At 43.1% G+C, this 142,764-nt stretch overlaps 8 protein-coding genes across 12 annotated transcripts in view; 5 read left to right on the top strand and 3 right to left on the bottom strand.

Moving 5' to 3' along the window:
- LOC117769514 (cysteine-rich and transmembrane domain-containing protein 1-like) overlaps positions 1–5,165 on the bottom strand; it is a 9,818-nt gene extending 4,653 nt beyond the window's left edge. The window contains exon 1 of the mRNA XM_034598446.1: positions 5,019–5,165. The gene's annotated coding sequence lies outside the window, so the exon portion shown is untranslated. The remainder of the gene's footprint in view (positions 1–5,018) is intronic.
- A 6,826-nt stretch (positions 5,166–11,991) lies between these two features.
- On the bottom strand, positions 11,992–16,616 carry eif4ebp3l (eukaryotic translation initiation factor 4E binding protein 3, like). The gene is made up of 3 exons (XM_034598321.1): positions 16,199–16,616; positions 14,246–14,422; positions 11,992–12,505 (listed from the first exon to the last, which is right to left on the bottom strand). Exons 1-3 carry the CDS (start codon positions 16,329–16,331, stop codon positions 12,477–12,479), a joined length of 339 nt encoding a protein of 112 aa, XP_034454212.1. The 5' UTR covers positions 16,332–16,616; the 3' UTR covers positions 11,992–12,476.
- A 3,452-nt stretch (positions 16,617–20,068) lies between these two features.
- On the top strand, positions 20,069–31,968 carry acsl4a (acyl-CoA synthetase long chain family member 4a). The gene is made up of 15 exons (XM_034597692.1): positions 20,069–20,216; positions 21,683–22,228; positions 22,322–22,499; positions 22,599–22,708; positions 23,698–23,836; positions 23,945–24,095; positions 24,433–24,556; positions 24,733–24,804; positions 24,949–25,088; positions 25,199–25,371; positions 25,466–25,540; positions 25,638–25,826; positions 27,669–27,783; positions 29,831–29,988; positions 30,646–31,968. Exons 2-15 carry the CDS (start codon positions 21,872–21,874, stop codon positions 30,801–30,803), a joined length of 2,139 nt encoding a protein of 712 aa, XP_034453583.1. The 5' UTR covers positions 20,069–20,216; positions 21,683–21,871; the 3' UTR covers positions 30,804–31,968.
- On the bottom strand, positions 30,887–36,039 carry nxt2 (nuclear transport factor 2-like export factor 2). 3 transcript variants are annotated; one of them, XM_034597695.1, is made up of 4 exons: positions 36,022–36,039; positions 34,320–34,406; positions 32,390–32,534; positions 30,887–32,270 (listed from the first exon to the last, which is right to left on the bottom strand). In XM_034597695.1, exons 1-4 carry the CDS (start codon positions 36,022–36,024, stop codon positions 32,086–32,088), a joined length of 420 nt encoding a protein of 139 aa, XP_034453586.1. In that variant the 5' UTR covers positions 36,025–36,039; the 3' UTR covers positions 30,887–32,085. The 3 variants fall into 3 exon arrangements, with proteins under 3 accessions (XP_034453586.1, XP_034453587.1, XP_034453585.1); XM_034597696.1 differs by lacking the exon at positions 36,022–36,039 and adding an exon at positions 35,987–36,010; XM_034597694.1 differs by lacking the exon at positions 36,022–36,039 and adding an exon at positions 34,559–34,721.
- On the top strand, positions 35,764–41,008 carry psmd10 (proteasome 26S subunit, non-ATPase 10). The gene is made up of 5 exons (XM_034597693.1): positions 35,764–35,969; positions 36,050–36,148; positions 37,694–37,840; positions 40,280–40,446; positions 40,540–41,008. Exons 1-5 carry the CDS (start codon positions 35,856–35,858, stop codon positions 40,691–40,693), a joined length of 681 nt encoding a protein of 226 aa, XP_034453584.1. The 5' UTR covers positions 35,764–35,855; the 3' UTR covers positions 40,694–41,008.
- A 1,607-nt stretch (positions 41,009–42,615) lies between these two features.
- Positions 42,616–47,447, top strand: xiap (X-linked inhibitor of apoptosis). 2 transcript variants are annotated; one of them, XM_034597690.1, is made up of 8 exons: positions 42,616–42,765; positions 44,193–44,473; positions 44,560–45,100; positions 45,243–45,342; positions 45,477–45,555; positions 46,108–46,147; positions 46,277–46,459; positions 46,610–47,447. In XM_034597690.1, the coding sequence occupies exons 2-8, from the start codon at positions 44,234–44,236 to the stop codon at positions 46,801–46,803; spliced, it is 1,377 nt and encodes a 458-aa protein (XP_034453581.1). In that variant the 5' UTR covers positions 42,616–42,765; positions 44,193–44,233; the 3' UTR covers positions 46,804–47,447. The 2 variants fall into 2 exon arrangements, with proteins under 2 accessions (XP_034453581.1, XP_034453580.1); XM_034597689.1 differs by having other exon boundaries at positions 42,633–42,770.
- A 482-nt stretch (positions 47,448–47,929) lies between these two features.
- Positions 47,930–72,701, top strand: stag2b (stromal antigen 2b). 2 transcript variants are annotated; one of them, XM_034597201.1, is made up of 34 exons: positions 47,930–48,001; positions 50,178–50,305; positions 50,390–50,471; positions 50,665–50,808; positions 50,922–51,018; positions 51,203–51,279; positions 51,478–51,682; positions 52,689–52,840; positions 54,811–54,884; positions 54,974–55,097; positions 56,270–56,368; positions 56,558–56,637; positions 56,779–56,886; positions 57,311–57,422; positions 57,533–57,650; positions 58,378–58,481; positions 59,268–59,360; positions 59,446–59,535; positions 59,668–59,871; positions 60,484–60,554; positions 60,702–60,789; positions 60,884–60,964; positions 61,088–61,180; positions 61,617–61,791; positions 61,924–62,063; positions 62,742–62,843; positions 62,959–63,107; positions 64,269–64,397; positions 64,623–64,849; positions 66,799–67,021; positions 68,196–68,303; positions 68,391–68,517; positions 69,618–69,695; positions 71,093–72,701. In XM_034597201.1, exons 2-34 carry the CDS (start codon positions 50,262–50,264, stop codon positions 71,114–71,116), a joined length of 3,822 nt encoding a protein of 1,273 aa, XP_034453092.1. In that variant the 5' UTR covers positions 47,930–48,001; positions 50,178–50,261; the 3' UTR covers positions 71,117–72,701. The 2 variants fall into 2 exon arrangements, with proteins under 2 accessions (XP_034453092.1, XP_034453091.1); XM_034597200.1 differs by having other exon boundaries at positions 47,938–48,135.
- Positions 72,702–86,273: 13,572 nt separating this feature from the next.
- Positions 86,274–141,589, top strand: efnb1 (ephrin-B1). The gene is made up of 5 exons (XM_034597202.1): positions 86,274–87,276; positions 110,545–110,822; positions 132,273–132,365; positions 138,170–138,283; positions 140,653–141,589. The coding sequence occupies exons 1-5, from the start codon at positions 87,161–87,163 to the stop codon at positions 141,042–141,044; spliced, it is 993 nt and encodes a 330-aa protein (XP_034453093.1). The 5' UTR covers positions 86,274–87,160; the 3' UTR covers positions 141,045–141,589.
- Positions 141,590–142,764: the final 1,175 nt, after the last annotated feature.

Below are 142,764 nucleotides of genomic sequence, written 5' to 3'. Positions count from 1 at the left end.
AAGAGAAGGGTGAGAAAGAGACAGCAGGCCTGCGCTGGTTACATCTTCACACTTGGTTTTCCTCCCTTCTCAGAAACACACTAATGTGACATGTTATGTCAAAGATCACATGTCCATATTGTATTTCTGCGGGATGCGTGAAACAAGAGAAGACCGGTTTACGAAAGCCTTCCTGTTACTTGTTGCCCATCCAGGGAACTGTTTTAATCTTTAAAGCCTGAAAGTACAATAAATGTTTGCGGCCAACTCAGTATCAATAAAAAGGTTATTTGTTCTCCTCATGGAGACGTGACAAGGAAGTGCATTTCAAAGCCAACTGCTTAATGGCTTCTGGTAAAGTAGGTTTGGATCCATCACAACCCTGGTGCTGTAGCCTTCATCGCTGGACTTGCTCATGCAGAACAGCAACAACAGAAGGGGAGCAGGACCACATGGAGGAAAGCAACTCTGTCAGGCCTCCCAGGATTCCTCTGTCGTGTTGTATATGTACACTATAAACAGCCTGCAGTCCAGCTCCTTCCTGCTCAGCCACTGCAGCTGTCCACTACCTAAGCTGTAAACTGAACTGTGTCAGAACCACTTCTCACACTGACACAATAAAGATTGCCGGTGCCATGATCAGTACATGTTATCTGTTTTGGAAAAACTTGCGTTGTATTTATTAGGTTCAAAGTATGGTGGCTCTATTGCTCTCATCTCCTCAATTACCTAGTTTGGCAATCAAATTAGAAAACAAGGAGCCTTGTGCAGGAGCTTGTGTGTAGTGTGTGCGGTCAGAGGACATTTAGGGTAGTAGTTAATGAGTGAATTAAAAATTTTCAGTGAACTATGCCTTTAATGGTGGTTCTTAAGTAATGTCATATCTGTAGACAAAATACTGAGTACATAACATATAAATTCCTAAATACTGAGAGTGCGAGTCTAAACAGACCAAAGAGGAATTGGAAAGAGTGATATTATCACTGACTCCTGCTTTTTAGAGCTATAAGCTTCACTGGATGGACATATCACCACCTGAATGTGATCTTAAGGCTACTGACAGATGGCACGGCCTCTGTAACTATGGCAACAGTGCTCCAGGAGGAACAGAGCGATCCCCCAGTATATTGTTTGTGTTGTACCTTCAGGCGGCGAGGGGTTATAAAAAACACAATTATCAGATTTGTCTTTTTCACATGGGAAGCTTCTTCTGTGACTGTCCATTGTTCCAGAGGTGATCGCAGGGTGTAATTTTCAGTGTTACAAACAATCCAGTAATCTGACACCTGTGACAATTTCTACAGCGTCAAAGTTCAACTTGTAATACACCTTGCCTTTAGTGTACCATATAAACCTCCAGTATTCATTGGTATTAGATCAAGATCTAATGAGAAACTAGGGCTGCGAGCAGCACTGTGCGGCCCCGAGCACTTGCGATCTCGGGACCTGATGCGGCCACGGGGGAGCGCGAACAGGGGCCGGGCGAAAAGGCTCTGTGTTGGGTGCGTTTTGTGCATCGCGGGAAGGATAATCACGTCACTTCCTGCATCCGTCACGTGGCGCTGGACCACACCCAATAATCGGACTGTAATGTGTGGTCCAGCGCCAACTTCCTTTTGGCAATAGGTGGTGCCATCCCTATCACTACATACAAATATCTGTTCAGGTCAAAAAAACTTGTTTCTCTTCAGATCGCATAAATCTTTCACCTTTGGAACAGTCTGGAATCTATGTGACATTAAAGCAAACTGACAAGGAATTCTTTGCTTAATGAATACTTTGAAGTGTTCTTATAAAACCTGGGTGGAGTTAACCCTTTGATACACAACATGCGTCGAAAGTGACCCGGCTCCGTTTTTATTTTCTTTATCTGTGCAGTGAATGAATTTCATCATTCAGTATTTGAGGTATTCCCCAATTAACTAATTTTTGATCATCACAAATCCCTATTTTTATTTTTCCTTTTTTACTTATTGAATAAAAATAATTTTTGTATCACTACCCTTCTAATGCACAACATGGGTCAAAAATTACCCGTATTCATTATATGTGTGAAATAAATGTATTTTATCATTTAATATTCTAAGTATTCATTAAATATATCTTGTTTTTGATTACTACAAATCGTTATTTTCCTTTTTCCTTTCTTACTTTATAAACAAATCACTTTCTTACTTTATAAACAAATCACTTTTACAAACAGTATGTATTTACTACGGAACACCTACAATTCAGCTGCTTTTGCACATCTTATGCATGTAAGTCTTATTTTACAATCCATTACTAGTGAGAAAGAGAAATATGTACAATACTATCTAGCTGTTAGCTAGCTAGCTTATTTTCTGGTTAGCTAACCATAACTAGATCAACAAAATAAAACTCGAAATATAACAGTATATACCTAATAGACTGATTGATATGCATTTGAAAATATGCTTTTGATTTTCTTCATCCAGAGTGTTAGCATGTCAGTATTTTTCCGTCCGGTCATGATAAACGTGTGTACCGAATTTTGTGAAAATCGGTTAAACAAGACGGCATTGCTGCATTTTCCCCTGTGGGACTGCAAGGATATAGACACACACATGGACAGATATCAAACCATCCCATCCATCTGATCCAAGGATTAACACCCGTTAGTCAGTGCATTACCAAACGGGTCACTCTATCGCAGTACAAAAAAAATGGGTGGAATTGATTAACCCAAATCGAAAAAATTGAAAAAAAAACTGTAGACTGATGATGGTACAAAATACAAAATGTAGAACTGAAATATTAATGATTGCTACTAAAGAAAATTTGCCGATCTTGCTTTTATTGTTGTAAAAACATGTAGTGTGTTCAACTGGAAGTACCCTTCCTCCCCAGCACTTTCTCAGTTGAAGGCTGAGTTGGCAATTTATATCTTGCTTGATCACTTGTTCTACAAAATGAAAGGAAAACTATATGACGAAATGTGGACATTTTATTTAAACTTTATAGATTAGTTGTAAATATATATTTTGTTATTCATTTAGATTACATGCAGTGAATCCTGTGTTTGAGAGTAGACTTGCTTGGGAAGTAACCCTCTTTTTTAAATCACTTCAGCAGTATCCCCCTAGTATTGTTTTTTGTGTGTGTGTCTAGTGTTATTTGTCTGAGGGTATCCCACACACATAAAAAGCATACACATTGTACTGACTCGAGCCGAGTATTTTTTCGTCTGGTCATGATACATGTGTGTACCGAATTTCGTGAAGATTGGTTAAACAAGACGGAATTGCTGCATTTTAGGGGGCGCTGTTGAGACATTTTGTCACGCCTATTTCGAATTACTCCAGAATAAGAACATTTTCATCAGGCCTGACACGCCCGCCAACATTGGTGAGTTTTAGCGCATGTTCAAGCCGTCAAAAATGTGATTAATTTGTCTGAATAATCAAATGAAAAGCAATAGGGCCTTCGCACTGTCGGTGCTCGGGCCCTAATGATTAACCAGGTCTTAAATTATATGAATGCTTACACAGTATGTATGTTTCCTGTATGAGTGCCTGTTTCATTTGAATTTGTGTCATTTGTATTTTTTCCCTGTGGGACTGCAAGGATACTTGTGAGAGCTAGTGCACTGTTTCCACAACAATATCACAGTGTTATTATCACATACAGACATAGACAGATATCAATCCATCCCATCCATCTGATCCTAGTGGCGTTGAACAAGGATTAACAGACCTGTTAGTCAGTGCATTACCAAACGGGTCACTATCGCAGTACCAAAAAAACACAACTGGGTGGAAAATACAGAATGTAGAACTGAAATATTACTGATTGCTACTAAAGAAAATGTAGAACTGAAATATTAGTGATTGCTACTAAAGAAAATTCGCTGATCTTGCTTTTATTGTAAAAAAATTGTATTGTGTTCAACTGGAAGTACCCTTCCTCCCCAGCACTTTCTCAGTTGAAGGCTGAGTTGGAAATTGATATCTTGCTGGATCACTTGTTCTACAAGATGAAAGGAAAACTGGGCATATATGACCAAATGTGGACATTTTATTTAAACTTTACAGATGAGTTGCAAATATATATTTTGTCATTCATTTAGATTATGTGCACAGTAAATCCTGATGACTTGCTTGGGAAGTAACCCTGAAACACATTGATTTCTAATTTTTTGGCTTTTTTTGATCGCATTATCCCCCTAGTATTGTTTTTTGTGTGTGTGTCTAGTGCTGTTTGTCTGAGGGTATCCCACACACATAAAAAGCACACACATTGTACTGACTCGAGCCGAGGTGGGTCTGGGAGAGGGCAATATATTGTCTCTTGTTTTAAAAATCTATTTTATATATATATATAAATATTTATTTATTTGTATCCGGTACCTGATCAAGTAACCTCGACCAGGGCTGCTATCATCAGCTATTGTTAAGCACTTAAAATCCCTGTGGTTATCATAGACTGTATAGATCTTCATGTGCACTCTAAGATGGTTATAAAATACAAGCCCTTATTAAAGCTGTCCCGAGTAGTTTCTCCTCACTCTAGTCGATGGTAAAGAGCAGAGAATGTCGCACTTTCTCAAACCCTATGAGGGAAATTGGGATTTGTGAATATTGGCTTTACAAATTAAATTGTATCGATAGATTGATTGATCAGATCGGATATAGGGAGGTAAACACACAATGAACACAAAGAAAACATGGAGTCAGCTCAGTTAAACTGTCGTGACGAAAAATACACACTTTACTGTAGAGCCACCAAAACCGTTGCTGCTTCAGACATACGGTCACCTGACATCGACAATTAAACGGCTAATATCAGATGTTCAACATGAACATGAGCAGCACTGTTGCATTACTTCATAAACGAGGCTAGATGTTGTGAATAGAAATGAGAGACATTAAAGTTGCTGACATGAGCCGAGGGGAAGAAGTGGCACCTGCAGGCCACAGCCCACCGACCACCCCCGCTCCGCTTTCATTGGCTTCATGATGACTCGACACACACACATCGATATAAAATCACAGAGAAGGAGAAATGAGCGCAGCACCTACCGAACAACAAAGAGAAATCCCGTGTGTCAGCCGCGCGGTTAGATTCACAGAGAGACTCCACTGGTTGTTTTGCGGCTGCGACCCTCCGTCTCTGTAGCCTTCTGCTGGAAGCGACGTCACTGCCTGGCAAGCACACGCGATTGGCTGCGGGTGCCGCTTCGCGGCACACCGCGTCCAACCACGAGCCGGCGCGATGGTCGGGAGGCGGGTCAGATGAGGGGAGAACCGATGTCTCCCTGATCATGTGACTTGATAAAAGATTGAAGCGGAGGAGGCTGCATCGGCCACATCAGGACGAGAAGGAGCCAAGATGGATGACTAATGCACGTCAATCATTACTCACTGACCCGCTGACCCTCGGGAATTTCTGATGTCATCAAGTTGACGGAAACTTGGCAGCTCCTACACATTATTACAACATCAGGACAGTATGTAGAATCATGCAACCAGGTAAAGTGTTCATTCAAACCAATTAATTATAGAACAAAGGGTTGATTCATATAATTTTAATGTAGTTATTGTAAATGATGGCATTCGTTTTTGTATTAATGTAAGTACTTTTTTCCACCTTTAAATGTCAACTTGGATGTTTTAAATACTGCATACCTGGCGTATAGAACGCAAAAACCTTAGTACACTTACATCTGCTGTACCATGACTTTACAGGATATGTTAGTCTAATGCACAACTTTGTCTAGCTTCAGTTATTTATCTTTAAATCTGTATCTGTTATATTTGGCTTCAATACTCTGCCTCGGTTACTTGTGCCTTTCAATCACCTTATATACTTTAAACCTTTGTATTGTCAATGTCCCCATTAGCACATATTTCTTTACAGTGACAGCTTTGTAGAAGTTCTGGTGGCGAGACTTTCATCTCACTGCAGTGAACTTATTCTGGACTTATTTTGACCTTTTATTATTCTTATGCGCTTGTGTTTGACTGTTTTGTGTGCTACTGGATGCCTAAATTTCCCTCGGGATCAATAAAGTATCTATCTATGTATTTATTTACCTATCTCTATCTAATGCAAATACAAAACACAATATAATAATGTGTTAGGCAGTGTAGACACTCTAAGGCATACCTGCCAACTACTTCACTTCAAATAAAATTTTAGGAATATATATATATGTTTATAAATATTTGATTGCACACCTGACATTTTTTGGGTGGTAAAGTTGTAAATACTGTTAAGAAATTAATTTAAGAAGTGTGAAAACTTGTGATACAAATGTGACTTGGTTAAATACACTTGTCTGGACTCAAAAATATGTATTACATCTACATTGAGAATACTTTTTTTTTTAATACCCTTTTAGAAGCTTTGCTGTATCCGTGTTTGGTTAAATTGCAATGCTACTTTTCTACCAGCAGATGTCAGACTCTTCCCAGCATGTTTTTCTCTGACACTTGTTACAGAAGTTTTCTTGCACCTCATGTGTCAAACTGTTATGTAGGTCAATAGATCTACAGCCATCAATGTTTTATTTAGGTAGTTATTAATTTTGTCATGTTAAGATACCAGCAATATATCAGTGAAGAGATTTTCAATTTAAAAGAAGCTTAATAATAATTTGAATGTACATTTTGACCAGTTTATTTTAACTTTTTGTGAAGTTAGCACACGTATTACATTGAACAACACCAATAAAATTCTCATCACATACTTCATGTCGTAATAATGAAAACATGACACTGACATTTTGTAATTATGACAGACTCATATCAGACAAATCACCAAGAAAGTAGGATGATAGCGTTACACTTTCATTCAAACAATTCTGAATGTATTCAAACTAATGTGTCAACAAAGTGGTTTGAAAGGAATGTGGGTTCTGCTACTTCATGTTCATGGAAGTGATTTGAGAGGGAAACTGCTCGGTTTCTGCTATGACAAGAGAGAGAGGTCTGTGCCTCATGGGCCGACCTGCACATGTCGACCGTTAACTCACAGCGTCAGTGTCTGTGCTCTTTTCTTTTTTTTTTCTTTTTTGGGGGGCGGCTCACAGACAGAGCAGAGCATGAAACATGCATTAAACACGTAAAAAACTGGTGAAATAAGTGTCTAGAGAATTTACTTTAGTAACAGCAGCAAACATCCTGCATTCACAATGTCAGTTTTATTAGCAAATGTCAAATCTTAAATGCATAATATCTATATAATAGATATAATATGATATAATACTAAAAAATAAATACTTACTGCTGCAAGCATTTTAATGAGCACAAACGTTAAAGGGATAGTTCACCCAAAAATAATCATTATCTATTCATCACTATGCCGATGGAGAGCTGGGTGAAGTGTTTGAGTCCACAAAACACTTCTGGAGTTTCAGGGGTAAACAGCGTTGCAGCCAAATCCAATACAAGTGAAGTAAATGGAGACCGATTCCTTAAACAAAAAAGAAACAACAGAAAAATAAACATAACAAAACAAAAACATGATCCTGTGGTGTCATCCAAGTGTCCGTAAGCAAAAACATGTAACATGTAAATCACCTTGTGTCGAATTTGAATGCCGAGACTTACAGACACTTGGATGACACCACAGGAGCAGTATGAGGGCTTTTTTTTTTTTATTTTACGTTTGAAGAGGTGGTCACCCTTGACTTCAATTGTATTGGATTTGGCTGCAACGCTGTTTACCCCTGAAACTCCAAAAGTGTTTTATGGACTCACCCACTCCTCCATCGGCATAGTGGTGAGTGGATAATGAGAGAATTTTCATTTTTGGGTGAACTATCCCTTTAAGGTGGAGCAAATATAATTATTTTGAAAACGGCTAAATTGGTCTTGAACAGATTGTCATGTTTTATAAGCTGATGATGACATTAATGTAATCATTATTAATCTGTAGAGTAACTAGTAAGTATAGCTGTCACAAAATGCACCCATGCACCTCTCGCCCTCCCCCCACCCCTCTCTTTCTCTAGCACACACACACCCTAACCTAAAACCCCAACTAACTAAAGCAAATCTTAACCAGCCAAAATGATCTTCATAAAGATAAATGTACAAGAAGTATGCACACACACACACACACACACACACACACACACACACACACACACACACACACACACACACACACACACACACACACACACACATGGTGGTGGTAGGGCTGCGAGACCGGGTTGTGAAACATCATCTCATGTCCTCCATTCGACATGACATTACTTGAGTACAGTATGAATATAGTAGCATACCAGCAGCCAGCCAACATGACAGCTGCTGCTGACAGTGGGACCTGGAAGTGCCGAGCAGCAGACTGTGATGAAGCTCACACAATGAGCAAACATACACTATAGGTATTATACTGTATAAGTGAGTTGTAGGCCAGTGGTGCCCTTGAGAACCATGAGCCTGACCCCTGACATACACACACACTGAGCTGTGTTTACAGCTGGTGCGTCTAAAATAGTGTGGCAGGGGCTTTAAAAATACTGATATGATTCCGTCCTACAAGGAATATCAGAGATTACGTAACAGACCAGCAAAGGAATAACAAGCTTCATTCAGACAAATATTGTTTTCACTCTCTTTACTGAGAAATTGAAGAATAATTCAAAACTTAAGTTCATGGTCATATTTTGCAAATGTCACCTCTAAATCAAGTAAGCAAATAATAAAATCTACTTGTTTTTTAACTTGAACCTCCTGTTACCCAAGAAACTATAAACAGCTTTTAACAGCTTGATTTAATTTACTGTCGCAGTGATTTAGGGATTGAATATTATTTTACTTGTGTATCCAGACACCCTGTGAAGCAGGTGCCTGAATCCCTGCAGTGTAAAAGTTTCAGTATATGTTGTAAATGTAAAGTGTGTTCATATATGAGACCCGCTCGAGCCCCTGTCCCCTCCCTGTCATGGTGGACGTGACCAAGCACTGTGTGGGCGTGCGTGTGTGTGTGCGTGCGTGAGTGTGTGTGTGCATGTGTGTGTGTTTGAGTGTCTGTTTACATCGTCACCCTGGCAATTCCAGCCCAAGCTTGTACCATTGGCTTTGACAGGAGCAGGTGACAAAAATAGAGCCTCATTGACCAGCCCAACTCGACTCAACCCTCCTTCTGGGAAACTGGAAGGGGAGCAGGGGGTGAGGGAGGGGATAGAAAGGGGGGATATTTTGTCTATAGAGAAAGGCTATGGAGGGGGCTTACTTGGGTTCACTTAAACTCAGATGAAAAGGCCGGGTGGCGAAGTCAAGGTGTTTCCAAGGCGGACATTTTCCAAAACAACATTTCGTGGACCGGGCTGTGCAGTATTTCCATAAGCCAGAGAGAAGAATTTCAGGATCACAGGCAGAGAGAACATTATGTCATCTGTATGGTCACTATTTGTATACATAATAGCATATAATGAGTGTGAGATGCAGTTAAATAACACAAACTGTACATATTGTCTTCTTTCACTTTATTTGTTTATGAGTGTAATTATATTTCGTCATGCACACATTATAATATTATGAGCATCGCCTTTTTTAACAATAAAATAAGTCTATAATAAAATTTGTCTTTAGACACCTTTAGCCTCAGTGATGGATGACTTGTGTTTAAAATTGTTATGTTTTTATGTTCTGGCACGGACCTCCCACTATGACCACTGCTTGACATGTCTCTTCGTTCATAGTTATGAAAACTGACCAGTGGCAAGTTATGTCGAACATTCTGTGCAGCAGTCAGTTCTGTGTACTGTCATCGTGAGTTGATATCTATACAGAACAGCAGATGTGCTTTAGTGCAGGTGGATAGTGGAGGTTCTCTATCATAAGAGAGCTAATTTGAGCTCTCAGTACTTGATGATATCATCGTGTTTGGCTACCATCAAGCAAACTTTAAAAGAAAATATTTCTCCTCGCTCCAGCCTTTAACTAGATCTTGCACTTGCCCACACTGCTGCATGCTTATATTTAATCATAAAATTAATTATAACAAAGTGCGGTTGAGCAAATAAATATAGGACGAAGAAAAAAGAAAATATGCTCTATAAATGCAGGGGAAATCTAAATAAACGAATCCCAGAGTAAAATATGGGATCATTGTATGAGGCTCAGAAAATGTGCACAACAATAGTGAAGTCTTCATTATGTGTCAGCAAATATAAATGCCTATGTGCATTGTGTGCACTATATGCACCATTGTGAGATTTCGAGCATCATCATCAGTTTCAGTTACAGTATCTTTTCCTCCGCCAGAAATCAGAGGTGTGAAAATCCCTGAAAACTTCCAGGTATTTCAGTCCCCTGGCCTTGTCCTCACCTGCATTTGTTTAAACAGCACATGCAGGTCAACCAGCACGTTTTACAAAGGCAGCCAAGTGCATACAAACCTGTAGCCTGATTAAGTACAACCCCGGCTTTTGGCAAAAAAGCGTTATCTTATCCAGATGTATTGGTCCAGTTTTTGCTGTAGGGCACAATAACATTGTGGCACACAGAACAAATTTACTTTGCTTGTTACTAAGAAAGAATTGCAATGGACAAAGCAGTGATCACGTGTATAAACATGCTTTTATTTTAATCAATAAATAAATGAGAGCCTCCTGGCCAGATGTCAGTCCAAAGCCTTAGTGAAATTCAAAGTTGTTGCCAGTCACGTCTACCATCCCATGGGACGAGAACAGCTGAGCTGACTGCCCCACATCACACAGACAGAGCTGCTTATCACGTCTCACTTCAATATGCACTGAAAACATCAGCATTAGCTTGAAAATCAACATTGTGGTGACATGAGCGCTGAAACAAAGATGTATGCCTCCTTATCATATACTGACTGTGTACACAACTTCATATCTGAGACCAGTACCTGCTCAGGTCCCATCAGGTGTCACACCCCACCCCCACATCGCTGAGGGGTTTCAATTGGTCTTGTTTGGGCTGCAGCTGCCCTCATTCTTTAAGACCAGCAGGCCTGCTCCTGCAGTCAGCCTCCCCCTAATCTGGAGATCAGTGTGTGGAACAAGTGGGCATACCTAACCCTGACCCTGCTGATGCAGTGTGCAAGGCTGGATTCACAGTGTGCATGGACAGAGTTAGTCTCCAGATTTTCAATAAGGTGCTAATGGAGGAGTTTGCTGCTCCAATTGAGAAAATGTACATGATGTCTTCCATGTTATCAATGTATTAAGATACTTATGTCAGGTCAATATTCTTTCTTAAGCAACATTAACTTTTCTTTGATTTGTTGTTGATCTATTTGAGTTGGATGCTAATAACTTAGCCCCACGCAGCAGTGTCACTGCTTGATCAATTCAGCACAGATGGGCCAACTTTGTCTGCAGAGTTCACTCCAGTGCACAAAAACATACCATTCCTTACATGAGGCAGTTACACAACTCAGTAACCGCTTTATGTGTAGGTCTTTGTAGCCAAATACTTTCCTATTGCACAAGGTTTTATGAGGCTGTGCCAGATAAGATCGCATTAATTTAAACAGACCTTGGCAATGTACCGCACGTTAATACTTATGTAACAGATATTGATGACCAATATGTCCTGTATGCTTTAAAAAGAAAAAAACATTTATATGTATGTTTAAATATAAATAGGCTTTCAGGTTATAAAGGTCATGAACCTTTAAAACCTCAAAAACTGAGAAGAGAAACTCCTTGGTGTTATGAAAACACTGAGTTAATAGACAAGCTTCTTTTTCTTCTATGAATGTGTCACCAGTGTGACAAATAGCCCGTATGTAAAAATGATCCATGTTTGAGTACTTTGATAAAATAATGGCAAAGTTATATTTGGAGTAAATTTCTCATAACTTTATTTGATTACTTTTTTACATCGTGGATGAAATGAATAACATATCCCAAGACAAAATATGACAGGCCTATACATTTATGGGGAAACAAATAAAAACCACACCATTTATGACTCAACAGCCTTTATTTGAAATTATTCACATTTCATCTCCCCCTCCAAACATAATAGGAGCTGATTTTCCATAGGCCCCGACCCCCTGAGGAGACCCTTGTTTGCCGTCATAAAGAAAGTTTGCCTTCCTTTCTGGGAGGGAAATAAAAACTAAACTAAACTGATGCCTGCAGTGAAAAAACCCCACTTTTTACATGTCTTAATGTAATCATCTTATATCCCCCCCAACTTAAAAAATAGGCAACATAGTAAATTTGCTTATTTACAAAAGATTTTTTAAAAAAAAGTGAAATCAAAACGGATTTTGTCAATCCTGCAGCAGCTCCGAAGTGAGTGAGCGACCCATCAACCCATTCAATAGCATCTCTTTGCTTTACACTTTTATTAGGGTCAAAAACACCCGACAGTTTTCCTAACGTTTATATCCTTTTTGGTTCCTCGCAAAAGCTATTGTTTCCAAAAAAAAAAAGGGAAAAAAAAAGGTGAAAAAAGCTTTGTATGCGTGTGATGCATTAGGGTCATCAATGACCCCCGGAGGTGTTTTAACCAATGACTCTCCACAGGAGGTAATACTGCAGCTCAGATGTCCATCTCAAACTGGTTGTCATCTGTTGGAAAAGAGGACAACGGTAAGAGTTGAGATAAAAATTTAAAAAAGAGCTGTCTGATAAACAGTGGACAGTTAACAGTTGTGTTTTGCACAAACCACACCTTAACTACAGTGAAGGGGGCAAACTACAGTTGTTATCAAAACATTCATAACTTGCAAGAAAAAGAAATCGCTGGACGAAAAGGGTGTTGTTTGAAACCCTGTGACACGACCTGTGTGTTTACTGAGAGAGATAAGAAACGAGAAAAAAAAAAAAGAAGGGAGGTCAACCCGGATCCTTGTGGTCTTTAGTTTGACAGGAGGTCGCTGGAGAGGTACAGATTGATGGTGGGATTTATTTCACTAGATAGTTTACTTGCCCTTGAGCCCAAACTTTTGGTCACACTGCAACAACAAGTTTTTTTTAATTGAAAAAGTAAATAAAGGCCGTTAGCAATACAGGAGGTGGAGTAAAACTGTACTTTTACTTCATAACCATTGATATGTCTGTACTCCTCAGTAAGAATAAACAGGAAAAATTTAAATAATCCACTCCGTCCTATATATTAAAATATTAAATTACATTTACAAACTCCACATTCTTATAGTGTAAAACCCTGTCATTAACTAAATACAGTTTTGTTTCGTCTTGTCATTATTTTCTCCTGTAGTGTAAAATAATCTACACGTTGCACTGTGATCTGAAGAGGGTGTTGATATGTCTGTACTCTTTAGTAAGCACAATTTTAACAGCTGACACTATCACCCGGACAGATGAAGAAATAACACACAGTACGTAACATGTAGTGAACGTTGAGTAATAAGCCACTGGCCTAGTTTTAAAGTTGGTCGTATCCCGGTTGCGTTACGACAGGCAAGTTCCTGAAAGACTCGACACAGAACAACTGCTGTGTCGCTAAAATGTTGATGTGGCACAGCAGGAAGACATGCTGCACCTATCTGCTGTATTAGCACATGCTGACTCATGACAAAAAAGAAAATGAAGAGTCGTGGTAATGAAGAAAGGGTCGCAAGTTCATAAGAACAGGACATTGAGGAAATTGGTGTTTGTGGTTCTTATACTGGATTAGACCACAAAACCTTGCATTGTGGGGGATATTGTGATTTGATGAAACTACTCTAACCGTGAGATGAGATGTACAGACGAGGTTGATCAACCCAGTTATGATGAATTAGAGACAACTTGTGCAGATATCCACGTGCACCCAAAGAGGCTGTGCAAGGAGATCCGGCGTAAACCAGAGAGAGGAACTAAACACGGACATGTCTGTTATGCTAAAGATGGCAGCTATATGACTAATAACCTGCTTGGAACAGCTAATCCCAGCGAAACCTTAAGCATTGCGTGGTTTAAGTATACCCTGTGGTATAATCGGATTTTTAAGCTTATTTAGGGGCAAAGTCACCAAACTTCTTAGGGGGTTTATAGCTGATTTAAATGGCGATTTTATATGTTATTTTTTACTAATCTGAATGTGCTTTCTTCTACTTTTTGATCTCATTTAGGTTGGCAAACAACAACTTGGTGCATTACCGCCACCAAAGGGAATGGATCGGGAAATGCACAAACGTGGAACACCAGACGACGCAGACCCTCAGTTATAGTACGAATGGAATCGTGTGCGCGCCTGCTTGACTTGAGAAAGGTGTACAGTTGTCCATGGACGTGAAAAGTATTTTTGGGCCTTTAGTTAAGAGAGGTTTGCTGAAAACAAGAACTGAATTGCAATATGTTTACCTGCAATGTCCTTCTCTTCCTCCTCAGCCTCCTCTTTGAGATCCTGCAATTTCCCCATGGGGTGTGAAGCAGGTACTGTTACCCCCGGGATCTGGGGCAGACAGCATGGGGGGGTTCGGGCCAGAGGGGAGTTTCGACAATCCAACAGAAACTTCCTGTCATAGATGATGCGGGTACCTGTGTTTCAGGGACAAAAGATACGTTGTTGACCTCCAGTAATTCTACATCAAATCCCACTTTCTCAAGGGAAAGTAGAGTAAAACTGACTTGCGACAAACAACAGACCAACTTCTGGGGCTTTGTAGGATTAAATTACAGCCGTGCTTTTACTGGAGGACCTTCATATCACAGCAAGAAGCACATCTGGATAGTTCAGCATCATTATCCTGAACCGGAGGGGATTTAAGTGGAAAAGGAGGGTTCCTTCGGTGTGTAGAGGGGCGGGACGAGGGGCGCCACTGCACAGAGTTCTTGGAAATCGGGGAACAAAACATTCCCTCTTTGAAGCAAGAAGCCTCGAGATTAAAGCCATATTTTCACTCCCTGACTGGTACAATTTTTAACACCGACAGCAAACGAATTATGTGTAGGTATGTCTCAGACGACGTTTTTTTCTTGCAGCTGTGATATTATTTAAACTTCAAAATCTTCTTGGCATGTTTCACGTCTGTCACCATATGGAACAGAGTCATAAATAGCATGTTGTGACAAGTCGGACCAGGACATGGGTGAGCCAAGGAGTGGCCCGCTGCTCATATTATTCTGTACCGGACTTCGAACTGATCTGTACAGCACCTCTTCACCCGCTCGGCAAGAAAAACATGTTATGTAATGGGCGAGCGGCTCATTCTGGACAAAGGGAAGTGCAGCAGAGAGAAAGAAGTGGGGCGACGAAAGGGGGCTGGAATGTAAGCTATAGCAATGCACTGCAAGGCAACATTGCTGTGTGGAGCAGTTATGTGAAAAAATAATAAAAGCGGGGGGCAGTCCAGTAAGACCCCCAGGACAGTGGTGTGTTGCACAGAAAGTGGAGCACATGTCAAATCTGTGTGTAGCAACTTGCAGATGGAATAACACAATATTGCTCAGACTGGCTACATGTATTAGACTCTCCCTCCTCCTCCTAACTTGTACAGAATGTTCTCGGCTGTTCCTGAAATGCAAAGCACAGAGAGAGAGAGAGGGAGAGGAGCATGGATAGGACGGCCTCCAGCTCCTCCACCGCAGCCAAGGCCAATCACTCTGCTGTGTACATACAGTATACCCTCTTCAAATCACTAGTCACGGGTTAGAGAGCTGCAGTGTTTCTGATGCAACAAGGGACTTTCGCTCGGGCCAGTGCGTCTGTAAAACTCGGATGTTATGCACAGCATTTGAGAGAGCTATTTTGTACAATTAAATTCTAAGAGGCTTTTCTCTTAAGTGCAACAATATAGAATTATATAATATGTCAATGAAAAACAGAAAGAAAATAAAAAAGTTAAGAATAAGCCAATATTCATGTTTATACTTTTCATACCACACATGGAGTTTAATTGAATGTAGTACTAAGGTACTTTGGCTGCATTCGTTTTTGTTTGAGTCATGCGAATTGATCACTGCCAAAATCAATAAATGACAGTGGAAGCTTGATGCCGTCACGCAGGCTGCAGACAGTGCAGAACATAACAAACAACTCGTGTTGATGTGGTGGACATATGGAGTTGGAAAGGGCTGCAAAATATGTTTTCAGCTTTTTGTTTGTTTACTCCTTATCGCGACGGTTGGACCTCGAGCTGTGGGTTTCTGCACGTACACAGAAGCCCTCGGATCAACGAAGGAGGTTTCGTGTCCTGGCAAGTTCTGTGGTGTTGACACACTTAAGCACACAACACTCAACTAAACGTTAAACAACATATTCCCTTAGACGGTATCAGTACACCGTTTAAAGTCCCCCCCGGAGACTGCTCTCACCTCCAGGCGTGGTGGAGAAGAGGGTGCCCCCGGGTGTCTGGCTGTAGCAGTCGGGTAGCTGGGACCAGTCCTTCAGGGTGAGCACCTTGGTGGGGATGGGGCAGCTCTTCACTTGGTTGGTGACGCTCGACATGTTGGCCTCAGTGTAGCTGCTGCAGGCGAGAGTGCGACTAAGTATCTTTGTTCCTTCAAAGCCCTCGACCGCAATACTTCGCACGGATATCTTTCAAGTTAAAGGTCTTTTCTTTAAACGGCTAACTTCCCAAAGTAAAAGTTGTGCAACTCTAAGCTGAGTTAAGATTTGTTTTTTTTCCAAACAAGCTCTGGAGTCCGAGTCCGAGGCCCGCTGGTGTTTCCGTCTACAAGCACAGGAGAAGTGGGGCCATGTGGTGTATTTGTAGCTGCAGCTCCCACTCGTGATGTTTTTGTGCAACAGCTTCGAGACACGTGGGGCGGTGGATACGGTGCGTCTCTTTCCGTGTATAGCACAGGCCGCGGGGGCGGTGATAGAGTCAGAGAGAACAAGAAAAAGAAAATGCAGTTAATGATTGTGAATATGGATTCTGATGACCTGTGCAGAAAACCCTGTGCACAGTTATCAGTGTCATGATGAAAACTGAGCCGACTCTCGATCTAATTTTCTCAAAACTTCTACAGTGGGATTTCTTGAAGTTTGACATATAGACAGTGGGAGTCACCATGAACAAGAGTGATGTGATCAATCTTAGTCACCTCCTTAGGATTTTATTTTAATATTTAATCAGAGCAACATATGAATGCCAATATTAAAATTGAGCTAACTTTCCTTTTAATTTTCTCCATACTTCTGCGGTAGAATTTTCTTAAAATGTACTTGCAGACAGTCTCGGTTATCCTGAACAAGAGTGAGGTGAAATTTCTTTGTCACATCTTAAGGATTTTTCAATAATATTTAATAAGAGCAAGTTATATGGAGTCGAATGTATAATATTCCATTTCATTATACTCGTTAATGTCTTGTGTTAATGTCAAAATAGTTTTAACCTATTTAATCAAACGTCCATAATGAGTGACATTTAACTTTTAACGTTTGTTTTTCTTTTTTTTACAAGCACTTTTACCGTAACCACGAATAGACACGCATCAATTTTCAAGCTCAAACGACGGACCACATGACCGCGGTAACAGGCGCCCCTCCACCTCGTGTTTGATATTCACTCTACATTACTGCCTCCTAGTGGATGGTCACGGGCATGACCACGTTTGTTAACCAGCAGCTGCAACTTCAACAGCATTAATATAAACTATACTGTTAGGGTTGGGATCTCAATCTTATGTCTTATGGATAAGATTGAGATAGAGTTCACTAGAGAGAAAGGTGTTGATACACAGCTAAGTATGTATGGAGAAAGAATAGAGCAAGTAAAATCTTCAGGTTTTGGGGTAAAAATAGATAAATAAATAAATGTGATGAGATGTCTAACGGGGTCAGAATAGGTAGCGAGCAGGTCATCAGTGAAAAATATTTATGTAGCACTCGTTAGATTTGTGCTAGACTATGGTTGTATTGCTTATGGTTAAACAGCTAAATCCTGTGGGGAGAGTGAAGGGGCCAGGAGGGAGTGTTTTGCATGGAGCAGTATAAAAGTAGCCAGAGACACGTCATTAAGTCAGGAAAGTTATATCCCTTCTGAACCGTTGTCAGTAACATCAGTCTGGCTGTGCCCCTCAGTGTCGACTGATTTCTACTTTCTGGAAGAAGTGCAACGACGTAAAGATTGGGGCAATATAGCAGTTTTGGTGGAAGATAGATTAAACTGCATTATACGAAACATTGTTAATTAATTCATTGTATAACATATAAGCGTCCTATCACAGCAATAACAAGTTTTGGTTTGAGTATACCAGACTTTCAGTTTCAGTAAAAAGGAGAACCTCAGATCATTTGTCAGTTTACACCATGGAGATGGTAGCGATTGCTGCAGCATTACAGTGGTTAGAAGAGATACAAATTAGGAAGGTTGTTTTGTGTACGGATTCGTGCTCAGCATTGATGTTGTTAAAGTCATTTTTCAACTAACAGGGAGCAAGATTTAGTTGATGAGGTATGTGAGACCCTATAGATTTCAAAATATGAATATTGTTACTACTTTTATGTGGATACCGGCACACAGAGGCATAAAGGGCAATGAAGGTGTGGATTTATTGGCTGAGCAAGCACTAAATCATGAGGCAGTCATGGACATTTCACTTAGTAAATTGGAAGCTAAAACAATAATCAAAGAAACATTATTAAAGAATGTCAGCATAGCTGGAATGTAGCTCACACGAGGAGACAACTTGTCTGCATTGCAGCAGGAGGTGAGCACAGTGAGGACAGCAAGAAGGATCCTAGTCAACATCCTGTCTAGGCTGAGGATAGGACTACTAGACTCAATAATACACTGCACTTAATAAACACACATCCAACAGGATTATGTGATGACTGCCAAATAGAGGAGTAATGCTTCACTGTAATAAGTTTGTTAGAGAGCGAGAAAAGCTTTCCCTCAGAAGAACTGATTGAGGAAATAGTATTCACCATTGGGATAGGGAGTATGCTCCATTATCGGAGGGAGAAAGGATTGGACAAAAGAATTTAATATGGCCTAGAAAACGCAGATTTATGCTCCAACACAGTGGGTTGCCACTCACATTTTGTTCAAATGAAAAGTGCTGTGTAATTTCTGATTTAATGATTTTCTATTAATGCTTTATTTTATTTAAATATAACTTAGTTTTCTTTGTCATTTTAGTTTTCAGCACTTTGAGTTCCTTTCTGGGCTCATATGGTGAAGTTCCTTCTTCACCAACAACTGAAGAGGACACTCTTGGTTTATATTAATATTCAAAGGCGAATTGAATATTTGCTCATAACGTATGTTATTTAAAAATCTGGATTTAAATGGGTTTTTTCAAACTCTTAAAAAAAACATTTAAAAACATGAATGTTCCACACGAAGGCTGTTTGACTTTCACTTTGCAGGATGATGCATGTGCAGAGTTGGACGCTTGAGCGCTCTTTTCTTTTCACATTCTCCTGTGATGCTCACCTTAAATTTGACTGAATAGACATCACACTATTTGAAACTATAAGAGCTTTGCCGTATGCAGGGATGCGGAAACACTGAGCTGAGAATGGACCTGTCCGTGAATTCAAAGACATCTTGCAAATCTTAAAAAAAAACATATGTGCACATTCATAGGTTCTAGATAATTAAATTAATGAGGCACAAGTACAAGCAACTGAGGTTCAATTAAACCACTAATTTTTTTAGATTGTTTTGGCAGAAAACCCATATCAGATTCATCAAAGCTAAGTATTTTAAGATAAATGCTCCAGAGGGGATCTTTAATTAACACTGCATTCATTTACCAAGTGTAAGTAATAATGATATAGGGCTGTTCTGGTTCCACGTTCTCCCACTGTGACGCAGTCACTCGTTCCTCTGATGAAGGCTTCCATTGACTCCTATTAAAACAAATTCCGCTGTTTTTCGCAGTTTGGCGAAAGTCTTAGAAAAGACAGGTCACACCATTCCCGACGGAAGAAATTTGAGGAAGAAGAACGAAGAATAAAGACGATAATAACAAGTATGGGGAATACTAATATATGTGCATATATATTGCATTACTGACATTTTTATGTCGTCATCATTATTATAGAAATATATAAACGTGTATCTAAATGTGTTTATGAGTAGGATTACTGCATTGAGATTAAAGGATGTTAGAATAACGATTTAAAACAATATAGTTATAATATAACACATTTTAGAGACAGTTGTTCTAAACACCAGCGCTGACGAATGAAGCGGATGTGAGGCAGAGAAAAAGAAGAACTGGGCCAAACCGCTGCGGTCGCTGATTGGTCCAGAAATATGGAATCAGATGACGTAGTAGTTCCGGGTTTGTGTTTTGTGACGAGGGGTAACTCTCGGTCATTTGTGGGAGGCAGACTGAGACACGACTGTTTCCTCCGCCGGCTGCCGTTCTCAAGGTAAGAAGAAGCGCCGCAGGGCTGCCAGAGGAGCAGGGCGTCACTCTCCAGCCGCCCGCCGTCAACCCATTGCCACCATTTATCTGGTACTAGCTTGATTTAGGGCTCATCTGTGGTGGCGCGGCTGAAAACGGGGTTAGCATCATCCTCGGTGGCGGACGTTCATCAACTTTACCCGTCGGTTGCTCAATGAATGCGTGTGCGCCATCCCGCTCAGCCCCCCCATTGTCACATCAGCGAATTATAACCTGTTAGTTTATTCACCTCGTCTGAAGTCTGTTTCGTGCTGGATTTGTTTTAAACTCCCGTAATTCCCCCTGTTTTTTTTACGCCACCTTTGTTCATCTCCCGGCGTGTGTAGTCAGATGCCTCACGCACACGCGCACTAGTGACGTGGGCTGGAGCCATGATTCATTGAAATGTTAATCACAGTGTGTCGAAGTGATGCCTCCCGGGAAAGGAGGGCCAGTTACGTCAATACACGTCGCACTTCATATTTTGTATCATGTAGTCTGTAGCAGGGATAGCCACGAGCAAGAAAGCAGATTTTCCGATGTAGCTGGGGGAATTAATTTTCTACACCAGTTTATGTGACATGGAAGAAGGTCCCACGTGACAGCTGTAGGCTATAATTACCCAGTGCATTTCGTGTTTTCAGCTGTTTGTGTGTGTCCGTGTGTCCGCGTGTAGAGTGTGTCCTTTGATGTTCAAAGCGAGTTAAGATACCAACACGCTGTTTGTTCAGTTATAACAGCTTCCTTCCTCCACTACCCCCCCCAGGCTGTGAGGTGACAAGCCAGCTGAGTTTGACCTAGAGTGGCCTTTCATAGGCAGTGGGGTGATGCTCCAGAGTACTGTCATTGGTTGATCCAGTATCTCCATCCTCTCCAGCATAACACACGCACACGCAACACGGTGGGTTGTGGTCAGTGGGAAGTGGCCAGACTGGTGTTGTCCCACCCCACGTCTCAACCACCTTGCTTCATCCTACTCGGTAATCCTCTCATATAACATCGAAACAGACAGACAGGTGTTTGGACCCCACGTGGGAGGGTCCTGAGAGTGTTGGAACACACCCATCTAGGAGGTTCTCATGTACTGTATAAGTAGCTTTATAAGCAGACAGACCAACAGAGGCTGTTTGAAGCAGAGCAAGGAGGAAGGGGATTGTGTGATCGGTGCTGAGGGAACTAGTTCATCGTCAGTGTTGGAAGGTCCTGCTGAGCATAAGAGGAGATTTTCAGGGGATTGGTTTAAATTACTCTCAGATAGGCTGTTTCGTCAGGTTGCTATTTTTCTTTTTTCCACATTAACCAACTCCCTATTCCAGATGGCTGTTGGTGAGTGATATTTGGGGTGAAGATGAATACTTTTTGCTTTGAGTTGTGACTTGTGAAATGCTTTTTAATGCTACCCCATGATCAATACATTTTTTCTGATGGCATTTTCATTTTTCCAAATTCTAGGTGTAACATCTGATAGAAAGTGGACCAAATTGTTTCAGACTACAGTTGTAGGACCCTGTTGGACATTCAATTCTGGGCATTTCTCGTCCTAAGGCTTCCCTTTCTTGACACAATTCTCCTCTCACACGTCAAACACCTTTGGGACCAGTGTCATCTCCCTCCCCTACATAGGCCCGCAGGAAATCCAGCATGGGTCTCCAGGTAGACTCAGTGCTCCAGTCTATCCTCCTTTTTCCAATCCACCTTGTGGTATGGTTGTACTCCGTCCTATCCTTCCTGCCCTGGTACTACATGACCAGCGCCGGGGAAAGAAAATCTCTGTCCAGTCGAGTAAAGGCACGTTCCACGTCAGGCCTCGCCGAGGGACCTTACCGTTGTGTGGACCAATTCGAATGCCTGGCCAAGGAGGACTTACCAGGCAAGGACACGCTGGATAAGCTCTTTGACCACGCCGTGCAGCGGTTTGGAGAAGCAGATTGTCTCGGCACCAGAGAAATTCTGAGTGAGGAGAATGAGATTCAGCCCACTGGTAAAGTGTTTAAAAAGGTAAGGATTCCCTTCACTTAAATTCTTTTTGTGAGGGATATGTGTGAGGATAAAAATGTCTGATGTTGCAACTGAATCTTTTTTTCCTCCTAGCTGATCTTAGGGGGGTACAAATGGTTGTCCTACAGTGAGATGGACAGTGTCGTTAGTCGGTTTGGCAGTGGATTGGCTGCTCTCGGGCAACAGCCCAAAAGCACCATCGCGATCTTCTGTGAAACCAGAGCAGAGTGGATGATCACTGCCCAGACATGCTTCAGGCGCAATTTCCCATGTAAGGATATTTCCAGTTTGCACAGTACAAGTACAAAATAAAGATGATGTATTAGGTGCTGTTTGTTTTTACTCAATGGGTCCTTTGTATTCACAACAGTGGTGACATTCTACGCCACACTGGGAGAGGAGGCGATTGCATTTGGCCTGAACGAGACTGGTGTCACACATCTAGTTACTAGCGCGGAACTGCTGGAGACCAAACTGAAAGTGAGTTAATCCCTTACAGTACATGATCAGAACCACTCCTTTTGAGTTAAATGATCAAACCTGAATAAATCATCAGAAAATTATCATTTGGGGTTAAAATTATTATTTAATTTCAAACTTTCAATGGAGGCAAATGTGGATTGTATGTGTCTTTAACTTACAATTTTCTAAGATGCTATGGACAAATTCACACAGTATCAGTATGTATATAAACTGGACGGGAGACATAATACATTAATTAATGTTCTGTAATGGTATTGTATGCTGGTATTTACAAGCAAGTCCATCTAGGTTTAACAACATGTGGTGTGTCATGGCAGAGAAAGTGTGCTCTAAATTATCTCTATGAATTGATTTGATTAAAACTCTTGCATTTTCACAGAATCAGGAATTTGGTATCAGAAAAGAGGATCAAAAGGAAATAATGTTATGTGTAGTAAAATACTTAATATCAGCGATGGGACAGCTTTTTCCCATTGAGGGTATTTCCAATTTTTACAACATCCTTTTAGGGTAATATTGAATTATTAAACAGATACTGTATGTCTCACTGAACTGTCTAATGCAAAGCGTCTGATGGTAGTAATGATGACGATGATACTCACAGCTGGTTTTCCAGTGGTTAGCATCATCAGTTGTGGGCAGAACAAATCTTTGTAGGAGCTAGTTTTGTAAAGAGCTGCTCACAGCAGAATGTTGAAAAAGACAAATATACAGGATGTACATACAGACTGTAGACCACAAGCAGAGGGAGGTTATTTGACTTAGTTTGGAGCTTGTTGTTTCTTTACTGCTCAATCAAGGATTTTCATGGTGTAGGTTATCTCAAATCAACCTGCAAAATTCCTAACTTCTTCCAGAGGATCATTTTTAAGCAGGCACCTGCTTACTGTAAAGATGATGTCAGTGGATATGGAGCGAGAAATTCATCTTTTTTATATTAGATATCTATTTGGCTGTTTTGATACCAGTCCTCTCTTTCTGTCCAGAATGTGCTTCCAAACACCCCAAAACTGAAGCATGTGATCTTCGTGGACCAGAAGAAAGTGAGCACAGAAGGCTACACAGCAGGAATCTCCATCCACAGCATGGAGTCCGTACTGGAGCTCGGCACACTGCCTGAAAACGGTGGGCATTTCTCTGACTCACCTTGGCTCTGCTTTTATTTTGTCCAATTCCAAGTTGAAATATCTCTCACATACAGTGTAAGACAATACCTGTTTATTTGTCCTGCAGTGGGGAAGGCTATTGTGAAGCCCAAGCCCACTGATCTGGCTGTAGTGATGTACACCAGTGGCTCCACAGGAAGACCCAAAGGAGTCATGATAGTCCACAGAAACCTGATTGCAGGAATGACGGGACAGTGTGAGCGCATCCCTGGACTTGGGTGAGTTTCAGTAGGGGTCAGAATCTATTTGTAGGATACTGTATGGTGAGCACAGCAGGGTTTATTGTAGCATTCTCCATTACAGGCTTCACAGCTCTTACTGAGAAAAAGCTTTCTCCAAAACTCTCTTTTTTTTAAATATTTTCCAAGTAAAATAGCATTGGCTTTGAAAAACCCATGTAGATAACAGTGTAATGTTCTTGTGTAAATCAGTTTCCAGAAACGAAAAAAAAAAGAGAGAACCACAGTCAAAGATATTTATTGTGAAATGGGGAAAACAGAATCAGTGTAGCGGCTCTTGGCTCTAACTTTTACATTTTTTGCTGTGTTCCTACAGGCCCAATGATACCTACATAGCCTATCTGCCCCTGGCTCATGTTCTGGAAATGACAGCTGAAATCTCCTGCGTCACATATGGCTGTCGGATCGGCTACTCATCCCCGCAGACGTTGTCAGACCAGGTAATACCCAGCACCAACACCAGATCATTGTACGTTGTACTCCTGTTGTGTCTGCCAATGTCTGTACTATATTTCTTTATAACCTGGGTACCTGAGTGTGGTCACTACTTCAGTGCAGTTAGCCTCATCATTGTTGCTGTCTCAAGTAACCATGTTTTTTTTCCTGTTCTCTTTAGTCCACTAAGATAAAGAAAGGAAGTAAAGGAGACAGCTCAATTCTCAGACCCACCCTGATGGCAGCTGTGCCAGTAAGAATCCTGTGTTTTATTCTTCCGTGTTTCAACTACTCACAAACATGTCCTTTTTGCTCAGTTTTACATGTACTATCTATTTATTTTCATCTACTCATCGTCAAATGTATAAATACATTCTTTGCTATCTCCCAAAAAAAGGAAATAATGGATCGCATCAACAAGAATGTGATGAGCAAAGTGCAGGAAATGAACTTCATTCAGAAGACGCTGTTTACACTGGGCTACAAATATAAACTGGGGCAGATCAAGAATGGCTATGACGCACCGATCTGCAATGCGTAAGAACCATTACTTGTCCCTCAGTGCTTTTATTATAATTATAATTTTTGGGGGGAAATCTGATTATTTTATGCCTAAAAATCTAACGCGCAGTAATTTGTCTTTGCAGCCTGTTATTCCGGAAAGTCAAGAAGCTACTGGGAGGACGGGTGAGGATGATGTTGTCGGGAGGAGCGCCCCTCTCCCCAGCAACTCAGAGATTTATGAACGTGTGTTTCTGTTGTCCAGTGGGTCAGGGCTATGGCCTCACTGAGACCTGTGGAGCAGGCACCATCACAGAGGGTAAGATGGGATTTAAAATGGAGAGTAAGAGGAAGGAATAAAGGTTGGAATTAATCAAATCTATAACGTGTCATTCAAATATTATGTTATACAGTTGCGGACATCAGCACTGGTCGTGTGGGAGCTCCTCTTATTTGCTGCGAGGTCAAGCTCAGGGACTGGGCTAAAGGTACGTCTGAAAAACGTGTTTACATCCCGTACCTACAGTGCAGAATGAGAAGTAATCAAATAATCGCAGGGTAATTATTCTTTATATTTCCCTTCAGGTGGCTACACCAGCAAAGACAAACCAAACCCAAGAGGGGAGATCCTGATTGGTGGTCCCAACGTTACCATGGGCTACTACAGGAATGAAAGCAAAAATCAGGACTTTTTCCTGGATGACAAAGGGCAGAGATGGTTCTGCACTGGGGACATAGGAGAGATTTACCCAGATGGTTGTCTACAAATAGTGGGTGTGTATATCCAGTATAACCAGTTACTCAAACTAAACATTTGTCTGTGAAACCAGCGGATAAAAAAAAAGACTGCTTAAAATGACAGAGGATGACAACAGGCCTGACAGAAAAAACGTTCAGTTTGCATAGAAGGGGAATTCTCTGTTGTCCATGCTTCACAATAGCCTCATTCTTCACATCAAATTTAAGATGTTCATCAGAAAAAAAACACGCAGATAATTGTATGATGTAATATAGTTTCTCCCTGCCGGCTACAACATACGTCAGTGTACATAATATAGACTGAGGGCGAAATGGATGTACCCTCACGGCGGTAGGGCTGACTCGTAATCTTATTAAAACGATCATTTTGATTGAAAGATATATTTTAATTATTGCTTACAGTAATTCCTTTATAACTATTCATAATACAAATTTGAGATATACAGTTTGATTTCCACATGTTGAAAAAACATGGTGACCTGTAGAAATGAGATTTTCCCATCTCAGAAAGGTCTGACAAACAAACCATTTTGAATATGTTGTATTAATTTGCATATTCCTATCAGATATCTGACCCTAGTTTGCGTATTCTTTTCAGATATGTTTCCTAATTTGGATAGTATTTTCAGATGTGTGCCCTTTTTTGCATATTACTGTTCATATTGCACGTTGTCACTAGTAAGAATTTGCTGATTACAAGACCCATCTTTCTGACGAGTGAAAATCCAGTCAGGAACTTTATTTGGAAATGCAACTGGTCCAAATAAGTTTGCGTATATGTTGACTTGGAATTATAAGATGTTAAAACCTAATTAAAGATAGCTGTAGAACTCCATGGTAAAAGTTGATTAGTTGTAATAAGCTCGCGGGTGTCCACCCTTTCTACTGGTAGGAAATCAATTGTTGTCAAGAATTAACACCGTGACTAGAGCAAAATGAGCTGTAGAGATCTTTATCAGAATTGCTGCAAGTCAAAATGACATTGTGGAATTGTTGGCTTGGAATTTCTAACCAATAGATAATAATTCTATTGATAAAATGGTAAAATAGCTTGACATACACCAACAGATGTGATCAGGACGAAGGACCTCTGTAATATTTACTGATTTCTGAACATCTGCAACATAATCATGCCTGGTAATAAGATAAACTTTATTGATCCCACGCAAGGGAAATCCACTACTAATGATAATAATATCACAGTGAGAGGAGAGAGACTGTTTGTAAGCAGAGAGATAGTTTCAGATATTTTTAGAAAACGAGAATATAAATGGTTTTAAACATTTGGGAGATCAGTTTATAGCAAGTATTTGTAGAGCTTTTCCTGTCACTGTCAATGGCTCTGTGAGTGACATAGATCTGATTCCCCTCCAAGCTGCTCATGGACCACCACTACTGTACAGTATGTTCTACCCTTAATCTGTTTACAGTCCCCCGGCAAGACCAATTCCTTTGGGTTCAGACAAAGAGGTTCTGTGTCCTTACTCCTTTACCACATCTAGATGAAAATGACCAGAAAATGAAAGCTAGATTCTTGTCTCCTATTCATCGTTTTATCTAAAACTCAGAAACAAAGGAATTGTCCTTATCGTTCTTGTAGTCCTGGAGGGGACAGTACATTCCTTCAAATACGTCATCACTTACTTATTCCGGTGATTCCTTTCTTGTTCTGCTTATTCCCTGTATTAAAAAATCACTTAACTTAGACTCATTGGCTGTCATCTGATTGAGTCTGTGAAAGACGCTCCTTTCATACTTAATGTCATCGCTCTAATATCCAGTCAATGTGGTTGTAACTCTGGCTGTTTGCAATTGATACCAGAGCACTGTTGAGGACTTTCTTATATTCTCATTTAGACCGCAAGAAAGACTTGGTCAAACTGCAGGCCGGGGAGTACGTGTCTCTGGGTAAAGTCGAGTCTGCGCTGAAGAACGGCCTCCTCATCGACAACATCTGTGCTTACGCCAACAGGTAAGAAAGTTGTTCCAGCCTTATCCTACTGATAAATGCAGAGATGTCTGTCTGTCTGTCTGTCTGTCTGTCTGTCTGTCTGTCTTTTTATTTTCCTGACATTTCCTTGTCTTGTGTATTGCAGTGTTTTTTGTGTTTCATTTGGATGTGAATAACTTTGATGATCAGATAATTGCACGACATGTTAGGTGTTTTTCTCCGATTTTTCTAAACGCTAAACCAGCAGAACATGATCAGTGTTGGTTATGAGGTCAAACCAATTCTCGCTTTTCTCACTTTGCAAAACACCCTGCAAAATCTCAATACACCTTCTATAGAGGATATAAACTCAGGGAGAGGAATTGAGTGTTCATGTATCAACTGAACTGACCAATGATATAAAGCCTCTATATGACATATCCATATATGCTCTGTTGATGCCAGTGTTTAATCTATTGTACTCAGATTTCATTATTCTAAAGACAAACGTCATATATTTTTTGAGATGTCTCTGTTCATGTTCATAAACTAAAGCTACTTTTGCTCATAGTTGAGCACTTTTGCCCTAACATCAGAGATTCAGGGTAGATATAAATGGTGCAATGTCGGACATGCTTGAAACAGACTTTCAATGAGGATAATCTGGGATAATCCTTTTAGAATATTGAGTTTCTGTGAATATAACACATTTGGAAAAGACTGTGGATAATTTTTAGTGGGTATATTTAAAGTGAGTTTGCATGTGATTATTAAGGGATGAAATGGTTAGTGTTTTCACACAATACCGTTGTAAAATTCCTGACAGTTGTACCGTTTCAATCGCAAATTACTATGATAACCGTGGTGATTTGGTTGGTACAGTAACCGCACAAGCTGCTCATGCTCTACACATAATTTGTTCATAATAGTTGTTGTTTTTGTATGCACATTTGATTTATTATTAAAGGATTTTTTTAAACCTGCATTACTGGAAGATTTTAGTGAAAAACAAAAAGATCCTTTAGCAAGCTACAGCCTCCTTTCTTTAATGTTAATATTGAACATTTGATACGGTGTTGGTGCTAACCAATTATTTGTATTGATAGTAAATACATAATTTTTTTTAATTGAACTTGTTGAAATGACATTAGTGTGTTTATCAGTTCTTTTTGAACATTTTCAGCACATTTCAATAATACTGTGATAATTTTGGTCTCTAAAATCGTGATTTAAGATTTTCACACCGTTTCATCTCTAGTGGTGGTGATGATGATTATGCGAGTGCTCACACTAGAGCCAACACTTAAACTGACACCTCTCAGATCATACATTGATATGTCAAGGATTTCTTTCAGGACGTCCACTTCCACTGAATACATCGCCTATGCGTTGACTTACATTTCAACTCCTCTCAGTGCTTTAACTTCCAATCAACTCAAATCATACAGTTAAATTAACACTTCAGCTTCTTTCAACACTTTCTTTTGAACTCCTACTTCAGCTTTTGTGAAGGTAGTTAAAGGAATAAGTGTCTGATTTCTCAATCTTTTAACAGCATGAGTATGTGCTTCATTCTGTATGTCTAACCTAGTTATTAAGGTTAGGGTTAGTTAGTTATAAGCCCTGTCCTCAATGGCCAGCACAGCAGATATGGTTCTAAATATATAATTGAGTTAAATAATATTAATCTTTCCTGTTTATTCATGTGACTTGTCCTTCATGTGTACGCATATATATCTTGATATTAGGACCGATTGTCATTGGTTTAAGTTCTATTGGAAGATATGTACTGTCCAATTGCTGATAGTTTATTCGTCTTCCAAAATCATATAAAAGTTTATTCTGTATGTGAGTTGAGAGTGGATGGTTTGTGAGGTATGTCTTATCATTGATCAATAATAATGTTAATAACATCATCGTTAATCAGTGCTTTTATTTCTGTGCCTACGTCCATTGTTTTATCAGCACATCCCAAAGTTTTCAATTTCACTCTGACTAATTATCGTAATTATTTTCAATGTTCAAACTGAACACTTTCAGTACTGAGAATGACTTTTATTAACTTTGTTTCTACTACTACTCTTCGCAGTGAGCAGAACTACGTGATCAGCTTTGTGGTTCCCAACCAGAAAAAGCTGACGGAGCTGGCCAAACAGAGAAGCATTGTGGGATCATGGGAGGAGATCTGCACTCACCCCGAAATGGAGAGGGAAGTTCTGAAGGAGATCAAGGCCGTTGCTGCCAACAGTAAGAGCTGACAGTCTTTTTATTAGGTTTAGTTTTGTCCATACGTTTTACCTCTGACATTTTCTCAGCCTAGTTCATGCTACATGATTTTCAGCTGGATTTGCCAGACACAGACAAAAGCCCCTGATTGGCGATTGATTGACAGTCGCCAATCATTATCGATTAGAGAGAGATCAGAGCTGTCCAGCCTGCTGAAAATTTAGTTAGTTGGCGTAACCCCCAATCAACTCCAGCCAATTACAGCACATGACAGGGTGAAGGTGGTGAAGGAACATGAAGTGGTGAGGTGCCCTCTAATTTATTACACTGCACATGTCTAAAAATGGGTTCAGACTGAAAACTATGTCCCCAGCCGCTCTATATTCTTTACTACTGATGTCAACTGAGGCGTTTCACCTCCTCCAGCTTGATGTATCATTCTGTAACAGAATATGAACAATTGTGTAGTGTCTGACCGCTAAACGACAGTCAGTCGTGAAGACTTTCGATCTCAAGACAGCAAGTCCTGTAGTGTGAACCGCAGAGCAGTCCGACTACTTTGAAAGTTGTGTAGTGTGATCTCGGCTTTAGTTTATGTACCAATGTGTTTTGGTTAAAAAAAAAAAAAAAAAAGATGAGTGAGCATCACTGATCTGTTCCTTTTTCCTTTTCCTCCAGTTAAACTCCAACGATTTGAGATTCCAGTGAAGGTGCACCTGAGTCCCGAGCCGTGGACCCCAGAGACTGGTCTTGTCACAGACGCTTTCAAGCTGAAGAGGAAAGAGATTAAGAACCACTATCTCCCCCAAATAGAGAGAATGTACGGACGCAAATAACTCTTTACCCAAGAGTCCCACTCATCACCATAACCACTGTTCTGATCTACAAAAACTGTTTCTGGCACCGGTGTTTAGTTTTTCATGCCATGTGTATACCACAGACATCCAAATGAAAAGTGTCTCGGACAAAAAAAGCTAAATGCTGTAAATAGTCGTAGCTGTCGGATCAATATGTGCTGCTTTTTTTTATTCTCGTGTGTTGGAAGACTATGAATTTTAAGAGAGATGCACTAGAGTGGCTTATTCCGCAGAAAGGTTTGAAACCATGAGAACTCACAGCTGCCATCCACGTAAATTATTCGGCACACAATTTTGTTGTTTTTAAAAAGTACCACTGTCCTCCATATACTTCCGACGCTTTGTTGTTACTTCCATTGAAAACTTAACTGTAATCAGCAGCTCTCATTAAGCTCTTGTAAAGTTGAAGTACTTTTGTTACTGTGCCTTCAGTCTGCAGTACTTGTGTAGTCAAGCAGAAATAAGTGGCATATATATATAAAACTAATAGTTTGTGTGTTTGTTACAAAAATGGCTTAACTGCCAGGTTAATGTTTACTTGGGGCTTAAGGAAAAATATTTCCTCGCCAAGAGATACTGACATGGGTAACAATCGTGTCTGCTTATTTCTTTCCAATTGTTTTATTTATTCACTTGTTATTGTTTGGATCTATCCAGAACGTTCAGACCAAAATGTGTAAACATACATGACTCAGGAAGATAAAGTAAACTATTGTTTCAATATGTAAGATTGGGAAATAATGGGTCGCTTGTATAGAAAGAGCTTCTGTCCTAACAGTTGTAGAGAAGCATATTTATTTAAGTGCAAGCATGCTTAACTACTAAAATGCTTTAGCTCGTAGCTATTCTAGCATTAGCTGTAGTCGGAACTGGCATACTGTAATACTGTCTGTACTTTACCTCAGTTGACAAGTTCTTGCACAATTTGGTATCTAAACATCTGAAGTTAAGTCTGATTTAATTATTTGTGTTTTCTATGTATTTTTCAAAGTACTGTGCTGATGAATTGTCATTAAACACTTATGGACGCAGACATTGACAGTCACTTAAAAGATGGTTGTACAGTGATCCTGTTTGTATTTATTACTTAATTTTGATCACATGCCTTGTTCAACATTTCGAAAAATAAACATCCTTTTCGTAATCTGTGGCATGGCCTATTATTTATTTTATAACAAAAAAGTAAACAAAAACAGCATATCAATTATCAGTGTTCTGCCTGTTGACTGTTCAAACGTTAGGCGTAGACGAGGAGAAGCCCTCAGTTGTTCCAGTCCTGAAATCGGAAACAGTCACTAGCGATTTTCCAAACAGGCTGGTCATTGTTGGTCGACGCCTGAGCTGTCAGTAGAAAGTTCTGGTTGAAGAAACGCTGTTTGTTCCCTTCAAACTTGACGGTCCCACCAGTGACCACGAGCAGTGTCGTCTGGCCTTGAGTCGCTTGTTCTGTGAATAAAGAAAGAATAGATTGATGTTGGATCAGTGGAGGATCATCATGTTTAATTTATGGAGGAAGATATGTGTTCATACTTTACTTTGTTTAAATATTTGTTTGTCCCACTAACCGTGAACTGGCTGACAGTCCAGCGTGTGCACTTGGAACTCGCTTGATGGCAGTGACTCAAAGAACTCGCCCAGAGCATCGTGTCCTGACACCGCGTTGCCGTTCCACACCAACGTTGCCTTGTCAAGGTAGAGTCGGGTCAAGTTCTGAGACACAGGAGAAAATTTATATTTACAGTTAAGGACAAAAAAACCCCACATGACATCAACCAAAAGCCGACCAACACTGGATCAGTTCTCATATAGTCAGTATTAGCCTTTACATTAAAACAAACATACAGTAGCAGATAAGATCATTTTTGACGTGTAAAAAATAAACACTTTGGATAAGGATCCCTTAAAATGGATTACTGCAGAAATGTGACAAATATGCAGACATGGTGCTGCTCCGTTCTACGTTGAAATTAAAAGCTCTTTAGTCCTCCTAGCCTTTGGTTTGAATAAATCAATCCATTACAAAGAGCTCTTGTTTAATTTACAAAGGCTAAAGAGATATTTCAAGCAGACTGAGTTCAATCTTCATAAAAAAGACAAGATACATCAGGGAAAAGTAATAAATAAGCAAACACTGTATATAAACAAGAAAATATAAAATAGCAATAATATATATAGGGCGTAAACAGTGCTCCAGATTCAGCTCAATCTCTGCAATGTGGAGCTGATTCAGGCTGCTGCAAATCTATATACACTGCTTTAAAAAAATGAAGGGAACACTTAATCGACACAGAATAACCTCAGTCAGTTGAACTTGGTGCAAATGAAAGTTACTTCACAGATGAGAGCAGGTTTACACACTTGTGACAGGTGTGAAAGAGTCTGGAGACAGTGTGGTGAACGTTATGCTGCCTGTAACATCATCCAGCAGCATCCATCTCTGACCGACTGGTTTGGCGGTGGGTCGGTGATGGTCTGGGGAGGGATATCTTTGGAGGTTCGCACCGACCTCCATGTCATAGCCAACGGTACCCTGACTGCTGTTAGGTACCGGGATGAAACCCTCAGAGCGATTGTCAGACCTTATGCTGGTACAGTGGGTCCTGGGTTCAGATCAAATCAAATGTACTTTATTGTCCCATAGGGAAATTTGTCTTGGGCCAAAGAGCTACAGGAGGGTCCGCCTGGCGCAGGACAATGTGGCCAGTTCCTTGATGAAGAAGGCATTGATGTCATTGATTGGCCCTCACATTCCCCCTGACCTAAATCCAATTGTGCACCTGAGGGACACAATGTATCAATGTGCCGACGTCGCCAAGTACCCCCACAGACTGTAGGAGATCCCCCAGGACACCATCCTCCGACTCATCAGGAGCATGCCAAGATGTTGTCAGGAGTGCAAACAGGCACGCGGGGGACATACACACTACTGAGTCACATGAGTTCCATCAGCCTGTGATTTCAATTTTTAACTTGGATTTTCGGTGTGGTTTTGAATCCATTTTGGTTTCCATTGACCGTTGTTATGTCATTTTGATCTCAACAACTCAAACAATGTACATCAGTAAAGATTTTCAACTTGAATAATTCTTTCATCAAGATCTGATGTGTGATTTGTTCCCTTAATTTTTTGGAGCAGTGTGTGTATATATATATGAAAACATAACTTCCTCCAACACCTGTCAGACTGACTACAAAATATTAGCTATGTCCATGTCATTGACATTTACTGTATTCATTTAAACAATCCAAAAACATCTGTTCTATTAAATATAGAATATGAAAGAGTGGTTTCTTTTGCCAAATCAAAATTAAAATCTGATCAAAACTATGCAATACCAATACTGATAATGACCTCATCATATCGGTAATCAATGTCTAATACACACACAATACTGTCACATCCGATTACCTACATGATGATATTGACCATGTATCATTTTTAATAACCACAGAATTGATTCCCGATGGACAGAACAGAACGTGATCAGTACCCACCCTCCTTTTCTTGTCCATGCAGTCGTAGTAAATGTTGACAAACTCCTCTGAGTACCTGCAGGACTGGTCCACGTGGGTCCTGAAGTCCTACAGGGACAAATGAACTTACATGTAAATGTGGAACACGAGTCAACTCATTGGTCATTGTAAAGCAGGAGCACATTGGGAAAACTAGCAAGCTAGCAGCACACTAAGTTAGCAGGGTAGATTTCAGTATAAAGCGAGGGCTTCGAGCTTACCAGCGTACTCGCCATGAGTTCAGATGAACAGACGCGAACGATAGTGAGAAACAAAATGAGGAGAATATTTTTCTATTATCACGTTAGGAGGTTTTCTTGTTTACTGACTTACAGCTAACTCCGCCATTTTGGCGCATGTATGACTTCCTCCGGTCACCAGCTGCACTTATCAAAATAAAATACTTGCCTTTAAATACACTTCAGTTAGTTGAATGAATAGGTTAATAGTGGTGGATAGCATATTTAACTTTTAACTTTACATTAACTTTACATTAACTTTACATTAACTTTACATCAAAGCACAATTTTGAGGAACTTGCAATTTACTTCAGTATTTCTTTTTTTTACTTCCTTGTACTACATTACCTTATTTTCCTTTATTTTATATTCCATTACCTTTATTTTCTACAGAATTTGGTTTATGTGATGGTGTGTGTTATAGGGTGATATGCTCTAAATGAGAAAGCAAATCTAATTGAGAAAGTGGACTACCTTACCTTACTCTTTCAGACTTCTTCATTCACTAGGGAGATGAAATAATTAATTATGTTTAGTCTACATTGACACACAAGTTACTTATTTTACACAGAGATAAAATGTGTTTAACAAAACATGAAAGTTAATATAATTTTGTATTTATATATTTTTTGTATTTTGTATATTATCAACCGTGACAAAGTTTGTTATTGACATTACCAACTCAAGAGAGTTTTAGGTTTTTGTTCTAGAACTTGACGCTTTATCTTAACTTCTTCCACTGGTGCAGGTGAAAGCAGTCACAATAACGTATTATATTAGAGATTTTAATAATCCTATTATTCTATAATATTTAATATAACATTTTGTATAAAAATAATATATTATACATATATAATACAATAATCTTCAATTTAGTGATATTAATAAATAATTCTATCTATCTATCTATCTATCTATCTATCTATCTATCTATCTTCAAATAGCTTTTTAGTTTGCTTTTTAACTATTACCTAACGTTCAATTTCTTTATTTTTAACTTGTTAGGTACCTTGTAATTGTGTTTTTAAAGGTGCCATAGATATAAAGTTTAGAAAATACAAATTGACCGTTAAAAGAACTTTTAATAACAAACAGCAGAAGGCAGTCTAGGCTTCTTGATCCAAAGAAGAAGAAAGAAATACAGTATTTTAACTTGAAGAGGAATAACCCGGAAGTAGACTTAATAATTTCCTGAGTCATTCCTGTTCCAGTTCAAATGAGAAACGAGAGAAGAGGCGCTGACACTGTTCCTCCTCCTTGTTTTTAAGTTTATTTAAGAATGGCGGGGTCCGTATCAAACGTGGAGGTGTGTAACTTCGCCTACACGGGACAGTTTGACAAGCTAAAACAGAGCATCCTGTCGGATAAGACGCTCGCCTGTAAAACGGACCAGGTAAGAAAGCAGATCACCTGCTGCTGTTAACAACACAGATGACGACACACCCCATGTGAATGCTGTGTGTTCTTCTCCAGGACCAGAGGACCGCGCTTCACTGGGCCTGTTCGGCCGGACACACCGACATCGTGGAGTTTCTGCTCGACCTGGGAGTGGAAGTCAATCTGCAGGATGATGTAGACACATTTCATTTTGTTAAATGTTCTGCTGTTTGTCTGTGTTAAACGAAGAGGAAGATGCAGCAGTCATTTTGTTGTTTATGGAGGTGGAGAAATCACACTTAAAGGGATAGTTCACACAAAAAGGAAAATTCACTCGTTATCTACTCACCACTATGCCGATGGTGGGGTGGGTGAAGTGTTTGAGTCCCCATTGGCATAGTGGTGAGTAGGTAATGAGTGAATTTTCCTTTTTGGGTTAACTGTCCCTTCAATACAACAGATGCACGCTATAATTTAATCTAGAATTACAATAATGTGGCGTAAAGAGTAAACTTTATTTACAATAGCAATATAAAGCATGCTTTGTGTAGTATACTATAACATATAAGTCTGTATTTAAATGGGGCTTTTCTAGTGTTGATGACCACATGTAGCACTTTGCAGTATAGTTTTGCCATCCACCAATCCACACACATTCATGCAGTGTGTTTTATGTGAAGTACTTTCTCTACCACACATCACAATCACACATTGCCAGTACAGGGTTCAGGATCTTTCCCAAAAACACTGCAGCATGCAGAATGGGGGCAACTGGGATAGAACAGCCAATTTTCTAGTTAGTGAATGCGCAGCTCTAACTCCTGAGCCTTTTAAACATATACAGACCCCTTCCCTTCTTGCAAAACTATCTATTTTCTCATCTATCAACACTAAATTCATACAAATATTATTCAGAAATGTACTCAAATCTTTCAGTCATATGTCTAACTCTCTGTTTTTATTCTACCTGATGTGTCTCTGACTTGATAGGATTCCAACTCTCGTAAATTGAATTGGTCCGATATAGTTAAGAAAGACACCCCTACATACAATGTCCCACAATTCACTCTGCACGTCAAGCCAGGAAATTCCAAGGAGCTCTCTGCAGACATGTGATGAAACTGAGGAGGTATAGGCGACGGCAAATTCATAAAATCAATTCACCGGCTTCAATTATTGTGAACTGGAACAACAAAGAGTCTCAGAGCATGAGGAAGAGTATTTCCCGCTCTAATGAGACACATATTGAAGTTTTGGTGCAGAACTCAAAGCACTATGTCATCCCAACAGTGACACATGTTGCTACAGGGGGGCTTCTCAGCAGGGGCAGAGAGATTAATCAGAATGAAGTGAAGAATGAATTCCCCTGAATATAGAGGAAAAACTGCTCCAGAGTGCATATGACAACCTGAAGCATACAGCCAGGAAAAAAATATGCAAGCCCTTAAATGGTGCAGCCAAATCCCAGAATTAATTTCCATATATCTGTGGAGAAACCTGTTAAAATGAACATGCACGCACATCTGAGGACGGGAGTAATTAACTGCCTAAATGTAGAGGCTTGTAGAGGCTTATCAAATAGATCTGTTTACTTTTGTAAATCAGAAATTTCAGTTTTTAGTTTTTAACACTTGGTTTTTGGGTTACATTATGATTTACACTAGGGTAAGCTATTTAGTTGTGGTAGTTATCTATTTTATTGAAAAGGGAACTGACCACATGGGATGTTTTACTCCCCAGGCTTCATGGACCCCTCTTCACATTGCTGCATCTGCAGGCAGAGAAGACATAGTGAGATCTCTGATTTCTAAAGGAGCTCAGCTGAATTCAGTTAATCAAAATGGATGCACCCCGCTGCACTATGCTGCCTCTAAAGACAGATATGAGGTAAGGTTCACATGTCGCAGTAATATTGGCTGATGGTTTGAGCCTCATGATGCCACATGACTGTACTCCATACTTGTAATGGTGAATGTTTGTAATGTTTCTGTAGTGTCTGTTCAAGTGGCTCTATAAATGTATCTGCTATCATATTTTAGTCTTTCATATTTCCAATATGTTTCTATATGAATGTAGGCATACATTTAGACCTGATGACTTATCAATTTATTCAATGAACTGAACAGTTGTTGGAAACTACAGTATTTTTCTTTAACATTCTATTGTTCAATCCTCTCAAATAGGAAAAACAAAATCTTGCCTTTTCCTAACAAGAAAATCTTTAACTGTTGATCAGATAAAACAAGACACTTAATGACATCACCTTGGCCTCTAGGAAACTTATATAATGGTTGTGTCAACCATTTTTTAAAACTTATATTACGTTATCTAGTTAGAATTATCACTTTGACAATGTAGTTAATAATTTATATTATAGAACAGTAATAAGTCAAATCAATTGCATTATTCTATTGGTGCATAGTTATAGCATAATCAGCGCTGAACAGAAGCTTCTTTATCAGGAAATACCCACTGATACTCTTATTTTTTTGATTAGATGCTATCCCTTATTTGTTTAGAATTAAATGATATCCTACATCATCATGATCATGGTTTAATAATTAAAGTGGGATACACTTAAAATGAGAAAACAGAAATGAGGAACCCCACCTTAAAGGGATAGGTCACAGAAACTGCCTCTATACTGCTCGTGTGATGTCATCCAAGTGTCGGCAAGCCCAACATTCACATTAGACTCCAAACAAGGTAATTTCCACTGTGTTTTAAGCCTTAAAAGTCCATCAGAAGTGACCATCAGCACTTGACTATATGCTTCTGCATCTTTGTGGCATTCTTAACATAGGTCTTTGCACAGTATTTGCAAATGTACACAGCCTTTCCTTCTATATTGGCTGGGGTGAAATGTCTCCACACCTGAGATAGTGCACGTGGCATTGTTCTGTAGAATAAGATGAGAAAAAAGCTTGTAAAAAAACACTAATGCAATGCCAGAGATATAAATAGTTAGCTAAACAATTGGAATCGTCTTTAAAAATATTTTACAATTGATGGATAAATGAATAGAAATAGGCTAGATGAACCGATGAACAATCCTCAATCAGCATGCTTATATATTTTCCCCAGTAATATCATCAAAACCTGACCTGACTAGTCCTTGGGCTAATGCAGTAGTGTGGCCTCAATAGCCCTGCTGTAGTGTGCAGGATGCTGGGAATTATCTGTGCATGTGATGGAAGAATGCACAGTGCAGGGTTGAAATTCAACGTGCAGCGTGTGCTGCATTCCATACATCTTTAAAATAGAGTTTTGAATTATTTTTTTATTGCTCAGCGTTTAATTTGCGGTAAAAACAAAAATTTACTTCCCATGGAAAGTTTCTGGAAATTTACCGGAAATTTTCCGCCCCTTTGCAACCCTAGTAGATAATGAGTGAATTTTCATTATATATATGTATCAATATAAATCTAGAGGTAGCACATTGCTAACAGGTTATAAATACTTTTCTTTAGGCAGTGGTTATTTTAAAGCGGCCATATTATGAAAATTCCACTTTGTTAGTGCTTCTACACGTTAATTTGGGTATCTGGCATGTCTACCAACCCAAAAACCCACTCGCGCATTTTGTTATGGTTCCTCTACGTCAGAAACGTCATGCTTGAGTGACTGCGAATGAGCTTCCTATGTACTCTCTCGTCACGATACAGTGGGAGTCTCCCTACATGGCCTTGGCCCTGTTTCAGACAGGGTAAAAAGGGTGCTGTTTTAAATGATCCTTGTGGTATTTTGACCAAAGTATGTTACAGACATTTCATTAAGACCCCAAGGAACCATGTCAACTTGTGGTAAAATGGGCATACGATGTCCCCTTTTAAAGAGGAAGTTTGATTGGTCTCTGTCTGGCCGCATATTACATCACTTCCTCTTGATAGAAGACATTAAAGCACATACAGTTTAATGATTGCATCCTAACTGCAACAATTATAATAATGCACCGGATACCATTAGTATTATGGAATCAGGCCACAGAAAACGACTCACACGTTACTACAGGAAGTCACAATAAAATTAGACATCTGAATTGTGAATGTGTTTGTTGGATTTAATAACTTTACTACATTTTCTACACGTTTAAGAAACGTATCTCATTTTGGGATTAATTGGACATTGTTTCACCCACAGTTTTACCTGTCGTATAAGAGACTCTGATCCTAGTTTCACTCTTACTTCCTAAGCTGGGTTAAAACTTTGAGGTACGAACCGTGGCTTCCCCTAAAACTGGAATTGGGTGTTTCATGTAAAAGGAAAAACCCTGAAGTTGGGTACTTGCCAATGACTTATGAGTAGCAGGAATTTCCCTCTTTATAGATCGCCTTGCTGTTATTGGAAAGTGGAGCAGACCCCAATGTCACTGACAAGTATCAATCTACTCCCCTCCACCGAGCGTCCTCCAAGGGAAACTACAGCCTCATCCAGCTGCTCCTCAAGCAGAGTGCCTCAACTAACATCCAGGACTCACAGGGCAACACACCACTGTAAGTGGGAATAAGTTTTTCTGGCACAAGGAACTATGTATATTACAAGTATTCTTGCATTTGCGATTCTGTATACATTCTTTTTTCCACCAGCCACCTGGCATGCGATGAGGAGCGCGTGGAAGCAGCCAAGTTACTGGTGGAGCACGGAGCCAGCATCTACATCGAGAACAAAGAGGAGAAGACCCCACTCCAGATGGCAAAGGGTGGTCTGGGTAACATACTTCGTCGGATCGTGGAGGGATGATGTGTTTACTGATCAACAAGTCAAATATTGCAGCTTGAATCCCCACCATTGCCATGTTAAATATAAAGTATTCTCATCTCAGTCAGTCCCCCTTGAGCAGCCTGGCGTGACACATTCAGATGTGCAACAGGTGAGAGATGAGCCGGCATCAGGGAGGAAAGTTGGACTGAACTGAACAGCTCCTCAGACCGGGGGTTAGAAGTTGTGCAGACACTCTCCTGCACTAAGCGCTGTCTAACACTGAAGCCTGTTTTCTATGAAGTTTGAATCGTTGTAAAAATGACATAATAAAAGAAACGGTGTTCAGCCTCTTAACAACTTTTTTGAGATTTATTTATTTGTTAGACATGAAATCAGTGGATCCAGCAAATGGGCACTGTGTTGCCACTGTACAGTGGATCCCTGTTTACTTTAATTGTTTCATTTTATTAATAGCTCCTATTTACACTTTTTTTATGTAGTGTATTGTGAAAATCTCTGCCTAAGAGTAGCCATTAATGGAGAGCTACACTGAAATGGGTGATGAAAATATGTAAAGCTACTGCTAGCACGGCTCATGAGTGCGAGCTAAAGTGGGGACTCTGGAACCAGAACTGTAGCCTGGGGTGTGAACTTGAAAGTGTGATTTAACAACTGCTGAATGTCCTGTTTCACAGCAAGCCAGTCACCCAGTCAATCACTCATTTTCATGCCTGTTGCTAGCCAATGGCCTTTAGGCTCGACTGACCAATACGCCCATGCTAGCGGTTAGCTGTCATTCTGAGGAGAAAGTTTTCCAAAGAGCTCCAGGCCGCTTCACAAAGTACCCATCTATGACACACGGTTCACTTAATGGTCCCGTTTTATTCTGTGGTCACCTTATATGTGAGTGTTGGCCTATGGCGACAGGGAGGAAAGCGTCCATAACAACAATAGAAATCCGATAAAAGTCTTTAGTTTTAACAAACTAAAGATCAGAAGATCTGAAAGAAGATTATGAAAATAAAATGCTAATTTTCTGCTTCAAATTTAATCAAAAACATTGTAGACAATATTGAATTTCCCATAAAGAATAAAAAGAATGTCCGCCATGTTTGTTGTTTTCACGGAGAGAGACAGAAGCGCAGAGGTCACATGTCTCCAGCCTCCTCACTCACAATTACGTGGATTTTAATACGAATTCTAGAGCATTACTTTTTCGTAGCATATCCTATGAAACCTGGATGAGAACAGCCTGCACAACAACATGCAGGTGTGCCCCAGAAGTACCCTGTGAGATCACTCTTAGGAATGTTGACAGGTAGACAAAGCTAAATTCACACCACACCTAACCACACCCATCACTGATTCTGTTGTTCTTATGATCTGAAACAAGAGTGTTTTTGACCTGAACAGATCTATTCGTCTTTATGTAGTGATAGTGATGGCACCACTTACTGCCAAAAGGAGGTAAGCCTCGTTTTACAACTTTAATTCGATTTACTTCAAATTTTTACCGTGTGCTCTACACTTGATGGCGTGGACCGTATTGCGTGATTAGTGTGCGTATATATATTATACTATTGAAAAATGTGTTACTTATCAATTAATCTCTAAGCAACATTTTTATCATTTATGAGTTTGAGTTTATTTATTTTATTAGTTAATTTATATTTGAGGCAATTAAAGAAATTGCAATATACCTTGTAATGTATTGGAGTATAATGGAGTATGAAGTTTAAAAAAAATCTAAATTAAAACTACTCAAGTCAAAAAACTAAGTTGTACACGTACAGTACAAGAACACATATTGTATTCATTAACGTATAGTTGTAATGTAATGCAGGTAAGACATCATTAATGTTAATGATGAATAAAACTAAAAGGGAAGACGTGGTTTTATCCACCGAGCTGGCGGAAGGCTCTACTTTCAGTGACGTCACAATGGCGGTCAGCTGGGGGCGCGCAAGGGAACGTGCTCAGTTCCTCACTGCGCTGCTTCCACTTCCTGGACGCTGGGTCATATAATATAAACACTTCTCTCGATCCTCGCTCTCTCCTGTGGGCGGTGGTCACTCCGGGACTGACTGAAACCAAACACCGAAGAACTGCCTGTAAAGTATGACCACGATTCAACTCAAGTTTTGCTTTTTCTGCCCGCTGGAGTAACTTTTTGATCTAATGTGGAATAGCTAGGCTAACGGAGCTAGCTAAGGTCTGTCGCTAGCGTCAGATGACATCTAGTATTCCTGCTCTCTAACGTATCGTTAGTAGAGCTGTAGAGAGCTGATCAAAGTGCAGATGGGGCGCTCTAACCTCACGAGCTCACACTGCACTCACTTGTTATAGAAAACTGAAAGTACGTCACTGAGCTAATTCAGTGTCCGCTGTCACTGTTTCGCTCGTGTTTACCCACAGATCGCTGCTGGTAGAACGCAAAGCTGCGGGACGTGTTTTCTGTTGATACAACAATTGATATTAGTGTAACGTTAAGTGGAGATGGATGTCATTGCATGCAAGTCTAACTTAATGCAAAGCAGTTTAAATATCAAATGCAAACACCTTTTAAAAAATGCCTGACTTAACATTGTTGTTTTTAGAGTCAATATTTTTTATTTTTTTGGTTATGTTTGATTTGCTGTAATGATATAATTATATTATAACATGTTATATGTTCGTTTGGGGAAAACACATCGATGTGTTTAACATAGTTTAAAGATCACAAGCCGCTCCACTCAATGAAGTGTGGACACCAGTAGATACCAGAAGATACTATGACCTGGATGACTGTGAATCAGATTGGGACCAACGGATCAATGAATAGTTGCACAATGTGGTTACAAGACACGTCCTGTGTTTAAAGATGTGATAACACCTTATTGATGTTGATTAAGTTTGGTTTAGTTTACATCTGTCCCTCCATACATTGTTTCTGGGGGAAATAAACATACGTCCACTAAAGTCTAAAGTATAAACTGTATCCTTCCTGGGTTGAGAATGCAGTTCATGCACTTCAATTAATAGAGAAATCGTTATGCTGTGTGACGGCAGTACAGTTCCGGTTCCACCCTTTTGGAAAATATGTACAAGTGGAAGAGTGTCATGCTTAACCATGAACTACTACTTTATAAGGAGTTGCAACACACATCCCTTATGCTGATGTTTTTGATTGCATTTCGTAAGTATTGTATCAGTTCCATCTGATTATGAATGCATGCCGAACTGTCACTTTCTGGTGTGGTTGGATTGCCACAGTATACACACTTTGTTGTGTACTCTGTGTGTACCTAACCCAGCCTCTATGGTGCCCATCCCTCACATGGGATATCCAGAGCCTCCATGTGATCGCGTCTGGCTCCTTCTCTTAAAGGCACAGTGACCCTCCACAGATCATGTTTTGTAGATCATTAGCTATTTTGATTACTTTTATCCTGCAAATTAGGACAGCACAATGGGACATTTCAGATATGACTTGACCCTTTTCAGACTTTGCTTAACTTCTACATCTACAACCTCTTTTGTCTCTCTGTTTTATCTGCAGATATTCTGTCCATCAACTGGTCCCACTCAGAAACTTCTGTCATGTGTGATCTCAGGCAAGACAGTAATTTGGAGTCAGATTACTGTGCTGATTTCTCCCTGTTGAACAGTCGTCTAGACTCGTTCCGTGGCTCCAGCCTGGCCCAGCAGGTGCCAGCAGAGAGGCTGGCCCAGGCTGGGTTCTACCTCACTGGCCCGGCCGACCGGGTCCGCTGTTTCAGCTGTCAACGGACTGTGGAAAACTGGCACAGTGGAGACAGACCTGTAGAGAGGCATAAAGAGGTAATCATGAGAGCAGTGATAAAACAAATGTGATTGACTTTTTAATGTTCTTTTACAGCTAAAATCATACAATCCTCCTGTTACAGGTCTCCCCGTTTTGCACGTTTCTCAGCTGCTCCCACCGCACCAGTATGAACCCCGGTTCCATCTGCAATGCTGAGACAGAAGACCTGGAATATCGTTTGAGAACGGGATCAGTGGTTGATGAGTCCACCTACCCTATGGCTCCTCACATGAGGAGCGAGGAGGCCCGGCTTCAGACCTTCTCTTCTTGGCCCTCTTTTGCACCAGTGCGACCCCAGGATCTGGCCCAAGCTGGCCTCTACTACCTGGGGGAGGGTGACCGGGTGCAGTGTTTCTGCTGTGGTGGCATGCTGGGTGCCTGGGAACCAGAGGACACTGCCTGGGGAGAGCATACCAAACATTATCCCTGCTGCTACTTCATCCTTGGCCACGATGTGGGCAACATCCCATTCCAGGGGGGTATAGAGGAGGAGTTGGGCAGTAGACAACACCAACACGCTCGCGTCCCTATGGGCAGTTTTGAGGAGAGGCTTGGTAGTTTTGCAGGTGTCCAGCACCCGATCGATCACGACAGACTCGCCAGAGCTGGCTTCTACAGCACAGGTAGAGCCAGTTGTCTGAGTAAAGGGGAATATTGGGACCAGAGAAAGATTAGGCAACATTTGAAAACTATGAGTGATTAGCATTTTCTTTGGTAGTTGATCATAGCTAAGCAAGCATGTCTACATTATGTCTGTGCTTACAGAGACAGGAGACAGGGTGCTGTGTTTCCGCTGTGGTGGAGGCTTGAAGGCCTGGCAGCCGGAGGAAGACCCTTGGGAAGAGCATGCAAAACACTACCCTGGGTAAGTGCAACGCTGATGTTCACTTATTTCAACATATCCAATTGGTTCAAAAAGTCTTGCCCATAATGGGGAAAATTTGGGATCCCAAGGTATATACTCTTGTTTTAATACAATTACATGTTTTATTTGAACAGATGCAGCTTCCTATTGGCAGAAAAGGGACCAGAATTTGTCAACAGCATCCAGCTGCAAGACCCACGACGAAATGGAGCTGTAAGCTTTCAGTAAACTTAAAAAACTGTTTATGTTCCTGACTTTGCTAAATAATCAGATTTTCTCATCCTCCATATAAACAAAAATATATTTACTTAATATAAGTAAGGACTAAGAGGAATCAGGTGAACAGGTAAAAATCATACCACTGTGCTACCTTGTTCCAAAATCCAAACTTTAGCAAAAATAGTGTGTGTGTGTGTGTGTGTGTGTGTGTGTGTGTGTGTGTGTGTGTGTGTGTGTGTGTGTGTGTGTGTGTGTGTGTGTGTGTGTGTGTGTGTGTGTGTGTGTGTGTGTGAGAGAGAGATAGCCATTCACCTGCATTGACGAACACAATCCTGTGACACACATGATCACTTTATCATTTCCCATCCAGCTTAATAAACCTGAAAACAGTGACAGTGTTGAAACTAAATGATTTGGTGTGCATTTGTTATTTTCTAGACAAAATCACTTTATGTTGTCTGTGACATATCATGATCAACAAGTGGCCTCACAGCCTTTTAGTCTACTTAAATCGTACTGAAAATAACTGATCATGTTTGTTTCCAGACTTCAAGTCATCAGAATGGATTTTCTGGAAAAACAAATGGTAAATATTTTATTTTACAAAATCAGTACAAAACATAACGAAAGTATGAATTAATCTGTATCAAACTGAATTAATGTAACTGGATAAAATGTGTAGCTGTGTACACTGATGATTCATGGTTGTGTTCAGAGGCACTGCGGTCGGCCATGGCTCAGAAGGCCGTAGAGATGGGTTTAAATCCATGTGAGGTGGAAAAGACCATCTTGGAGAAGATCAGTCGCACAGGCTCAGGCTACTCCAGCCTGGAGGCACTTCTGGAGGATTGCCTCAACAATTCACACGAGAGTGATACTACAGAGACAGAGAAGCCAGGTACTGTACCTCCTGTATCCTGAGGCTTATTCGTGGCATTAACAAATACTATAGTTGACTACACAAAGCAAAGCCTGAGCAGCAGAGATTGTAATATTTGATCAACCAGGGTTGGATCTTTCTTATATTTCCTGTCTGTCTTTCTTTCAGATGAAAACCCACTGGAGAAGCTGATGAAGCTCCAGAGGGAAAAACAGTGTAAAATATGTATGGACAGAGACATTTCTATCGTCTTCATCCCATGCGGCCACCTGGTCAGTTGCGCTGAGTGTTCAAAGTCACTCAGCAAGTGCCCAATCTGCTGTGGTGCCATTACACAGAAGCTGAAGACCTACATCTCTTAAGGGAATAAAAAAAAAAAAACGCTTGCTGACTTCAATGCTGCTTTCCCCCTAACTTTATAATATTGTATTTTAAAATTAAATGTAGATAGCCTGTAATATATTTGAGGACTAATGTCGTCTGTATGAATATGAGAATGAAAGAACAAGGAAATGTTTTGGACAATCTGAAGTGGTAAATAGCTGTTAATATTGAGGTGATATAATAAATAGTCATTGTTGATTTTCAATCATGAATACTGACATCTGTAAATACACTTAAATATATTTCCCATATTATAACACTCATTCTTGCCAGAAGTGCCTTTTGAGTACTTCAAGCTTTATGTACTCATTTCTAGATTTTAATTTTTCCTTTTGGACATTTAGCACAATTGATCTAAACTTCAGATGTTGTGTCAATTTCATTTATGTTTCATACACTTATGAAGCCAGCTCATTGATTTAGTTTGGTGTACTTTACCTTTTAGACCTTTATATGCTTGCTGCTCTGTTTGGACATTTCAGAGCAGATTGGTAAATCCATTAACTTTACAAGATAAACTGTGGTGAAGGCCTGCGTTTAATGAGTGTGTTGTGAAATTATTTTACTATTACACCATAACATCTGTTGTATCATCAAGAGTGAATAAATTTGATTAACTGGACTTGAGTGGTTTTCTTCAATTACTACTATATTTTGATTTTTTTTTAAATTCTATAAGTGGTGTTTAGAAGACACCAACCATGTCTTGTTACCCACTTGGTTTGTTACATGAGTCCAAGTGAGTAAATCGCATTAGTTATTCCAGTTATATAAAATGTTATTAATTAGAAGCATTACTGTTAATCACTTGAAATTTTATGTTATTTTTCCAAAGACCCACTGGAAATACTCATCTTTCAGACAGAGTCCAATCAGCCTTTACAGTATATTTGGAAAATGTATTTATCTTCTCTTCTTCCCTTGCTAATAATAATGGGGGTGAGATAAGTGGATGTCAGTGTTGATATATATTTTAGTTTCTCCTGCTGTTTCCCACAGTAATTTGCAGGAGAGTAAAGCAGTGATCACGAGGTGAAGTACTCGTCAGTGGCCACTAGATGTCAGCTGGTCAACAGTATATCTAACAGGGTGTTGTGGCCGCTAGGTGGCAGCTCTGCACCAGGATTTCCTCCTCCCAGGTCGTCGAAACAACAAACCGAACTACGGAGCAAGCGGGTGAGAGAACGTCCGAAACCGCCTCTGACCGCGACTTTTAAACTCTTTTTAGCGAATTTTAGCGGGATTCAGACGGAGCCTGTACAAGAATAGTAAAAAGTTCCGATTGTGCCGGGATTACATTTCACAACAAGGTAAGTTAGCCGTAAAATGGCGGAGAGCTATCTGGAAGTTAGTTGATTTGTATTTTGCTAGCCTGGCTAGCTGTGGATGAGCCCCGAGCGCGGATGTCTGCCTCCACCAAGTCGCTTCGTTAGCTCGCGGTACATGGCTACGTCGGTTGTTAGCACGCTAACGAACCCGTTTCTTGGCTCACGGCTGCAAAATATTTAGTTAATAACCAAACGAATCGTTGTATTGCTTAATGCGACTTACTTACACTTTATATATTTGTAAACAAAGTGTTTGTTGCTTATGCAATACGGTGCTGGAACTCCCGAGGCAAGATGGAGGACGCAAGGACGTGATGTTTTTTTTAGGTAACGTTAGCAGTAGCAGTTAGCATAGCTAAGCAGCGGTAGTTGCTCTCTGCTCTGTAGTTGTTGGATAATCATTGTGGCTATTTACTTAATCTTTACAGGAGCACTACATGCGACTGGTGTGGAGACAGGGGGCAGATATTGTCATTGGAAACAGCACTGACTCGGGTTATTGTGCACAGGCTAACATTAGCTTGCGCTAGTACAGTAGGGCTTGCGTTGTTTTGTTATTATTGTCCAACTACGATAGCATTAGTACACATGGTATCTTGCCGATATTTGGCGTGAATTCGTTCAGGAGACGGTCGCGCTCGTCGCTCAGCAGATCGCACTCCGGTTCGGTGGGAGAGGCGCTTGCTTACTGGATCAAATCTCATGTAGCTGACGCTGGGGGGAAGACGCCGAAACCCTCGGTAGCTTAGCTAGTAGCGGCGCTAGCACCAGCAGCGCACCGGTGTCAATTTTGACAGGAGCCGACGGAGAGCGTGGCCGCGTCGGCGTTGTTGGAGGGAACCGAGCCGCTACTTTGTGGCACCGATGAACCGCACAAACACGCGAAGTTGGGTTTCACGCTTCCGTTCGGTCTGAAAATCGTCTCGTTTCGATTCGCAGGCACAAGTTTATGAGATACACCGCTCGATTTGGCGCCACTTTTTCAGTCTACACCCATAGAATCCCGTCTCTTGTCACACGCAACATCAAGGAAATAGACATGGTCGCATATTTTCCAACCAACACACCTCCCTGTTAGGTTTAAGACACGAAGCCCTCTCCGTGTCACACGACGAATCGCTCTACGTTGGCTGAGTGTTTTATGTTGCGGGTCATTTTAAGTTGATTATTGTGTTTTAATAATATCCGGACTTCATAAGACCCCCATGTATGTGGGCCATCATTTTCAGGGCACTGTTGAGGAGAGGATCCCATGATGGTTAACACATAGTATTCATCACATCTGTATTAAATCCTTCACTTATCATGGAGGTCTCCCCACAAACGTTATTATATTTAAATAATGACCATTTAATGTCATCGCTGTACAAACTAGGACTAAAGGAGGCGCATATTGCACCATGTGTGCTTATATGATAGGAGGAGTTTATTTCAGCTGTTTCAAGTCAGATCAGTTGTTCCTGATGTGTTTGTATTGACTTCCCTGACTGCCAAGGAGGCATTTGTATTGTTTAAAAAAAATAACAGTCAAAGTAAGAATCCTGATTTCAAAAGTTAGGTCTACTCTCCCCTCTTTGATGTATGTGCTTTTAATTTACACATCACAGCCATGCAATCGTTTCTCTGGCCTGCGGTATCTTGTTGATGTTGATACTGTCTCTTGATTGGCTGAGATATGAATGGGGCGTATAGGGCAGAGCCATATTTGGCCATTGAGGAAGACACTCCAATCTTTGTTGCGTGACGTTTTCTGTAAACCAGAGGAAGCGGAGAAAGGGAGGGAGCCAATGGCGAGGCGGCTGAGTGTGACAGGAGCTTTGGTTTCCGCCCCCGTTACCATGTGAAACCGTTTTTTCCCTTCTGAATGGCATCAAAGTAGCATTTGCTCACTACAGAGGATGTGCTTTCTGCAAACATGCACACATTTGATGTCTGTTTTTGTAACGTTTATTGTTTCTGCTGCGTTGGAATGTGTACTGGTGCTGCACGTGTAGCCCTCTTAATCACTCTATTCCATATTCCAGGTCACATGCAACCCCCCCTGTCTGGTATTCTCTGAGGATCTCAAGCCAGTCATAAGTTGAAGTTATCCAGAAGATGTTACAGAAATGATAGCAGCACCAGAAATACCATCAGAGTTCTCCTTTACTCAGTAAGTAAATGCTTCCTGTTGTTGTTTATTGTTAGTTTGAGGCTGGTTTGAATTTACATACTAATGTCTTCTTGTGTCTACCAGCGACACAGACACTCGATTCTCTTCGGACACAGACTTCTCCGAGGAGCCTGATGGAAGAGTTGCGATCTCAGCGAAAGGAAAGGTATGAAAAGGCACAAACTGCTTGATGCACTTGCCCTGGGGTCAAGACATTCTGGTCAAATAAAACAGCATGCTGTCCATTTTTTTTGCCTTCATAGATATTTCTGTTGTGTAAAATGAAATTGGTCTTCTCTTAATCACTGTGATGATTCTCACACATTTATTAATCCTCTCTTTCTTCTGTGGTGTTCCAGGGTGGGAAGAAGGGGAAGAAGGCCGCCGGGGAGAAAGGCAAAGGAGGGAAGGGAGCAGGCCGGTTAAATGGCCACCACCAAGAGAATGGCATGGAAAACATGATGCTGTTTGAGGTGGTGAAGATGGGCAGGAGTGCAATGCAGGTATGAATGGCAAGATTTTCAAATGGCCACTTTGTATAAAATGTTTTTCAGTCATGGTAGATTCCATTAATTTCTTTTGGATTTTACATCAATCTATCCCAACCTTCCTGCAGTCTGTCGTTGATGACTGGATTGAGTCGTACAAACATGACAGAGACGTTGCGCTACTAGATCTCATCAATTTCTTCATCCAATGCTCAGGATGTAAAGGCAAGTACTGTATTGTATGCGTTACTTTACCCTGTGATCGGTCCTTTTAAAAATGTATTGAGGTAAATTATTGATTCTGTTTGTCCTACAGAGCCCCTCTGACATATTTGGTTCTCTCAGTTGTTGTTGTGGTTCTTGACCATTTAGTTAATTGTCCTCTGTCTTAACACTCTGTGCTTATCAGGTGTGGTCAGTGGAGAAATGTTCCGCAACATGCAGAACTCTGAGATCATCCGACGAATGACAGAGGAATTTGATGAGGTAACTTGACTTTTTCCAGTATAATTATTTCCATATTTAATGTAAATCTCCAAAGTGGCATTTTAGATTAAATATCAACTTCAAAAATCTGTGCCAAGAACAGTATAACTTTCTAACTTTTTGCAGATAGAAATTGTAACTAATCACAGTGGTATGTCATTGCATTTACTGATGTTCTTCTCTTTGTGGCCTCTGTAGGACAGCGGTGACTACCCATTGACCATAGCAGGGCCCCAATGGAAGAAGTTCAAATCAAGCTTTTGTGAATTCATCGCTGTGCTAGTGCGTCAGTGTCAATACAGTATCATCTATGATGAGTACATGATGGACACAGTCATCTCTCTTCTCACCGGACTATCGGACTCGCAGGTCCGAGCCTTCAGACACACCTCAACACTGGCAGGTAAGATGAGCTGTGCGTGTATTTGTGTGCATGTGTGTCAGTTTGTGTGAGAGGTACATTTGAATGTCAGTGTAATCAATATGTTCTGTAAAAGAGTACAGTGTACGTGCACATCTTGAATAAGCTCATGTGCATTTCAAATACTTTTAAATGTAAAACTTTTTGAAGTTTATTTTGTCTGCAAACTTTTCTATCGTTTGACAAGTAAAAGACAGTATTAATACGTCCACAGATAAAGCTACTCAATTTCCATGGCACACCCACGCATGTGTTTTCATTTATTTTTGATGAATTAGTCAGTTTATTTGAACATGTTGGTCGCACTTGTCATGAATGCAAGGGTGCTCAGGTTTGTAGTGTAAAGTGTAGGTGGATTTACCCACTAAAATAAAGTACCTATTGCACCTAGTGGGGTCAGATCATGTGCTCTGTAATAACCAGAGGAATTCAGAACAACAGCTCATATGTATTTTGCAGCAACACATGGACATTTTACAATGACTGTTGTTAATTGAGCAGGTGGGTGGTTTAGCCTCAAAACACTCTTGTGTTGATGTTTGTCTCAGAAAGCACTTTTATCCTTATCTGTCAGTGTTCAGCTCTAACATGTTTTTGTTGTTTGAAAGTTGTGGTATCTGCGCTAGTTCGGAGCGGGTCAGTTGGTACAGAGCTATTTTAGATGACATCTGGTTAAATAATGATTTCTCATTGAAACTGCAAGTGAACACAAATGCAGCCAAAATTGGACCGATTGGTATTCATAGTGTATGGAGTATGTCTATGTGTATGTCTCATTTGAAACAACTTTTCTCCCAGAATCGGTTTGCAATTTGACATATTTCCTTGTGCTTAAAGGTTAGGTCACTCAAGTGTTTTGTTTTGTTCTGTGGTGGAACTTAGTCTCCTAAAGAATATATTTCATCCAGAGTCAATTTTCCATTGTACACGATTGATCTGTTATTTTTATAGATTTGAATTTTCTTGTTGTTACTTGTGCTTTGAACAGCCATGAAGCTGATGACAGCCCTGGTGAATGTAGCTCTAAACCTCAGCATCAACATGGACAACACCCAGCGCCAGTATGAGGCAGAGAGGAATAAAGCGGTGCCCAAAAGGGCCAACGACAGACTAGAGCTGCTCCTGCAGAAACGCAAAGAGGTAAGAGTCAATTTAATTTAATGCCATTGTTCATAACACGCCTTTTTGCAATTACACATGCATACTCATTGGATGCCTCAAATTCTAACTACATTGTAGATCATCAACAGTGGTTTATATATTTATTAGATTCATTAGCCAATGTCTAATGCTCTGAACTAGAGCGAGGTTTAGCCCGACTTTAGTAGAAAGTGACAGAAACAAACCTTTTTTTCTTATTTTTACTTACTTTTACTTAATTGTGATTCTTACTTTCTAAAAATGTATTCCTTCTCCTATACGTAAAGTTAGTAGTTATGGGTCATTAATTAAGGTATATTGACTCAAAGATGTAGAACTTGCATTCAGCAGCACCCAGTTGATGAACAGTGTGCAAACACTAATGTGTTTTGTATTAAATCTACAAAGAAGGCAGGTTTTTGTGTAAATTTTGGTTTTAATAACTTCCATTTGCTGCATAAGACAGTAATTCGTAGAAAGACTAACATCAGTGGACTGGCACTAAGCTCTTGCAGTAGCACACAATGTAACAGTTCACAAAACTCTAGCTGATGAAGAAAATCTCTCAGCCTGTGTCATTTCAAAAGCTACGCACCTGTACAGATGTGCGGAAAACAACTGGTTTTACTGTTACACCTGAGTAGATGTTTACCAGTACTGGACATAGACTATTGGTAATTATAGAGTGGAGGGCCCTGCTTTTTTTTTTGTCACGACCATATTGATCAACTTCTGTTTTATGAGAAATATTTAGCCTGAGAAAATGGTTAATAAATTGTATTTGGTTGTATTATTATAACGTAAGCAGAAGACTACAATATTCCTCTAAATTGACGTTAACGTTAAACAAGCTTTCAAACTCTTCTATATTAAGCTCATTGTCTGAAGAACATAAAAAGCTGAGATCATTTAGCTTAACTGCCAGTTATGTTTCTTATTGCAATTTAGTTGAATAAGGACACATGGGAATTGCAGCCATTGAACTAGAGTAAGCACCTGCATAAATAATAAATCTTTATCTAAATTATAGCACCAATAATTTAATAGATATTTCCACCGTTGGTTAACAATAAATAAGGCGACCTCAGCCACAGCCCCAGTTTAGGAGATGGTACTGGAAGAAGTGTCTGACTGTTGTTTTACAGTTTTGATGCAGACAGTGTTTGCAAGAGTGGCTGTAAAAGGAAGAGTGGTTGGTTTGAGAAATGATTCTACTGGACATCCCATCTGATTGGACTAGTCTCAGTGGGGAAAGCAGCAGCAGCAGTAAACTAGAATAGTCTGATGTCTTACTTGCCCATCTGGCACTGAGCCTGATGACACTTTAAGTCCCAATGTTCCACGTGGAACCTTCCGAACCCATCCTCTCCATTTCCAGCCAGATAAAGCAACAGTGTTCACTGACCTCAGGTTTGTAATTGCAGAATTAAATGTCATATTTATTATATCACATCTAAACTCGGAATTGATTTAAATATAACCATTGCCCAACTTGCAGGCGTTATTTATATATATATATTTATTTATATATTAGAGGCTATTTTTTTATTGAGAAATCATGAAGACCATGCGCGCGCGCGCACACACACACACACACACACACACAGCCCCTAAAGTAACACCATAACTGCAAATAATTGTGAATTATTTTACCTAATAAACCATAAATCTGTTCCATTTTTAGAATAGTAACACCCTGGTAGGTGGCGGACCTGCAGTGACTGTGTTTGTACCAAGTGTTATTCAGCCAGTCAGTTTTATTAGGTTATATAACAGCGGGTCCTACTGGGCATCCATCTGTTATTTCACTGTGCAGCCACACCACAGCATGATGGCATACTTGGCTGTCACACACGTCTTGTTATGTTAACAATGCCTCCTGGTTACCTCTTTAACATTCTTGTCAGTTAAGCTTTATGTTTGACTTAATAAATGTGCTCATGTTCTTGTGTTTTTTTTCTTTGTTTCAGCTCCAAGAAAATCAGGATGAGATTGAAAACATGATGAATGCAATATTCAAAGGAGTGTTTGTTCACAGATATCGGTATGGCTTCACATAATATATATCATCAAAAAATGTTCATTCTGATACTGTCTTCTTGTGCACTGATTAACAAAGTGATGTTTTAACAGCGACTCAATAGCAGAAATCCGGGCAATCTGTATAGAAGAGATTGGAGTGTGGATGAAACTCTATAGCGATGCCTTCCTCAACGACAGCTATCTGAAGTATGTGGGATGGACAATGCACGATAAGGTGATTTAGATTTTTTTTTTTACTTTAAAGCCCCTAAACACCCATAGTCCACAGGAGTTTACACTTTATTTTCCTGATTAGACCTCAGCTCAGCACCGTGGGCAAACACAGGCTGAGCAAGCCCAGCAGCTACACACAGCAATACTCACAACTCTCTTTCTACTACAGCTAACATCCCAACACTATCTTGGCAAACTTGGCAGTAAACTAAATCTCCATGGGCAAGCAATTTAAATTTGTAGCCCGTTGGGATTAGCGATCACACACTTGCACACCGGATGAAAGAATACTGAATGCTCTCTGAAACAACAAAACAAATGTTACCCGCCTGTCAAACAAAAACAAAGCAACCTAAACATTCATCTTCATACCCCTTGTGTCACCACAGTAGTCAGACTATCAGGACAAATCCCAGTGGGCTGCCTCATTGGTGGACTGGTAGAACATCCAAAATATCCAGAAAGTTCTTAAAACTTTCCTGGCCCTGTCTTTGTGCCTGTCACTTGAGGTGCAGGGCGGTCCTGGGTACGGCCAGGGCTGAATTTCGTTCTCTGTCAGGCTGCAGAATCTGTGTTGTCATTCTCCTCTTTGGCTGTTCTCCATCCATTTGCAAATGCGAATTCATCGGGCGATGCCATACTGATAATTCTTAAATTGTAATTATCTGTTAGAATGTGCCACATTTACCACCTCCCTTACCCACTGCCACCCCACCCCCTCTTTCTCTTGTCCTGTGCACAAGCACAAAAACCTATCGTAAACCACTTGAGTAGTGTTGTGTTGCTTGGTCCGAGCCACGTTTCCCATTGACAGAACCAGGGCTGTGTACGATCATTATTTCTTTTCAGTGCTCGCTCAGAAAGGACAGTGAGTGCACTGTGAGGAGATACTCTATTGGATTAGAATCCACTTTTGCAAAGCCAAAATCAATGACTCAATTTATAAACAAAGTGAAGCCAGAAAAATTTGGCGCTCATGATTGAAACCTGCTGTTACTCCAGCAGGTGAATCTTGGCTACTGATTTTTTACCTTGTGTTTAAGATGTGTTTATTTCAGTTATTTTCGTAAACTTGAGAAACCTTTTTCATCTTTACCCAACCCTTTTTATGTATAATTTGCTACTGTGACTATGACGACAGATAAATAACTTTATCCTAATTCTGTTTTCCAGCAAGGTGAGGTACGTCTGAAGTGTCTGACAGCCCTGCAGGGTCTCTACTACAACAGAGAGCTCAATGCAAGATTGGAACTCTTCACCAGTCGCTTCAAGGTGAGCACCACCTGCTGGTGAACTTAGACACAACATCTCAGACTTCTCAGTCTCGTTCTTTAAGCATTGAGCTTTCTGGACTCAAAATTAAGTTTATACTGACAGACACTTACACACTCATCAAATTACTTCCTTTGGCCCAATAACTCATTAGATATGTAATCTTGCTCTTCTTTTGCTCTCTCTCAGGACCGAATCGTCTCCATGACTCTGGACAAAGAGTATGATGTTGCTGTACAAGCAATTAAACTACTCACTCTAGTCTTGAAGTAAGTGGCTGTGTTCTCAACGTTAACCGATTGGTACTGTTCAGTGAGACATGTACAACGTGTTCATGAATTACATGAAGTACACATGTGCTGCTACTTTATGAACTTTAGCTGACTGTCCTTCTGTGTTTGTCTCTGCAGTAGTACGGATGAGGTATTGACCCCTGAGGACTGTGAGAGTGTCTATCACTTGGTCTACTCAGCACACAGGCCTGTCGCCATTGCAGCTGGAGAATTCCTCTTTAAGAAGTATGTCGGGCACGCATCAAACTTTACATCACTGAATAGAAGTGAACACAGACACCATAATGTAGAAGCAGGTCAGGGAAGAGGGGGAAAAAGAACAAGGGATTTGTTACAGAACTTTAATGACACCTAACAACATACCTAACACTCAACTTTTTACTCAAAGACAAACTACATTTTGTAAATGCAGCATCTACACTTTCTTTCACAGGTTCATCCTGGCAGTAATTCTGTTGGTAACTTCAGAAATCTAGTTTGTAAAGTAACTCAATGACTGGTCTCTGTTGGATTGTCTTGCTCTCAGTTTTCAGCTTAGTTGAGTTTTTTTTTTTTTTAAGCCCCCTTGCTGCTCCTAAGAAATGTAGCTGGAGGATTATATGGTTGTTGCTTCTGTATGATACCAAACTAATGATTGGTGATTTCAAAGATTGTTCAGCCAAAGGGAACCGGAGGAGGAAGGTGCCCCCAAGAGAAGAGGCAGACAAAGCCCCAACGCCAACCTCATTAAGACCACTGTCTTCTTCTTCCTGGAGAGTGAGGTACATTATCATATTTTTCATCCTCAGACTTAGGCTATCTTTTCTATCTCTATTAGCAGTATGTAAATAGAATGAATTATCCACCCCTTGATGTGAACATCTCTCCATAGCTCCACGAGCATGCAGCCTACCTAGTGGACTCCCTCTGGGAATGCGGTCCAGAGCTACTGAAGGACTGGGAGTGTATGATCAGCCTGCTGCTAGATGAACCATTACCAGGAGAGGAAGGTATGTCCGTATTTATTTTTTTAAGCCTACGTTAGTGGTTTGCACTTCAGGACACAAACTGGAAAAAGAGACGTGGCTCAAAAACCTCACTGAAACAAGATCTGTTCTTTTAATTTGTTGAAATAAAAAGATTTTTATAGAATAGTAGAGAGAGCTGGAAAGTTTTATACTTTTCTTCTCACCTGAATGCAAACCAAGAAACTTGTTGTACAACTACAGTATCCAGTTACTCCACATCACTTTATGAATGAAAGTGGACTCAGTTGAAGACCCAAGTTTTGAAGCTTAAAACAAAAATACTTGACTGTAGTTTGCTTAAACTTGACAAGCCACGGTGCTTTTGGGAGAGAGTCCCTTTGGACTTTTGGATGAAACAAAATTAGAGCTTTTGTAGAGCTCGATGTTCACAGAAGGAAAAATGAAGCTTTCAAAGAAAAGATCACATCACCACTGTGAAACAAGGCTCAGTAATGTTTTGGGGTTACTTTGCTGCATCTGACACAGGGTTCCCTAAATATTTGCAGAGCAGGTCATATCTCATGAAATGATGTGTTGCATTGAATAAATAGGTCTATTCTTTTAAATAGTGAATAGTTGACCCCAAATACTTTTGTCAGTTTAGTTTCAGCTTCTTTCTGAGAAAGTCTTGTTTGTCTTGAAGTGGAAGGATGCCAACACCTTCAGCTTTATCTGTGACATGTGCCCTGATTGCTCCATGTTTTTGTAGCTCTTACAGACAGACAAGAGACAGCCTTGATTGAAATTATGCTGTGCACTGTGCGCCAGGCTGCTGAATGCCACCCGCCCGTTGGAAGAGGAACAGGAAAGAGGGTAAGTGTGGCTTTGAATAGTGGACCAAGATGGGTTAAAGTATAATTCAGTTACCTCTAAAACGGCTGTCCTGGGATTGCTTTATTGACAGATCTATTAAGCATTGATCAGTTTTTACTTTTGAGCTGGGTCAGAGCAAGCGGAACCAAAACACAGTTGAAATGTTCCCCTCTAACAGCACTTGCACCTATTTTACACAGATTAATTTCTATGCCTGGTTGATTTTATTATATATATAGATATATATATATAGATATATATATATATATAGAGATATATACATCTATATCTATCTCTATCTCACATATTGAATAAGGGTCAGTGTTTTTTTGTTGTTTTTCTTTAAATGTTTGGTGCCAGTTTGGGGATGACAGCCTGCAGGGTGGATGCACAGTGATTGCCACATTGCAAAGTTGCATTTTTAGACATGACAGTATGAGGGCATTCGTTCCACAACCTAACACCCATTGCTACATAGATTTCATTGTGCTGAACAGACACTTTAATCTCTCATTAGGTTTAACTGTTGGATCTTGCCTCAGCCTTTTAAATGTATGTTTTACATTAGCACTATTGTTTCTGCTGCAAAAGTGTGACCTGTGCTGGGCAATTTAAGTTTTCTCGGAAACAAAAGTGAGATAAACATGGCAATAGAACACATTGCTGGGGTTGAAATAAAACTGTAAAGGTCAGGTCAAATGGGTAAACTACTAAATCCAAGACTAGGCTTTCTGCGTGCATGAATGCAAAATATAAACTCGTATAACTTTCTGCATCTCTGATCAGGTAATGACTGCTAAGGAGAAGAAGACTCAGCTGGATGACAGAACCAGAATGACGGAGCTGTTTGCTGTGGCTTTGCCCCCTCTACTGGCCAAGGTTTGTTAAACCACTGAACTACTCCTTATAAGGCCTGTTGGTTTCAGATGTGTATTCACATTTTATTGAATTGTTTTGTCTATAGTATGCTGTGGATTCAGAGAAGGTGACCAACTTGTTGCAGCTGCCTCAGTTCTTTGATCTGGAAATTTATACCACGGGACGTCTGGAGAAGGTACGAACATTATCACACAACAGCAATCAAACTGTGAAAAAAGATGATCAGTTTGTTTAATTTAAAAACAAAGTTGTTTATTTTCATCGTCGATTGTCACACACAATGTTTCCTTTTTTTCCTCCAATACAGCATCTGGAGTCCCTGATGCGTCAGGTCAGAGAAATAGTGGAGAAGCACACAGACACTGAAGTCTTGGAGGTTTGCTCCAAGACTTACCACGCCCTCTGCAACGAGGAGTTCACAATCTTTAACAGGGTGGACATCGCCCGCTCCCAGCTGCTGGATGAACAGGTCGACAAGTTCAACAGGCTACTGGAGGATTTTCTACAAGAGGTAGGAGTAACGGGATGCACACATTCACAAGCATTTTTATTCTGCTTGCTCTTTTGAAAAGTGAGACCCATCATTTCTACCACTTAATAGTTTAATTATTTGCCTTGTCAGTATTGTTACACCAACCTCTTTTGTAGCCATTTTCTTGTGTTACTACTGGAATTGTCTCTGTAAAACTTTGAATACTCTGAAAATTAGACTTACTGTGATCAAAGTTGTTTATTTTAACATATTTAAAGGGATGTTTACGCCCAAAAAAATGCATCAACCTCCTTCAATTTTCTTTCTTTCACCCTTGACATTAAATCATCAAATTTCAGAAGCCCTTGGATTATAACATTTTTTTGCTTATAGGAAACAACTTAGCATTAACCTAACTTAACCAATATTCCATGTTATCATAAAGACAGTTTGTCATATTAACTGCAAACATGCATAAATATTTGAATAACTAAAATACATTGAGAAATTGAGAAGAAAACGTGTTAAATAGTCTGTGATGAGGCATCTGATAAACCTGGATTTGTATGTGATCTTGGCACCTCAGTTTTTATCAGATGAGAAAACATCTTGATCAATATAATTACAAATTTGCTCCTTTTCTTTTTCCAGGGGGAAGAGGTCGATGAAGATGATGCATATCAGGTTTTGTCAACTCTAAAGAGGATCACAGCATTTCACAAGTATGCCATTTATCTGTAACACCTATTTCCTCCCACAATTTCTTATATCCCTCTTTCACATCTCTTGTGCTTTTCTCCAGTTAGAACAATAATTTGCCGATGTGTGTTTGTCTGAAACTGACTGAGACTTAAACATATCTGTTGCAGTGCACACGACCTGTCGGGGTGGGACCTTTTTACCAGTAACTTCAAGCTCCTCAACACAGGCATAGAGAATGGAGACATGCCTGAGCAGGTTGTTAGATATGGACATGCACTAACTGTAGTAATAGGTTTCATGAATAATGAATGTTCAGAAATATTAATCTGTCTTTTCCTCTTGTGAGCAGATAGTCATCCATTCGCTGCAGTGCACCCACTACGTGATCTTGTGGAATCTGGCTAAGATATCTGAGGGTAGCTCCAGGAAGGTGAGGTCTCCTAAAGCCACGTTCACTCTATTTTGCATCATTTTGAGAAGAAATGGATGGATGTTAGTTTGATGTTTTAAAAAAACAACAACCAAAAAGCATCTTGTGTGTGTCTTGAATCAGGATGACATGGTGACCCTGAGGAAGCAGATGAGGGCATTCTGTATGATGTGTCAGCGCTACCTCACCAATGTCAACACAGCTGTCAAAGAACAGGTGACAAACGTGTGCAACAGCAAATATGTGTAGCAGCAGCAGCTGTTATTGTAGAATCTACTAGATAGCAAAGATATATAAAATGGGGATAGTTGATATTTATATATGGTGGCAAAACCTTCAACTCACAAAAGGTGGTTTAGCAGCTGTTCATTCCAGCAGCAGTGGATTTCTACACCTCTCAAGTGCCGGTAAGAGGGTGTTATCACATGAGAAATCGACTGCAAGGATTCACTGCATACCTTTTTACTTGTTTTGTACATAATTGATGAAAAGAGATTTTGAGCTGCATTTTTGCCCCCAAACTGATGTGAACATTCTTATTTTAGCAAATCCATGTGGTGCTTTGTGTAATTATACCCAGAAACCTGCTCTTTGCATAGTACTTGTACAAACTGAGCTTTAACTTTCTGTCCTTTTTTCTGTCCCCCTGCAGGCATTCACCATCCTGTGTGATCTCTTGCTCATCTTCAGCCACCAGATGGTGTCCGGAGGCAGAGAACACCTGGAGCCCCTCGTCTATTCCTCGGAGGACTCGCTGCAGTCTGAACTTCTCTCCTTCATCCTGAACCATGTCTTCATAGATCAGGACGACGACACAAATAGCACAGGTACAAATGCAAATGTGCAGTTATAGAGGCTCATTTACTTTCAGCTCTGCTCCAATGGGCAAGGAGAGCAAGTAAAAAGGACAAATCAGACAATGCAGTTTATAGAACTACTTTGGTTTCTTCTCTTTTCAGATGGGCAACAGGACGATGAGGCTGTAAAAATTGAAGCTCTGCACAAGAGGAGAAACCTCCTGGCTGCCTACTGTAAACTGATCATCTACTGTGTAGTAGACATGAAGACTGGTGCTGACATCTTCAAACAGTACATGCGAGTAAGTAAAGCTATATCATTTAATCCATCAAGGTCTGATGTGTGTGTTTGTAGTTTTTTAAGACCAGTTGCGTGCTTCTCCCTTTTTAGAGCCGGTGGAGTCATGTGTCTCATCCACAATGTCGTCGTTTTCAAGACATGTGATGGATGAAATGCATTGTAATTCGTTGAAATACCCCCAGGAAAGGCGAAATGCATTATGGGACATATAGTTTGTTTGTTAGCGGTCTTGGCCTGCTTAAAAGTTTTTTTTTAAGCGGCGTTTCAGGTAATCGCTTATGATCTATGCGAGGGGAGTGATATTGAAGCAGTTTACAGCCATGTTTTTCGATGACAAAATCCAAAATGGAGTTATTAACAATGAAGAAGATTCAGACCCTGACGATGTTCCTGCTAACTCGCTGACCCAGGCTCAGTCAATAAGAGACATGTTTGAGGAAGGGGCAGTATAAAGGGGCGTGTCTGTAAGCTTCCCGGGTTAGTTTTTATTTTTTTTGTACAAGTTTTTGTAAGCAATTCTGTCAGGTGGTACTTTTCAAACAATTTTAGCGTGTGTTTTTATTCCACGCCTTAGGTCTTAATGGGTTAAACCAGTTATAGATTTGTTAAATAATCGGATATATAAATTATAGAGTTGATTCTGAATGACCCAGTAATGTTTTCCTTTCTTTCTTTACAGTATTACAATGATTATGGTGACATCATCAAGGAGACTATGAGTAAGACTCGACAAATCGACAAGATTCAATGTGCCAAGACGCTTATCCTCAGTCTGCAGCAGGTCGGTGCACACACACTTGCTTACTGATGAATTAATTCAGTCACTCTGACCTTCTGGTCACATGTCCCACTTTTAAGAGTTTGTTAATCTAACATTTCATGTCTCTTCCTGCTAGCTCTTCAATGAAATGCTGTCAGAACTGGGTCATGGGTTTGATCGTTCCTCTTCTGCGTTCTGTGGAATTAAAGAGTTGGCACGTCGTTTTTCTCTAACCTTTGGTCTCGACCAAGTCAAAACCAGAGATGCCATCGCTATGCTACACAAGTAAGGTTTCATTCTGCTCTCGTTACATTGGCATTGCTCTTCCTAAACCTTTTTGCCTTGCAGTCTGGGAGCTGCTATGTCAGACAAATTACCACTAGAATACCCTTGCCAGGTTTTTTCGTCCTCTGAATTTTGGAGAGACTTAAGTAATGAGATGTTGCAGTTTTTCCCATGAACTGAAAATAATTTAACATCTACAATGACGTCAGGCTGTAAAAACAAAGCTGGTCTGTTACACACACTATTTAAGAAACTCTGACATCCATCAAAAGTGCTCTTATGTAGCAAATGTTGCTCCAAAATTTGTAACACTAATGTCTGCTGCTGCATAATCCAGTTTCCCACCAATTGGTGTAAACATGAACTGGTGTAGCGGTAAAACAAGAAACTATTGTTAATTCAGTCTTGACCTTTTTGGAGCATACATGTTTCATTTGAACTGCGATGGAGAGTTGATTGTATACAATTGCGTAATCCTCCACATTTGTAAATTACCACACTCATAACATTGGCTTTTGTTTATCTATTGTATATTATTTAATTATAATCTCAGTCAGGTTCCAAGGAAGCAGTTTAATGCACATTTGCTTGGGTATCAGTTGCAACTGTGCAACATATGGTCACACTCTGTCATGGGATATGTAGGTTGTGTAGTAGGTATTAAGGTAGTGACACACAGGCAAATAAGAAAATCCTCCTTTGTTTACACCTCAGATTAAATTTTTCATCCTTTATTTAAACAGGTAAATCCCATTGAGGCTAACAACCTCTTTTTAATGGGAGACTGAGCTGGCAGCATTACAAGATTCAGACAGGACTACACAACAGATAAAACAATACCTAAAACCAGCTGAAACTAAATTGATTATCTTGTTAAGTAGAGCGCTGTAAGATTAGGGAAGTTGATATTGGATCTGTTTGAATATATCAAGTTTAAATGAATTGTTAATCAGATTAATGATCACGTATCCAAGAAGGTTTATTAACCACAGTATTCCTAGTTGTAACAGATCACAAAAATAACTCTGTTGCAATACTTTAGACTTTGACTCTTCTCCACACCGTCTGATCAACTTTATTTAGTTTTATCTCCATGAAATAAATTCATTGTCTCTGCTCACTGTCTGTTATTCATCTTCTCTGTCTCTCTGCAACTTTCAGGGATGGTATTGAGTTTTCGTTTAAGGATCCCAGTCCTCAGGGAGAAGGAGGCCCTCCCCTCAACCTGGCTTTCTTAGACATCCTCAGCGAGTTCTCCTCCAAACTTATGAGACAAGACAAGAGGACTGTGTAAGTATTTTATTCGCTGAGCTGACTGGTGGGAGACTTCAGTGTCTCAGAGCAACAGGTGTTTGTGACAACTGGTGTTTCAGATTTGTTCATGGTTGCTGTGAGGCTTCCTTTTAACCCCCTAGTTGGAAAGTGCACCTGGTTATATGTGTAACGTTTGTTCTCTGTATGCACGGATGCACAGGTTTGTTAATCTTCTCTCTCTGGCCTCCCTCTGCTCCTCAGCCACATGTACCTGGAGCGCTTCATGACATTCCAGATGGCGCTGCAGCGAGAGGACTGCTGGCTCCCCCTCATCTCCTACAGGAATTCCCTGCAGGCTGGTGGTGATGACGACACCATGTCGGTGATGAGTGGCTACTCCAGCAGAGGCTCCTCCATTCGCTCCAAGAAGTCCAAGCCTCCTTCTGTTACAGCCGGAACGTCAGCAGCCAAGAGGAAACTGCCAGAAGGTATAGCACACACAGGAAGCAATAAATCATTAATATTTTAAAGCTTTTATCACTTCAAAGAACAATGTAAATTAACTTTATTTTAGATAGTGGTGACAACTATATAGGCCTCTGCTGTGGCGGCAGCTATGGCCAGAGACATAATGTTTTCGTGCTTTCTGTCCATCTGGGCTTTTTTCAGTCCCACTCAAGGATGGACTGACATTTTGGTCAAATGTCAAGTCCATTGAGCTCACACCCATCCCATTCCAGTGAACTTGAAATCTCAGGGACAACCAGAGTTAATTCTATTATCTCTTGCACAAATGCTCACTTTGATGCTGTGATAAACTGATTTAACTTTAGGAGGCAAAGGTCATCAGTGTTCCCCACAGAATTGATTAAGGTTGTTGCCGTAGCACCTGCACGCAGTTTGCTCTCATGTGCAAAACAGGCCGATTGACAGGCACACAGAAAATGGAGTGAAAGAGAAGTTCTTGTTTGGTAGAGAACTGTATTGAATGACACTCAGAGGTACACACTTGAGGGTGGACACCTGACCTGAGCCTGTCAGGTCTCAGCTAGTATGCACACAGCTGCAGCTAAAACTGTGAGGTGTCTGCATTGACGGTACAAACTCAATGAACAATGGTGCGAACATCCAAGAGGGACCGAACCAGTGAGGCAAACAGCGCTGCAGCCAACTCTATCAGCAACCAACAGACGAAAACACTCACTTAAATCATCTCTTACGTCAATATGAGACGTGTCCAAAAACTTTAGTTTCATTACAAAACTATGGCAGGATCAATTAGAATATGGCGGGCCACCACAGTCTAGATAATCGATTTGAAACCCTGATTATTGTGACCTCACAAAATGAAAATTTTGGTCATAACTCAAATTCATATATCAACTATGACACAATTGAACACAGATGTCTAACAGGATGAAAATAATTAAGGACATTTTGCATCCAAAAAGTCAACTTCCCTGTGACATTCTAATCTCCTGCAGAAACACTTTTCTGGCCAGAAGGGGAGATAGTGACTATATTTCCTGGAACTTGGCATAAAACCAGGATGTGCTAATTATAGTGTAAAGCTTTAGAACTGGACATCAGTGGTTTTCTGTCATTAACTGAAAACATCAATCAGCACCTACCATTGCACCAGCGCACTAAGAACAAGTCTTAATGAGAGCAACATATATTGTAGCCTAGTTGTGACATAACAAAAGCAGAGTTGGAGCCCAGATTAACCCAGATGCGTTTCTACCAGGCCGGATCAGCCAGCGGAGCTGATGGGTGAGGAGATTAAACAGCAGATGGTAGGAGAGAGTCTAAAGAGTCACCGTGCTCCTGACCAGTGTTTGCTACAGATGTTTTCATGACCAATGTTTTCACTAGAATATTGAATGATAGAACTTCCATAACCTTTCATTTGCAGTGTAGCAACATGCAGTGTAGTACAGTCAAAATCAAATGGTGGCTATCGCAGACATTTGAGAGTTTGTTCTGACCCCCTTTTGTTATCTCAGTTTTGGATTTCGCTCTCAGGATTATTGCTGGCGTCCCTTCACTCACCGTGAATCGAGAAATTCCTTTTGGTGTGAAAGGTCAAACCTCTACTTGCAATGAGTGGATGGTACTTTACACCTAGTTCTGAATTCCACATCCTTTGAGAATACACTTAATTTAAGTTTGGAAATACAACACCCACATTCCATCTTCTTTTTGGAGTTCTTAAGTAAAACCAATGAGAACCCCTGCCTCAATGTAAACATACGTTTGCTGGTTTTTGTTATAGTTCACAGTCCTACATTTGGTCAGTTATGTTTTGAATCTCAACATTGTTAAAAGTTGAAGGAACTTGGGATGAAATGTGGTTATTTAGGAAAAATGTGTTCCTTAAAACAAGTTTATGCACATTTGTTGGCAGTTTTTTGACACTTTGTTCTTTCTCTTCCAGAGGAGAGCAGCAGCAGCAGTGAGGTTTGGCAGCAGACCCTGCAGACCCCAGTCATGCTCCCGTCGCCGCACCTCACCTCCACTGCCATGCGTGACCCGAAGAGGGGCCGTGATGACAGCTTCATGGGGGTCTACCCCCTCCCTCACGACCAGCAGCAGCCGCACCAACTACCGCAGCATCATCAACAGACGCCTCAGCACCACCAGACACCCATGGATTACAAGTACGTTGCCTTCCAGAGGTGCTATGATGCAGTCACTTCAGTTTGCTAAAGCACATGTTGCAATTTGAATGTAGGTATAACCATTCTCAGACATGACATCCAAAGACCGTTTTCAGAACGATAAATACAACAAAACTTGGTTCAGCGTCAACTACCAACAGAAATGTGTATATACAGAAATGTATATAGTAATAGTCAGATCAGATAAAATGCTGTAAACACTGACAGTTGGACTTGCAACAGTGATATATTTAACTTGAGGTAGGATTAGTTGTTTTGGGGTCATGGTTTTTTATGGGTTCAGCAGTTTGTCCTCATCACAGGGGGAAAAGGCTCTTTAACAGCCTATCGGCCTATGTGCAGATGGTTGTGTGTCTGTCTCAGGTTTGAGCCATATTGACAACTCGCTGTTCGTCTCCCCTGTCGGCTGTAGTGCAGCTGGGGTACCAGTGTACAGCTGCATGTCATTCTGGTAGTGTAGTAGTTTTACTATTTTGGGGTTTGCAGGCTAAATCAAATAAAAGAACACTTAAATGTTCCAGTTTTAACATCTTTGGACCAATTGTCTGTCACTGGGACCTAAAACACTTAAGGGTTGACATCTGTCATCAATATTGTGTTCCCTCTTGTATTTAATTTATGCATATAAAAAGTTTACTTAGGGGGCATCGTTAATATGGATATTTCATTTAATCGCTGAGTTCTACTGTGCACACCATCAAACTTTTATTCCATTAAATATTGTGCCAAGACACACACACACATACACACACAGGTCACTCCTAAATATCCCCCGTCCACAATTAAACGTCTTTCTCCTCATTTGCTGCGTTGCCCCTGCATTTCCAAAACACTTTGATAGCCATTTACTTAATTATCTGTTATTTCCTTGCATCCTAATGCTACCCCAACATTTTATAAATTTTACTAGGCTTCTGTCCAGGTTCAACTTTCAGCTGGGTAGATCACTTATTCTCCAAGAATGGAATCAGAGGTGTGGAATATGAGCCAGAATACATTAGGACGGGGTTCAATGTAATTTCCCATTTGCGTGCTATTAATTTAAATGGTAGTAAAATGCTTGCACTTAGCAGCCTGCCAAGTGTGAAGCCAGCTGGGACTTTGACTGACTAGTTTATTTATCCACCCTGACTTTTCATCTTGTGCATTTTAGTTCCCAGGTGACGTGGATGCTGGCTCAGAGACAGCAAGAAGAGGCGCGCCAGCAGCAGGAAAGAGCCATGAACTATGCCAAGCTCCGAACCAACCTGCAGCACGCTATGTAAGAAACACCTGCACTGAGAGCTGCCTGTCTCAATCTCTTTCTAAAATATGATTATATATTTATACAACGGTTTTGTTTTTGCAGTCGTCGCGGCACTGGGCTCATGGAGGAGGATGAAGAGCCGATTGTGGAGGATGTGATGATGTCATCTGAGGGTCGTTTGGATGACCTCAATGAAGGCATGGACTTCGACACCATGGACATTGATTTGGTGAGATATGCATGTAACTGATTAAACCTGCAGTGTGGAACTCTTGTCTCCCTCCTCCCCCTTTTTGCGCTTTTTCTTTTAGACTGTAATCCCTCCTCTGGAACACAAGTTTATTTTTTATCGAAGCATCAGAACCTTTTCTTGGGTGCTTCTTCGATTTTTCTGCTGGAGGTCCTTTTATGTGTTGCTGGAGCATACTCCGCCTCCGTTGCTACAGTTGCCTCCCTCTTTCGCTCTGGTAAACTAATCATTGCTGGACGCTAATAATGTGCCAGCGCAGGCTAAAAGAACGATGTGCACAATAAAGAGATTTACCTGGAGCTGATCAGCAATGTGTGAACCCATTTGACAAGGGTTCCATTGTACACAACAGTTCTGAAGAGGCAGAAAGACTCCAGCACTCTGTGAGACCTCCCACACGCCTCTGTGTAGTCATTTTTGTGCTCATGAGAGTGTTACTGTGTGCGTGTTCACCGGACAACCACAATCATCAACTCTCATCGGCCTGACTCTAGTGCCCCACCCTCAACTCCCACTACCATAGATAAAATCTAATTCTGTGGAAACCGCTGACGCACTCTGTCGACAGGGCCTCGCAACTGTTGATACAACACGTGGCAACATGAGTCTTTCATCTGACCGTTTACGCCAAAACCACAGAACCATGTATGATGAGTGTTAAAGCCAGAACAAAATGTTATCCAAGACAAATGTCTGTTTTGGATGCTTACACTGCTGCTGCACTCTGAGAAAAGGCTCCAAATGTCACGTTGAATCAACCAGAAAATGGAACAACTGCCCCAGTTCCTCTGAATTCACTCCATTCGTTGCATGTGTGATGAATTCTTTCCAAATTGAGCTGCAGGGGTTCAGTGCTGCACATATCTGCTGAGCTTGTACCTCTCCTGTTTTAATATTGTAATGCATATCGCAAAAATCCATGTCAGCATCTTGTTTGTTTCCCAGAAATGATTTAAGGTCAAATTATTTTTTTAGTATAAGCAAATAGTTCAAACATTTATTGGTTGTCTGCCAAAGCAGCTGTTTAAGCAGGACAGATTCTAAGTGTTTGCTCTAAATGCTTCCTCTTTCTCCTCTAGCCACCCTCCAAGAACCGTCGTGAGAGATCTGAGCTCAAGCCAGACTACTTTGACCCTGCCTCTATTATGGATGAGTCGGTAAGAATCATTGCATCACTTAGCTCTGTTTAACATCGTGTACTCACAGACACCCCCTGCTCAAAACCCAGGCTTGTTCTCAGGCCGTTGTTGTATGGAGATTCCAGATGTGTTTGTGCATTGGCCAGCTGGAGAAGCTTGTGAAGCACAGCGAGAGTAGACGCCACTTGTGACTTCCTTTTAAAGAAAGTAAACACTGAAATTGGTACAAGGCTGTGGGGGTAAATGGAAAATGGATGGCTGGCAACCAGTCGCATTATATGGATCACTTGCAAGCGTGTTGTATTTGGGGCACTGAATGAGACAGAGAAACATTTAGACAAGTTCAGGGAACCAGGCTGAACGCACAGCAGCCAAATACAACATTTCTTATTGGTTGCAAAGCTGCCTGTTTTGTTTTTTTTGCCTGTATAAACACGCCAAATTTTATTTATTTCAGCGTGTACTGCCAGCCTTAAATTCTTGTTTCAATGTGTCCCAACTTTAAGAAAACCCTGCAATTTGCCTCAGGGGTTTGTTCCTACTCTCAGCTTTGAAATGTTCTTCAGACACCGCCCTAATACGGAGTGTTGTGCAGGTCTTTAGTGTCAATGTCAAATCGTTTAATTGTCTCATCAAAGCAGAAAATGTTTTCTCCTGTCATCAAACACTTAACCTATTGTTCCTATTGTCCTTTTTCTGAGCTATAGTGCAGATAGAGTTCAGGACACTTTATTTTAGTTGCTGAACTTTTGTGTAACTTAAAAAGAATGTGGCTGTAGACGTGATTATATTTGGAAACAGCAGAATGGAGCTGAAATGCACTGTTACACAGCAGGATTTCAGAAATGTTAAGAGCAGCCCGGAATTATTAATGTGAGTGGGCTCAAGTTAGCAGCTAGATTACTTTCTCCCCCGTGACACCTCAGCAGCAACCACTGTAATGATGCAGCCGCTCAGGTGACACCCTGCCGTGAGGAGGCCCAGCCACTTTTGTTATGGCCAAATATAACCTCATAACGTGACAGAGGTACGCCTCATTATCTTCACACTTTATACTCTGGTCTGAAGTAGACCCACGTCTTTATTCATGTTCATTTACATACATAGTGAAGAGATGGGGGGGATTTTTATTTTTAGGGTTAGGTATCAGTTGTTTTCACAAAAAAAAGTTGATGACTTTCTTTCTTTATTGTCAAGGCAAATTGAAAGTTAAAATTTGGAATCTGCGTTGTGATCCAGTCGGGAAGATACTGGACTTCCTAGGAACCGATTTTGCTGCCCAACCCCACTAATTTTAGGGTTTTACTTTTTAATGTCAGGATGTGATGTGTCTCATCTATTTCAATAATATGAAATGTGGCTGTTTACCTTGATAATTGTCATTAATGCATGTGTTTTTTTTGTGTCTCCTCTAGGTTCTTGGGGTGTCCATGTTTTAAGCTAATATCCAGATGATTTTGACGCTGGGATAACAGAAGAGGCGCTTTGTATTTAAAGAGAATTTTAGATGCGAAAAAAACGGAAGCGTTTTCTCTAAGAAAAAGCAAAAACAAAAAAAATATTCTGGCTTGTACTCCACGTGGACCAATGACAACCCACACTCAGTGTTGCTTGCTCAGAGAGGACTTTGTTTCAAATATTTACTTTTATAATCTTGGGTAAGCTCTTCCTGTTCAGAAATAGTGTAACAGGCCACTTCCAAACCTATTAGAAATGAGACGTGTCTGAAGAAAAATCCATAATAGCTTTCTTTTTCTTTTTTTTTTTCTTTTTTTTTTAACCCCCTTTCCTTTTTTCAGCGGGGATGAATTGGTGTGTTTAACTTAAGAAACTTTTTTTTTTTTTTGTTTATGTCTAACCCTTTTTACAATTGTAGTAAGTTACCAGGTGTGAAGTAGTAATTTATAAACAGACTGTAGTAGCTTGCTTGTACTGTGTTAGCCAAGTGGATGGAGGTCTTTCTGTTTCTGTGCTCTTTCTTTTTTTTCCTCCCCCTCTCTCTGAGTTTCCTTTCCCTGTTGCTGGGCCTGAGGTCCTGATAACCACTGGTGGTTAAGATGGTGACGTAGAATCAGTCAGGATCTCTTTTTATGATGTGAAGATTCCCAGAGTCCATTGAACGCTCCACCCGGTTTAAAGCAGTAAGTCCCAGAGCTTACCCCAAGATTTCGGACCACTCCTTAACCACCATCTACCAGGGACATGTGTCCCCCAACAATGAGCAGAGTTAAATCCCAGTAGTGCCACTGTGTGGGCTCTGGACTAAAGCAGCCCTGTCTAAGAAAATCATGTTTTTGTTTTTTCTCTTAAAATCCAGCAGCATAATGTTGAAATGGGTATCTCTACATTTTGAATAAAAGTTATATATGAATCGGTGCTGATTTTATATATGTGCTTTTGGTTTTTCTTATTTTCAACTTTTCAACCTTCAGTCAAAAAGTCTGAGAAATGTGTAAGTAAAACAAAAAAAAAAGAGAGCATGTGACACCATGCATCAAGGAAGATTTTTAAATTTGTATTTTTATTTTTTCGTTTTTTGTTTCGTTTTTGTTTCTCCTTTTTTGTCTTGATAATGTCTTCGGGTTTCTACCTTTTTTCCTACATGTAAATTAGTTTGGATAAAACTAATGAAAAGACTTGTGAAATTCAGCTTTAAGGTTTTCTCAAGAATGAAAAGTTCCTGTCACACAACACTTCAAAAGATTTCAAATGTTAAAAAGTGTATGGTAGTCATTCAGACAATACTGAAGATGAGAATGATTCAGCAGCGCTGTGGCAGCTAGACAAAGCTTAGATTTTGACATATATTTGTCACGCGAGTTTTAATGAAATGTTTTGTCTACTGAGGTTTTTATTTTGTAGTCATTCCATGCTTAAGCCTTAAACATGCTTGTGATGGTCACCTTCTCTCACAGTAATCTTCCATGTCAGAGGATCAGTCATGTTTAAAGGTGGAATAATTGGCTTCTTAGAACATGAAACATGAGGTGGTCAGATGTAATGTGATAAAGTAGATGAACAGCCTATATGTGTTTTGCCTAATTATTTTATGTAAGTAAAAGAGAAAATTCTTTTAAGGAAAAAGTACTGTTTATTGTTTGTTACTTACCACTACATTGGTATAAATTCTTATTAGATCATGTGTATATATATACAAAATTTAATTTCTTTCCTTCCTTTTTTGGCCATTTCTGTGTTGTTTTTTTCATGCACTATTGCCTACACTCTAAGTTGTTGTCTATTATCCCATCCTCTTTCAGTCACTCTTTCTGATTTGTACTTGTCTGGAGACAGTAACTTTTGAATAAAAATCAACACATTTCATCAGTGGTACTTTTTACTGAAAATAATGACAGCACCATGGTGAACACTGGGGTTACATACATACATTTGGAAGTTGAGCCGTTCGAAGATTCCCTTTAATGGCACTGGGGGGCAGTGTAGTCCAAGGCGGCTACCTCCTTTCCACACGTGTAATTGCTGTATCCTTTTCACTGTGTTAAAAGACTGTTAATGTGTCACCGGGCCCTCTGTCTCTTCAATGCACACATCTCGCTGTACCTGACAGATTTCACGTTTGTGTTGACAATCAAAAGGGCCCACTGTAGCGAGAGTGATGTCTTGTTCTGCGCAGACAAAGAGCGCCCCAGTTGGTGTAATGATAAAAGTGGAGGACAGGAAGCGCAGGAGAGGATGAAAGCTTCTCCAGACTTCAGTGTTAAGGGCATGATTAATAAAGAGGAGCTCAGATCAATGCGAGCGTGTGCGAATGGGCCCTGGCAGAGAGTTGCCTTCATGTCCGGCCTCTGATACATGAAGAGGCTCATCTATCACTACGTCACATGTCTGCTGTCAGAATAATGTGCAGGGGAAGCACTTACCTCGGCAGCCCCCTGCTTGATAGTCTCCTGAGCTGTCAGGCCTTCTAGTAAAACGCTGCCCGTTGTGTTTCTGCACAAAGAGAGAGACCAAAGGGAAATGTTCGACCAGCAGATAAGCTGTTGTCAAACCAGTTTAATGAAAGTTGAGAGGGTGTTTTATGTCCACATCGCGTTCTCCTGTGCCAGAACACTTATTTTCCCTTTTACTGTCCTCGCTCCGATTTGTTCTCACAGCGGCGCATGTGTTCGGGTAGACCCGGGTTAAGTTGTGTTTCTGGGGTCAGGGATGCCGAGTTTTAAATCAGAGCCGCAGTGTCTGTGGGTGCTCTCATCTTCTGTTTACCTCTGATAACCCAGGGGCCTCCACAGGCCCTATCAGTTTATCTGGTGCCGAGACCTCGAAGAGGGTCAAGGAGGACTAGGGAACCGCGATTCACACATGCATGTGCAGAGTTCACCGTGTCGACTCGTCTAACAGGATCTGCAAAGGTTTTTCACGGCAAATTTTATATATGCACTTTTGCTCTGCATCTTTAATGGACCTGATAACAACTCTCCGAGGAGCTGTTGTACACGGAGGACAAGACTTGGCGAGTGTTCTACAAGAAGATAAACCCGCAGAATTTTAATTCCACGGATAAATCATTAACGAGAGCATTGGTTGTAATCTTCTCGGCTTGTAAGGGCAGAGAAAAGCAGCTGACCCCAGAAAATCATTTACCAGAACCTGCCTCAGATTAGAAACAGGGACTCACGCACACAGACGAGAAGACCAAGCTTCCAGACCACTGGCGCGCAAACGTCCAGGCTCATCTCCCCCTAAAGCACTTAGCCGTAGCACACCCGTCCTTTGACATTTCCGAGTCACAACAATGCACCGTGCATTCAATAACATATCTGGTAACCGAATAAAAGGGGGAGTAAATGTCTCCTGAATCAAGAGGAGACGCTCTGTGGGCCGTAACAGAGATGTCAAGGTGAATGTGAAATGAGGAACTGGATCAATGCCCTTCATTATGAGGAGCAGGTTTCATAAAACAGGCCAGAACAGGTCAGAGATTCCAGTGGTAAGCTATGAATAGAGCCGTGGGAACCTACTGTCTGCCTCCTGTCGGTTCTCCTCGTATTGACTCGCTGGGCCGAGCTGTTAAAGGTATGCTGAATGAGTGAACGAGTGACAGGGCCATTGTTGTTGGAGGACAGAAGCAGGGGGGATTAGTCTCCCTTCGGCACTGATGGTCCAGCGTGCGGAGGGAATCTGTCGTCGGCCGGCCTGCAGGTGGTCCAGAGGTCCGGGCAGGGCAAGTGAGAAAACAAGACCAGGGTTTTCAGCAGGGGGAGGCTGCACGATGTTTACCCTGGAATCTGATTCTCCACACCTCCTCTCCTCACCCTGCGCTCATTGTTGTGGAGCCACTTTCGCTCGTCCCCAGTGGGCCTGAGCTCTGCAGCGAGGATAATAATGTTTCTCCCCAGCAGCAAGAGGGAAACGAGATTATGGCTTTTCAATTAGTGAAAGGGGGTTGAGGCTGAAATACAAAACAAAACATGAGAGCTGGCGAGGTAGCGGTGTGCCACACGGGGCCCTACTTTCCTGCTCCTCCATTTTCCGACCCCTTGAAGCTCATCCAAAGGTGACCTGGCAGATGACTGAACGCGTTTTCTGGGCCAAGCCGGCTCTGTATCAGTGAGGTTTGGATGAGTGTCTTATAAGGGCGTGATGAGACAGGTTCCTATAAAGATGACGGAGAGCTCCACGTGTCACCAGCCCCTGCCAGGAAACCCCGGTGATTAACGAGGGCCGGGACACCTCCACTAATAAGACTCATCTCTTTAATTGGCTCGACGATATGACTGTGCAAATGGCCCTGGGGTGCTGGTGTGTGTGTGTGTGTGTGTGTGTGTGTGCTGTGTCCATGTCTGCGTTATGTCCATTAGTACATGTATGTTAGGTGTTTCTGCACGTGTTTGGGGGGGGGGCACAGTCATGCATGTGCCTGTTATTAGCTCTCTCACATCCCTTCTGCATGGATACGACCCGGCGACAAGGTAGGGGGGGCGCCTCATTAGGAAAGAGAGCACTTCTATTGCCGGCCAAGATTTAACACCTCACCCAATAATTTATTCAATCTATTCTTGAGTATTGCATGCGCCGGGTAGATAGGGGTGAGGTTATGTAAGAGTGTGACAGTGCCTGGTTTGAATGTGATATGATGATAATTATAAATCCGAGGGAGACGACAGATGGCGAGGTACTTTAAAGGTTCAGCAGGTATAAGTATTACTACTACGCTCACTGCCAGATCAGCCCCCGGGAGAGTGAGAGGGGAGGGGAAAAAAGGGGGGAGAGAGAAAAAAATTAGAGGCACTCAAAGACAAGAAGAGAGAGTGCAGACACAGTACAAGGGAGAGCTGGTCCCCGTTAGCACGCTATTCATCAGCCTTGATGAGGTCGGGGGTTCAGGGAGGCCTGAGGGGTGCTGCGTGACCCGGCACCTCTCACCCTTGACCCGCGCAGCCAGCACCTGGAGCTGAGGTATTTCCTCACAACATTAACTTGTTACATTTTGTCTCTATTACCGACGTCGAGCTGAGCGGCTCGGCTTTGGTTGTAAATTTGAGCCTCTATCTGTGGACCATATCGCATACCAGCCTGCCACGGCTCTGTGTTGGAGAGCGAGCGGGGAGCGGCTGACCCAGGGGCGAATGGGAGTGGGGAAGAGGAAGGAGGAAGTGCCGAGAGGACGGGGAGGAACAGGAGACAGAGCGGGTGGGAGGGAGGAAGGTAGAGGAGGGAGGTCAGGGTCACAGCTGCAATAAAAGAGGTCAGAATGAGAGATTGTTGCATCAGTGCTGCCCGTGAGGAAAATAAACATCCTCCTAAAAATACTTGGAGAGGCCTCATCCTCCTGTTGTTGCCGTGGCTTCGGCAAGGTGTGGGCAGATTTGCCTTAAGACACGTGGCGTCTGCAAACCAGATAAATTATAATATTTTTTAAAAAGTTCCGCTGGGCCTTTATCCTAACTTCTTCTTGTCCCTTTGACAAAGAGTCTTGCCTTAACTCCTCCAATAAATATGACATGCCGGTCATGACTTCTTATCTGCTCAGGACCACTTTGAATTTTTACCCAAACCAGAGCTGTTGACCTTCCGTCTCTTCATATGTCTTAATTTCCTGCGGGAAGTTTATCCCCTCGGAGATTTGTTTTATTTTGTTTGTTTGTTTTCTGGAGGGGGGGGGGGGGGGGGGACTGGCTGATTGACAGAGTGCAGTGAGAATGAGCCCAAATGCTCGAGGCAAATAGGACAAGCAGGAACACACAGACACACACACACACACACACACACACACACACACACACACACACACACACACACACACACACACACACACCAGCACCTCCCTCTGTCTTCATCTTTCATTCTCCATTTTTCTTCTATATGCCTTTACATCTCTATTCCCCCCCCCCCCCCCCCTACACTTCTGCCCTCGCCTCTTCCGGTTGCCCCTCCTTCCTTTATTTATGCCTGCAGAGCCACTTTGTTGTGCTTTTAGTGGCTGGGTTTGTATATTGAGCAGATGCTGGAGCTGATATTCCCTGATCCTGCAGCGAGCCGAGATAAGAGCAGATTTATGCCAGAGTGAGGGAGCATGGGAGTAATTGCTGAGGCTTTGATGATGCGGCTGAGAGCACTCCTGTACCCTCGACTGCTTACTAACAAGGACACCCCTCAGATTTAGGAGTTTGTCTCCCTGTCCCTGCCTTATTTTCCCGATGTGTATACGTTTGGTCGCCAAAAGGTTTGTTTGTGCAGCAGTGCGTGCAGGGGTGCAATCCTCATCCCCCTTTTTTGCTTCAGTTCAGAGTTTGCGTGTCGGGACTTGTGCAGAGTAGCTGCTTGTGCATTAGCAGTGATTATTCTTGCATCTTTAAAAGTGTGTCACAATTACTACATTGACTGTGTGTGTGTGTGTGTGTGTCTGCACACACTGTGCAGACCTCCTCCAGGATTTTTATGGCCTCTTTATTTATAGCTGCACCGAATCGCACTCAGCTGAAAACACATGACATAATCGGGATGACGGATAACATTTTATCTGCAGATAAGGTTATCTCAATGTGATTCTCGGTGATTCAAATAAAATTGCATTTTCCCCAAAACACACGAGGGCTACTTCTGGATCCGAAATAAAAGTACATTCACTATGAGGACTGCGTGCAGGATCGCTGTTCTGCCCCTTAAAATATAAATGCTTGATCAAAGCTGCAGCAGCCTCCGCCGTCTCGCTGCACCTGCAAGGAGGGGAAAAGCCAACGCTGATGAGATTGTTGGGGGCTGCTTTATTCTGTTCTCTGATTAGAGTTGAATTCCAACGGCTCTTCAGCTTCACGACTGACGATAGATGAATCATCTGCTCAGTGTCCCCAGGTGATGATGTCACTGAGGACATGTCAGCGACACCAGGCAGCAACAATGACATGTTGATCCCAGAGGGCTTTGGAGCCAGATCTGACTCTTGACTGGTGCAAGTGGGCTCAGACAGGACAGATATCTGATGTGAGGTATGCACACACACAATCACACAAATACCAAAGCCCGCAATACACACACTTACACACACACACACACACACACACACAAATCTTATCTTTCTGCCTGCCCTGGCCATCACCCCGGGTCTTCCTGTTATTCTCGGGGGCCCCAGAAAGATTCTGTGCAGCAGTCGTCGGAGTCGTGTGAGGCCATTAGCTCTGCTGGGAGAGACACTCAGAGTGGTATCTGCTGTAGAGAGAGAGGAGAGGGGTGATAAGTGGAAGATCATTAGAGGCCCTGAGCCACAGCCAAACATGAATTAGATGACGCACAGCACAAGATCATAACACAGGCCAAAATCAGTAAGGACGCCGAGATCAGATTAGATGTGAAATCCCTCCATCATTTAGCAACGATAATTTCTTCAACACGTCATCTCTGTGGGCTTCTTGCTTCTGTTCCAGTCCCACCAAAGAAGAGAGCCAGCGCCTCGGTTCAGAGGGGGGGGAGCAATGAGTCAGATCCTCTGCCCCAATTATATCTGCATCCTGCAGTCTGCTCTTAAAAGCAAACACACACAGACACACACACATCCTCAAACATGCAGGACAGAAAATACACACACACACACACACACACACACACACACCACACACACACACCACACACACACACCACACACACACACACACACACACATGCAGGCAGAGACACACTTTGAATCCACACAGCACGCAAAGCTGCCAAGAAATGCATGTAGCAGTCAGAAAATAACAGACGGGGGAAAACAGAATCACACATGCCGTGCATACACACACACACACACACACAGCACTTGAGAAGGAGCTTGTTGACCATCACACAGCCAAGAGACTGTGAAGAGAGGAAGGAGGGGGATAAGCTCACAGAGGTCGCTTTGAAGTTTCTATTCAGGTCTTGTCCCATTCAGGCTGCTGGCAGTAGACATCTCTACTAGAGGCCCGGCCCCTCCCATCGCCACACCGATCACAACACGATCACACACCACACACACACACACAAAACAGAACACAATCACACACAAAGCCAAACACACCACATACACACAAACACACACACAACTCAGAATGAAAAGGAGGCACGTCCGCAAGGTCCTGTCCATCACACAGGCCTTGATTAGAGTGGATTTCGAATGCGCCCCCTTTGTACTCCTCTCACTCTCGCCCCTTTCTTTTAAAACCCCCACCCCCTTCACTCATTTCACTCTCTTTCAGCAGTTCTCACCCTTTGCTTTTTTTTCACCCATACCTCCCTCTCTCCCTAACCCCCTTTTTCCACTTTTGTTGCCCTCCTTTTCTTGCAGCGGGTGAGGCACCTCTCCAGAGAGGTAAAAACGTTTTCTTCTCTATGCCTTGAGCCCCTCTCGACTCTACCTCCCGCGCCAACCCCCCCCCCTCCCGCATGTGGAAGCCTGAGTGTGACCTAATGTTGGACAGACAAGTAGCCGCGGAGAAAGGACGCATCTATCGAGGGCTTGTAATTCTATTAGAATGGACAGAACAGCAACCCCCAGGCCAGCATTTGCATATTCTCTCCATCAATTTAGCTCTTCTTCTAAACCCCTCTGGCCACGGGGGCCTACAAAATGCAGTTTACCCTAACAAATAATCACAGCCAGGTTAATACCACGTGTGAGTCTGTGTGCGTCCTAACTTTCTGCCCAGTGTTTTCACAGGGAATTGTTAAGCGTCGGTTTCTTTGATAATAAGCATCAAAGGACAATTTCTCTTTTCAAATTCTAATCTGAGCTGAGAGGCTGAAATGGTAAAAAATGCAGGGAGCTGCGGTGAGTGTAAGATGCTAGGATCACATCCCAGCTACTAATCAGATTGTTATCGTGTTTCCACAATGTTTTATATGTAGACACAGACGGTTACCACGAAACATCTATTGTCTCGGCTCCTTATCAGCCCTAATTACTGATATGTGAGAAGCGGAGAGAGGAGAAGAAGACGGGTTTCGCTCACATCTCCAGCTGCCCGCGATGTTAATTTAGGACATGTTTAGCTCAGATTGCTGTTTGTCTGTAATCAGCGCTTTCCTGTCAGTCGTGATGGCTTAGATGAGTGGAGGACAGGAGGTGGAGTGAAGCAGCAGAACGAGAACAGAGAGAGAGGGAGAGGGAGAGGGAGATGAGGAGGAAGACGTCTGGACAGCAATCAGCCACAAACAGGAAATGATGCCCCGGATGCCCGGCTGTTGTGGTTTGGCCCACGCCGATGTTACAGTCCAAATCAAAGCAGCCTGAACAGCTCATACAACACTTTTTAAGTGTCCGCCTCCGAAAATAGTCGGGTTTACATTAACAGAGTTTTCCCACTGTTTCACTTGGACCAGTGTTTGGAGTGAATCTGGGTTGTTTGCGTTTAATGCCCTTGTGTTTCTTTAGTGAACACTTTACAGTGCGTCAGACGGACGGAAACATGTGCTGTTAAGTGCTGGTATGTGTGTGTGTGGTGTGTGTGTGTGTGTGTGTGATGTGTGTGTGTGTGTGTGCGAGCTGTTGTCTCAGTGGTTAATGGCTGTTCGATATTGATTACAGCTGAACGGCAGAGTCACATGTTCCTCGTCCTCTCCAGATAACGAGGGTTAACCACTTGACCCTGTGCATGCCGATGGGGCTCCGCTCATACCTGGATCCATACAGCCCCCTCTTAACATCACATCTCTCACAACCTCGACAGGGCCACCGCCCCCTGGTACTCCGCCCTGGCCTCTGTGTCACAGAGCCGCACCGGAGGGGAAATGTTGCCAGACTTCATTGGGCAGATTAAAAGCAAGAAGAGGCCACTTTAGCTGTGATTTATTTTCACTGTGAGGTTGCTGGACCGACTGCAGGCCCACTGCGGCTTCACTCAGGAATGATGATGTCATGGTTTCAGTGTTTGCTCAGTGTAAAATATCAGACTGGAGAAGGGAGCTATGTCCTCAGCACCACGGTTCATCTTTGGAGGTTTAGAGAGAAGAAAAACAGGAGATGTACAGCAAATGACTATTCTCCATTTTAGAGCTCAAAATGATGATTAGACGATTAATGAAATACAAATTTACAATTTTGATGATCAGTTGAGAACCTCCCCCTCACAGAAACACAGATATGCACACACGTCTGTCAACACAAAAGGAGGCGAACACTATTCGTGGGTTTACGAGTGTTGGGTATGCAACAACAAATGTATCTCCACCACTTTTATTGTGCAAAACCATCAGTGCCTTGAGGGAGAGACTGTCTGAAAATATGTTCAGGTTTCCCCACACTGTAAACCCCACTACACCAATGACACTAGATGTAACTGTGAAGTCCACACAAGTGTTCAGGACTTTCAAAAGAACATGAAAGCCTTAGGTTCAACTGACACACTCATCCTTTGTGAGCGTGACTTTTTTTTGTTATGTCAACATTTGTTTTGGGGTTTTAGTTTATTTGACTTAAAGTCTGTAAAACAGATAATTTCCCCTTAGTTTAAGGCCAAGTAACAACACGTACATTGTGCACTTAGCATTTTTGTTTAGTTTTTTTTTGCCAGAAGCATAATGTCTTTCCGGGTTGTCCGTCAGTACGTCCGTCCCATTATTGTGAACATGATACCTTAATAAATGCCTGAAGGGGTTTTCCACAAATGTCTTACAAACGTTAGGCAGTTAGACTCAAGGATGAACTGATTAGATTTTGGGTGATCAAAGGTCAAAGTTGCTGTGATTTTGCCTTGTGAATGAACGTGTTCAGGACATTTCTTCAAACTTAGTTAAAATATTGAACTCAAAGAAGAACTGTTAAGCTTGTGGTAGTCAAAGGTCAAAGGTCAAGGTCACAGTGACATCTTGTGATATATCAGGAACACCTCATTGGGAATTTCCGTACATGTGGCACGAAACATTCACTTGGACTCAAGGATGACCTGATATGAATTAGGAGGTCAAAGGTCAAGGTCACTTGCCTCACAAAACCGTTTTTTGTCCTTTTAAACATAACATCTCAAGTCTGGCTTGAGGAATTTTCTTCAGATTTGACCAGTTGTCACTTGAACTCAAAGATGATCTGAATAGATTTCAGTGTTCAAAGAGGTCACAGTGACTTATGAATCTGGAAAAAAATCTTATGTAGACTGAAAACTGCACTGGTTGGCGGAGGTATACAACCACAGGGCGGGGCTCCTGTGTCTTTTAGGGACGTATAAAAAAGTAGGAGGTAATAGGTGAATGACGAAGCTACTCTCAGCTGGTTTTCCAGGTCGGTCAGACGTGAGCGGAGCTGAGTCTTTACAAGAGTCGTTTTTTAAAGAGCTGCTCACAGCAGTAGGTTGTCCCAAACAGAGACGCAAACTTCCACTCATGTCTCCTTAGATGTGCAGAAGAGTTTTAAGGAGCTTGTGGCAGAGGAAAGTTGTTCTACTCAGTTCGGAGCTTGTTGTTGCTTTGCAGGTCGATGGAAACGTGTTGTAGGCTGTCAGACAACATCAGCTGGCTCCACATTAAACAGCTCAACAAATATGTTCAGTTCCTTTTGTTTGCTTTTTACGTCCTGAAACTATTTTGCCAAATGCCTGGAGCTGTTTTGCACTCAGCATCATATTCAGATGTCGTAGCAGGCTTTTGTTCTTGCCGAGTGGGAAAATGCACCAGTGTTTGCACACATTGCACAATTTTACTTTGTCTACTCCTCGCAGCTCCGCAGCTTCAACAAGGCCCCTTCACAAAGTTTCCCTCTGTACTGGGTTTCAGCTTCTCAGCTATTAGCTCACTCACCACAGAACTTGCCTGCGTAACATTGTCTCTGACAGAATGTGGTTTTGTGAAAGCGGCTTGTTGGGAACACAAACTCCACCAAAGAGCATTAACTTTATCCGAGCACATATGTCCTTGTAACTGGTCCAGTTCAGCTGCATGTTTCCAGCTGTAATGACGCTCCGGATTGGACTATTTCAACTCTGTGAGCACGTCCCTGGAAACTGGGCCCACTGGCTTTTCTTTTACCTCGACCAAAAATAATCGTTTGTCCATTTCTCTTGGAAAGCACAACATTCCACATCGACTTTTCTTTTGTTCACAGTCGCCATGATGGTTGTCAGAGATAACACGTAACAGCTACATGTGTTTCATTCACCCTGACTGTGACCTGACAGGACCAGAGGGGACCACCCTGTAGGACGTGTCAGTGTATTATTTAATTTAATTTAATTGCAGAATTAAATTAATTACTGTCGTGAGAATATTTTTGTATTTCTGAGTTGAGTTGAATTCTCTCACAGATGAGATTAAATTGACCTAAGAGCTGTTTCTGGCCCAGACGCCAAAGGTGTGGCAGCATGTCAGGACTCAGTGGTGGAGGAAGTACTCAAACATTTTACTGAAGTAAAAGTACAAAAATGTACATGAGTAACAGTAAAGTACTATATTAATGTTTCTACTAGATTAAACTAGTACTACTAAGAACTTGCATTTAAATAGACTTAAAGTATTAAAGGTAAAGGTAACTTGGTAAGTATTCTGTAATGCAAGAGTTTACTTAATCTTTATGTTTGAGTCTCGGCCTAATGTTACCTGCCTGCTGTGATTAGATCGTTATTGAATAGTTTTAATATTATTAAAAATAATGTAAACAGGTAACACAATGCATTGTAAAAAAGTAGAAAGTACAGATATTTGCTGATATATATATATATATATATATATATATATATTGAAGTAAAAGTAAAGAGTACCTGAAAATAAATCTACTTCAGTAAAGTACAGATACACGAAAAAGGTACTTAAGTACAGTAACTAAGTAAATCTACTTAGTTACAATCAAGCGCTGAGCACACTGTGCTCATGTTAGAATGCTGACATTTGCATGTAGCTCAAAGTACCACTGTGTGCCAACAGCATTCACACCCTCACAGAGCAAACATGTGGCTTCAGACCAGCAGCTTGAAGACGTCGCCTTGGGTTCCGAGAAATAATTGAATCAATTGAAATAACTATTAATCATTCATATGATAAGTTGCTACCCTGTTCCTGTCTAAAGCATATCAACCATCTGTTTTATGAGCTTCTGTGGTATCAAAGTACACTCGGGATATTTTTAGAGGCCCTAATCAGCCACCTATACAGATTAACACCATGACCTCATTCCTTGGAAATGTCACTATTTCATATGTGGTTGGGTGAGGAGGAAAAAAAATATCAGATTTCCTTCCTTGGAGTGTGTGACTGAACATGAATGCTATGCTCAATAATACACTCCTTTGTCCTTCTATGCACAGCACTGTTAAGTTGTGCTGATGTAGAGTAATGTGCCCAGTCCATTATCTGCTACGTATCGTCTATAATCCTCTTGTACTATATATAATGAGGTTCTCGTGGCATGTGTACTGCTAAAGTCTATATAGTCATAAAACGTCTTATTGCTTCCCACGGCAAATCTCTATTTAACATTGCACTTAGCTAGTAACATGTTTTTGATTCTCCTGATCCTGGACTGTGATTTAATCACACTCTTACAACAACAGCTTGGCATGTCCGCCATCATTGTCCTGCATCCACCGGTCACTCGGCCTTGGCCGCAGCTGTGGCAACCATCAAAATTGTGCCCATCCAGGAGGCGTCTCATTGGCTCGCAGCAGATCAGGTATCTATCTGTGACCTTTTGATTGGCTGTTACGGTATCAGGTATCCCATACATCCCGGCCATCAGAAGGGGACATGCCAGCCTCTGTGGCAACTGGCCTGTGTTTGCCATTACTATGGCAACACGCTGATGGTCTGCACTGTAGCCAGGCTCCTGAGGACGCAGCTATGGCACTCTCCAACTTTTGTGACACCACACACACACACAGACACACACACACACACGCACACACACACGCACACACACACACACACACACACACACACACACACACACACACACACACACACACACACACACACACAAACACAAACACACATGGAAATTCACTGAGGTAATTAGAGAGTATAATTATTTGTGGTGTTAAACTGACGTTGAGCTCATTGTTTCATAAAGATTTATGGGCTGTCAGCAGATAACAGGATGTAATAAAAATAATTTCTGGAACCAACGGACGTGTATTTGAATGTCTGTTATCTTTCCTCTCCAATTATAATAAATTCCCCTCCTGTGTTCCTCTGGGTCTTTTTCATCACAACCGACAGGGGGCGGCATTGCTTGAATAAATGTAGGGAAATGAAGGGAAACTGTCCCTCTTTCTCTCTCTATCTGTCACACACACACACACACGCACACGCACACGCACATGCACACGCACACGCACGCACAAAGGGGGCACAGACATGGACATGATCAATTATGTGTCAAGCGTTTCTTCCTCAAAGAATGAATGGCCCAATGACTATAGGATACCCAGCGTCTATTGTCCACTGTCACTGGAGACTAAGTTCTCATGCAGTTCATTATTTCAGAAAGGGGACAACTAGGAAGAGCTCCAAAGAGACCATTAATCATCATTCCCTTCAAGGAAGAAAAAAGACAGGACTAAAATAACATACTGTAATCCTATACAGTTACCCTTAAGGGCTTTCAAACACTTCAAATGCATATCAACTTAAAAAAAGGCTCATAATATTATTGTACAGAGGAAAATATCACAAATCCACTTATCCCCATACCTACCACAGACGTAATTGTGATTCCCTGCAGGAAGATTTTCACAGGCTTATGTTGTAAAAATGTTATGGCATATATGTTTGGTCGGGGGGATCTGCTGCTGGGACATTTCAGGTTCTGGACTTAAAGGGGCCGAGAGGTTTTTTTCTTTCCTTTTTGCTCCTGTAAGCACTTTTACGCACGCTCCAGCGGCCTATCACGCTCGTTTCCCCCCCCCCCCATCACCGAAAAGCTTTTCAGTATGACGAATAGGCCTAACTCCAAAGTCCATTTCAATTTGGGTCGATGGCTCGGGCCGTGGTGGGGGGGGCAGGAGATGTGGGGGTCAGCCCAATAACAGATCCCCCCCCACACACACACTCCCTCTCTCCACCATCCACCCCCTCCACGTCCCCATAAATGCGTGCGCTTCCTGCTTCCAAGTTCGGACCGAGCGCTGTGATTGGCCGCGGCGCGCTCGGTGGGCCGTCCCCCGCTCCTCCTGCGCCTCGCTCGGTGCTCGGGTTACATTCGAGCTGGAGCCCGCACGCACCGGAGCAGAGCGGTGAGTGTTTCCTCTCTCACGCACGGCTTGAACAAAAAAAAAGAGACATACCGGCAATGGACAGGTTGGCAGAGCGGATTCACAGCCACGGATCGGGCTGTTGAGAGGGTCGATAACCTTCACCCCGGAGAGAGGGGGGGGAACGCGGCTGGTAGATATTTTACGCACCGGCATGCCACTGTGCTGCCGCCGGGACTACAGAGGCTGGAGCGCAACACGCTGAGAGACATATTTACAATAGAAACTCAATTCCTTCGCAGGGGAGAATAGCAGGAGGGAGGAGGAGGAGGAGTGAAAGATAACACTGGAATGAAGTGGACCTCGACATTCCCAGCGTGCTGCGGAGTTGTGACTGATGGATGAATGTGGTCATCTGTAGGGAGGGGGGAGATCTACAGCGACAGGTACAGACGCCGCCAGGAGAGAGAGGTCTGACAAAGACATCCGCCGCCGCATCGTGTCTCCAAAGAAAACTGGTTAGATCTGTTCCATCGCGCATCAGAGCCTATCGCCGAGTCGCCTCCGCGGAGCAACAGAGGCCGTGAAGGGCTGTTGGTGTCTGAGCCACAGGTCATCCCGGACACTCGGGGGCTGCTCTCCTTCCACATCCCGTCTACAACAAGAGGGAGGAACCGGGGGGTGCTCCTGCGGACAGTTCAGTGAAGGACCCGCGGGTGTGGAGCATTTCGTGTCGTCCAGTGGGACATGTATCTGGCATCGACCTCACATGCTCCCGACTGATCGTAGCTCACCTTCCCACCGCGCTTAAAGGCTGCCAGGCGCACCGTGCGCCCGACTTGCTCCGAGTTCCTCGGCCCGCACTCGTCTGCTGCTGCTGCCCGCACACCGATCAGAATGGCGGGACTCGCTTGTTGGAAGTATTACCTCTGGATCTTTATTTTACTGTGCAGGTCGGCGCTACCTTCGGCGAAGTTGCTGGAGTCTATAATCTGGAGCTCGCAGAATCTCAAGTAAGTCTCCTGTTTCATTTTGTGCCTAAGCTTGCCAAACGCGCTGGGTCTGTTTGTGTGTGTGTGTGTGCGTAATGGAGGGAGGAATGAACATTACTGGAGAAAAGTTGCCATTGTGTGCCGAGTTGGGTTTAATGTTCTGTTAAATGTAGTAATTATCCCCCAAAAAAGAACATAATTTATTTAGATTTAATTGCCACATGCAGAGTTTGGTGCTGAATTTATTCCTCGGTGGGGGAATTTCCCAACGGCAGAGAAACACAGGAGGCACCAGCATTTGCAATCTCCAGTGTTCCAAACCTAATCCACTGTAATGAATGGTTTCTTATGACTCTATTACATGCACCTGTATTTTACCAGGCTGAAGGTCTTAAACACACCGGAGGGTTGGTCCACTTCTTCCCTGCAGTATCTCTAATTTGCTGTGTAAAGAATGACAGAGAACTCTGGTAAAGGTGCCGAGAGGGTGAAGGTGTTACCGGGGGTGTTTCCTCCTCTCTGCCCGTGTCAGGAGACCTGGACACGGGCTCTGTCATGGCCTCAGAGAGGGCCCAGCTCTCCCAACTTTGAAATCCCACCAAAAAATGTACGATAAGATGGTTATTCCTCACATCAGAGGCGGCAAATGCTTGAAATTAATCTAGATTTATTTCTTCTTAATTGTCCTGGCTCGGATCCAGCCTATAATTTCTCAACATCAAATCAACTTCCTCAAAAAGGCGAAGCAGCCCAAGCAATTTTTTCCTGAACATTCATATTATTCCCTTCAAAACAAACAGAGTGAGCCCAGACTGCTCATAATAAAACACACTCTGGCAACAATTATCACCCACTTAGACTCGACTCCCACATTTGCATGATGTTGGAAAGCGTACATGAGGTGGGGGAAACAAACTGAAAGAAAGAGGAGGAGAGAGAGGGAAAGAAAAGAGGGAAAAAAAGGATCTCCTGTATTTCTGGAGCTGACCTTCATTTGAGCTGCACAGCACCGAGGGGGAATGGAGAGTAGCTCGACCAGCTTATAACTAGAACTTACTCAGTCAAGTGAATCCATGATTTATCCCCCAAATGTCAGATGTCATAGGAGCTCGTTGTGCAGTCAGTGAGTATGAATATTGCCTGCCATGTTCACTGGAGTGTGTGTAGATATGTGTGTGGGGCCCGGGCCCTAATGGTGAGACTACGGCCCATCAGCTTTTATCTATAGTATGGCTGCAGAGGTAGTGGAACAATGAGCGTCATCAGACACACACATATTACCCAGGCACACAGAAACCCACACACTTTGTGTCAGCCATGGGTAAGCTGAATGAAAAGAGAGGTAGGGGAGGCATTTATTGATTGATGATGTCACCTTCGGGGAATGTCCAAGAAAGTTTACCACGCTGGTTCTTTTAGGGATTGGAAGATCCCTTCTCCATCTGTTCCTCCACTTGTAAAATATCCCCAACGCCGGCCGAATATTTCATAAAGTTCACAGTGGAACAATAATGCACTCTGCAAAGTGTTCCCTCAACCTAATTATCCTGCTGCTCTGCGCCGTAGAAAACAATAGACAATTATCTTGCTGTGTGCAGCCTTTGCAATAACAAAAGACAAACCTGTTTTTCGGTGTCTTGATAGGCAATAAAAAAGGAATATTTTTTTACGACAATCAACATCTGTCTCGGCTGTTTGTTGTTTTTTTAAACTTCCCATCTCTCTTGCCTTGTCCTCTATGTTGCTGCGCAGTGATAACACACACTGGGAGAAAGAGAGGGAGGCCTATAGAAATGTAGTGAACACTATCTGGTGACTTATCTAGATTTACGATGTCTTACTTCCTGTTCCCACTTTGGGGAGCACTGCTGCCTTGGCTAATAAATTAATCCGGCCCTCTGCTTGCACACTGTACCACATGCACACAGAATATAACAATACCAGCGCCTCCCTACAGGCCATGAGTTATGAGACAAAGTGTAGGAAACCAGCAGGTTTGGGCCACTATGCTGTGTGTGTGTTTCTTTGTGTGTGTGCAGGTCTATGTATAGGTCCCCCCTCGAGTGTTCCTTCTGTTATGGATTTCCATGTGAGGATGCCATCACTCCCACTCCGGCATTATCAATAACTGGGGTTTTCTTAATTGATTTCACCCCAGCACGCTCGAGCATGCGACATCCATCACCAACGTTCACGCCATCTGGAAAGAAGAGGTAGAAAGAATCATCCAAAAGTTCTGTAGCTGTGCTGCAGGATGTATGAGACCTTTTTTTTGGGGTATTTAATTTGAGGCCAGATGAGTGAAATGGGAGGGGTTGTATGTGTGTGAAGGTGGGGGGGGGGGGGGGGGGGGGGGGGGGGGGGGGGGGGGGGGGGGGGGGGGGGGGGGGGGGGGGGGGGGGGGGGGGGGGGGGGGGGGGGGGGGGGGGGGGGGGGGGGCCGTGTGCAAGAGAGGAGGATGTGTCATGGTCAGCGTCCCCAGCCGGTAAAGAAACCGTCTAACATTTGATCAGCGCAAATCGGATTAGCTCTCATTTAGCTGAGTGGGATTACGCCAGAAAATGTCACTTTGTTATGACTGATCACGTCCCATCGGTTTGGCTGGATCTGCTACAGCCACCACGATGTACAGGCACATACTGCGAGGAGCGTACACTCTCACGGGCACATTCGCAGCGTGCTCAGGAATGCTGCGGCCTTGCCAATTTTCTTTTTTTCCACGATAATCTGACAAGGTTTGCTGCGAGAGGGTCTTTTGCACGTCCTTTGCTAATATTTACCTCATGACCTGTAGCTCCTCCACAGTCTTGTTTGCAGCAGCCCAGGAGACAAACAAGACGATGGAGCTGGAAAAACACACCTTCTGAAAACAGCCAGCCCCGGCCTGGCCAGGAGTCCGCTGCACTCGCGCTGAACCCCCCCTCGCATTTCGCCGAGGCTTGGAAACACTTTGACATTTTTATGAAGCCCGCAAAAAAGAACACAAAATAGCCTAACAGAGGGAGGTGTTTGTGCTGATAAAAGTCAACTTAAGCCTGTGTTGCTGCGGGCCTTTACTTACTCATCTTATTTCGCTGGTCGTTGACCTCAGCCGCTGGCTCACAGTTTAACAGTTGACTGATTCGGTGTATAACGTGCTTGCGTGGTTTAAAGGTTCAGTGAGTTCGATGATTACTCTGGATTTGATTACCCCCGTGATATTTAGCAACACAGAAAAACAAATTTGTTATTTTTTTCTAGACACCATAAGGTGGGAAGTTTATTTTTAAATGCCATTTGGAAGCAGCATCATTTTATTTTTTGCTTTTAGTAGAGTAGGTACACAGAAGGCTTAATTAAAATTCTGGTTTTGTTTTTATGATTCGAGTTTTGTGGTAATATAACAGGAAGAAGGAAAAAACGAACTTCTGCCTTATCTTTGCTTTTGGAAGCTGCTGTTATTTAAAGCTTTATTCTGGAACACAGAGAGACCTTTGCAGGGTGGCGTACACAAAAGCTTACATTCAAATAAAAGTAGGGTTTCAACAGGAGCCTACAAAAACAAACTGCAATTGCAAAACGTGAAACTGCCGCAACCTGTTGAACAAGAGCAGGATGAAACTTCAGGACGAGTCCATAAACAGGATTCGGTTCCTCGCTAGAGTCTCACCGACTGCTCCTCTCTGCCGGTACGCTGCGGTGCGGGTCAACGCTGAGAGGGTCAGAGGCCTGTTTTTGTTTCTTCCCCGCCGCCTTTACCCTTTTTACCCCTTTTGCGATATACACCTTCTCTCTCCTTGCCTCCCAGAGTTCCCCCTTTTCTCTCCCCCTTTAGACTCTGATCATGTTTCCCTCTGATACAGATCTCATTACACACAGAGAGGACTTAGAGCCTGAGCCCCACTCAGGGAGAAAGAGCGAAGGCCGACCAATAAGAAATACTTGCGGAAAGCAACTGGCCCAGGGTTCTGCAAAAAGGCACCCTGTGTCTCGCTGTAAGGACAGCTGCGTTTGCTCTGTGTGTGTGTGTGCACTTCTGTGTGGACGGGACTGTTGTTTCAGCGGTGTGGAACGACAGATTCTTCATTTGGTTATCTATGTGAGGCACCTGGGCTCACAGAGAAGGGGGCTGCGCGGCCTTAGGATGTTTCAGGGGAAAGAAAAAATGCTGTTTTTCCATCATGGTTTCGCTCCAGATGGACTCACTTTATCCGCTGGTGGTTTTGGCTGCCACATCACTGAAAACTGATCATTGTGCCTTTTGTGTGTTATTGATGCGTACATTTCTTTATATGCAAGCAGCGGTGCACATGAAATCGAGCCCCGTTCCCCCGGCTTGCAACTAATTTTTAGCTTTTTTTTCTGGTGTTCATGGGGCACTGCCTGACGTCCAAACTGGTCCCATAGTTTGGTTTTCTTTCAATTTCAACTACACATTCGAGACACTGTTTCACCACGTTCACAGCAGAATGCAGTGAACCAGATGGGAGTTTTGAAAAGATTAGACTTTATTAGTTAGTTGACCGAAAAACAATCAACAGCAGCTTTATGAATCCACCACATGTTGACGAAACCTCCTTTTACAGTTTATTGAATTTCGTCACAGTATCAGTGGATAATGTGATGTTCTGTAATTTCTAAAACCAGCTGAGAAACTGTTACACTAATCAGACAGGAATGTCTGAGCTTTTTTTGGCTTATCCAGGAATTTAAAACATTTATTATATTGTCTCATGACACATATAGTAAAGCTTCATATTAGCTACACATATAATGGATTTTCCCCTTCTAATTTATCAAACCAAAATTTAGTTTCCAACCTCTTTTATGTGAGGATTTCTTACTTCTCTGTTTTTGGACAATTTTAAATTCACATCTTTGTGTTTTGGAGGTTGAGGAATTTCAATGTTTTTATCTCCAAGAAACAAAACATCTACCTAAGAAACCCACCAAAAGAGAAAAAGATAAATTATTCAATTATTAAAAATAATCACAAATAGACAATTTACAGTGTCTTGACAACCAGAGTTTGGAACAACAAGACGCACACATAGGCGGGACAGACAAAGGATTAGGTTGTCTGTGGTGACTCATAAAAAGTATGACAAATTGTCGAAACTTTGCATTACTCAACGTATTTTTTATTCTTACAGAAAACAAAATAATTTCAGACGGAAATGTATTAATATGATCACAAGTATTTTATATTTGGTCTGTATCCGCATGATCTAATAATTGCAAGTCCATTTATTTTATAAAAAAAACTGCCAATCAATGTGAGTATTGTTTGTTTGTGCAGAGTTTCTGTGTCCATGCTGCAATTAAAGGACATTAAGGCTCATATGAAAGGGACAAGTATAGGATTATGGGAGTGAATGAGTGCTTGAGAGTGCATGTCGGTGTGCTATTGTTCTTTGTTCAGCCACAGTGGAGCATTAAGGAAGTGTTAGGAGCGTGCCAGTGTGCCCCTGTGAAAGTGTTGAGGGCCGAGCGGTGGACGAGTGTGGAGAGGCTGAAACAGTGGCTGCCTCACAGGCAGTTAGCGGCCGGCCTTCATTAGACGGAGGCCTGGCTGGCAGCGGCCAGGAAGTTCCCATCAGCCCCAGCTCTGCCAAGCAGAGGCACAAGGCGCTGGTGCCGGAAAGCGTCCCCTTAAAGATTTCTACACGCCGCCTCAACTCGAATCGAGAGAAAACGTAGGGACGCAGAGTTACAGGAAGTGGGGAAAAAGTTGAATGGGCAGAGTCTGCCTTTTGTTTGCCATCTTAGTTCTTTTTACATAAGAGCAGTTGGAAAATAAGGGGATTAAACAGGAGAGGAAAGGAAGCTAATGTAGAGCGTTGAAACGCAGCCCTGGGCTCAACCGCACATCCTTTCAGTCCAGCATAGAGCTCCCAGATTACTTCCATGTGTCAGTGCGATGGGGAAAAGAGAGGGAGAAAGAAGAAAGGGGGACAGGGGAGAGAGAAGTTGAGCATTTGAAAAGCAAGCAGACTTGGGTTGGTGTAGATCAGTGGCGGTTTGGACGTGGAACGGATCTGTGTGACAGCCATCTCTAAAACTATTACCCCTGCGGCTACGACTCGGGAACTCGTAACCTCCTCCTCCGGACTGACCTCATAGACTTAACTCTTTCTCAGAGAACCCCTCTGTGCCGTGGAGGCAGACCTCATCAGTCGCCGGCTCAAACAGCGGGCAGGCAGCCTTAACAGCCAGCTGCACTACGAGTTTTCTTTAAGACGTCATGAGTTGTCACCGGTACACAGGCAGCGAGGGATCTGTTTTCCCGAGTTTGTGGCACTCCAAAGACTTTTGTGGGAAAGTTTGAATTTAGCGTGCCAGGACTTAGGAGAAGGGGATGACGGATCCCAACAAATAATGACAACAAAATGAATAGGGCAGGGCAGTTGTGGTTTTACTGAGAAACTGAGTTTGCTATATAAACTATGATGTAAATGTCGATAACTTTTTCTCGCTTTTTTGCGCTGAAAAAAAGAGATAAAAATCTTACTCAAGGTCCACTTACTAACTTTATCAGTAGATTTACAGCATTTCAGGAGCTTTCATCTGCATGTAAATAACTACAAAACATATTCTAGACTAAAAACATGTTAACTCAAGGTTTGCTGACAAGGTTTACTGGCAACTTGAAATACTTTTTCCACAACTTTCATCTGCATCTACAAAATTACAAGAAAGAATTACATTTGGATTAAATATAACTTAAACAATTATTATAATATTAAATGATATATAATAAATATAATATTAAGTGTTTTAATATATATTTGTTATCTGCACTACCAGCTTCATAATGAATGTACCAATTTTCTGGTTGAAAAGCACAGCTACAAAATTGAGAAATATATTTTACATTAGACAGTAATTTTGATTCTAAATAAATTATTTAATACAAAAAAAAAATGGTAGGAAGTCAGATTTAAGATGAGTTAAGAAATTATAATAGTCAAACTTTTATCTCTGACTCACAAGTATTTTTTTCTGGCCAATAAATTATTTGACAACACTCAACAATAATATAATATATATAATACGATATAATAAAAATATATATTAAAATATAATATAATATAATATAATATATATATAATATAATATATATAATATAATATAATTATGACTCCTATAAAAAGAAGAAAAGAGAGATTGACTTTGTAAAAGATAATATTTTACAGGTAGAGAGTGGATGAAGCATGACCATACCCAACCAGCCTGGAACATATCATTAATGATCATAATCATGGAGCTCTTTGTTCACTCTTATGAGTACACTAATGGAGTGACAGTGTAATTGAATGGAGTGGTAGGATAATAGAATGATAGAATGATAAAGTAATGAATAGTGTGGTATGGAAGCCTCCCTTTCCCAAGGGACACCCCCTGTAAGTGTGTCACCGTGGCAGACGGGCGGACTGTACCAGCCCCCCTCCCCCATGTTAATTATAAAGCATCATAATCCATCTATGGCATACAGAGGCAGGACATGGAGACTATTAGGGGGAGCATGGAAATGGCACAGTGTATAATCCTCAGGACTTTACCACTATTAGGCTCCCCAGGCATCGAGCGAAAAACCACTAATTTCTCCGGTAATCTAACTTGAGCAGTCCCTCTCTTGCTCCGTCTCTCGGAGTGTGTGTCCCAAATTCTCAGATGTTTCTGGAGGTTTGATTTATCTTTATCTTTATTCCCCCCCGACTTCATTTTTTTCCCACCATGCCCACAGGCAAGAGAGACAGCACCAAAAGCCTTCTAGTTTGTGTATGTGTGTGTGTGAGTGTGTATGCATGCCTCCGTTAACCCATTCTGCCAAGTCTTGGCTGAGCCTTTTCTAAGCAAACTCCCAGCATGACCCCAGTCCCCCTTGTGCTGGTGAGAGGAGCTGGAAGAAAAGGCCTGTGGGACTCCCGCAGCTCCCAGGCCCGTCCCCGGCCCCTCCGTCCGCGAGGGCTGGGCCTGGGATTTGCCGCGCGCCGGGGCTCTGTGTGGCAGCTGTGACTGACGCTTCAATCGCCTCTCCCTGGGACACCCCAGTGCAACCCTGCATTCCCTTTCACACCTCGGAAACGGGGGGAAAAAGACAATTACACACATATTCAGCAAACCTCCCTCTCCCACTCTCCCCACAATCCTGCATCTCTGATGTACGGCCATTTACTAGATCTATAAAAAAAACACTTCTAAAGTTTCCTGCGCTCTTGCAAATAACTCTCCCTGAAAACAAATTACAAATGAGTTTATTTTGTCTGGACAGCCTGTCTGCAGTTTCATTATGTATTTAAAGTTACTCTTTTTATTTGATATTTTCCGAGTTGTCCTTTCCCTAAGTAACACTATAACTCAGCTATTTCCTCTGCATTTCCCCCAATTTTAGAAAATGTAAGTCATGGAAAAAGATTTGAGCCTTAAAGTGGAGTTAATGCTATCATGTATGGGTTGTCAGTAAATCTAGTTTCTCTGGGCCATTGAAGCAGGACTCGTAAGCCAGCGGGATTTAAGTCTCTTAATTGAATTATTTTGATTGCCGACTTGATTGATGGAGTCAGATGTGGAGCGTTTTCCATGAGTTTTTGTGCGACTAATTCTTCTTCCAATAGAGCCCTACCAGACAGATACAATGGGGGAACCTGCAATCAATCACGACTGCAACCCCAAGCATTTGTCCGGGGTGAAATGTGCCTGCCATCAGGTCCGAGTTCCACAAGCCATCCAGACAACGTAAAACCAACAATGACATCAGATAGTAGAGCTCCTCTAAAGTCTAATCTTCCCATAATGCCATGCTAAACCCCACAGAGACCACGGCAGGGAAAGGCTTTTTTATGCCCCAGCACCGCTCCTCCTCCTCCTCCTCCCATGGCCTGTGGCTGTATGTGTGTGTGTGTCCATGCATGTTGGGAAGAAAAAGAATTCATGAGTGAATGAGATGTCACTGTCAGACTCTGGCCTCCACATGAATCCTCTGCAGAATGGCCATATTGGCAGCTTGTGTGTGTTGAGTGAGAGAGCCTGTTGGGGTCTGCTGTCCCCCACACCCCCCCTCCACGTAGACTCCTCGCGGCCGTGATTGGAGCACGGCGGGGCACAGGTCTATATTTCATCCTATTCATATGAGGGAGGCCGTTTCATCTCCCACACACATGTTCCCCATTAGATGTGTGTGTTTATTCTCCCCCATGATGTGCTCGGGCACTGGAAGCCTCTCATCTCAGCGATATTGGAAGTAGAGAGCGAGAGTCTGCTAAAGCAAACACAATATCCTAAACCTCTCCGCTCACTTTATGAACTATGCAGAGAATAAGACTGAAGGCTTTCCGTCGACTCGATGTAATGAGTAACCGTGGTAGTTTTCCCTCTAAAAGCCCCGTAATATTATACTTCACACTGTGATTTTTAACTCGCTATAATCTTAATGTGCCGCACCAGCCCGCGCTCTGCCGTCTCATCTCCCATTTTCCCACTGCATTGCAAACTTTGACGATTTTTTGCTATTCTCCTCATCTGTCTCTCAACTCCCCTACTGTGAAACATGACAGGCCGAACCTCCACCCCATCACTCCTCTCTCCTCCTGTTCCGTCTCCGAGATGAAAGCTTCTCTTTGGAGACAAACCTCTGTGAGTCCTTTCTGTGTGCAACCGGGCCCGGGCCCGTGTTGCCGCTTTTAGGGGCTCTGTTTGCTGCATTTTCTGATTTATTTATACACCTCTGATTGTGGCACCTTGTGCACGACAGGAAACTCACAGTCAGAACCTTGCATGTGCATTATGCTGGCTGAGTCAAATTCGGGTTTGAAATATACATGAATGCATGAATATATTTATTGTCGAGAAGCCCCCTGTTCATCCGCCGGATTCTCATTTCCTGCAGTGGCCCTGCTCTGGAATGGAGTGGCGTGATCCTTGAAGGCGCTCCCCACATGCGGCCACCAAATAGAGCCGCCTGGTGCACCTCGCACACAATGGAATGGCGGAGGCAAGGGAAATGATTTGGCTCCTATCGGATTGGCTAGAGCCCTCTCTTCAAAGCACTGTGCCTGGCTGAGGCTTTAACCGGCCTTCTCTCTGCATTAGATGTGCGTCCTGTGATGAGCCTTTGAAGGGTGCGGGCAGCTCTGGCTGGGAGATTGCGATTGCATTGCACGGATGTTGGGGTTCGGGCCCCGCGCAGAGCGTAGCGAGCCTGTGGCTTCAGCAGGACTGCTGGAGCTGCTGCACGCTGCGTTGCCTAAGTAGGCCGGACTAAAACGTGTTGACCTGAAAGCCGCAATGTGACGAAGGAGCAGCTGCTGTGTCATGTTTGGATATACACACATGCACACATATATCACTACAGCGGAAGGTAGTGTGTCGATGTATATATATGTGTGTGTGTGTGTGTGTGTGTGTGTTCACTAGCTCAGGAGTCAGCTGTGGTTGGCTTGTGCAGATTAAGGTTTGAGTGTGCGTTACAGATGGCGGTAATAATGATCAGATAGCCCTTGTAATGGAGACGGCCCAGTTTGTAATGGCTTCCTAAAACAACACATGGAGCGTCTTTACGAGGCCACAATCCACCCGGTTATCACAGAGCAAACTGTGTGAATGAGAATAGCATCATGTCAAACAAGCTATTTATTAGCACACGCATCACACAGACGCACACACACACACATTTCATTTTTATACCGACAGCCTGTGTCTTCGCCGGCGCTCTGCTTGTTAAAGGCGAGTATTATCAGCGGAGACACAGACTCCCGCTGCACCAGTTAGGCCGTCCTCCCCTTTTTACATTCACTGTTAATGAGCCTAATGATGTGTGTCTCTGAGATTGCATCAGTCAATATGCTGTTCAATATGGGTTTTAGAAACCCACTGACAACTTAAGCATGTCCGCCTGGATAAGATCTACCATCCGACGGCAGGCAGGGGGGGGAAGAGAAAGAGCAACTAATTTGTCTTGGATTGGATGGGACATGTGTAGCTGTCTTTTACAATCACGGGCTGAGATCGTAAGCAGAGAATAGACGTGTCACTCACATTCTCTGATAAGAAGCTGCTTTTAAGGCTCAGCTGTGTAAGAAGAAAACACCGTGTCCCAGATAGAACAGCGTCTCGTGTGCTCTCTTCTATGGAGATCTATTGTGTGTTTGGTGTAAATTGTTTTCTGTTGTGCTCCCTTTTTTCCCCTTTCACTGGGGGGTTTGTTTCGGTTTCAACTTTTATGTTTCATAAGGGGATTTAGCCGGAGTTTTGTTTCAGTTTATGTCAGAAGGTATTTAAGATGTTAGAGAACAGGGGGAACTTTAGCTCCGTGCTTTGTCAGAGAGTTGCAGCAGGAGTTCAACCTCCGTCTACTGATTACAGATGTGCCCTTTTCACTGCGGAACATTTTCCCCTCTCTATATTTGGCTTATTATTTTTAGTCACGTTAGTTTTCAACACAAGTTACCTTCCTTTACTTTTTATATTTAGCTTACTGCGCTATTTGCTTCTTCTATCCGAAAAGAAAAGAGTCAGCAGAGACCCCGGTGACACAGAAAAGCTGTTTCTTTCATAAACCACAGTGCGTTTGATTGATCTGTCCTTTGGTCTTGATCCCTGGGCTCGGCTGATTAAACCTATCCATCAGCTCCTCTTATCAGCTCCCTCGCAGATCGACTGCAGGACACCGAACTAAAACCCCTGTATTGTTGCTACACAGAAAAAGTCAAAGGCTAAGGACAGGGAGGGGAGAGTTTTACCAGCACTCGTCTCTTCAAGGCCCTATGAACAAAGACGGAAAAATCCCCACCATGTTGTTTTAGAGAAAATAGCTCCAGTTAAAAAAAGGTTATGAGATAAGTATCTCTCACGTTACTCACACACATTTGTATAATTGTGCTGCATATGTTGGAGTGACCTCTAAATGAGGTCAAACAGAAGCATTGCAGATTGTGACAAGAGTGTTTCCCCTCTGGAGGGAAATCAGAAAGTAATGTTTCCTGTCCGCAGAGTGTCAACTCCCCGCTAGTGATGTGACCCTGCCCCCCCGGTCACAGCTCGCTCACAGACATCAGGCAGATAATGACATTTCTTTCACTGACAGGCTGTCATTCACTCGCCTGTTGCAAGCTTTGAGTCACACACACACACATACACACACACACACACACACACATTCTTGGACGTATATATGTGCAGGCATGCTCGCGGACTTGCTGGAAAACAAGGGCAGAAAGGCACGGTCGGCGTTATGAACCGTTTGAATGATTTGCAAGTCAAATGGGCGGTTTCATAAGACACGCCTGTTATTTTCTGAAATAAATTGCTGCTTCTCATCGTCCGGGTGACTGTTAAAGCAAATACATCAAGGCTACTAAAAACGTGGATGATTGAATGTCACTTTGCTCTCATTTATCTGCAAGCATCTATTACCATCATGTTGACACGTCTATGAAAGCAGCAGCGTGATAAGCCAACAGATGGGCTTTTAAAACTCACAGATGCATGATTTTGGGACAGTTTGTAAAAGATAAAACCCTCTATATCTTTTTTTTTTGCATATCTTAAACTTCTTAAACTGCATTGATTTACATCCTTAACATCCAGAAAAAAACATTTCACATAGTTGGAGATAAACACAGACTTTTATGGTGGATAACAGTCACAGCCTGCGTGCTGGTTTATCGTGACTTTACAGCATGTCTAAATCAGATAGTGCTGAAGTCTGCAACTCGCTGTCTTATCGTGAGATAATCGACCTGAGTTTACGTAGCCCCGATTTCATGTTGAAAGAAGATAGTTTATTGAAATCCTGTTGCAGCATGCCCTGCAGAAGCAGGTGTGGACCTGCTGCTGGCTCGCCTGTTTGCCACTAAGGATTTCTGTGTGTGTGTGTGTGTGTGTGTGTGTGTGTGTGTGTGTGTGTGTGTGTGTGTGTGTGTGTGTGTGTGTGTGTGTGTGTGTGTGTGTGTGTGTGTGAGTGAACCTTCCCCAAATGCTAGGCGGCAGAAGTTGCCTGCATGGCACATTCATTAACCTGGTATCTAACTAATCTCCTGGCTAATTCATTTAGTCCTCCCAGGACTCCTGTGTATTAATATCCTCTATGTGCTGCCGCTCATGGGCGCTGCAGTAGGAGCGTAGCCATGGCGATGATTGTGTCATTATTTTGCAGTCAGATGAGTGATATCCCAGAGGGCTGTAGCTGGGTTGTCCAGGCCAGTCGAGAGGGCCTGATTAGAATTGCAAATGGACGCCAAGTGTTGTGTTTATTGTGTGTCTCAATATTGGAGACAATCAGGCGAATCAAAGCCCTCAGCTGGAGAGATGGGACCGAGGCACGGTGGGCCTCTCTGGTTGGCACCATGTCCTCAGTGCTTGCGCAGTGCTTCCTCCCCCTTGCTCCCTCTCTTCTTCCTCTTCTGTCTGTGTCCCCCTCTCTCCCGGTCGACTTTGTCGTGTGTGTCGCTCCTGAAGTACGTGGACACAGCTGGAGAAGGAGAGACGAAGAGAGAGCCACTAAATCTAGTGCACTCAATCATCTGTAGTGTGGCGCTCCTCTCACACAGCTGAGAAATATTAAAGACGCTTTATGATAATGAAAGTGCTGGCGACAGACATAAATATCAGAGGCAAAGTGCTGAAGGATTAAAATGTCTTGTACGTTTGCTCATAACACAAATTTGTCATTGATTTCATGGCTCCCTGAATCGTTAGAGACAGAATTATCAGCTTTTCATCAGCGGAATTCCTTTTTTTCCCCCTGTGTGTGATGAGGAATATCGAGCCCCGGCACATATTTAAGAGGAATATTCAGCATGCATTGCTGTCCTCGAGCCTCACAAAAATAAGAAGCCTGTTGGCAGCATGCCTGTGTTGTGGCTGGGCGACAGACTGTGGTGCAAAGTGCCCCAAACACATTTTCTCCGCAAATTACTTGTGAATTGTTCTTCCTCGGCGATTGGCCATTACCCTGATATTGACTCTGTGTTTGTACAGGATTCAGCGAAATCCATCTGAAAGCCATCCAGTGCTGTTGTGCGAGACAGGAAACTAGTGTTTTAGCTCACCGTGTAATTCACTCTGTCAGTCGCACACAGAGAGGCCTATCTTCTCTTGTTTCGCTACTGTTGGCTTGTGAAGAATGTGTGTGTGTATATATAATGTACATGCACATGCAAGAATTTGTGTGTCTGTGTGAGTGTGTTTGTGCGCTCATGCATATGTCCCTGCTCGAGCACAGGATAATTCCTCAGGTCATACATGCTCCCCATATAGCACTGCATGACCAGTCACAACAGGCATATGTGAGGCCCAGGTACGGGCATGCCCAGTGAGCTACGGGGGAAATGACTGTTTAAAGCTACGTTTTATTGCACCACACACGTTCTCTCAAGCCCCGGCCGCTGTAGGCCAAATGAATAACTAATTTAAGAGGAATGTGTTCGCACTTGACGGAAATCCCTTAGATTTACTGGGAGCTCTCACCGTGACTTGTGAGCGAAAGAGAGAAAGGGCCTGCAGCCGCCATAAAGACTCACATGTCTGACATGATATGATCAAGAGTCACCGGTCTTGAAAGGCAACAGTCGATGCTTGTGGGACTGGAGGAGCAGCAGCGGCAGCGGCAGCGGCAGCCCACTTGTTTGGACAGCGCTGTGTGTGCCGTTGAGCTTGACGAGCAATTGATGAGAGATTGTGTGTGTGTGGAGAGACAAAAAAAAGAATGGTTGAGAGGGAGAGTGTGTGTCAGATCGCCAACGTGGCTGTTTGTGAGTGTGTGAAACCGAGGAGAGAGTTCATGGGGTGACATCTCGTCAGCTGTTTGACTTTCCCAGTTTCCCAGGGAAGCAGTTTCAAGAACAATGCAGAAGAAAAACCACCAACCACCGACAATTGAAATGCCACAAAAAAAAAGCCCTGCGCTGTTTGTTGGTGACTGAATTATTGCCGTCGCTTTAGACTGGAGACAGGGGGGGGGGGATGTGTGAGCGACTGCGCTGGGCCTGTAGCAGACACATATCACCTACCGGACTCGTCTACCCATCCATCTCCTATATGGCGCTCCTCACAATAACAGGAATACATTAAAAAATAGTGAGTCAGGAGGGAAGGCGACGCAAGATAAATATTGTGTTTGTATTTTCCCTCCCTCTCCCTTGCAAATGTCTCTCACACTGACATATGAACAATGGAAGTATTTTGAACTTTGCTGCATGCTATCTTTTTTACTTCTGGATTCAGAGCTGCGCTGTCAAAGCCAGACGTATTCTGACTGAGATTGATTGATTTGCTTTTCTGTGCGCCGTTGTCTTCCCTTTGTTCTCCAAGGAAGCCTTTTGGTTTCTCTCCAGTGCTCCAGACTTTCTGTAGCTGTGTCACATTAACACCTGTTAACAACACACAGACTCATAAAATATCGATTCAGGCCCCCTTTGATCGTAAAAAGTGTGGCCATAAAATTCAGCAGGTTATTTCTATATTCTGAGAAGAGAAGAAAACCAAATCTTTTTCTGCTCTCTTGGAAGGCAGGGGGCAGGCAAAGAATAAATATCCCTTCAAGGAAATGTCTGTATCAGCTTTCTTGCCAAGTGCTGGATGAGAAGATTGCCATAAGTCTCATGTCTGCACACTAAAGCCACAGTTAGCTTAGCTCAAAAACTGGAAACACGTGAAGCAGCTAGCTCTAGCACCTCTAAATCTACTAATTAATAAGCTATACCTCATTTGTTCAACGTGCTCGAAATTCCACGTTGTGGTGTTGCAGGCAGCGCTCGCAGGCGTATTCTGTTACCCACCGGTGGAGCCTGTTTACCCTTGTTTCCAGTGTTTATGTTCAGCTAACAAGCTGCTGGCTCTAGCTCCAATTTTTTGGAGCCTCACAGATATGACAGCGATATAAATTTTTGAGAACTTGGGAAAGAACGCAAATAAACATATTTCCCCACCAAGTCAAATCATTCCATCAAAACCGGCCTCATTAGTAATGGGTGTCAGGTTTGTTTGGGAGACGTCTTCGCTGATTTGATCCCCAGATGTGTCAGCACCAAATTACTGTCATGCGGGGCCAAATAGAAGGTTTGAGTCGTTGAGCACCAGTTAGAAAAATTAAGCAAACTTAAGCCACAAGCCGTAGCCTGTCCCTCCTCCTCAATAAGCTTTTCCCTTTGCTTCATTATTCAGCGTAAAACTGGGATCCCCCGACTAAATTTGAACCACACGGAGATAGGAGGCCAATTGTTAAAAATTGAATTTAACCATGACTGGCTCTATCTAAGCCCGACTCAATTGTCTACAACATGGAGTTGTGCGAGTGTGTGTTGTAAGCGTGCATGCTTGTGCGTGTTTATTCGCACAGTGTGATGTGCTTATTGAGTAGCGACGTTAATGGGCCGTGTTTTGTCTGTGGAATGCTTTCTGAGGGCTTATCAATACGGTTGGAGATAGACAGCAGCAAATGGCCGCTGGTTAACAACACGGGCAAGCTGCGTGGGTTTGATAATGGTTATGATTCTTTTTCTCTCTAGTTTCGTCTTCGCTCCCCCAAGTGGGAGTGAAACACAATCGGGTGAGTGTGAGACACGCTATTGTTCATCTGGGAGGTTTCTCCTGCGTTCGCTCGCCTCCTGCTCTGCTCGGCACTGATTACAACCTTGCATCCTGGTCCAGATCTGGACTCTCGCCTCTGCAGCTCCAAGTCCCGGGGGGGATTCCTCTCTCAAGGACTGTCCAGCTTCCCGACCAACGCACACACACACACACACACACACACACACACACACACCACACACACACACACACACCACACACACACACACCACACACCAGCTCTGGGTGTCTGGCCCACTAACACACACCCTCAGCATGTATGGCATGTACGTGGCACACGTATATCTGCACACACAGTCGCACAAACTCGCTCACACATACAGTGGGCTCGGGCCAGGCGGGTTTGGCAGCGAATGTAGACTGGGCCTGTGGAGAGATCTTTACGGAGCATGCAGAGCCCATCTGTGGCTGCTCCTCGGTGATGGGAGGCAGCTGGCTGTGTGTGAGTGTTTGTGCATGTGTGTGTGTGTGTTGTGTCATGGCCAGGGTAGGAATTAGGCAAGGAGGAAGGAGGCTTGTGTGTGTTTGGGTCACAGATCAACACCAGAATGAGGCTAAACTCGAGCTGAAACGGACCCAAGCTCTCCTGTCTTATCCAGATCTCCTCTCCTCTCCTCTCCTCTCCTCTTCTTCTCCTCTTTTACCCGCCAGCTGGAAGAGCTCAGTCCCTGGGCTCCAGGATGAATAAGTGGAGACGCAGAGAGCAACAGTCTGGGCCTTCTCCCGCTGTCAGTGATACCGTGGATGACGTTCAATCACGACCGCATACACCCGCGCTCGCTTAACTCCCCTGCTCTTAGAGAGGGATGGGCTCTGCATTGACGGAAACCACAGAGGCCATAAGAAGAAACAGATTATGCTCTTTCTCCTCCCTAATGACTTCTGACACTCCTCTCGCTCGACAGTCCCCCTCAGCTTGTTCGTCGAGCAACAACGTCCACTTCTGTCCTCCTTGTGGCAGGGCCATCTGGGTGTCATCTTGTTAGCTCATTATGGCCGCCGATGGTGCGATGCTAACCCCTCATGTGACAGTGATCGAGGGCAAGCATACTGAGCCTGTTTGGTGAACATGAGAGGTGTGTGTCAGCCGGGCTCGTGTGTGTGTGTGTGTGTGTGTGTTGAAACTCGCCCTGTGCTATGAGTCACACTGAATCTCATTTGCTGTGCATGCCAGCCTGTTGACTGAGCTAACTGAAGCTAGTGTGTGTTTGTCTGTGTGTGAGAGAGAGAGGGTGTCTGTGTTCACACGTACAAAAGCAGTTCTCTGCAGGGTGGAATTCAGGATATTCTGTCTGTCTTTTTTGCCTCTGACATCTTCATTTATGTCGCTCTAATGGGGACAGCCCGGAGGGGGAAAATACCGAGCTTTTCTGCTTTTCAGCAAGTCGACGTTGCCAAGTCTGGTCTACTGGAGTTTAAATGAAACTTGGAGTGAGTTTATAGTTTATCCAATACCACTAACCCGTTGGCGAGTTCGTCCTGCTTTTCTATAATAAGGGTCAAATCCTTTCTGCTTTGCTAAACAGTTCTGGAGCCAGATGGGCCTTGTTTTGCTTAATTTCAGGATCCCTGTGTTTGTGCGTGTGCCTCTTCCCGTGTTTGTGTGTGTGTGGCCTGCACGGGCATTGAGGCAACTTGTTTACTGTGAGGAAATCGGTGTGTGTACACTCTGGGGCGTGTGTTTATGCATGTGAGTTTATAGTCAGGACTTCCTAAGAACATCTGCCCCCTGCCTGACAGAAGCCACCTCTGTATACAAGCACTGGGGCCGAGCCGCTGGCGACGAGCGCACACGTGTGACCAGGTCACCTTCCCGCTGCAACGCTTCAAACACTAGAGGGAGACCGGTTCCAGATCTGCTGGTGATATACTGCTGACGCTTCGCATTGATCGACAGCATTATAGATGTGGCAAATTTCTCTGGAGCATTACAAACACACTGACAGTTTGATGATACATGTCTTCTCTTTCCCCCCGGGTATGAAATGATCACACTGTGTCAACTGCATTCAGTGGTTCTTAACCACATATCAAGAACGGAGCCATTTCAGAAGCCGCCTTTTGAATGTTTCCATTGTGAGGCCCGAGCGAGCGTGCAGTCTCTATCTTGATGGATCTGAAAGCAGTTTAGGGCCGAAACAGTCACTGCTTGCGGACGATTATTTAATATTGATTGACTTGAATGAGAGCCGGATGTGTTTGTAGCCTGTGATTACACACAACATAGACCGCCTCAGGCAAGCGAAGCTTTAAATCCCCACAGCTATACATATATAAATTGCACAAGAGCTCAGCGGCAATACTCTGCATAACACAGCTTTGTGTTCTTTACAGACTTAAGTTTAACTCCCGTCATGTGGGAGAATTACTGTAATGTTCCATGAGAGGCCATGAAATCTGTCTGAAGTGTAAGCCTATAGAATATTGATTGAGATGGCTGTGAATATGGCGTCCGTATGGAAAGTGGCATCTGTAATAACAGGAGGGAAGCAGCCACGCTGATTTTGAGGATAATCTAAGAGAGGAATCATAATCGGTGAGGGAACCCTTTTCCTGGTGTGATAATTATCTTGCTGATAGCGAGGGGAATAGAGAGTCTATTGTGGTGATGATTGTGTGTGAATGTGTGTTGGTTTTTGCAAGGCGCAGTCATGTGCTTTAACGGCAAGAGACAGAAATAGAGAAAGATCAGTTTGGCTTCAGAAAAGAGACAGAAACTAGTGGTACCTAGATCAGGGTGGTTTCCCTGGTCAAGATGGATTTCCCAGTATACGCAGTAGAGGATACTTGATTTTAATTGATATGTATGGAATGTTCATGCTGCCACTCAGGAAGAACAAATCAATTTGACACCATTCTGTTGATATGAGCCGCCTCTTGCCTCTTTCTCTGGCAGTTCCTGTGCCTCGGGTCCATCTATTCAGCGGTCGAGGCTGCCTGCCAGTGCAGTGCTCGGGGCAGAGGCCTGAGTTGACTGGACGGGGGTGGAGAGCACTGGGGGGAAGGGCCGGTTTGAGGCTCTGTAAGGGGCTTTGAGTGGGCCTTAGTGTAGGCGGCGTTTTATATGAAAGTCGGTGAGGGCACGGCGCTTGAATAGGGGCGGCTGGGAAGTTGGGCTGGGAAGGTCCAGGATGCACCCCACAGTGCTTTTGTGTGCTCTCACATCCGTGTGTGTGTATGGGAGGTGGTGGGGGGGCGAGTGTAGCATATGTGAGATCATGTGCTCATATTCACCAGTGGAATGTAAAAAGAAAGAGGAGGGGGGGGCGGCTCTCCTCTCGCCTCGCTTTTCCTCCACTCCGTTGTTTTCTGTTCCCACTCCGCTGGGCTGCAGCGTTAGGTCTGTTTGTGTAAGCTCTTTACAGGATTGAGCGCGATGTGGAGCGGTCCAGATGAAACAAAAACCAACCTCATTTGGTTGTTTTGAAAATGATTCTCTTTATTTTGTTTGGTCCGGGCAGATCCACCTCGTTTGACATGAGGGGGATAAAGGGTCCCTCGTGTTCGGGGTCATTTCCCAGAAACATCGTTTGTATCTGCTCGGCTCTTCCTCTGTGCTCTCAAACTTCTTTCATCAACAGGTTTTAAAAAGTCTCCAGACAACTTGAATGAAAGATGCAATTCAACCTCCCTTTTCCCCCCTTTTCCCTTTTCGACCTCCTCAAAAGTACAATAATCTTCAGTCACTCGTCTCCTCCTCTCCATTGCGTGGCTGTGTGTAGCACCGGAGTGGTGCTGATTAAGCCAACAGAGAGACAAACGGGAGACAAAGTCCCAGCCCACCAGTTTAGTTTCGCATCCTGGACTGGAGCTGGGCCGCAGCTTGCCAAGTGTAGGGCTTTTAAACTGGGCTAAACACTAATTGCTGCCCTATTTCTTTTATGTTGCTTCTTTCCCATCTGCGATGGCGCTTCCAGACCTCCACAGCAGCCAGAGCCTCATTATAGCAGACAGTTAACAAAGGCTGGGAAACAGAAGCAGAGAATTCACTTAGGATAGCTATCTAACCGCCAAATAGGAGGCCTGCTCGGAAAATTGAATCAATGACAGGGGGCCGGATTGTGATTAAATCCTTCAGGGATATTAAGATATTAAGATTTTGGGAATCTTAATTATTCATCTAAACTGTGGCGGCTCGCTTTGATAATCAAATAAATGGGATGTAAAACTGGGAAGTGGGTTTGTGAGGCTCTTTGTTCAAATTTGAAATGGATTATTTCAGTGGGAAAAAAGTTGCAGACAATTTCCCGACAAAGGAGCAGAAAATAGAAAACACCTACTTGTTGTGTGAAACAAATAGAGGTTTAATTTTGATGCACGTCTGGTCTTCCACACTTGTTTTTCTCAAGGTGTTTTTGTGTGTGTAGAGTGTGTGTGTGTGTGTGTGGGGGGGGGGGGAAGTGAGGTGGAGGGTGATGAAGGGGAGGTGGTGGGGGGGGGGGATAAGAGGAAAAAACAGAATTAGGGAAATGTTGAGGAGGTGAATGAGAGGGAAGGATAAAGCAAGAGGGAATGAGATTTCGGGCTAGAAATAGAGGGGGCTGAGATTGGGGGGGTAGAGGGAGGAATAGTGAGAAGGTGGGAAGAGGGAGGAGGGGGGGTGGTCAGCAACAAAGCCGAATGTTGCCATGGAAACTTGTTTATGCCTCACTGATGCATCTTGTAGATCCAATTAGAGGCTGATTGTGTCCATGTCTTCATAGACACACACACACACACACACACCACACACACACACACACACACATACAGATCAAAAAGTAGGTACGCTGAGCTTGTACAGACACACATGTGAGCCCACGGCGAGTGTTGTCGCTGAAAACTGGCAAAAATGTCGGTAGAGGTAGGACAAAGGATACCCCACATTCTTGCTCTTATCGGCCCTTGAATTAGCGCAGCCTACCCCCCCCGGCCCCCGGCTCATCCCCGCGAGCATCAGACAATAGCTGGGGAAATAACGTTTCACCCGCTTCCAAAGCTTCATACGAGAGCACATGCTTTCATGACATCATATTCAGAGGATGGCGGCGGGAGGGCGGCGGACAGGATTGTGACTGTTTTGCAAATTTCATTTTGCATTTATCTCTTTAGTGAATGAAGTAATTTATTTGGTGATGCCCCCTGTCCGAGAGGAATGCCCATGAATGTTGAAAAGGCCTTAATCCAATCATGTTCATTTTCATGGGGGGGTATTCCTTCAGAAAATGGGACTTTTTAAATGATCATTTTATTCCCACAATGGATGGCCGTTTGCCAGTGTTTAACATCAGAGCAGGAGGGATGGCGATCATAAGCAGCCCCCTCACACACACTCACACACTCGTCTATCAGTCTCTCTCAGGGGGCATCACGGTCTTCCCTTCCCCAGCCGCAGTCTGAGGAGTGAGTTATTTAGTGGTGAAATGATGTGTGTGATGATGAAATGAGAGGCCGTAGATAAGGTGAGATTGCTCTCAGAGAGAAAGAGAAAGAGACGGGGGAGGCAGAGAGAGAGGGACAGAGAGAGAGACCCTGCCCCTGATGTCTTGTTAAAACGTGAGGGATCAGAAAGAACAACAAATGCATTGCGCGCTTCTAAATCCTGCTTAAATCCGCTGGCATGGGCAGATCTAGCAGATAGCCCCGCTGCTGTGCTCGCTGTCTGCAACCACAACACACACATACACACACACACACACACACAAATACACACACGTACATAAGCACACCCGTGGTCAGTCCGGCTGTCTGGGTTAATGCTTGGCTAACTGGGACAGCAGAGCTGAACCATGTTGACATTTTAAGCCTCAACAAGTCCAGAACAATGATTCAGCCCGTCTGCCCCCCCCCCCACCCCGACCCCTCAGCCCCCCCCCCCCATCAGACCGCAACCTCAGCCTATTTTGCTGACCGAGTAGCAAACACACACACACACACACACACACACACACACACACACACACACACACACACACACACACACACACACATGGCGGGCTGGCATAAACATACACACCACTGCCCAAACACACTGCAAGCTCTCAGTGCACCGCCGCCCCCTCTCTTCACACACACTTACACACGCACACTGGGTCCCCTCCTGTTCCCCCCCCCCCACCTTTTGTGAATAAAAGAGAACAAGAGCTGATCTGATTGAGTTGGCAGCAGAGAGCGAGGTGGAGAGGTACAGTAAGGCCAGATGGATTATCTTAATCCTCTGGTGGATGATCATGGCAGAGGGAAGATGAACCAGGAAGCCTTAACCTCCCCACTGACCCCTGCGCACCTCTGAAGTAGAGGCAGCCCAGATATTGCGTCCAAGCTGCGGGGTCTTATATGGACCTCCGAAAAATATGAAAAAAGAATCCGCTGCATTCTTTGGACGTAATCCTATCTGTAGCCGCTCCTGTGGCGGCCATTTTGTGTTTGGCCATCTTGTTTCCCTCCTCGCAAACTTTTGGTATGCTTTGATTCGGCTCCAAGTATGAAAGGGAACTTTTAGAGGATTTGTGTGCCGCTCTGTTGAGTAACACTGAACAATGTCAAGCTGTTGCATGTAGAGATTTTGTGGGGCCAAATTAACTACGCTCTGCTAAAAGCCCAAGCCAGACAAATCTAAACCCATAACTCCTGTAGCTCAAAGTATTAAGACGGCATAAACTATTATTGAATTATGTGGCTGCTTTTTCCAGACTTTATAACGTGTGAGTAACAATTTGTCGCCTTTCTCTCATCCCCCAGGTTTGTGATTGGAAAGGGTCTGGTGATCTACCCAGACATCGGGGACAAGCTGGACATCATCTGTCCCAAGGCGGACCAGGGCAGAGAGTATGAGTTCTACAAGCTGTACCTGGTGAAGAGGGAGCAGGCAGAGAGCTGCAGTACAGTCCTCGATCCCAACGTCCTGGTCAACTGCAACAAGCCCGAGAAGGACATCAAGTTCACCATCAAATTCCAGGAGTTCAGCCCCAACTACATGGGTCTGGAGTTCAAGAAGAACGTGAACTACTACATCACCTGTAAGTTAAAAAACATGATTAATTGCTGATGTTTAGGCTTTTTAACCTTCATTTTACCAGAGGAACCTGACTGAGCAATCTGAATATGAATCTCTGCTTCACACTCAGTTACACACACTCACACCTGGGAGTTTCCAAGTAATCTCTTATTTCCATAGCAACGAGTGGGTCGTAAACAAGACGTGCCTTGGTTATGGCCGAGTTGGGTTAGATGTTAAACGCAAAAGTTTTGTCTTTGTTCTCTGTCAGTGAAAAGAAATTGGCAACGCACACTGCACACTTGATTGCTGCTTTCAGACTTGCACTGAACTGTGGATATTTCCCAGAAATTCTCATGTGAGAATACCGAATAAAAAGAATATAATCATCTCAGGATGAAAAAGAGGTGCCATACACGTAGGAGATGCCGACGACAGTGATAATGGTGATAATGACGGCGGTGTAGATGACTTTGAAGCATGTTTGGTAGAAAAATATCATCCTTTTCAGTATATTTATTCAGGAATTGTACAATTTCGAGGTACTTCACTGAAGTATTAAATTTTTACGCTGTACTTTTTGTTAACATGTTTGAGAGTAAAGGATTAGGGTTAGGAGTTAGATTAGGTAAGAAGGCAGCACACCATACGAGGAACACGGGGACAGAGGGGTTAGGGGTTAATATAATTCTACTGGGTTAACATTACTCACAGCTTGCTGAGCTGCTGGTAAAGTATGTTGAGGAGAAGGCGAGGAGGAAGCTCCCACAAGCCCTGCACTACTCTCAGAACAACTTTTAGCGCCACCTATTGTGGTCAGAGCACGGTGGAGCTGGCTGCTAACCCTCCTGCTTCTTTGTCTGGATCTTGGCATAGTCCTGTGCCAGGCTGACGACTTGAGGAAGTCTGTGGGCTACAGTCAATAAAATTAAAATTTAAACCCTTCAGAAAATCAAAGACATATTTAACCACAGATCTTCAACTGGTGATAAATAATGTGTGTCAAAACTGACTCACTGGAAAAATAAGAGGTAAGGCCTCTGGGGGATAGAGAAGCATTCCAGGCTTCAAAGTCAACTTCCCGCATCTGATTGCAGATGTTCACTGCCCACACCCGAAACAAGACGTTGCATGTGAATTGAAGTTTTGAAATATTTAGAGATTACAATCAGCATGACATAAGCATTTACTGTAAACTACTGTAATTGTCTAATTATAGTCTTACCAGCATCAGAATAGGCGTGACGTCCTCCACATCCAATTCATTCATTAGAAACAGGGTGGTGCGACACAAGCAGACTCCATTGTCCAAACCAAGCTTCTTATCTCTGTTACATTGTTTGCATTTGATCTGGTTAGTTTTAGTGTTTCTTAACTTTTTGCAGTAAGTGCATAAAGAACAGTCTTTCTGTTTGGATGGAGAACATAAATGAATCGGTTCACTTTGTATACATTATTGCCACTGTACCATCATTATGTTATTAATATCATAAAAATTAACGTCTTCCTTCATTTAGACATTACATTGTTCAAGGTGAAGCCTACAAACAGTCCCGTGAGCTGCTTCTGCTTCTTTTTATTCTTCTATTGTGTAATGCTGACTCACCTTCCTGATATTGGTCCAAAACTCCACCTTTGTGGCGACACGGAATTTTGGTCCGAGGTCCAACGCACCTTTCACACCTGTTTATTTGGTTTGGACTAAACTGAAAGTCCAAAGGTCTGAACCAAACAAAGGTGTGTGCCGTCGGTTTTCTCTCAGCGTACAAGATTGTTCATTTGTTTTTTGCCAGCTTCTTTCAAAACACCTGGAAATTATAGTTAAAGAAACTTGTCGTGGAAATTTATCATGAGATTTGAAATAATGAGTTTCTCAGACCGGAGTTGCCTTAGAGTTTTAATTATTAGCTCTGCAGAGGGTTACACAGCCAGCAACATGGCTCAGAGTGCAACCATGAGAAGTTAAAAAGGAAGGTTTTTATACAATGTGATAAAATGGGAAACAAAACAGAAAGCAGACAGGACCGTCTGCTGTCTGGCATCACTGTTACAGAAAGAGGAATCAAACCCAGCACACAGTTGCACAAATAAAGATCAACAGGTGTTGGAACTTTGAGGTTGCATCAGCTAAGTGCACAGAAAACAGTCAAAACAGTAGTAAGACATTGATCAGTGGAATTTTCCATTACAAACTCACAACCAAGATGCTGTTATTAGTCTTTAGACTTGTCTGCTTTTCTGCTTTTCATACATATTTATTGTATCACAATAAAGCCACAACCAAACTTTAAAGACAACACCCACATTTTCACTGGTATATGTAAGACGATGGACCTACGAGAACTCGAACGTGCTCATGAAACAAATTAACAGAGTGAACAAAGTTTTCGAAAAAATATCCCTTTTATTAGATAATAGGTTTAGAAAGACCTTTAAAACTGTGTATTGATGCATGCAAAACACTTTATACCAATACTTTTGGTCATCACAATCCCTTTAATGACATGTCATTATTGTTCACTGAGCTGAATCCACTGGTGTGTTTTGCAGTAAAAAATAAAGCTAATGACAACCTGTAGTTTTTTATAATTGTCAACAAATCCCATGAAATCACCAAAACCAAAGTCCTGGATCGACATGAGAAGTTTTTCTAAAATCGTACCATATGTTGTGGTCGATCCGGCCTGAGGATGTCCTCTCAGCTGGGGGGCTCCACTGCATCCGTAATTGATTCCTCTCTGAATCAATGAAATGATCAGAGTTGATTGAGATGTAATGTCTAAATTATAATGCAACCAGCCGTTCTTTAAGAACTGCTGGCACAGCGAGAAATCAATAGCGTCGCTGCAGGCCAGTTGGAAAAAACCACCACCAGTCTACTCTTATGAAGCCTAATAAATAATATTGTAAAACTGTGACACGATTAACCTTTCAATTTGGTAGAAGAGACATAAAACTCTTAATATATTAACCTCAACACGTGGAATGTCTTATGGATTTACTGCTTCCTTCCATGCTTCGGAGGATATAAAGTTACATCTCTCCTATCTTTAAATAAAAATGAAAAGGTAGCTTCTTTATATATATATATCATCTCCCAGTGAAGGAAAAGTGCACGGCAAATTAAATCTCATATATGTTTTTCTTTTGATCTGCGGCAGTTCAATCGATATTTGCAAACTCTCCCTCAAAGCCATAAATGCAGGGAAGCATGAAGCCGGTGATGTTATCGAGCAACAGGTTTTTTTTGGAGGGGGGGGGGGCTCCTGTGGCAAGATATCATATGGACTTATATTTCTTTGAACTTTATTACACCCACATGTATTTAGAAAACACCTTGGGCAATCTTGGCGTATGCTCAAACTTTCTCCTCGCCGGCTGTTAGCGGGGCTGCTCCACATATTGTCTCCTGATTACATCATAAATATTTTATCTGACTCCGATGACACGCACGTGGGAATGCGTCTTTACAACAGTGGGATCCAGCACCAAAAGCGTAAAGCATCAACTTTACCTTGATTTTGCTTTTTGTACAACACTCCCTTTGTGTCTCCGCTGAATTACAATATTCTTGCTGAGGGGAGTATTGTGCAAGTGCTAGAAACACTTAACACGGACTACATATCATTTCTGTGACTGTGAACTCATAAGAGAGCCGCTCGTAAATCCTTCACAGGGAAGGGAGCTGGTCGTGCAGGATCCGGCCTGATTGTGGATCATTATTAGGCTCGTATACTGTAACGTTCCTCGCGTCAGCAGTAATCGCGTGCAGTATTTGTCTTGGTATTATGTTAATGTTGTTGTCCTTTGCAACAGGAAGAGCTTGCTTTATTTATGCCACTGCAGCCTGTGCGCACACACCGCGACACACTTCATCTATCATTTAGATAATGGCCATGTGTGGATGCTGAATGTGTGTGTTTTTTCAGGAGGGGGGCAGCAAGCACCTATTTTCCTGTCCAATAGAGTCCTCATGTGTGTGTGTGTGTGCATATATATATATATATATATGCGATTGTGTGTGTTGAGGCCCCTTTAGGCCAGCTTATCCCCGCCTAGAAGATGTGAGTGTGTTATCCCACCGTCTCTGTTGGGGATGTGGTCCAGTCGGCCAGCAGAGCGGTGTAAATCTCCTCGGCCTATAAAGACCCGGCTTATCTGACCTGATTAACGGCCGAACGTGGCAGACACCGTTGTGAGACGAGAAGAAGATGCATAGGGAGTGGACATTCCACTGAATCTTCCAGCCGCCTTTTTCTCGTCCACCCCCGGTCTCCGCTCGGACTACGCGGCTCCGTTTGTCAATCATCCCCATCCCCCACCTAACTTTAGCTCTTTCCAAGGGGTAGAATAAGCAGCAAAAGGTGTGGGGTAAAGTAAGCAACAAATGGTGTGTGTGTGTGTTTATGTGTCCCGTGCCTTGGTGTCACCGCAGGGGACCCCCGTCCACTCGGTCCCGTCCATCCCGGCCCGACTCTTGACAGGAGTCATGGGGAGGGGACGGGGTTAAAGGTCAAAACTCATGGGTAAGGGGTCACAGAAACACAGCAGGGGGTCAGTAATGATAACCCTGCAGTGCACTGATCTAAATCCCAGAGCCAGCACCAGGTTGTGCTGTCCGTCATCACCCCCAACCCCCTATGTGCACACACACACACACACACACACACACACATGTATATATACATACATGTTACCGCCCTTCTGTGTATGAGCAGACAAACTGGTTGTATTTCATAGCGTTGTCTAAACACAGGATACAAAATGAGCTGTTTGTGAAGAAAATGGCCGCGCTGTGTTTAGGGGGTTAGTGGCAGGAGAGGAGTGATTTTAGACAGGAGCCTTTTAAGGCAAAAGGAAATATAATGGAGAAAATGAGCAACAGAGTGGGAAAGAAGGGGCACTCACATACATGTATATACAGACAGTCTTTGTCTGCAGCAGAGCCCTAAAAAAGTCCCTCCATTTTCTCTTTCATTTACCCCGCGTTGAAATAATGCTCCATGGCTGCTCGGTGATAGGTTTTCGGTGGTTAGCCGAGCCGGTGAGTCTCTGTTCTATATAAGGGTAAGGCCATGAGGCAGTAAGCAGAGGCAGCCTGTCGCTGTGCACTCCTCTTCCCCCTTGATTTCCTGCGTAGCGGGCAGGGTAAGCCTGATCCTTCCCGACAGCTGTCACTCTCCATCTCAGTGTACCATCGTGGACTCTGACACACATCGACTTCCCCACCAGAATACAACATGCTGCAGCCGAGCACACGCTATCTCACCTCCAGGAAGATTGCCTCGGTGAAATGCATAACGCCCCCTGCTCGCAGCGACCGGGCCAAGTTGTTTTCATTCTCGCTGCTGTCGTTTCTTTGACTTTGCAGGTAAATCCTGTGAAACTTTCTGCACTTTTTTTTTTGCCTGGAAACACAGAGTGACTGATAAGCACTTTAATATTCCAGGATAAATTTGGAATGGAAAAGCTCTATTTATTTCCATACTCATTGAAACACGTGCGCTAAACCCAATCTATGAAAAATAATAGCCAGGAATGAATTTGACAAATCGCATTTGACACTGTGGGATGATGTTTGTGCCGCTTACACCTGACAGGATTAAGGTTAGGAGCCATGTTGCATATCACTGACGTTCACACTCCTTAGCGTGGGCTCTTCTTTTGTATCTGTTGTTTTTTCCTCTTAACATCCTACACATTATACGCCCCTCAGTCCTAAGGAATCCTCCGTCATTGGCTAATATGCATCCTGCGCTATCTACTTCGTCTTCTTCTTCTTCTCTTGTTTTGACCTTGGGAGAATCGAAGGTCAAGTTTGAAATCCCTGGCCCGGCTGTGGCAGATCACAAGATCCTCCGCTGCCCTACATTTGCGAGGACGTAAACACTGACAGCATATGTGCACACGTGCTCCCACGCAAGTACCGACGGTATTAATGCCAGCGAGCTCGAGAACATGAAAACACACAAATAAGTAAAAGCTGTCAAATAAATACAAACACGGGCAGGCTTGTAGCTCGATTCAAACACCATAACAGTAACCTGATCAGGAAATAGAAGTGTTTTAAGAGTTAACATAAAACGACCACAATTGCATTTGACACATTCGGCACATTTGAAAAAAAGACAAAGGCATTTTGATTGTCAGATTACAGTGCTGTTAATAACTCGCACATTTCTAACTGGCAATTAAATGATTTTTTTTTTTTTTCTTCAAGAAATGACAACTGCTCACATGAGGTAACCTCCCCCTCTTTAAAATCACACCGAAACATTTTAATTACAAGCCAGAAACACTGTGCAGGATTTTCCTTGTGCATCAATTATGGACTTCCCCTTGTGTTGCTTGTCATTAGTAAAGAACGGAAGACACCTTGTTTTATTGCTTTAAAAATAACATTTACACAACCTGAACCAATGATGAATCATTGTTGCACACATTTCAATCCATCCTGCCTAAAAATCTGTCCGTTTACATTATGGGATAAAGAAACCTAAAAGATGCGTTTCATCATTTCACTCCCATGACTGTAGAAGTTGTTGTCCACACCTTTAAATGGTTCTATAAACCACTTTACTTACTTTAGTCCCCGTATATTTCGGGTTTTACAAACTAAAACTAAAGACTTTTGAAGTTTGCTGAGGACTAACTCAGAGTAGCTGTCATTGATGTTACCATTTGGACTTTTAAGAGGCTAATCGCGGAGCCTTAACGGATTTCATTTTCAAAGTAAACCCTGCTAACAGGTTGGGTTAGCCCCGGTGAAGCAGCAGCACGGCCGGGGATAAGGAGATTTAACCCCCCCACCCTCCCTCCACTCCCCCCCCCCACTGTGAGTGAATATGGCCCAGTGTTTATTAGAGTGCCATAGTAATATATGACTTTGTGCTTGCTTTGCAAATCTATCCAGGCTGCCTCTGCTGCTTCCTCCTCTGGATATTTCATTCGGAGAGGGTTAGCAGGCACAGCGTTATTGTCGCTGGTTATTGCCTTTCGTTTATTACAGAGGAGTTTGTTTGGAGTGGGGGTGGAAGGTGGTGGTGGTGCGGGGAGGACATGAGGATTTTCTTGTAGAGGGAGGGCTGTTCACGTGGCCGCACAAGTGAATGGTAACCATTGGTTACGGCTGAACCCCCGCCGCTGCTGAGATGAAGCTGATATATTCATTTATTCATCTCAATTAGTCCACGCCATGCATCTCCAAACGCAGACACTCATCCTTCCTCGGCTGCGCTCCATACTTATCTTATTAGAATATTTTATCCTGCGTGCAAGTCCTCCCTCGATCCCTCTCCTCGTCTGTGTCATCCCTTTCTCCCACTCCTCAAACCATCCTTTTCTTCTTCCATTATTCTGCTCTCCCACATTTGGAAGTTGTTTGTGTGTGTGTGTGTGTGTGTGTGTGTGTGTGTGTGTGTGTGTGTGTGTGTGTGTGTGTGTGTGTGTGTGTGTGTGTGTGTGTGTGTGTGTGTGTGTGTGTGTGTGTGTGTGTGTGTGTGTGTGTGTGTGTGTGTGTGTGTGTGTGTGTGTGTGTGTGTGTGTGTGTATGTGTGTGTTTAGGTGCTGTGGGAAGCCTGTGTTCCAGTCATGTTTGTTAACTGATAGCCTGTCCTCTCAACACACAGACCGCGGGAGACCACAGAGCAAACTCTGCGAAACAACAACACTGTTGATTTCTGTTTTTGCTCCTCGCAGCTAATGCAAACTCATTTGCTGAATGACTCTGTTCTCTGTGAGCAATTTTCAATTGTTGAAAGTAGCTTTTTTTTTTGTTCCATCTGCTATGCAGAAAACGTCTCTGTGGTTTTGCAGCCCGAAAATAGCTGCAGGCAGAAGAAGAGGAGACATCTTAAGATGAGCTGGAAAGATGCATGTTTGGAGTAAGAGTTCACAGTGACGAGGAAAAGTAAATGTAGGACACCAGAAGATGAGCATCATTGTCCATGAGGCAGATTGTATCGGACAATGGTGCATCGCTGTATATAAAAAACATAAGTGCAGGATAAAACAATGACAGCCCATAATCTAAAACACTCCAGAAACGCATATTTCCCTTTCCATCGGAGATGTCTGAGGTTGTTTGCCCTCTGCTTTGCCAACAACACATATTCTCAGTGTCTTTCTTCTCCGGCCAACAGCTAAGCTCAAATCACAGCTCTCTGTCTGTCAGACGGAGCTCGCTCTCCCTCTCCACCATCCCTAGAACAGTGGTTTCTCTTTTCCAAGGCACACTCTGAAATGGCTTTGTTTTCCGACAACCATTCAGTGGCACCCTCAGCCCGGGTCTGCCAAGAAGTCCGCCTCCCCGAGCTGGAGCCCGGGCCTGTTTACACAAACTCATCGGAGAAATATGGATGTATAATTATAGAGGCTGTTAGTTTTAATGTCGCATCCTCGCTATGGAAACCACTGCATGCTTGGTCAGCTACGATGAGGGGCGGCTGATGAAACCCTGACCAGGGATGGCGTGAACATTTCTGCGGGAAAGGTTTTGGGGGAGCGAGGGAGGAAAAAGGAGCTTCTTGATGGGATCGAATCGGTGCCGAGCAAAGCAAACAAACATGAATCACAAGGCGGTGATAGAGATTGCTGTGGTCGTCCGACGCATAAATACAGAGTCTAAATACTGCACAGCAGGCCGGGACCAAGCCCGTTTCTGTGAATTCAGCTCGGTGGCAAAATGTCTGTGTTCCATTCCAGCTCGACCACAGGCTCACAAACACAGTAACAGGAGCAGACAAACACACAAGAGGCGTGTGTGCGCACAAATACACAGGCATAAATAAGCACAAAGCCACATAAGCAAATTCAAATATATATATATACTTATAAGCTCACACTAGCATGCAAATAGATGCACACAAAAAAACAGGGGATGCGTCTGCAAACATCAGTCCTCCTCCTCTCTGCCTGCGTAATAGAAGATGCTATATGCTTTGTGCATTTGTTAATGCGCATTGAAGAGAACTAGCTTAGCAGAGCACACCATTCTTTCAGGCAGCAGTTCCATGGGTATGAATGTGTGTGAGTTTGTGCATGTGCAGCGTGATGGATGCTGACTGACACTTCAGGTCTTCAAATGTGTACGTGTTGTGTTTGACCTCAGGCTGCGCCGCCGCCGCGAGCTGATCATTCTGGCGATGGCGATGGAACAATTTTTTCGTCACCGTTGCAAACCCGCAATTTCTTCCTCTCCTCACGTCCCTCTCTCCCCTTTTTCCTTCCTCGACTTAATCCCTCTCTCCTTCCGCCCTTGCCATTCCACCTATTTACACTCCTTCTTAGACCTCGCCCTCCTCTGCCTCCTCTCTCCTGCACAGTGACGGATCCTTCAGGAAATTGTTTCGAGTCTGCCAGACATTTTTGTGTTGTAGCTGTTTATTTGTGCTGGGTGAGGGGGGGTCCGGAGCCTCAGTCTCTCTCCCGGCTCCTGGACTAGAGGTTAAGCTCCCGAACTCTTTCACCGCCCTGCACCAAAACACTCTGATCCTCGATCAGCGTGGCTTTACCGCGTAACCGATACCGGGGATGAGGAGAGAGGAGCACCAGAGAGGATGTAATCAGTGTGTGTGTGTGTGTGTGTGTGTGTGTGTGTGTGTGTGTGTGTGTGTGTGTGTGTGTGTGTGTGTGTGTGTGTGTGTGTGTGTGTGTGTGTGTGTGTGTGTGTGTGTGTGTGTGTCATGTGCGTCAGCTTGCTGGCTTTGTGTGTATTAGGATGTAATCAGCAGCATTTTCTCTGTGGTCTGCTGTGCTCTCTGATTGGGGTTTTGGCGAATAACAGGGGAAGGGAGGAAGAATGTGTCTCTTTTCCTGCTTCTTGTGTTGCAGCCGCGGCCTCGGAGCTGGAGGAGCCTCCGCTGTGGTTTGGGGCTGCGCTCGAAGCTCTGGCGCTTTACACATCAGCTGCATCAAACCCTTCCATCTATTATATATCTGTCTGTCCCTGAGTAACCATGTGTCTCTCAGCGTGTGTGCGTTGTCGCACTGACTTGAGTCCCATGTTGGCTGCAGTCAGCTTTGTTTAGTCGCCCCTATGTTAGCAGGTACAGAGTATTCCCTCAGGGTTTTAGCCACACATGCTCACACATACACACAAGTGCACGGACACAGGGACACACACCTGTGCACTGTCCTCTCTCTCTCTCTCCCCCTACTTGCTCTCTATCTCTTCCTTTGTTCCGTCTCGCTTGCAGATTTTGTTTTTTGCGGACAACAGATGGGCCGACATCGACTCTCTCCTCTATGACAAGTACAGTCTCTGTCTCCTGCTCCGTCTCTCACATCTCTCTCTCTCTCTCTCTCTCTCTCTCTCTCTCTCTCTCTCTCTCTCTCTCTCTCTCTCTCTCTCTCTCTCTCTGTCCATGTCGCTGACTTGTAATCTCTCTGGTGCTGAAATGTTTTGTCATCTATTTGTTCGGGGCAGATTTCAAGCAAGAAAAAAAATCCTAAACATTGAGTCATTCCAGCCTCTCAAAAAGTGAGGATTTGCTGCTTCCCTCTGTTTTTTATCACTGTGAATTAAATACATTTACCGGTGCTAAGACATTTTGGAAACATCACTGTGAGCCCTGGGAGAGTGTGATAGCCATTTTTCATTATTGTCTGGCATCTCGCAGACTCAACAATGAGTAAATTATTCCAAAAAATTATCTGCATGTCAAAATCAGTTAGTGGTAGCTCGACATCTTTCCATTTCTTTCCAAAGTTTCATTAGCCCGAATGCAGATTTTTCCTCTGAGCCTTAACGCCTGCAGTGTACTCGTAGAGATCAACTATTGGGTCTGCGCAGGTTTTTAAATGTAGGTAAACCTGCTAAAAAATGGATGATTGACATTCACAAAAACCATGGCTTCTTGCCAGTGTTGCATCTTGCACGATACGAAGACCAAAAAATCGCTGTTGCACGTTGTTCCCAAGATGTAAAAAACACACGTTCATTGCTATTTACGCCGATGTTCGCTGTGCGTCGTGATGTCCGGCCAGAAAAGGTCCATTCTCAGCATCGAGCCAAAACAGAGATGAAAAAGAAATGAGCATGTTCACTCCGAGTTTTCATGCTTCCATCAGTGCGGATAAAAACTTGTGTCTGCTGCAGAGTCATTTGACCTGGGAGTGAGTGCCGATTGTATTTAGTTACTGTGTTTGTGGGTGGGGGTTTTGTGACCAGTGGAAAAGTGGCTGTACTTTGAATACCTCATTGGCTTTGTTTGGCATTACGATATTTGAGCTTCCAAGTGCCGAGCCTGTGGTGAGAGGTCTGTTTGTTTGTTTGTTTCCCATCTTTGATGTGTGTTATTGTGCTGCGGAACACGGGCCTGGCTCGGTTGTCATAACGCTCTTCTGGAGGCCAGTTTGAAAAGGTCAGTGAAAATGAAGCTCCCTCTCTCCGCAGAGGATGAATGGACACAGTGTAGGAGCCCCACGCACATACAGAAGAGCCTCGCACACTGACACACACACACACACACACACACACACACACACACACACACACACACACACACACACACACACACACACACACACACACACACACACACACACACATCGAAACACATTTCAATAAATGCACGCACACACACAGTCCCTGCAAGCACATTTTTTTTACACGCACCAGTACGAGCGGCGAGTTCTCTTAGGATATTTTGGCCTCGGCGGTTCATGTGCGTTAACTTGTTCCAGGGCTTCGGCTCTGGTTTCCCTTCAGGGGGAGTTAGCTCACAGATTAGCTCTTTAGTCCGTCTATATTTTTTTGGAGCCTCGTGGCCTTTGACATGTCACTTCTATCTCCCACCGCATTCCGATCCATCCCAGCGCTTCTTTTTATCAGGCTGATTTGTGGCTCGTGGAGGTTTAGATCGAGCAGGGCGACTCCTCTGCGGAGTCCAGAGTCCCACATCAACTATAGAAGAGGCCAGAGAGAGGACAGAGAGGATCAGTTTTATCATCTGTTGGGGATTTAGCGAGTGAACCATGGTTCACCTCATGTGATTATCAGTGCAAATGAACCAAGACGAGAACGTCAATGAGTCTCCTGCTGAGAAACAAACTCACCGAGCGACCCTCTGAGGGCGTCTGTCAGCTGATTACACATGCGTAACCTGACAATACCAATACCACCCACTAACACTGATGTTCCTGATGTTGTAAAGAAAAACTACTGGGGTTTACAAAAGCTTTAATACAAAGACAGTTTTTTTATGGACACAATCGTGGGATAATCAAAGCTCTTCTCTCTGTTTTTCTCTTCTGACAACCTGTAATTTTGTAAGTTTTATTACAACGAGAAAGAAAAAGCCCAGAACACTCAGTTTGTTTTGAATTGGGTGGAAAAATAGGATTCGACAAAAATAAAGTACCAAAAAATGGAAAAAGTACAAAGACTCAAACATCTGAGGAGTCACAGAATAATTAAAGGGAAAGGGAATAACTTTTTTTCTTTTCTTATTTTTTTCATATTAATAATGGGTCATTTCACCTCTATGAGCCTCTGGAAGAGAAATCAGTCACAGAAAAAATTCTTATAATTTGAGGTTAGGGGTCAGAAGTGGACTGAGCTTCATATTCAGGGGCCACGAGCCAAAAAGTTGACACAAATCGTGTAAGTTCAGCTTCACATCTCAGGCTCACACTGATATTATCCAGGTCATCAAGACAAATACAGCTGCACAATTACAATATATAATTGTTCACCTCATGAAAAGGGCCTGACCCACTATGCAGGCTAATTTGTAGTAATAAGAACAAACAAAGAAACAGCTAATCATTATTTGATAAAAGAAAATTCGATACATAAATGAATAAATGCTTAATTAATGCTGTAATTAATTAATTAGTGGTAAAGATTAACAAAAGATTAATGTTTTTTTTCTCCACAGTTTTCCCCCTTAGTGAATATGTTATCCATCTGTTCTCCATATTTTGAAATTTTTTTTCTTAGTCGTATAATTTCATGGCAGTTCGTCTTAATATTCTCCCCAGATCATTATCTCCTTTGTCCCATTCTTTTGGCATTCTCCCCGACTTCTCTCCATTATAAAAGGATGGTTAATACAGAATTTAATGAAATGATTAATTTCTTTATCTAGAATTTCCCAGAACAATCTCAACTCTGCGGCATGCCCAAAGGATATCGTGCTTTCAATTTGAAGTCGGTTTAACATTTTATTAGAAATAACTGAAAACAAGTGAGGATGTCATGTTGACTGATTGCTGATGTGGAGGGCAGTTGGGGGAAGAGCGTGCACGGACATTTCTGTGGTATGAAGGAAGGTGCATGTGAAAGGATTAATGAAACGCTAATGTGTGTAACTCCCCTCTGTTTTTTTACTGGGATGTGTATGTGTACTCATTGTGTAGTACACACATAAGCTCACAAACGAGCCCTGAACGTACACACACAAACACACATGCACACAAACACTGGGGGGGTTAGGAATGAGATAAACAATTCAACTCAGCCACTCCCACATGTACAATATTAACCTTTTAGCTTGTCCTGCTTGTGGATGAGAGTGTGTGCGCTCCAGCATGTGTTGCATCTCTTCTAACCTTTAGCTCTGACCAATAGGAAGGTGATGTTTTTTCTCTGACCCAGTTTCCCCTCTGCTTATTTCTCTGAACACGCAACATTTCAGCTGCTATTAGTCAAATGATGCGCTGTCTGCGAGGGGGAGTTCGGAGGCAACTGTTTGTGTGTGTGTGTGTATAGCTCTCAGGGCATGTTTGTTCACCTGTTAGTATTGTGTATTCAAGGGTGCTAATGTGTGTGTGCCCACTAGGGTTGTGCCAGTTTTTAAAAAATAATCATGTAATTGATGGGGAGCACCAATTACAGCAAACAAAGAAAAATAACAGTCCCAACCCTCTGAAGGCTTCTTTCTTCCTCTGGTGCCGTTGATCCTGTGCTTATTTAGTTGTACACAGCAGCTGCTGGTCAGCGGGAACAAAAAGTCTGCAGGCCACCTCGTCAGGCTGTGTTTTCTGTTTCTCCCCCTGCTCATGATTCCTATAAAATTGCTGAGGTTTTCTGCGGCTGCAGCTCAGCCCAGTGATATCGGTGAAAAGAGCCATTACAGCCAATTAGCTACTCTGTCATTAGGGAGGGCTGTGTGGGCTACTGGCAAATTCTCCACACAACAGAATACATTATAGCAAAAAAAAGCTGGTAAAGCTGAAATAAAAAGCTAATACCTAAAAATGTTCCACACGAAGCAACAGCAGAGGAGCGGAGGGCTTGAGTTTTACAGGCAGTGTGGTTATGAAATGAATATTGGATACTTTGGCCGCTGTCGTTGCTTCTCATAACTTTAACACTATATGCAACCGCTTATAGTGTTATAAGTGATCAGTCCCCTCCCCAGGTTATTTTTGCTTTATTGTGCCAATCGACCGCGTTCAGACTTTTATGATCTGCACTCCCCCGGTGCACACCTGCCAGATCATGTGGGGCTCAGCTTAGAATCGCGTGTCCACATTTTGAACAGGCCTCCTTCTTTTTTTGTGTTTGTTTTTTGTGTTTGGTGTGTGTGTAGAAAACAGGGAGGGGGAGGGGGGGAGGAGGCATGTGTGCAGGAGGAAAGGTTGAGGATGCGATGTGCTCTAAGATGAGTCTGTCTACATCTGTCATGTTGGAGTGCGCTCAGTCTGTTCGTGTTTGAGACAGATGACTTGCTCCGCTCCCCAAGGTCCTCCTGTTATTCTGCATCCTTTATCTCCTACTGATCCGACAGACGGCCCTGCACACAGCCGCGTGTGTGTGTACTTGTGTGGATGTGTGTATGTGAGATTTTCTTAGGTGCACATCCTGTGTTGTGTGTTTTTGTGCCCGAGCATTCAGGACAATGTTATCCTCTGTTATGTCTCTCTCTCTGTGTGTGTGTGTGTGTGTGTGTGTGTGTGTGTGGGGAGCAACATTTGTGCTGTGTACCGGAGCACAGGGCTTAGCAACATGCTGAGTTGGGGAATGGGGAGGGGAAAGTGCGGCAGTCTGAAGCCTCTGCCCTGCTAGATTCGCTGGAGAGGTGACACACACACACACACACACCTGCAGCTAAATGATGCAGAAGCGCTCTGTGTCTTTGTGTGTACAGGCGCTGAGTGTTGTACAGTCACACTCACACACGGACACTTTGGGAGCCGCTGACAGCTCCCCTGCAGAGGTTAAAGGCTGCCATGGGTAGTCTTGAAGCACGAGCCCAGTACGGCCGGACAATGCAAGAGCATAATGCCCAACCTTTAGTTTGGTAATCTGGGATTGTCTTGACTGATGTACAACACACACACACACACACACACACACACACACACACACACACACACACACACACACACACACACACACACACACACACACACACACACACACACACACACACACACACACACACACACACACACACACCCATACACACACGACTCGACTAAAAGATGATGCTCAAATGCACATGGTTGCAGAGGCCAAAGCGCACAGGAGAGACTCAGGGGACAATGCAACAGAAATGGTGAGAGTGAGTATATGCTTCCTCTGCTTCACAGAGTGAAATCACCTCCCACTTCTTCTTTTTTCCAAAAGGAGATCTCCTCCTCCCCCCCTTCCTCTCAACTCCTCACTTCATCACCTCCTTCCATATTCCCTCGCGGACATATGCACGCACACACACACACACACTTGCACGCAAGCACACTTCAGACAGATCAGGTCTCACCCCTCCCCAGCTCGCACACTCTCTTGTCTTAAAAAAAAAAGGAATCTCCTGCTTCCTCTCCTGCCCAACACTCCTCTTTCCATCCACTCTCTAAACACCTCGCTCCCCATCCCCATCCCCTCACCCCCACACACGCACACCTCGCCACTTCACCTCCCTCCCTCCCTCACCCCTCTGCAGCACCACCCAACCCTCCTCACCCCACCCCACACTATCCCATAGTGCTCTCTGCCGGGAGGATTTAGAGGTACCCTGTAATTTTGGTGCCGGAGGAGCTCTTAAGTCCTGCCTGATCTTCTGGCTATAAAGGCAGCCAATGTGTGTGTGTGTGTGTATACATGTGAATATGAATTTGTGTGTGTGCGTGCACATGCACAGTGTGTGCTTCAGTGTGTATTTGCTTCTGTTGGTCCAAGTGCTTACATGTCTATATTTTTTTCTGCAACCATTTCAAGTGTGGTCGAACTTTTGTGTTTTGCGTGCATGCTCTAGGTTTTTGCCTGTGTGTGTGTGTGTGTGTGTGTGTGTGTGTGTGTTTGTGTGTGAGAGAGAGAGAGAGAGAGAGAGAGAGAGAGAGAGAGAGAGAGAGAGAGAGAGAGAGAGAGAGAGAGAGAGAGAGAGAGAGCAGTCTAATCAGGACACAGGAGAGGAGCTCCCCCTCTGGCTGTATACTGAAGCAGTGAGCTGTGCAACAGTTGTGTGCACTGGGCTGCTTACCACCTTAAACCTTGACACTAATGCTGCTGCCTTCTTACCATATATGCGCAGCAAAGCAGGCAGCAGGCAGCGATGCTCAAGCCGCTACATGCTGATGCTGTGCAAAAACAAAACAGGGAAAAGATATTACCATTACTGAAGAGGAAGATTAGAAAATCAGCTGTGTCCACGCACATTATTCAAAACCACATCTCTTCTAACCTAAATTCAATATTGAGAAACGTGCAGCGCTTGTGTTAAAGATACGACTGTTTTTATATTGTCTGCCCAGTTTTATTATCGCAAAGAAACACGAGAGGGAAACATCGGCCGAGCTGAGTGCACCTAATTCATCTGAGATGATATGATAAGTCGGAATGAATTTTCCTAGACGATGCCAAACCTGCGGAGGAGGCTTCAGTGGAGAGACGTCGAGTGAAGGGTTGGAGGTTGATTACTTGATTTCCATTTCTATTTCTAGGACAAAGAGAAGGAGGGCTGATGGGCTGGGACATCTATTTAGATCCATTTCAGTCTGCCATAATCAGGCTTTAGCCATGCCCTAATACTCAGGATTAGAAAAGGTTCAAAGTGCAAACATCTAGATCCCCCAGTATTATTCCAGTCTGCCAACCTCACTCTGTATGTGTTTGCACGTGTGTGTATGTGTGTGCACGTGCATGGTGGCTTGTATGCCAGATCTGCTGGGGAGGGTTATCTCTGGATTCAGGCCCATAAACCTAATCTGACCCTCCCTGTGCTCATTCAGGAGTGAAATATTTTGGTCAAATAGGCTGCCTTTTCCTTCGCCCCGCTTCGACTCCGGTTGACTAACGCAAACAAAAAGCGAGATAGGAATATTGCAGGTATGGTAAATAGCCATTTCTGTTGTGACGCTCTGTTTGACACAGACACACACATCCCTGACAGGCTGCGTTTACTCCCCGCTCTGCCTCAAATGGACGAAACAGCTCTGCGTGCTGGTGTTTTCTCCTTGATGCTAAGTGTGAGTGATCAGATCGTGGTCGAGTCTGTTTATGTATTTAGCTTTTTTTTTTTGAAAATGTAGACATTATTACTGGTGGTTACTGTGACTACCCGGTGCCGGCTTGGCTCGTCTGAGTGGAAGTCTGACTGCTGCGGAGAAGAGGGGGGGGGGGCGGTGTGTGAAAGGTAGCCAATGAATGTCACCTCTCATCCACTTTCTCATTAAGCAACCTGCTCTCTGTCTGTCACATGGGCTGTATCCATCCCCCTCGTTCGGCGCTTTGGGGCACGTGCACGCGCATTCATAGGCAGTGGAGCACACACACACACACACACACACACACACACACACACACACACACACACACACACACACACACACACACACAGACACACAGCCCAGTTGGTCTGTATGAAATAAAGCCCCCCCCCCCCTGGGCTGGACAGGAATAATAAGCAGCAGATGATTCATGATGGAGATGCGGAATGTATTCAGCAGGACCACCTGAGTGACCTCATTTAGCAGACCTGAGAATAAATATAAACCACCGCATCGCACTCCTCGCCTTAGATTGTGTCGTCTCGGCCCAGTCAGCCCCGCATCTCTCTCACACGTCTCCCACTCTTCTCCTCGGAGCACCTCGGGGACCTTCCACTCACTACCCTTGTGAAATCCGTGTGCGTTTGTGTACATGTCGGTGTGTGCATTCAGAAATATATGTTAATGTGTTAGCAGTAGTGGTGCATGTGTAGTATTGGAACGGGAGCAGTTTTTGCGAGCCAGCTCCTTCCCTTGTACGGCTTTCTGTTGGCTGATACTTTGTACTGTAGATATTTCCCAACATCAACATTTGGCACCTGGTTTCTCTTATGACTTCAGCAGCTGTAGATCTTTTGTTCTCCCACTAGTCACTCTGCGGCCAATGATCCACACCCACAAAAAGGGCCCTAAATCATACAAAAACTTCTCTTTGGAGCCGACCGCTTTATTTAAAAAAAAGGCAACATTCCTTCTTGCAATGACCAGTTCTTTCGGTATTCTGGACCACTAACATTCAACCGGTTTGCTCCACTAAATCATTAGCAGCAGACTGGCTCCCTTTGTTCTTCGTCCTGTCGTCGCTTTATCCCCTTGTGTTTTTATCTCCGTTGAGGAACACAGGAAGACCCAATTCCCCAGTTTCCGCTTTCCAAAACATGACATGACCGTTGGCCTTTTAATATCTGGAAATCCAGATTTGGATTAACGTCAGGGTGCGGGGATGAAATGAGAGAGAGAGAGAGCGAGAGGGAGTGAGAGTGAGAGAAAGAGGAGATAGAGTGAGTGAAAGGTTTTCAGATTAAAAGAAAAAAGCTGGCAGAGTGTCGTTGTGGAGTAGGTTATGGAGTTGGCAGGTATGGAAACGCGGCTGGCATAGCATCGTTTTTTAAAAAGTGATCTCTGACATGCTAGATGTAAATACACTGATATCAGACAGGGATTAAAATGACAAACACAGGAGCGCATGTTACTCAACAGACTGCAATTTTCTTTTAAAAAAGACATTCTAATGCACTGAGCAGTTATGTCTGAGGCGGATTTCCATCTTGAATAGTACTTAAAAGATGGATTCACATAAGGAAACGTGGTTAAAATTGGACACAGTTAATCGGATTAAGAATTTCCAACAGTTCAGTAAAAGGCCCTGAATTATTTGACATCTTAAGTGGCCTCGATACAAACAACATGTAAAGTGATCATGTCTTTATGAATCGAGGTCGCTTTCCGTTGTTAGCCTAAACAGAGGCCTCCGAGGGCCAACTTATCAACGTGCCACATCAGGGACGCAGGAGCCTGAAGGAAAAGTTAATTTAGATGACAGAAGTAAGTTAACACGGAGACGATTTGCTCTCCCCGAGTGGATATAAAATTCATAGCATGACGCTCCCTCTTAGTCAGATTATTCGAGCGCCTTTGAGCCGGATCTTCAAAGAGCTTATTTTTTTTGTATAACCTTGCCCTGGAAATGTTCAAATTGAAAGAAGAGGGGAAATTGGGTGGAAAATGGCAGGATGAGGTTAGCCCTCGTGGCAGCATCTGGGCCGCTCGAGCCGGGAGCCCGTGCTCCTTTAAGACTGGAAACGGGCTTGTTCACCTCACTGTCTTTCAATGTTCCCTTTAGCAGAGACATGCTCCCAGCACAGACTTTACATAAATCATAAGACGCACTTAGCCTTGAGTGTTCATTCACATTAATGCCCCACGTAAATTTGAAATCTGTGTGTTGCTGCGCTCAGCTCTGGCTTGGCCCCTCCTCGTATATATATATCAGTGTCCGGTTTGCTCATTCATGTTGAGTCTACAGCGAGCAGAGGGTGGGGGGTGGGGTTCTAAATGGCTCCTGACACAATGTTATCACAATCATTTTCACAAATTATCACGTACTCCAGCCACACTCACAATATGTTTGTGGTTGGCTTTGTAATTTAGAGCCCGGGCATGATCTGATAATGTAACATAACATTAGTGCAATTCATTATTTAGTTTTCTTCCATCTCACCCGAGCACAAAGCAGAAATCCCACAGGGCAACAAAATGTCAGCATTAATAATACTTAGGAATGACAAGGCATGAATCAACTAGATGAGCTTTCCCATCGCTGCTCAGCCAGATTCCAACACTGCTCCAGACAGCTTCAGTTTACAGCAAGGAAATACACATACAAACATCCATACATCACACGTACAGATGTACAGTATTCTGATGTTTGTGGTGCATTGTTTGGTCCCATGCAACCCCCCACGTCTGTAGCCCAGTCTGCCTCTTCTTGTCATCATCAGATAAGCACCCTCTCCAAGACTATCTCATCATAATGAGGGTGCCATCTGAAGCAATCACCCAGGGAGATGGTCATTGAGTTAAGAGGGAGGGAAGGGGAGGGGTAAAGCCAAATAGCACAGATAAAAAAAAAACTAAATGAAGTGAGCGAAAAAACAGACAGAGGGAGAGACCGAGACGGATAATATGAGGAAGGGAGAAACAAAAGCATTTCAGAGGAAGGGAGTTAAAACAGCAGACTAAGCGGAGATGGAGAGCATTTGGGGAATTCCAAAATTAGAGCTGCCATCGCATGCGCCCACACAGGCGCACGCCTACGCACACGCACAAATATATATACACACACACACACACACACACACAAACACACTTGCCTTGTGCTCAGCCGTTCAGTGTAAAGGTCAGAGTCACACTCTGTCTCCCTAGGTCATTATCATGATCCCTAAAATAGACAGCCAATTGTGTCGCAGCGTCTGAAGTGAATGTGACATTGAATAAACAACCCTCGACCCTGAGCTCCTCACTCAAGTCAAAGCAGAACGCACACTTTAAAGCAAATGGGAAGAAGCTGACACGCACACGCTCTAATATAGCAATGGATGGACACACACACACACACACACACACACACACATATGTACGAACATTAAGGGAGGCATTTAGCTCTCAGCACTACCATCAAGTAATGACACATGTGGCTCAGAGGGAGTAAGCAGCTCGAGGACTTGGCAAGCAGCTGGAACTCTCGCTGCCATGTCTCACTGCTAAACTATGCACAGGCCGAAAAACACACACTCCCTCGCTCTCTCTCTCTCTCACACACACGCACACACTCACACACACACACACACACACACACACACACACACACACACACACACACACACACACACACACACACACACACGCAGGACTGACCATGTTCCTCCTCTCCACCTCAACGCCCAACCTCCCCCAGCAGGCTCTAATGTTGTTCCATTCATTTGACTTCACTTTATTGTGTTAATGAGAGATACCGTTGAGAGGAGCTGGCGGTTGATTGAGGGTGAGAATGGCTAATCACTGGAACAGCTAATCAGTGCTTGTCGTAAATATTGATTAGTTCTGTGCGTTATGGACGTGCTCATTAACCAGTGTGTCATCTTCTCTCCTCCTCTTTGTCCTCTTCTTCTGCTGCTCCTCTTCCTCTCTTCACCCTCCATCACTTCTTGTCTCTCTCCTCCTCCTCCTCCTCCTCCTCCTCCTCCTCCTCCTCCTCCAGCAACCTCCAATGGCACAGTCGAGGGCCTGGAGAACCGAGAGGGGGGCGCGTGCAAGAGCCGAGCCATGAAAGTCATCATGAAAGTCGGACAAGGTAAATGTGCGCTCACCTCACATGCAGAACACAACACACTGCCACTGGTGCCTTAAAGCCATGTTTCACTTTGGTGTGACATTTTCATTTATCGCCATGTGTGCCTAGCGTGACTTTGTTCGCCACCAGCCTCTGACGGGACCTGCTCTCTACAACTTTGAAGTTGCATTATGAAATGAGCAGGCCACCGGCGCTGATGGGTTTTAATTTTTTTTTTATATATGACTTCTTTAGTGCCATTACCAAGGGCGGAGGGGATAAATCATCATCATTGTTCTGTGACTTTCAATGATGTCACGTCATAATGATGGGCTTAAATTATTCCATCATTTTATAAAATGATGTTATTGAAATGAATAAAACCAAGCAAAAATAAGAAATAATCAATAAACTCATTTTATAGGCAATTTAGCATTTTTTGCACTTAATATACTGTTTGTAAAATTTACAAAAAAATCGTAGTCCTAACATTGTGATATAGTGAACATCACAATATAGGCCGTGTTTACAATAACAGCCAATAATGTCCAAACTAGCCATGCTTTTCCAAACGTGGTGATTTCAAATCTCTGGGGGGAAAAAAAATTTGTCAACAGGAAGTTGTCTACAATTTTAACTTCTCTCCCGAGGCATCATAAACCAGCATAACTGGTTTACAAAGGAGGAATTGATAATGGAGTGTAATGCTTTAATCAAATTTAATGACATATAATTACACACACAAACAAATCCCTCCAGTGTATAATAAAACTTTTATTAACTGTTTACACAAATGTACAAATTAATCACACACGTGGGTTTAAAACACAAACAGAGAGTTTGCTCGGTTGGCATAAACATAAAGACATTGATATAATTATTGTAAGGCCTTCCTTAATATATAGAATACAATCAATTCAATTCATATTTTCATTTTCTTCCCCATGTTCATATAAAATAATAGAACATGATTCATATGATTACAACTGTCTTATACCTAAACGTTTTAGTTAAAGTCAAAATACATTGATAAAAACCCTTAAAACCCTTAAAATGTGTGGTTACTACAAATTGCAGCACATTATAGTTTGATATAAAATATTTAATTATTAGTATTTAATTTTTAATATTTTTTATTGTATATTCAGGATAGAAATGGGAAGAAGTGGGTTTCAAATTGTGTATTTGATAACTAATACAATGATGGAAAATAATAGAATGGAAAATAAAATAAAATAAAATATAAAATGTAACACACAAATGGTAAAAGTTCAACATGAAAATATTTTAAATCAGCTTTCTATTCGGGCAGTATGATAATATACATGTTGAGATGTGTCTGACCATACTGTTGATTCAGAGGTCACTGTCCCTTTGATCACTCTCGTTGTATTAGGTCATTGCAGTCAATGCTGCAGGTCGATAAGCAGCTCTGCTTCATGGACTGCACTATTGGATTTGCTGGAGGTTTTTTTCTGGCTTCACTGTGATGAAGCACTCTAACTTGTGAAGTGTTTGTTTGGGTTCATATGTTTGTCATGATACAACAGTCCCATCTGACTGGTTTCTCAATGTAATCATGATCTATTTCGATATCAGGCTGTAAAAAATTACACATATTTAGTTAGAAGATTGTTTCCATATTCCCCAACTCTATTGGCCTTTACCGGAGTTTTGAATAAATCTTTTCATAGACAAACAAATAGTGTCGATCGTTAAGTAATAACATGTAAATAAGACATGAGTGTGAGGATCGACTTCCTCCTGTGATGTTTGTCAGATGTTCCTCAGCCTGACTCTAGTAATCACAGAACGTGTTTGAAACTGGAATGTAAGGGCCCGGTCAGGGTAAGTCGAACTAAAAATGCTGGAAGTAAACAAACTAGCTTTGTTTAGATATCCTCGGACACAACATTTGGTTTGCATCGGGCATTTCACTTTTAGATGCAGTTTAGTTCAATCTGTGGACATCCGTATCCTGGTTTTGACAGGTTATAATACACAGATGTGTTACTCTGTAAACACTGGGCCTTTTCCTTGGTTTGGTTGTTTTGACTGAAACTGACACCAACCATCTGAGAGGAACATCTGCCTGCCGTGATGATTCCAGCTTAAAAGCTGGATCTCAACTTGTCAAAAACAAACAGGGACTCGCTGAGAAATCTTCTAAGTGTATGTGAGTGTGTCGGTGTGTGTGTTTGCGTGTGTCGGTGTGTGTGTTTGTGTGTGTATGCCTGCAAATTTGTGTGCCGACATTTGACTGTTGGCTAGTGGGATGACAGCAGCGTATCCTGGCAGCCAGTAGGAGAAGAGAAGCTAACAAGCTGCTGATGCTAGCAAGGTCTGAGTTGGAACAAATTCAGCAGATCCAGTGAAAAACACCCGACCAGCCATCTCCGAGACAGACAGGCATCGCATTATCTTCCCATGTAGGTCAATTAGAGCACCCGACATCACCGGGGTTGTACCACCATCGCCAAATCACAACACGGCTGCACAAACTCAGGCAACAACAACCACACTTGTGCACTAAACTATTACCCCGGAGGAAAAACAACTCCCCGAACATGTGAAAAGAAGTTTGAAAGGAAACGTCTTATTTGAGGAAAGTTCTAGGAAAGTTCCTCTCAGCTTCTGTGTGTGTTTCTGTGGCTGCCGGTTGCTCCTCAGCTTCTCCAGCGCCGTGCACTCGTTTCCCCAAAGCGTTCTGAAGCGAGCTGTCACTCACAATCAACGTGCCCTAAAAACCTTGTTAGAAAAGATGCTGCCGGCCCAGCTGCTACTACTTCCTCTATATATATGTACTAAATCTATTTCTGTGGGTGGAATCCTTGACGCATAATGTGCCCATCCAACCCAGTAATTATTTGAAGACCGGCCGTGAGAAATTAGAGAATTGACAGAAACTTTGATTTAACTGCTGCGGACACCGTCCTGGGGATTTCTTTTTTTTTTTTCGTGAAAAAATAATGAAGGCACCATTAGGGCTGCAAGTGGTGAACAGATTTGCTGATTAATTGGCAAAAGGGTGGACAGAAAATGCATTTGATAGTCATTTATACCACTGAGCCATTAACAAGCAAAAAACTGCAAACACTTGCTCGTTCCGAAAGTGAAAATCTGCAGCTTTTCTCATTATTTAATTATAAACTGAATTTAAGTTGGCCGGTGGAGTGTCGGTGAGACAAAAAGACGTGATTTGAAGACATCACTTTGGCCTCCGGAAGCCTGTGAAAGGCTGATTATCTGACGTTTAAATCAATGTATTGAAAAAAGTCCCTTAAAAGACTGAAATAGCTCTTATATGCAGTATTATTAGACTTTATTTTCTACAGCCACACACACAGACACACACACACACAACTTGGCCCTGCTCGGCTCTGACCCAAGATGGTATTGTGTTTAAGCCACATTTCCTCTGTCTCTGGAGCTGAATGCCAACACTCTCTGCAGCCAAGTCCCCAAGATCTCCCCATATGTCCACTCCTACTCCTTTTTTGCCCGTTGCACTATGGATTACAATTTCTTGAATCATCAGAAGAATGCAATATGTTCCCATTCTCTTAATGTTACTGTCGTGGAAATTTATCATGAGATTTGAAATAATGAGTTTCTCAGACCGGAGTTGCCTTAGAGTTTTAATTATTAGCTCTGCAGAGGGTTACACAGCCAGCAACATGGCTCAGAGTGCAACCACAAGAAAGTTAAAAAGGAGGGTTTTTATACAATGTGATAAAATGGGAAACAGAACAGACAGCAGACAGGGCCGTCTGCTGTCTGGCATCACTGTTACAGAAAGGGGAATCAAACCCAGCACACAGTTGCACAGGTGGTGGAACTTTGAGGTTGCATCAGCTAAGTGCACAGAAAACAGTCAAAACAGTAGTAAGACATTGATCAGTGGAATTTTCCATTACATTACATTTGCATTTTATCGTGGCGACACTCCCGGCTCAAATCATGCAGAATTGTGCATCTGCAGGAAGTCACGCGCCCAGACGCTTCAATGTATAATTGTGCTTTAAATGCCTCCTGTCCCATCTTTTGTCTTTATATAAGATGTGAGGTAAAAAGGAACGGAAGCTGAATGAACGGGGAAATACGAGGAACCCATATTTAATACATCCAGCTCTGTTCAGCACTCTCTTTCTCTTCCTGCACATCATGTCACTGTGCTCATTAGAAATATGTTGACTCACTGCCTCGCACGCATCTCTCTCTCCTCGTTCTCTCCCCCTCTCTCTCTCTCCCAACATATCTGTCTCTCTCCTGTGTTGCTCGATCATTGTCTCCCTCGCTCGCACCCCCCCCTCCCCCTGCGTGCCTTCTCCCTCCTTCTGGCGGGTTGGCAGTTCTGAGGTAGTTGCTGTCTGCATAGCTCAGGGAAATGTCAGCAGCACACACAGAAAAAATGGGTCAGAACATTACAAACGCTCGGCGCACATGCTCAGAGGTTGACGCACAGTGTTGGTCTATGTGTGCGGAGTGAATCAGATCACTGTGTCCTCTCATATCCTCTGCCATGCGTGAATGTTCCCACTTCTCACTCCTGTCTTTTCTCATCAATTATTGACGGCACACAACAGCTCCTGGCTAGATCCACCACCGCTGCTGCAATCAGCACGGAGCGGAGTGGTGGTCTGGACGTGGACAAGATAGGCAAGGATCGGTTTGAAAAGTTGTAGTCACAGAGAAGTGGATACAGCCATGTATTTATGTTCCTTCTTTGTCTTTTCCCCCTCTCTCTTGTCTGGTGTTCAATCTGCCAGACGTCCCACACCCGAATCATTTCTTTCGACAAGTCTCGGCCGAACCCGGGATGGAAATAGCAAATAGACTGCTAGACTGTCAGGCCCTTTTCACACACACAGCACTCATGCACGGCCACACAGACTCGCCACGAGGGACTCAAATGTAAATTGCCTCCCCACACGCCCTCCTCTCTTTCTCTCTCACACACGCCTTGAGCAGGCCTTTGGGCAGAGGCAGATAAGGCCTGATAGAGGAGAGGCATCTGATAGCGTGCTGTGGAATCCATCTGACCGGCTTCGCTAATAGTTTATAACAGCCCTCCGTCTGCCGGCCCTGCCCTCGTAAAAAGCCACGCCGCGGACCCACCAGTATTTACCGCACAAAGACTTCAAAGTGCGCGTGCTGAAATCACAACAGACAGACAGATAAACTGTCTGTTTCCTTTGCGTTCCCCTCAGAGCGTGTGCAGCCCCCTCCCCGCCGCTTCTACTCCTCTCCTCGTCTCCCGCTTCTCCTCCTGCATGTCCTGCTATTCTCTCCTCTTCAAAAGTGTGCCAGAGTTAAAGCCGGAGCAATAAATAAGGCATATTATGGCCTTTTAACGTGATGAATAATGTAAAACAATAAAAAGTTAATATATAACTACTTTACCCTCATTCTGCCATGCCTAAGTGTATTGTAAGTATATTCTAGGTGTGTGCATATATGTGTGCATGTGTATCTGTGTGTGTGTGTGTGTCTCATGAATGTGTCAGCGTTGGAAAGGCCTGTCTGAGTGTTTGCTGAAGGAGCTGCTGATGTAGATGTGAGCTCATTTTTTACGACAGGACAGGGATACCGGCGTGTTTCACAGACGTTTGCTAACTTGTCCTTCCTCTATTTTGTGCTTTCATCTTCACTCCCGAAATGTTTTCAACACAAGCAAAGATAACCTTCTTACGTATAAATGATATATCAAGAGATAATAAAAAATAACCCTCGCTGACGCAGGGGAACGAGTCGTTGTAATTCAGCGCGTACATCTTGCCAAGGCTCACTCTCTGTGTGTGTTTTGTTTTTTGTTTTCCCCACAGTTCCAAATGCGGTGAATCCAGTGGCGCCAGAGACTCCTGAAGACAACGCCATACCGGAGTCCAGTCCCAGCCGCCCGCCTGACCATGGGGGGCCCGAGATGCCAGGAAACCCTGGTGAGCAGATTGACCAGACACTCCAATCACAAACTGCTTCGTGAGACCCTTCGAAGGCTTTCTAGACTGCAAATAGTTTAGCAAGATAAAGGTTTTTGAAACGTAAAGGAAAAAAAACGAATATTCACAGCCCCAAGGGTTCCGCTAATAATTAATCACATTAAGCTGAAAAGGAGAAAATATAAATCACAGTTGACTCACCCAGAGTACGCATTCTCTCATATGGCTCCTTCATGCCGGGGGCGTTTCTTTTGATTGCTGTGGGTCAACGTGCGAGAATAGGTGTAAAAAAAAACAATGTCGTACAGAACAAAATAACACTCATCAAAAAGGTGGTTTGCAGTTAAACAATACGCAACCACACCCAAAACAAACACAGCTCACCCTGAGTCACTGTACTTAATTATACTGTACACAAAGGTTGTTCTGCTCCCAAAGGAGACGTGCAGTTATACCGCTTTATTAAATATAATTTTTAAACCTCATTAGAATTGCAGATCGATGAAGATTAAAAGCGGAGATAAGTGAAGGAGTCGCCTCCGCCTCGCTGGAAGCTCTGGGCACTCCTTTGCTTCCTGTTTTCACCGGCACCTTTCAGAGCTGCTTCCCACAAGAGGAACCACTTCTTTCTTTTTTTTTCTGAAATCACTCCCCACACTAACTTTTTGACTTACTCCACAACTTTGTGTGCCGCAAACTTCCTCCTAGTACAGACTGCCTGTCTCAATGTGATAAGCCGTCCTCATTTAATAATTGCTTATTTGACATTAGTTTCCTCTATAAAAAGATTTCCAAATGTCACTTTCCCCCCCATTCTCGGGCTTTTACCTGTCTACCATTGTTAGATCAGTGATTATGTCAAGTGAAGGAGTGGAGGGTGGAATGAAGGACGTGTCGTTTTTCTTTTTTTTGAGGAGGCTGATATTTCAGGAATGAGATTTCTGACAGCCTCTCTCCAGCTCTCTCCCTCTCTCTGCTGCCCAGATTTTACGAAAATTCCTCCCGCCTCTGATTTCACTGATAAGACTGGAATCGGTAGCTTTCGTGATGTCATTACGGTTGTGATAAGACGTGAGGCGCAGCTCCCCCCCCCCCCTCAAGAAATGGTTAAGTGCAGAGTGGTCAGCGGAGTGCGGAGACACAGTCATTAGTGGGGATGGTGGTCTCTGGAGGAATGAGGCTTTTGTGTGTCTCTGTGTGTGTGTGTGTGTGTGTGTTTGAGGGGTGGGGGTGGTGGTGGTGGAGGGGTCATGGACAGTAAAGAGGTGGTGCTGGCAGGAGGTGGTGGGGGGTTCCTGCTCTTTTGGCAGCAGCTGCATGCATACATGGAAAACAGATTTGCTTCTTCTCGGATTTCACTGGAGGAGTCCGTCATTCTCTCTCCCATCCAGTCACAACCCCCCCCCCCCCCCCCCCCCCCCCCCCCAATCCAGCTCTTCAGACAAAAAGGATAAATAAAATCAGATGTTCCGATATGCCGTCCTCATTTTCTTCTTTTTTTTCCACCCTTCATATCTCACTTGGCCTTTGCCGAACGTGGCCCCGACGTTCCATGTCAAGAAAAACCTGCCGGGGGTTAAATCTTTATCGGAGCAGGAATCTTTGTTATGTTGAGTGACGACTGCAGATTTCATTTGGAGGCTATTTTGATTGAGCTGATTCAATTAGATTACATCAATGCGACTGTTGCGTCGCACGGAGCAAACAACAAACAGGGCTGTGATCAGAGTTGATTTAGTACCACAACAGTAAGATCTAGATATGTCAGGACTGACTAGCTGTAATTGTTATTACCCTTCTGATTGTTTAGAAGTCTCTCAGGAAATTATTGTTGCCGGAAAGCGTGTTGATAAATCTTGTGTTTTATTCCATGAAAACCAAGGACATCCCCAGGGTTAGGAAAATGTTTTTGTTGGACCATCCAGTGCTCTCTCTGCAATATTTCAAAGTAAATATTTATTCAAACAAATAGTGACAGTTCATTCACGTTCCATTTGCAAATGTAGAGCTGCTAAGTAAACTGTTTTAATAGTTGCCAAATGAGCGAAACGAGAACAGGCGACGCTGCCGCAGGGCTTTTGTATCCCGGGCCATATTGTCTACATATGGCAAACTAGAACTTCATGGCACACGTGAAAACCATCATTTTGATGTACCTGTTTGAGGTTTTTTTTCATATAATAAATCTCAGAGATATAAAATAGAAATATGGGGAGAAGAAAGACGTTCTCCCGGTCATACAAAAGTTAGACGACTCTTCCTTTAGAAGAAATAAATTGACGATACCCCCTCCTTGTCTGACCCTCCCTTCCCCCATTATAACTCATACGCAGTCCCTAACCCCTGGATCTTTTTATTTCTCTCTCCAGACACCATGAATCAGGACCAGGGTTCCTCGTCCAACACGGACAGCATCTTCGGATCCAAGATGGGCCTGTTCCTCACCATTGGCGCTGGCTGCATCATCTTCCTCCTGCTCATCCTCCTCCTTGTCATCCTGCTCATCAAGATGCGCAAGCGTGCTAGGAAAAACGCCCACTCCCAGCCCCGCCCCTCGGCGCTGTCGCTCAGCACGCTGTCCAATCCCAAGATGCCCGGGGGCACAGCTGGCACTGAGCCCAGCGACATCATCATTCCGCTGCGGACAGAGAACAACTACTGCCCTCACTATGAGAAGGTGAGCGGCGACTATGGCCACCCCGTCTACATTGTCCAGGAGATGCCCCCGCAGAGCCCCGCCAACATCTACTACAAAGTCTGACATGCTCCCCACAGCCCGCGACAGCCAGGAGAGAGAAAGGAGGAGCGCTTGATTTATGGTCCTGGGAAGAACACCTTCCTTTGCATTCTGGGGACTTGATGCTTCTGCAAGCCCCTGTTATTTCTACCACCTGCTGCACAAATCTGGAGAGACACGTACTGACCAGTAACCAGCGGGGTTGTGAGCTGACTGATGAGAGGTTTATTCTGTTTGTTTGGGTTGTCTGAAAATCCCCACCCTCCTCTTCCTCCTCCTCCTCCTCCCTTCACCTCCCAACTTCTACGTCTCCCTGCTGTGCGCCAACAGGGGGGCAGGGCTGGAGCAAACCAACAGATGGAACTTTAGCTTCCTAGTTTGCTGTCCCCTTTAATGGGCAGGATATAACTTATCTCAGTTCCCTGAAGTACAGTCTGTGCTACACCCAATTAAACACACCACCCGAGCACACATAGCCAGGAACAGGCAGACACAGGCCCCAAACGCCACTCAGCCTGCAGTTTGTGTGTGCAAGCATAAAATTTGTGTGTGTGTGTGTGTGTGTGTGTGTGTGTGTGTGTGTGTGTGTGTGTGTGTGTGTGTGTGTGTGTGTGTGTGTGTGTGTGTGTGTGTGTGTGTGTGTGTGTGTGTGTGTGTGTGTGCATGTGTGCATGTGTGTGTGTTAGTCAGGGCTCCGCGCTGGACCAGGAAACTCTCCAGATAGCTCAGGTATCAGACACAGTGTGTGAAATAATGTGTTCCTCTCCCTTCGCACCTCTGATGTTTGCCTTACTTACTATTTTTGATGGAGGATTTCCTCGAACCCTGCGTCAGTTCACAAAGCAGTTGTATTTTGTTAGACTTTTCCTACAAGTGCACAATGTATAGAGTTGAATAGATCATCGTTATTACCCCCCATCTTCTCACTCACCCACGTCATCCATTGCATTCAATCTTTTTCCTCCCCCAAAAGAATGACCTTGACCTGGACTGTTGAAGTCGAGGTGTGTATGTGTATGTGTATGTGTAGGTGTATATTAGTATTTGTACATGTGTGTGCTCCTGGGAATACTTCCCTCTCCACTGGTCTGATGTGAGCTTTACCATTACCCTGGTATTTATGACCTACTTGTGTGTATCTGTGTCCTCTGGGAGTATATGTGTGTGTGTGTGTGTGTGTGTGTGTGTTTGACATGTCTAGACCAGTCTAGTATCCGGGCAGACTTATTGGCTTAGGGGTAAAACAGTAAGTTAGTGTATCATGCGCTTCAAAAACAAGACTGACAGACTAACGCTCTGAAGAGACAGACATGCCAGAGATCTCATAAAACCGATCTAGCGCTCTGGCTGGCATCAACTGAAGGTTTTTCGCTTTTTTCGTGTGTATGTGTGTCTGATGAGCTTTCAGGCTTTAAAAAAAAAATAGCAAGCAGGTTGATATTTGTTTGTTCCAGCTTCTGGTGCTACAGTGTAAGGATCAAACAGTTCGCCGCATGCCTGCTGCTAGGCGAGGTTGGACGTAGGTTGGGTGCTCGGCACTGATTGGCTGGCCTACATAGGTGAGGATGCCCTATATATAAAGTTGGATAGCGAGCCGCCGCGGAACATCGAGATGCATTATTGTCAGATGCCAATTGGCTGCCATCTGTAGATGAGTCAGTGGAGTGTGCAGTCAGTGGTGTCGCCAGCATGTGACTAATCTATGTGCCATCTCCAGTGCCCACACTCACCAGCCGGGGAGGAA

This window comes from Hippoglossus hippoglossus, chromosome 10, assembly GCF_009819705.1.
Source record: "Hippoglossus hippoglossus isolate fHipHip1 chromosome 10, fHipHip1.pri, whole genome shotgun sequence".
NCBI lineage: Eukaryota > Metazoa > Chordata > Actinopteri > Pleuronectiformes > Pleuronectidae > Hippoglossus > Hippoglossus hippoglossus.
The sequence above is the reverse complement of the archived record's forward strand: the minus strand, read 5'-3'. Positions and strand labels throughout refer to the sequence as shown.

Excerpts from the sequence above, each read along its gene's own strand:
- stag2b (XM_034597201.1), top strand. The coding sequence starts at position 50,262 with ATGATAGCAGCACCAGAAATACCATCAGAGTTCTCCTTTACTCA. Across the intron at positions 59,872-60,483 it reads TGGAGGATTTTCTACAAGAG|GGGGAAGAGGTCGATGAAGA; the intron begins GTAGGAGTAACG and ends TTCTTTTTCCAG. Across the intron at positions 67,022-68,195 it reads CAGACACCCATGGATTACAA|TTCCCAGGTGACGTGGATGC; the intron begins GTACGTTGCCTT and ends TGTGCATTTTAG.
- psmd10 (XM_034597693.1), top strand. The coding sequence starts at position 35,856 with ATGGCGGGGTCCGTATCAAACGTGGAGGTGTGTAACTTCGCCTACACG. Across the intron at positions 35,970-36,049 it reads TCGCCTGTAAAACGGACCAG|GACCAGAGGACCGCGCTTCA; the intron begins GTAAGAAAGCAG and ends GTTCTTCTCCAG. Across the intron at positions 37,841-40,279 it reads CCTCTAAAGACAGATATGAG|ATCGCCTTGCTGTTATTGGA; the intron begins GTAAGGTTCACA and ends CCCTCTTTATAG.
- efnb1 (XM_034597202.1), top strand. The coding sequence starts at position 87,161 with ATGGCGGGACTCGCTTGTTGGAAGTATTACCTCTGGATCTTTATTTTA. Across the intron at positions 132,366-138,169 it reads CATCATGAAAGTCGGACAAG|TTCCAAATGCGGTGAATCCA; the intron begins GTAAATGTGCGC and ends TTTTCCCCACAG. Across the intron at positions 138,284-140,652 it reads CGAGATGCCAGGAAACCCTG|ACACCATGAATCAGGACCAG; the intron begins GTGAGCAGATTG and ends TTCTCTCTCCAG.
- nxt2 (XM_034597694.1), bottom strand. Across the intron at positions 32,535-34,319 it reads GCATGGACAAGAAAAGGAGG|AACTTGACCCGACTCTACCT; the intron begins GTGGGTACTGAT and ends CCTGTGTCTCAG. Across the intron at positions 32,271-32,389 it reads GGACTGTCAGCCAGTTCACG|AACAAGCGACTCAAGGCCAG; the intron begins GTTAGTGGGACA and ends CTTTATTCACAG.
- acsl4a (XM_034597692.1), top strand. The coding sequence starts at position 21,872 with ATGGGTCTCCAGGTAGACTCAGTGCTCCAGTCTATCCTCCTTTTTCCA. Across the intron at positions 24,805-24,948 it reads CCCTGATGGCAGCTGTGCCA|GAAATAATGGATCGCATCAA; the intron begins GTAAGAATCCTG and ends TCCCAAAAAAAG. Across the intron at positions 25,541-25,637 it reads GCTCAGGGACTGGGCTAAAG|GTGGCTACACCAGCAAAGAC; the intron begins GTACGTCTGAAA and ends ATTTCCCTTCAG.
- xiap (XM_034597690.1), top strand. The coding sequence starts at position 44,234 with ATGTGTGATCTCAGGCAAGACAGTAATTTGGAGTCAGATTACTGTGCT. Across the intron at positions 44,474-44,559 it reads CTGTAGAGAGGCATAAAGAG|GTCTCCCCGTTTTGCACGTT; the intron begins GTAATCATGAGA and ends CTCCTGTTACAG. Across the intron at positions 45,556-46,107 it reads ACCCACGACGAAATGGAGCT|ACTTCAAGTCATCAGAATGG; the intron begins GTAAGCTTTCAG and ends GTTTGTTTCCAG.
- eif4ebp3l (XM_034598321.1), bottom strand. The coding sequence starts at position 16,331 with ATGTCGAGCGTCACCAACCAAGTGAAGAGCTGCCCCATCCCCACCAAG. Across the intron at positions 14,423-16,198 it reads CTTCTCCACCACGCCTGGAG|GTACCCGCATCATCTATGAC; the intron begins GTGAGAGCAGTC and ends CCTGAAACACAG. Across the intron at positions 12,506-14,245 it reads GGAAGAGAAGGACATTGCAG|ATGACAACCAGTTTGAGATG; the intron begins GTAAACATATTG and ends CTTTTCCAACAG.